Source organism: Festucalex cinctus, chromosome 15 (genome assembly GCF_051991245.1).
Source record: "Festucalex cinctus isolate MCC-2025b chromosome 15, RoL_Fcin_1.0, whole genome shotgun sequence".
NCBI classification, from domain to species: Eukaryota; Metazoa; Chordata; class Actinopteri; order Syngnathiformes; family Syngnathidae; genus Festucalex; species Festucalex cinctus.
Window position 1 is genome coordinate 7715932 of NC_135425.1, and position 144179 is coordinate 7860110.

Consider the following 144179-nt stretch of genomic DNA (forward strand, 5'->3'; position numbering starts at 1 on the left):
ACCAACAGAAACATTTGAGTCTCTTCTTTCATCAGGAATAAAAAGTACATTTGTATCTGTTTGCATTTTGCATCAGTTAGCATGAGAATATAGCTTTAAGTTTCATCAATATTCACATTCCTGGTGAAAACAATGGCGATAAGAGGTTGTTGCAACATGGCTCTGGTTGACCTGTTATACTCTGCTGCCACCTGCTGGCCGTTCTCTTCTTTCATGCGGCTCCTGCAAGACCTCTTTGAAAAGTGAACAAAGTTATAGAACCGTTTCTCTTTTTGGTTGGTGTTCCCATGTAGTCTAGTTTCCTGAATATGTCAATTCTATTTGTCTCCGTTTCCACCACCAGTACAGGTCTGTAAAGATGGAGGTGGATCTCAGTGGAGTGTCGAGGGCTCATGTTTCCATTCTACCTGCAGCTGAGATCAAAGCCACGTTGAAAGCGGAGGCAGAAAGACCTCGTTGCGCCAGCACACCGTGCTCCCCCATCAGAGGTACCGTAGCAGGATACCAGATCCTCCACATGGACTCAAACTATCTGGTGGGCTTCACAACTGGTGGGGAGCTGCTCAAACTGGCCCACAAATGGTCAGAAAACTCCCCAGAGAAGAGCTCGCCATCGGAGGCTGTGCCCAGCCCCATCCAGCCCGGCGGTGTGTCTAAATCTTTAGAGGTGGGCATCCACCGGTCCTCAAGAATCTTTAAAGCCAAAAATCGCTCCTACCAGCCTTATGACATTCCTACCGCTAACGGTCGGAGAAGGAGGCGCATGCCCAGCTCGAGTGACACCTTCCTCAGGTCCATGACTGCAGGGGAACATGGGAGGGGGGTGCACGCACCACTGCCCCTGTGTCGGCTTAAAGGCAAGACTAGGACCCAGTCCAAGTCTTTGGACTACCTTAACCTCGACAAAATCACTCTCAAAGAGTCATCAGACACGGAGGTGTTGCAGTACCAACTGCAGCACCTCACCCTGCGGGGAGAGCGCATGTTCACTCGCAACAAAACTTAAAAGCACACAAGATGACATCATGTTGGCGTCTTTCACAGTGGTAGGGGGATATCTGGGTGCCTATTTCCAGATTAGAAGCGGTTCTTTAACAAGACGGCCTGATAATCGTGCTCTCTTATTAATTGGGATGAAATCCTGCACTGAACACATAGCGTTGAAGAGAACCTTTTCAGTACTCGCACTGTATTGCGACGGTGGAGGTAAAAAATGTGAATGATATCTTAGCAATAACTGGTTTACCTACTGTATTTATTACAGCTGATACATGCACATATCACATTGTGTCAGCTTTAAAATTACAATCATGCCAGTTTTACTGCCTAATGTGATCTCTAAAACATGTGTGATGTGTGATTTTACTTTTAATATGACCCTGGGTACTACTGTCAAATTAACATAAGTTGTATTTGTTTTAGTTAATTGTGCCATTTAATATTGTGTTATGAAATCACGTCCACTGAATATGTACTTGTTTGAAGAGGTTGTGGTACTCTATGAAGAATCCGTGTACTAAGGCAAATTTCAAGATCTAATTCATTGAACTAATCACTGCTTGAATGTTGTGTATTAAAAGGCCTCTTCATCAAACAGACAATAATCAGAATTAATTCATAAGAGCTAATAATTTATTGTAAGGGTGTGTGACACCTGCGGCAGGAGTAAACCCCAATATGAATGTCAACTTCTGATGAATGTTGTTAGGCAAATCAATTCAACATTCATACATTGTCCGTCCTCAACATTCTGACCACTTAGACAATGTAATGAGATTTCAAGAGCTGCATACAAAAATCTGCCTTTAAAAAGATAATAAGGCTTTCATGTTTGTATTTATTTATTTTTTTTAATGACGCTGACTAGGGTTGATGGTTGATCCAGGTCCAGAAAGTAAAAACTCGGCCACAGATGGCCATGGGTGCTTTTACACAACTGCCAAGTAAACGAGCTCGTCTCCACCTGTTGAGTAGAAGCACCTGGGGCAAAAAGCCAAACTTTTTCCGGGTTCTTACTTTTTGGACCTGGATTCAATCCCAATCCTGTACAAATCCATTAAATATTTATTTGTCTACTTTTTAATCATGCTTATCCATTCTGACTTTGAAACTTAAATTCTTTACATTCCATGTACTTGTCATATTAACAAAAATGGTGGCAGTTTACTGGTCCTTGTTGGGGAATACAAGCATGTCAACGTGAACACGTCGTTAGGCCAGCAAATGTTGAACACAATTTAAGTAATGCGGAGACTAGCATGCCTATTCACTAGCCTGTGTGTTAACGTTGCTAACCTGGGGTCCATTTCCTAAATTAGGTTTAGTGAGAGAGAACCCGCAAATGCAGGAAACTCCGCTTGTTCTGTTTCAGAAAGCGAGTTAACTGAAACCAGAGAAAGAGAGGTAACTCTAGCTTGTTTCATAAAAAGAGCTCATTTAAGCTTTTGGTCAGTTACCATAGTAACAGATTCAATGAACCTAACCTGGTCGGTAGCTGGTGTATCACAATGATCCTCGAGTTTCTCTTTTTCTCCGCCTCCTTTCAGTCACACATGACATTTCGTTTCCTTATTCATTCAGTCAGCTGGCGAGTTTTGGCGTAACATAGTTCTTCCGTCTGTTAAAAAAAAAAAAAAAAAAAAAGTCAATAGGCCTATATTAAAAGTCCACTTTTTTTCCCCACAAACTTGGCACATGTTCTTTTGACAATGGTCCCGTTGATGAAGGTGCACTCTAAAAAGAGAATTGTTGAACCAAGTTAAGATTACAAATTGAATTGTTGACCAACTTAATAAAATTGCTTCAATTGGTAACACATGATTGAATTAAATTAATCCAGTGAATATATTAAGTTTAATTCATTATGAGTTCATTAAACTTTGTATTCATTTTGGATTAACTTAATTCAAGTGAATATAATAATAATAATAATAATAATAATTAATAAGTTTAATGAACATTAAACATTAGGGATGTAATGATATCCAAATATCACGATACGATATCACGATATGAAGCTCACGATACGATAATTATCACGATATTGTGGGGAGGTTGGTGATATTTAAAAAAGGTCACAATATTGTAAAAAAAAAAAAAGAGCTCATACAAAAATCATAATATTGTGCTTTTGTACATAACAAAAACATATATACATATAAACAACCTCCAATCTCTAATAACGTTTAATATTGAGGCATTTACTCACCTAATGCAAGCACTCATTGAGTTCGTCCACATATTGACTCACTTCACAGGCATATTACAATCCCCTTAACCTGACAATTAGTGATTTTAAACATAGAAAGGGCCAAAACATCCCTAATGAAACTGCACTAAAAAACTAGCCACCAGAGGATGCTAGAACTGCACAAATGGATATCAACCTGACTTTTTTTTTTTAACAGATGTGTAGCTTTTAAATATCGTGGCCATGACAACAACGATATTGTGGCAGCATAATATATTGCAATACGTTGCCATGGTGACTCGTCAAATTGAGGCTCCATTGATACGGTCTTTTTCGTGTGGTGGTAACGGCAGGTGAAACTACTCTGCGTTGATCAAACTAACGCAAATCAGCTGTCCTGGGACCAAAAACGCAGTTTCCTATCTCGGGTTGGTCAACTCACAGTTCAGGTTAAATGTCAGTGTTTGTTGAATCTGCTTTGTGAAATGGACCCCTGATAGACAAAGTACACATTTTTTTCACTTGCCATTAGCGTGGAGCGTTATAATAAAAGATTGGGGGAATTTTTTAGTTTTTTGAACACCATATATTATTCCTTGGAGGAATCGTGGAAGAGGTCTGCATGTATGTATGCTGTATAGCAGAGGTGTCCAAACTATGGCCCACCTACTTATTGACCTTTAGTTGTATACGGGCCCGCCAACCATTTTTCAGTAGCCCGCCGCATATGATAAAAAATAAAAATAAAAATAAAACTCTATTTGTACAGTTTGTGGAGACTACCATTACTAATTAATTCATTTTAGATTTTCTATGAAAAGATACAATTGAACTATTTACAAGAAAAATTGGAACATTTATCTTCCTAACACTAGGTGAATAGTTGGTAATTAATTTTTAGGTGCAAATATTGTTTCGCCGAATTGTGTAATTAATTAACTGCTTTAAAAATGTTTATAATATTAATCTCATCTCATTTTACAATGTATGTTTTCAAACTAACTGTAATATATAAACAATAGACAATTGCTTGACTGATTATGGCGCAATTTAATGAAGTAAAGTTGAAAACTTTTAAAGCGGCCCTTGCATCCTTCGATTTTTCTGGATGTGGCCCTCAGAGGAAAAAGTTTGGACATTCCTGCTGTATAGCCTTGAGTCGTTTATTCTGCAGGCCACAAACTAGTATGAAATGAAATACGTTGACATGCACCACTACCCATGACGTCGGAGCTCAGCATATTTCTGCCTCCACTTTGATCAAATCCTGCAATCAAGTTACACCAACTGCGCCACAACTTAGACCTGCATTTAGCTGGTCTAATTATAGTCTACATTTTGTCACCAAATTTTCAGGTACGCCGGGGACGTGTAATAGTCTTCCAAATTCCCAATCACGGTAAACTAGACTTACCCCAGCACGAAAATGAAGATGTGCCAGTTTTTATGTCCAACGCATGTGCAGCAGGAAATATTACCCGCACAAATGCTAAACTCAACATTATTATCTGTGCAAAAGCAGAATTTTTAGCATTGAATCTCATTAGATTGTGAAAGTCACAATGTTGTGGATGTTTTTGCTTCAGCTTGCAAGTGTTTTTTTTATTTTTTTTAATCTTAGTCAAGCAGGGAGTGATGAATAGTCAGCAGATCACCTCAGTCTTGTTTATTCTTTGCAATATAAAAAAAAAAAAATCAATTTAAACCAGATTGCTGAATCCTCACTTGAGTGGTTGCACTGAGCAAAAGTGACACCACTCCTTCATTCCGCACAGTGAAAATCCATCGTACGAATGGTACAGGACCAGACTGGACCAATTTCACATGCTGGAGATGATCAAAATCAGGCACATTTAAGTGGAAACTCACTTCAAACTCTGTATATCTGTTTAAGTACTTAGTGCTTTGCTTGCAAATATGGTGGGGAAATACATTGTTTTATGTGCATTATTTGTCACTGGCAAAGCGCAGTGTCAATTATGTATGTTTTTATGAGTGTGTTTGTTTGTTTGTTTAAAACATTCACATAACATGTTTTCTGTCCCTGATGGCACTACAGTCAAAAACAGTCGTGATTTTGTGTGTGTGTTTCAGCACCAGATCGCACACTTTGCTGCTTTATTTCATGTTAGCAAGCCATAGGGACACCTGCAGTCCTGGAGAAAAAAATAAATATTTGTACACCTTTTGAGGTTTTTGTGTACCGTATTTGTGTGCGCGCATATTTTGATTGTTTTGCTTTGAAATGAAGCAGTCAGTCAATTATTTTGTCCCATAACAGATCATCTCCAGTGTGGGATGTGATATGCAATATAAGTCATGAAATATTTATTTATTATGTTGATTAACAAGCTACAACACATTCAAAGGGTGTACAAAACCAAAGTGTGCTTGTGTACTGTATATAAACTCACCTCTTCTCTCACGTGACTGTTTCCGCTCACCAATCACACGTACTGTCCACTTGATGTTAACCAATGACTGTTACAGTACTGATTAAAGCTTATTGCAATCTAAGATGACAGGGAAACTGGTAGTCATGTGTTTTGCTTGATACTCCTGACTTATGAGATTATAAAGCAGTCAATAGTTATTGACAAAGGGGGTTGTAATAAAAGAAAAAGTGAAATAGAATAAGAATGAAGACATTTAGGGATCTATATTCCTAGACAATACAGATGCAATTTAGCGATTTTAAAGCCAATGAGCAGAGCCTCTTCTTTTTGCGGCAAATTAACTCAGGATTGTTCACACCCACAAGGGCGCAAAACACCCGTGTTAAACTACGCCAAGCTCCACGTGTCTGTGAAAATACCAAAACAAAGTATAGACGTGCTACTGGCTGGGAACTCCCTGAACTTTTTGTTTAAATTATAAAACAATGGTCTTAAAAAACAAAAAAACAAAACCTTCAACATTTTGCAAGAAAAAAAAACGTTTTTCAATAAACATACCACAAGGTCAGGCAAAATGATCTGACACATTTGTAGGTTTAATAAAAGACAAAGAAACAAAAAAGTAACAAAAAAGTGTTTTTATTTTTCGAAAAGCACATATGCCATGCTACGGAGCCCCTCTGGTGTCAGGGTCTGATTTTATTTTATTTTTTTTGCTAATCTGTACCCACAGTTTACTAATCTGTACCCACAGTTTAGTAAACCGTACCCACGGTTTAGCTCTTCTGTGGTGTTATGTAATACGCATGCGCACGCAACGTTCGAGTGGTTGCTTGACAGCAGCGAACGGCTGCTTCTTTTTATCTTAAACTAGATTTATGTATTCGGTTGATGTGTAATGTTGCGCTTGTGCCACTGTGAGGCGCTCGAACACTTTTCTTCTTTCTTTCTTTTACTTCCGTGTTAAGGCTGAAGGCTGTTGAAATGCAGACGTATTTTGTTGTGCTCCGCAATTAATACTTGGCTAAAGAAACTTCATCTTTCCGTCATCCATTCATCCGAATGCATCGTTAAGCTGCCAAAAGTCTACAGTTTAAGATAAAAAATGAAAAAAAGCAGCCGTTCGCTGCTAATACTGCTGTCAAGCAACCACTCGAACGTTGCATGCGCATGCGTATTACATAACGCCACAGAAGTGCTAAACCGTGTGTACGGTTTAGTAAACCGTGTGGGTACAGATTAGTAAACTGTGGGTACAGATTGTTAAACTGTGGCTCCAGTTACTAAACTGTGGGTACAGATTAGCAAAAAAAAAATAATAAAAAATTCAGACCCTGACACTAGAGATGCTCTGTACCATTCTGTTTCAGCGCGATGTACACCAGTCCAATTCATGGCATCAACTGAAAAAGAAACAAAAAATAATGACACTATACAGGAACAAAACAAAAAGGCATTATATGGGAAAAAAAATGGCATTATACGTGCTTTTCTAAAATAAAAACGCATTTTTGTTTCTTTATTTGTCTTTTATTTAACCTACAAATGTGTCAGATAATTTTGCCTGACCCTGTATATACTAACGGCATTTGAAGACAGTTAAGAGTTGGAGTTTGTATTTTATTATTATTATTTTTTTTGCTTTTACACAAATACCCTCTGTTACTTAAAAGAATATAAATATTGGTTGTCGACCCTCTTGACTTCTAATAATCAGTATCTGCCCTGAAAAAACATACTTGTCTATACTGCTAGTATTTAGCACTGATTTGGCAAATGTCCTTAAAACTCTTTAATTTCAGCAGCACCTTCAGTCGAAACACTTAAAGAAAAATGTTCATTAAGTATTTAGGAAAATAAACACAAAAAATAATAATAATAATAATATTTATAATTATTATTATTATTATTATTATTATATTAATTATAATTAAAATTATAATAATAAATAATCCTAATAATTTGGAACACAATGAAGAGAGACCCATGCTGCATGAACACTTCGATCTTATTGTACAATTTATTAAGAAATCATACTTCACATACAATAGTGTTTGTTAGTTGTTTTTTTTTAAGTAGAAAGTACAATACAGTACAATATCGGCACAGAAACTAAGCAATGTTAACACTAGAGATCGTAACTAGATAGCAACAGTTTTGACATTCACATGCATGTAAAAAACAAAACAGGAAAACAAACTAATGCAGAAATGAGGAGTCTCTTTCCCAACTTCTGAATGTAAAAAAAACAAAAAACATTACATCATACAGAAAATATAACTTTATTGTCAATATTACAGGAACAATGAAGATCAGTTTGGTATCTCCTCGCAATTAGCAGCGTTAAAGATAAAAATAAAAAATAAAAGCAATATATCATAATCACAATTACTCACCGGGAACAAAATCAGACACAAGTTTGGGAATACAGTATCCTGTGTCTGTATTATACAGTAATAATCGTCTGTTGATCTCATTGATTATACTGCACTTATGTAAAGGGGGTGGGAGGATAAATGCATTTCACAACTTGGTGGCAAAAGTTTTTATTTTATTTATTTTTTATTTTATTTTTTATCCTTTGCTTTATTGTCCTCTAAAATAAAAAAAATAAAAAAATAAAAAGAAGAATAAATTTAGACTGTTATAAAAGCTATGCACTGACTTGTGTATAGTGTTGTCTCACAAAAAGATAAATATCTGATAAATATATACAGTAAATACCTGAAGAAATATGAAGGATGGACACACTTTTGTGAGATACTGCATATGTATGAACAAACTACAAAAATGGCTTCGCAGGGTCTTTATTATTATTATTATTATTATTATTATTATTATTATTATTATTATTATTATTGTTGTTGTTGTAATTAACATGAGGTTTCTGATCAAAGTGAATTTGATTAACAAATGCTCTGCAATGCATTCTAACATTAAGATATTTAGTTTTGTTTTTTTTTAACAGCAGTTACCTGCTTGAATTTATTTGCTTTACATTCTAGTAGCTTCTGGTGGTTGACTCATGTCATTCTGAAGGGCTTGATGTAAAGGCAGCCACTTGTTAATTGATGTTTTAAAAGCAATAATCCATCTGTTAAAAACACACACACAAAAACAATCACTATTATTTTATTTTCACAAAAAAAAAAAAAATGCTAAATGTCTGCTGACTATAGGCATCGAAAATAATGTACTGTATTCTATTTATTCCAAACAATATTACAGGTAGGATCAAAAGGAGTCCAAAAATGCCATGCTAAAGATCTGTATTCAGTGAGAAAAGTAACATCACTGGCGGCACATTTAGTAAAATCAAATAAGAATGCAAAGTCTCCTACCGTTTGTTGTCATTGGGATTGTCTGCACAGAAGTAGAAAGTCTTAAACTCATCCGATGGTGGTTTCAGCTCAATGATGGATTTCTTGCTTCCAAAATGCTGTTCTCGCACCATATACCCTTGAAGGTAGATCCCTCCTAAGGACAAAAAGAGTGTGAAATGAGGAATTTTTAACTTACGTTCACCATTCCCCTTTACACATCTTTGAACAGGATACACCATAGTGCACCCTTTAATGGCTGACTTTGTATTACAAGTACAGGAAGTTCAGTGCACACTATTGGCGCTGTGTAGCCAGAAATCCAGGATAGCAATATCATGTATTTGCATTTATCATAATGTGGGCTGCTTATGTGGTCGAGTTATTCAACTTGATGGGGTATTTTCATAGTCGGATGTCGTGGGAGGGATCACAGCCAACTTGTTTGCTATCCACTGGAAGCTGTTCCCAATTCCATTTTATTTCAGCACGCAGAGAGGCAAACGGTATCCAAGGCATGTAGATGCAGGATACAGGCCATGCAAAGTACATTTATAAAGAACTGTAAGAAGACCGGCATGTGCGGAGGATATAGAATTGGCTGCGGCGGAGTGGGCACTTGGAGACCACCTTCTACTCCTGATCGTACGTCTGTGTGTGCCCAAGTTAGGAGGAGCATTATCCAGGATCTACTCGAAGTCGTTCACTCCCAGCTATTTTCACTGAAGCAATGCCCTTCGCTCCCGGTTTTACTGGATTTTGACTGATTTTGCAAGGCCCACAGAATATCATGTTATATTGCTATAAAAAAACATGGAGAAAAAAAGTGTATTTTTTTTTCTGTTTCTGTTTTGCAGCAATTAGCATTAGAATATAGCTAAGTTTCATCATTATTCACAAATCTGGTTGATCTCTTATACTCTGCTGCCACCTGCTGGCCGTTTTCGTAATTACATTTTTTTCACCCATTCTTAGCAGTTGAGAGGCTGCATCAAAGCCTTCTGTAGTCTAGCATTAAAAAAAAATTATAATAATCTCTTTCAAATAGAACGTATTTATACGTTTTTGGGAGCAAATGAGTTAACTGATTTTGCAAGGCCCACTGAATATTGTGTTCTATTGCTACAAAAAGACGGAACATACCAAAAGAAAGTTTAGAGTCTCTTCTCTCATCAGAAAAAAAAAGTATATTTCTATCTGTTTCCGTTTTGCAGCAATTAGTGTTATTATACAGTGGAACCTCTACTTACGAACGTCTCTTCATACGAAATTTTCGAGTTACGAAACGCCTCAACGGGAAAATATTGCCTCTTGTTACGAAAGAAATTTCTAGATACGAAAGGTAAAAATACATTACAGAACACAACATACTTTCGGCTATGGCTATTTCCTACCATAGGTATCTACGAGCGTAAATACTAGATCGGTGTTTGTGCATCATTCTGGCATCCCATTGGCTAAGAGGAACCTCTACCATAGGTATCTATGAGCGTATTCTAGATCGGTGACTATACAGCGTCCTTATCATTCATCCCGCGGCCCATGAGGTGTTCCGATAGTTTTTCGTAAATGTATGAACTAACGGCCAACGAATTTGTGCAAAAATTCAAACAATTGGTGATTGATGAAGGCACAGTAAGTTTTTAATTGAGACGAGACGGGCCTTTTTTTTTTTTGAAAAAGATGCCTCGCCATACCGGCAGTTTCCATGAATTTTCAGAATTAGTTTAAAAGAATCGCCCAGAAAAATTGTTCACCAGTCGGGCGTTTGCTCACTAAGATGATGTTTGCCTTGGACATTTCCGAAGGATTGTTTAAATAATAAAAAAAAAAAAAAAAAAAAAAAAAGCAAACATCCATGGATCAGTTCTTTACAAAACACCAGGCAAAAATAAGAGAGAGAGAGGAGAGAGAGGAAAACATGAACCAAAGAGGGCAAAAAACGATGAGGACATCAGTTAAAAAGGTAAATGACCATCATTTTTATTCTTTACTCTATTCTTGGTTTTTTCATTATGCACAACTCTCATTTATTGAGCAATAATCTAATTGTAACATGTATTTGTTACATGTTTTGATGCATTTTTATGCTTTATAAAACATTTATGTCCGAATTTTGGGAGGCTTGTAACGGATTAGGGCATTTACATGGAAAATGCGTCTCTACTTACAAAATTTTCTACTCAAGAACTTTCTTCCAGAACCAATTAATTTCGCAAGTAGAGGTACCACTGTATAGTTAAGATTCATCAGTATTCGCAAATGTATTTAGAATTGTGAGTAAATGAGCATTTTTCAACATGTCCTGGTTTATCTCTTTTGCTCTGCTGCCATCTGGTGGTCATTTGTGTAATAACTACCATTTCTTCAACCGTTCTTTGCAGTTGAGAGGCTGCATCAAAGCGTTATGTATGCTCTAGTACAGGGGCGTCCAAACTTTTTCATTTGAGGGCCACATACAGAAAATCAGAAGGACGCAAGGGCCACAGAATGTTATGAAGAGAAATTGTTTTTGGTCTTAAAAATTGTACAAATAATTTATTTGTGCTTTTGCATATTTTGAAAAATGGTACAGTACATTAACCAATTTATTTGTAATATGGTAGTATGGTTATTATAGTTTTGGAATTTTTTATTTTAGTTTTTATTTCGTTTTGAGCTTTGTTTTTAAATGTAGTTCATTTTAATTAGTTTTCAGGATGGTTCTGTTAGTTTTTATTACTTTTAGTTCTTTAATAAATGCTTAGTTTTAGTTCAGTTAGTTTCAGTCTTAGTTTTAATTTTTTTTTTTAAGTGTATTACTTGTGCGCAATATTTAAATAACAGCATGGGCGCAACGTAATCTGAAGGTGATTTTCTATTGGCTGCTGCAAGATGACGTCGCTTCTGTGTGACATACTTTCAAACGTCATTATTCTGGTTTATATCAAAATAAATCTACTAAAAATCACATTTAAAATCATTCCCAAAGGCTCATGCATTAAATTAATTACCAAAGACTAAACCGAAGGACATTTTTGCTATAATTATAGTTTTAATTTTAAGTTTTGTAAACATAAAATGTAGTTTCAGTTAATTTTCGTTTTTTTAAAAGCATTTTCGTTGCTATTTCATTTCATTAACTTTTTGTTTTTGGAATTTTAGTTTAACTAAAATAACCTTTTAATGGCACCTGTGTTTTTCCAACACCCTCCCTTCTTACTTTGACCATCTCCAAGCATTTTTGTTTTTGTTAATTTATTTTAACTGAGTCAAATGCAATTTTTAGCATATGCCGCGGGCCACTGAAAAATGGACGGGGGGCCGCAAATGTCCCCCGGGCCGTAGTTTGGACACCACTGCTCTAGTATATTAAAAAAAAAAAAAAAAAACGTATAAATACGTCTTTCGGACACTTACAGCATTTAAAATAGAACTTATTTATATGTTTTTGGGTGCAAATGAGTTAAAGATGCATTGCGGATTTTGTCACTTTCTTACTCATGACTGCCACCTTTGTCCTAAAACATTACTGCAGCCTCTGTCCGTCTTGTGTATGGTGCACGTGCACATGTGCACAATGTACATGATCAAACTCTTCATTTTTTCAGTTTTCTTGGAGGCTGTGCTCGAAACCGACCACTTTAGCGTTAACGTTAACATTTTAAACTCTACAGTACACCTTTACGGAAAAGTGACTTGAAATAACCTTTGTTGTGTATTGGCCCAGTCAAGGTTTCCATTGACATCACTGTAAATCTGCCAAATCACACATTCTGCTGATATTTCCATACCATGTGCGTGGGTTGCACGGATACCACTGTACAAGTAGAGGCAGCCATCCTTCAAAATGGAGTAGTGCTGCACCCATGTATCCTTGCTTTTGTCCATTTTATGAAGCAAGCCGAGGCACTCTGGGTTTTTCACAGCCAGTGGAGGGAGACCGGAGTTGTGTCTGGTGACATCCACCCACACGTGGTACTGAAACACCAGAGTAGAGGAGATTAGTGCCAAATATAACAGATTAGTGTCTGTGAGTGGAAGTCCTGTTGATGAGTTCCTTTTGCGATGTATAGAACTGTCAACAGGCAGTCTTACAAGCCCTAAATGACAAAATTGTGAAGATAGTTTTCTTTGGGTAACTTTAACTTCACACTAAATATTACCAGAATAGCATTGTCAATTGATTAGCATCTCCATTAACTCATTCACTCCCAGCCATTTTCACAGAAGCAATCCCGTTCGCTCCCGGCTGTTTTACTGGATTTTGACAGATTTTCCAAGGCCCACAGAATATTGTGTTCCATTGAAATAAAAACATGGAACCTATCAAAAGAAACATTAAAGTCTCTTCTTTCATCAGGAAAAAAAGTGCATTATTAAGTGTATTATCTATCTGTTTCCGTTTTGAAGCATTAGACTATAGCTAAGTTTCATCAATTTTCACAAATCTATTTAAACTTTTGAGTAATTGAGCTTTTTTTCAACATTGCCCTGGTTCATCTCCTTTGCTCTGCTGCCACCTGCTGGCCGTTTGTGTAATAACTAGCATTTCTGCAACCATTCTTTGCAGTTGAGAGCTGCATCAAAGCCTTCTGTATGCTCTAGCATTAAAAACAAACAAAAAAACGTATAAATATGTCTTTGGGACACTTAAAACATAAAAAAAACATATTTATATGTTATTGGGAGCAAATGAGTTAAAGAGGGAAGTCAATAAAATAAAAAATCTTGACGATAATGTTCTATGCAGCTCCACTAGTCTAAATACTGTATAGTATTCTGGTTATTATTGCGTTAGTGGTATATGAGTTAAGCACCAAAATCCAGCAGTTTTTGTCAATATCAATATTTGCCACTTGCTGTCGAGTGAAAATGACATCACAGTTGCTCATATCTCAGGCAACAACCAATCACAGCTCAGCTTCAGAAAACAGGTGAGCTGTGATTGGTTGTTACCTGAGACCTGAGCAACTGTGACGTCATCTTCAGTCGACAGCAAGTGGCAAAATGGCCGCCCCCTGAGATGCATAAAAAAAGGGCTGGATTTTGTTGCATAACAGATAACAGGTCAAACAGATAACAGGTATGTCAGATTGCCTGAACACATACAGTATCGTACTTGAAAAATAACATGTTTTGTATGTTGTTTTATGTTTTATATTTGTTGTTGCAAAATGATCTTTAACATCTTGTTTATTTCAGTCGAAAAAGAAGTACAATGAAGCCAGAATTTTAGTTATTCTTTGTATTTGTAGTTTCTGAACACTCTATGATAAAGTATTTGTTTAGATCTCCTTTCCTATGATCACTTATCGGTAGTGCACTTTGTTTAAGAGAAATAAAAAATATATATATATTTTATGTTTGTAATATTTCTGGAAAAAACATTGATAAATATCTATTTCTCAACAATGATTAAGCTATTTGATGATGCAGCTAATTATATATATATATATATATATATATATATATATATATATATATATATATATATATATATATATATATATATATATATATCGGCAATGTCTGATTGGTGTATCGAGGCCTCAAAATGATATAAATGCCAAATTTCTATTTAATTTTTCGACAAAAATCAAACCACAATTTGTATTTTGTCTAGCCATGCGAATTAAAAAAACAAACTACATCATGTAACGTAAAAGTCAGTTACTAAAACCCATCTGTAAACACAAACACTCGTCAAGGGTGTAATCCTTGTTCCTGCCTGTAATGATTAACGTGCATACGCCGAGACAGCCAATCAGTGATGGTACTATGATCAGTTACATGAAATGGTCCAATGATTGATGAATGCTATGATCAGATCATGCCGAAGACAGAAAATACAAGCTGACAGGCAAATTTAAAATTGGCAGAAACACAATCCCCCCCCCCCAAAAAATGGACGTTAAGAGAAAAGACACCAATTGATCACTGTAAGGTTAAAATACATTACACATAACATACAGTTTTGGAATTGTAATGTGCATAATATTACATTAATGTTCTCAGTAAGGCCTTAAATTATGGCATTGGAGCAAAAAGGACATTATTTAACATGTATGTATATTATATTTAAAAAATTAGGTTAATTAAAAAAAAAAAGAAAGAAAGAAGAAGTTGACTTATTCATTGACTGTTACCAGTTTTAATCAAAATTATTATCCAAACTGTTCCAGGGTTGCATTAACGTTAAGGCTTGACTCTTACCTGCATAATAGGATGAATCGCTCTTTCCATAGCTTCCAACCACCTAAATCCACAACAAAAAAGTTGATTATATACACACTCATAAATAGTAAACAGCTTCTTGTCTTAAAGAGTTTTATCTACCTTTTCATCTCCTGGTTGGAAGTTGCACAGAGGTAGTACACCCTATTTGCAGATAGAGGATGGCACTTTAACACAAAAGGTTTACCAAGGGAAAGATCCGGCCCCACCTCAGCCCCTTCCATCTTTAAAGCTGCTAAAGCTTGACTTTTGCCTTCATCCTGTAATAAACAAAAACATGGACTAATGTCAGATAACCCTGTGGAGTTGTTTAGTAAAAGGGAAGCTATAAACTCACCCGTTTGTGTCTGTAGTAATAAAGCAAGCAGTCATGTGTGAGTACAAACCACCTCTTCCTCCAGCCTCTAATCAGACCAGACTGGGTACGCTTGTGAAGATATCCACGACATGCTGGTCTGGGGGTATTAGGACCACGACCAATATCTGAGCCAATAGTCAAAGTTAGCTCCTCTGGACCTAAAACAATAATTTTGCAAGTGAGCTCATAGTTTTGTTGCTTCTCATTAGTATCTAGATTAGAGTATAATTAGATAAAGTCGCCAAGTGAGTTAATGGCCAAGTATACCTTGGCGAGCCAAGTTAGCCGCCTCAGAGTGAGAAATGCTGGTGACATCAGTTCCATTGACAGCCAGGACATAGTCACCGACCATCAAACCCGCTTCCTCTGCTGCACCATCTGAAACCACATACATTAGTTTCCTCTGGGTCCTTGCTTCCTCCCACATTCCAAACAAGTGTACACTAACAAAAACTTTTTAGAAATTTAGCTTTCGGATGAAATGTAAGGATAAACCTCAAATGTACTATAACCCTGTGAATAGGATGACCGCGCCTCTCCCCAGAAAATGTCAGAGATCGGCTCCAGTTACTCATCATCATGGTTAGGACGTGGTAGAGAAAATCAATGGATGGAACTACTAAGAAGGTAATTTTAGAAAGTGCTTAGAATCTCTATTTAAAGTGTAGGATACCAAGGTCAGTCTCTTTGAGTGTTTGTGATTGTCTTACTTGTGTCAACTTCAGTGACCACAATGGGATTAGAGAACTGTATTCGAAAGCCCCAAGGGTAGTCTCCTATTCCTTTGTCGATCTTGACAGTCCTCTCACGAACTGAAAAAATTAGATTTATTGCATGGAGGTAGTAGGTGCTACAAAAGGTGAAATCTAATGAGGTAATGAGTATAGTATTTTATTAATCCCTATTTTTTTTAGAAAATAGAGAAAAATAAATATTGGGCTGTTCCAAAAAAATAGCAGTAGGTGTCAACGGTTGTTTGTCTATAAGTGCCTTGCGATTAATTAGCGAGAAGTTCAATATACCTGCCCGCTCGGCCAAAGACAGCTGGGATAGAGTGCAGCTAACCCAGCTAACCTTATTAAGCACAAGCGGTGTAGAAAATGGATAGGTGGGTATTGTAATGTGTGACTATTTTGGGCCGAGTACAGCCATGGATGGGCGCTACTGGATAGCCAAGCAGGGAGCAAAGATGAGCCGAGTGTGCACATGTACTTGCTTTATTAAAAGGACAAACAAAAAAAAAGTTATTGCCGCTATCACACGTTATGATAAAGTGTACAGTTCGGTTCACGACCGGCAAAATAACTCTGAAAGGCAAAACAAAAAAAGTGACCCATCGGCATCACAAAACAAAGTGCCACCATGTGGCACGGTGCCATACTACAGATTGTTACTATATGTATAATACAACTATAGTTATATAGAGTATAAATTCAGCTTACTTGAAACGGTTCGAGTTCGAGCGCTGGAAGAAATGGAACCGGGGACATCTTTCTCTCCTTGATATAGCCATGCAGTGGAATGGAAAGTCTCTGCATAGAATCCTTTGTTTTCATTGTCTTGAATTGTGAGGTCCATCGAGTGAACTTCCTCTGATACTTAAAAAAACAAACAAACACATAAAAACCTGAACATGATAGTTCTACACGAATCGTAACGAGACATGGGAGCATAACTGCTCGCATTAATGACCTTAATTAGTAAATTTGTGCATTTTACCTTTTTTATTTTTATGCACTTTCGATTTTTGTTTCAATTTTTCAAGAATTAAGTCATGGAGGTTTTCCAGTCATGTTTTCAAGGCACGGTCTTCCATTTTCACTCAGGAAAATGCAGTATATAAATACAGGATGTATACAATTGAACTCCTTTTCAATCTACACCTGTGGGCTTCTGTTAATGTGTGGTGGTGATTTTTTCCTAAAATACCGCCCCCCTACCCCCACCCCCGCCTGTATTATGCCATTTTGTGTTTGTTTTGTCAACAGCGGGACGTTTTTGTGGACAGACAGTTGTTTACCCCTCCAGCCAATCGCAGAGCGGGAGGTGTGGCGGGGGGTGTTTCACTCACTGTAGGCAGACGGGGCCGGGCGAAGTTGTCGGCTGCATGACGTCACTCCCGCCACAACTTGACACCACACACGGATTTTTATTTTATTTTTTTCACTCACTCACTCACTCACTCACTCACTCACTCACTCACTCACTCACTCACTCACTCACTCACTCACTCACTCACACAAGCTTACATCATGTAAGCTAGATGGTCTCCCAGGCGGAGAAGTGAACCCACGCCAACCAGCATTGAAGGCAAGTTCCACTCCTCCACCTGGAGCCAGCACGCACGGACTTACACATGAATGGACTGTTGGTCAATGCGTTACCGATAAGCAGCATTGACAATCCGTGCAGGGTCGAAAACAAGAGGAAATCTTGGGATTGCATTTACTCGCTTCCGAGCCTTTAGAAGCGGCTTGGGCTGAAGAGCGACGCAGAGTTGGCCTGCTTGGACAGGTAAGTGACAAACAGAAAATAAAATGTTAGCTTGCTGATTTAGCAAAATGCTAGGCTTAGTCACTTTGACAAGGATAGCTCGGCAATATAGACCGAGGGTGGAACTTTTCTTATGTCCTTATATTTACACCTGGTATTGAAGTTGAAGCTAAGATAAAAGGCTAATGTTGTTTTGAGCTATTGACCCTGTCAGCGATCGCTAAGTGTGGTCAGAGGCAGGGGGCGTGAACGTTGAGCTCGAGTGGGTTGAGCCATGGGAAGGGTCCATTTTGAATTGTTTGTTTACAAACAGAAACGGTCAAAACTCCGGACCTCAACTTTAAGATGATGGCACAGAGTCAGCCCTATTATGAGTTTCTAATGACATTCTCCTGGCTAATGACACTGTGTCTTGTTTTGTTTGATCTAACTGCAGCGTTCCATACGGTGGACCACAGTAGCGTATTCGATTGCACTGGCTTTTTTGTGGTGAGTTGTAGTGCTCTTGAGTGGTTTAGATCGTATTTGGCTGTCAGAACTTGTTGTGTTAACACTGGTTGGAGTCCCACAGTGCTCCACTGTCGTATCAAATGGCATCCCACAGGGTTCAATTCTGGGGCCTCTGCTGTTGTTTTAACTGTCTTGTCGTGTCATTGTATGACTTTGTATGTAGCGTTGGTTTGTTTTAAAATGCACTATAAATAAAGCTGAGTTGAGGAATTCAAGTAAAAGATGTCCTAATTGGAAGCATATAACCTAATCTGCCCAGTTTTCCAAAGGCATATTTGCAGAATATAGAGAATGATTAGTTGACAAATATCCCTTGGAAAGAAAAAGTAATCTGGTATGACCACTGTTTGCATTACGCACCTTGGAAGGAGCGCTTAATGGAAGTTATATTTGGATAGTATGAAGTTTTGTTTACATGTGGTTTCTGATTGCACAGAAATTTTGCAGCTGTTTGATTTAGATGTGTGGGTGTTGTGTCAGTGTTGCTAACTTAGTGGCTTTGTAATGTAATGTAGTGGCTTTATAAACAGCAACTTTTCTGACACCTCTCAAGATTATTTTTTCTAATAACTTCATTTTTTTCTGAATAAAGATGAAAAGAGTTGCCATGAAGTAAAATTCACATCCATCCATCCATCCATCCATCCATCCATCCATCTTCTTCCGCTTATCCGAGGTCGGGTCGCGAGGGCAGCAGCTTTAGGAGGGAAACCCAGACCTCCCTCTCCCCAGCCACTTCAACCAACTCCACCGGCGGGATTCCAAGGCATTCCCAGGCCAGCCGAGAGACATAGTCTCTCCAGCGTGTCCTGGGTCTTCCCCGGGGCCTCCCGCACACCTCTCCAGCCAGCCACCTCAGCTGACTCCTCTCAATGCGGAGGAGCAGCGGCTCGACTCTGAGTCCCTCCCGGATGACCGAGCTTCTCACCCTATCTCTAAGGGAGAGCCCGGACACCCTGCGGAGGAGACTCGTTTCAGCCGCTTGTACCCGCGATCTCGTTCTTTCGGTCACGACCCACAGCTCGTGACCATAGGTGAGGATTGGAACGTAGATCGACCGGTAAATCGAGAGCTTTGCCTTTTGGCTCAGCTCTTTCTTCACCACGACAGACCGATACAGAGTCCGCATCACTGCAGACGCTGCACCGATCCGCCTGTTGATTTCCCGCTCCATCCTACCCTCACTCGTGAACAAGACCCCAAGATACTTAAACTCCTCCACTTGGGGCAGGATCTCATCCCCGACCCGAAGACGACACTCCACCCTTTTCCGACTGAGGACCATGGTCTCGGATTTGGAGGTGCTGATCCTCATCCCAACTGCTTCACACTCGGCTGCGAACCGCTCCAGTGAGAGTTGGAGATCACGGCTTGATGGAGCCAACAGCACTACATCATCTGCAAAAAGCAGAGATGCAATGCTGAGGCCACCAAACCGGACCCCCTCAACGCCTCGGCTGCGCCTAGAAATTCTGTCCATAAAAGTTATGAACAGAATCGGTGACAAAGGGCAACCCTCACTGGAAACGAATCCGACTTCCTGTCGGCAATGCGGACCAAACTCTGGCAACGGTCGTACAGGGGCCGAAAAGCCCGTGTAAAACCACGTAAACCATGTAAAATTCACATTCTAAGATGAAAAGATTCTGGTCTTGTGCAAGTACTTTTGCCTAGTGTTAGTTTTTTAGTAGGCTACTTTGATGCTGATTGCTTCAAACCTGCCTGATTCCTCTGTGATGTCACTGGTAAACGAGCTTCCTCCAGCAGAGCTCCACTGTTTGCTGTCCTTGAACAGTTTTCGCCTCCTGGCCCAGGAGTCGGGTGTACCGTTGTCTGCATCTCTGAGGCTAAGAAGTTTCAGATGCTCTTTGGCCTCCAGTGAAGCTGAAATTACATTAAAGCAATCACAAGACGGATTTATCCAAATACCCACCTTGAATTAGTCATTTCATGTATCTTACATCTGGTAATGGAATTTTTATCCGGTATCTCACTGGTATTCGGATGTTCTTGAATATTTGTTGCTGTGTTTAAAAATCCATTAGCAGGAAATGAAGCAAAAGATTGAGCACAGCAGCTTCCTTTGTTCAGTAGTGACTCTCTTGTCTTCTTATCTCTCAGGGACAGATTGGCATTTTCAGTAAATGCCTTAGGTTTGATGTCATCAAAGGTGCTTGGTGAAGGGCCATCAATGTGCTGCAAAGTGGACATATTGAGGCTTTGCTTACAACTGCCGAGTCCCAACTTTGAATCCTTGAGAAAACTTTGCTTGAATAAACCATTTGTTGCCTTGACGACTGAATTTTCATTTTCGCCTTCACCGTTCTGGCCTGATAGCTTTTGGTGGCTTTGCAAAACGTGTTCCTCTGAACCACTGCAGGATGGAGGAATTCCTTGTATGGCTAGTGCTCTTTGACGGTCTGGACTGTGGCGCTCCAGTTCTCCCATTTCTTGTTCGAATCCACTGTCTGCCACCTCACTTTGATCAGCTGTATGGACACAATCATCAGGATCATCGTATTTGCTTTGTTCTCCAAGTTGTTCGTTGACTGCAAATGTGTTCTCAGGATGATCATCAGAGCAGGGCATGCAGAAAGGCACGAAGGAATGCATGCTTGCGATCCCCAAAGTCTTCGTTTGGGGCATAGGGGAGATGGTTCCTGAGGAAAACGAATCGCTGTAGGATACAAAGTCTTGCGTCAAACTTCGATCCATGCTAGGAAACGTCTGACGTCTTCTCTGTGGGAACAAGCATTCGCTGTGTTCTGCAGCAGCAACACAGGATTTAGTTTTCTGGCATTTGATGAAATCTTTGGTCAAACTAGATCTGTTGGAAGACAACCAAGGTCTGATAGACATGGAGTTGTAATTGTCTGACTCTAAGAACTCATCATTTCCCTTGACTTGCTCATAAAATGTCCGTCCAAATTCTTTATTGGGTACTCGGTCAAATTGTCTTTGTTGCGTCTCACCTGTGCTGCAGGAACTGATCTTACAGGAATCCAGATCGGATACCAGGCCTTCCAAAGTGCAATATTTCCTGTCAGCAAACTCTTGAGGAGGCGGAATGTCCCAGAAGTGATCACTACTGAAGCTTTTGCAAAAGAGTCTCTTCTTTCTTTGAGGTTTAATGTTAATCAGCGCTGGTGGGTATTTTGATATTTGCTCATCATGATCCGTGCATTGAATGTTGCTTGTTACACATTTGAATGCATTTTCTGTTGTGTCCTCACTCACATAACGTGTATAATTTGATGTACTTTGACTTCTGCCAGTGGCCACGTGCTGTAATCGTTGCTCATTATTTGGACTCCACTTTTGTTCGTTTTTGATCTTTCCAAAGTTCTCAGTACAGTCTTGCTTTTCATTTATAACAACAACGGTGGTGTTGATGCCATAGCTATTGTGCTGAGTGAATTCTTTCATTTCAAGCTTCAGATGTGGCCCCATGCAATTAATATTTATGACGTTTGTAACTGGTGGAGCTGAATGAAGAGGATTTTCGCTTATAGGCTCATGCGACTGCTGGAATGTGATCTTGGACAGCATTTCTTTCATATTATCAACAGACACAGATGTTACAATCTTCACTGCCCTCTCTATGTGCTCTGTTGTCGTGGTGTAAGTACTTCGGTTGTGAGATGAACTAATATGACAATCTTGCTTTAGTCTTTTCTCCCTTGGTGGCGCATTGTCACATTTTTCATCATCTTCAGATCCTGACAGAACTTTTTCCTTCCCAAGATATTCTTTCTCCCTTTTTTCAAGGATGTTATGTGTATAGTCCACGCTGTTGTTTTTATCCTGCCTGCATGAAATGTATGGTATACTGGTGACAGTTTCTGGGGAAAAAAAAAAAAAAAAAAAAAAAAAAAGGAAACATTTTTTAAAACCATGAATAGATTTGCAGTAGATTTTCTCTACATAAAGATACTTCTTAATAAAGGATTCGATTGGTGATACCATAAATAAATTGGGTCAGTAATTATTGGCTCACATTTATTTTATTGACCATCACGTTGGGACACATTTATTGGAAAATGCCCTTTTTTTTTTTTGTTGAAATACTTTAATGTCTAATGTTATTTATCATGAGTTTGTATTTTTGTTTGTCACGGTAATACAAGATTATATAGTACATTTGGACTGATCTGGATAAAGATGTAACGATTCAAGGACGGTTTGATTTAAAAGCAGAACAATTCGATTCAGTTCGACTCAGTGGGATTAGGATTCGATATGGTACAGTTTGAGACAGTAAGATACAATGACTTTTTTGTTGCCATTTGAATGAAATTATTAATACTGTAAATGTGGCATTTCCTTCTAAGATAGATCTCTTCGATGAAAGACAATTCAATATGTATCTCAATATATTTTAAAGCGTAAGGATTTGATGCAGTTCGATTTCATGCACTTACATCTTTTACAAGTAAAATCAAACAAGCAAAAAACAAAACAAAAAAAAACAAACGATTTCCTTGTTCAAACCGTTTTTAGTTACACCCTAATACATATGGTTTGTGTCTAGCTGTAAAGCACTTTAATTGAGTGAAATGAATCATTTGTTTCAGAAGGGGTCTCACAAATGTGGTCATAACCTGCCTAATTTTAATATGATACTCCTATAAATCCTTAGGTTTTGTTTCCAAATATTGACACCGTGCTTGCAGGTGAGCAAAAATGTGACTTTGCTCAGCACAAGATTAATGACATCACTCACGTTTACTGCTGCTGGAGCTCCTCCTCCGCCGGCTGTTTCTCCTCCTCCCCCTCTTGCTCATTTTAAAATCCAAAACAGAAACGCCACCTGGCGGTCGGGAGGGACGAAATGGAACAGCCTCACATTAACTGGAATAAAAATTGTTTCGTATGAAAATATGTTTTTTTTTTTTTTGTTTGTTTGTTTTTTTCAAATGTTTTTTGTTGTTGTTATTTTTCTTAGTGGCCAATAGTACAAGTCTAAACTGTTTACTCATCTAACAAATATCAAACAGACCAGAATTTTTCTAGCTTGTCAAATCACACCAAGACAGAACAAACAAATCTGTAAAACTACAAGTTTGCATTTTTTTTTTACTTGGTACCCCAGGAACGTTGTGCTGGTTTCTTACTACAGTGTTACAAATGTGATTATGGTAAATGAAAACGTCCAGCTTACCTTCTAATCAAAAATATCGATGAAAATACTACGTTTAAAGTTAATTACAGCTCCTCCGTACTGGCCACGTCGACGGTGTGGTTGCAGACTGCTCCACTTCTTATTGTTGCTATTCTGAAACGTAAAGCAGCTTACTATGTCTAATCTTCAGAGATACTGCACCCAGCATTGCCAGTGTGAAACATGTTCATTCAATGCAATTCAATTCAACTTTATCACCATCTTGCCAATGTGATGGAAATGATGTAACATCAAGAAAATTATTAATGTTACCGTACAACTAAAACAAGATGCTTTAAGGCACTTATTGCTTTAGTCCGTTTATTTATTTTTTTACTAAATGGAAAACAAACAAACAAAAAACAAAAAACATTCATCATCATTAAGCCTTATAAAAATTGTATGCCATGCACACATAACACATAACCAAACAATGTTTTACATCTAATCTAGGAATATAAACTGATACATTGATACACATCATTCAGATCACCACTCTTACCCGAACCTGGAGTTTTTCTTGTTTTCTTTCTTTCTTTCTTTTTTTTTTTAAACACAGACAACAATCTTTTATCTTGATGATGCTACTTGTACTGTACTCACGCACGCACGTAGCCACAAAATCTGGGTGGCTAGCGTGACACGACACCTCACTGAGAGATGGCCATACATGGACATCATTCATATTTTTCAAACCCTCTCTGTAACCGGGGAGTCATAGCTTCCACAATCAGGGTTTCATATTTGCACCCAAGGCCGGCGCTAGCCATTTTGGTGCCCTAAGGATAAATGTTTTGTGGTGTGCCCCCCCCCCCCCCAACACTCCGTCCTCACACCCCATCACCCCTCCCCTGGTAGAAATGAACAATATCTGAGTATTTGTCAGTTTTGCTTTATTAAACAAAATAACTTGTAAGTTGGGCTGGGTTTGAAATATCGATATATCGCTATCATATCGATACACCTTTTCGTATCCCAATATCGATACATAAAACCATGTATCAATATATCGACCCCCCCATTTTTGTCAATTTATTTACACAGCCTGTGCTGTGGTTGTAATTTATTTAAATTATTATTTATTGTTTTTATAAGGCCATGTTAAATGAAACAGATTAATGTAACTGCAATGGATTCAATTCCTAATTTAAATATTCATATTCTTAATAATGCATTAAATTAGAGCAAGAAGTTTCTACTCTTTGCAGCATTGGTACTTTTGACTGTCTAAAATATGTGCTGCATGAATTTCTCAACTGAATCGAAAATCGTTGTGAATCATGAATTGAATCGGGCCCTTGTGAATCGAATTAAATCGATTCTGGAAATCTGAATCGATACCCAGCCCTACTTCTAAGTGTCAATATTGAAGTTTTAAAACTGTTCACAAAAATAAGTGATAAATAACAAGTCTTTATAAAACTAACAATGACACCAAATACTCAAATAAATAAAGCTAAATGAATTAAAATAAAACTCAATGCCACTACTATTAACAAATAAACATCTGGAAATAAACAAAGTGCAAGCAAGTTAGTAGAGGCCCTACAGAGGCACATGTCTACATTTCTGGGCTGCAAAATCGGCTATCAGGTCATCATATGACAGCTTTTGTGCAATTTCCGCATTTATGTTAGGGTATGAAATGCTCCTTGAACATATTGAAGCATTGATCCTGTATTCAGAAATACAAGACAATATTCAGGGGTTCTACAATGAAATATGGTTTTGAACCAACCATGGTACAAACATTTTCTAAATTGATTAGGATTATGGTATTGTGCAGGCCTATATTTAAAACACAGGTACATGAAAATTTTAATAATCTACCTTTTTAGAGAAGGAGTGATAGGGCACTATGTAAAAATTCTGGACATAATGTTAAAACTATGAATATGAAATGAAGAAATCTACTTAGCCTTAAGATGATTATTATTATTATTTTAAAATTACACTTTTACCAGTACATGCCGCTCTTGGCCGTTCCATATGAAACAATATTGTCTCGTCACATTCCATTTAACATACTGTATAATGAACGTGCTGGTCACAACCATTCCACTGCGGCGGTTTGGAGTGTTTTTTTTTTTTTTTGCTAACTGTGGTCATGTAAACGTAGCTGCTACAAAATAAACAAATTGTCATTGTCATACCTGCAAGTGACGCGCGAGCATCATCTCATTGTTTTTTCTTTCCTGTCTTTCTTTCCCCCAATTCTTGATGCCTTTTTGATGACATGTCCAGATATCCAAGAATAAACTTCTGCCAAATTTGCGATTGAAGCATAAAGTGCACCCCACCCCCCTCCCCCTTTCCCTAGTAGTTTGCTCCGTTGGAGCAAAAGTGCACCCCGCAGCCCTCCCCCTTTCCCTAATAGGAACAAACTACTGTACTAGGGGAGGGGGGGCACCAACGTAGACCAGCGATACCGCTCGTCGAGTAAATAATGCTATGTTATTTTTTGTATTTATTAACATGCTTTACAAGCTTTTATTTTAAATATTAGACACTGATATTATAATTACTAATATGATTATTTTTACGGGCTTGATTTGTTTTTTGGTGCCCCCTTAGGCAGTTGGTGCCCTACGCGCAGTGTGTGGTAAGCGTATGCGGAGCGCCGTGTCTGTTTGCACCCATGCTGTTTGCACAAAATCTAAGCAGAAACTAGTAAAAAGTAGAGGTGTCAAAAGCAGTGCGTTAATTTTGAGTTAATTTAAAGTTCCTTTAACGTCACTATTTTTTTTTTTTTAATGTGGAATTAATGACTGCCCCATAAAAATACAAAAAAAAAAAAAAAAGTCTGGACTGGGGGAATTCCAGTCGCAATGCAGAAGACACGTCCATGTCAAAATTTAGCAGTAATAAATTTAATAATAATGCAAAACGCGCTGCAGACAGCTGATCCGTGCGTCTTCCGTCTTCGAAAAGACAAACAACTTGAAGATTAGTGCGCGTCTATCAGCTCTATGCGGGGCGCCGAGCAGTGATACGAACGAACAGAAAAGTAGTGCCGGCAGTAATGGCGTCTGACTTTTTTTTTTAGAAAAGGAGTTTAATGATGCAAATGCATCACTCTTTTGAACACTAATTGTTTATCGAAGAAAAACGCTTTATTTCCGTGACCCCAGCCAACTTGCTGGAATATTTTCCTCTCGTCCAACACCGGACCAGAACTTGTGTCACAGATCACTGTCAGGGGTAAGTCAGTGCTGATCGCACACACTGGAGGTGAGGATGAAATAGAGATTCATGTCAAAAAATCCGAACTGTTCCTTTAAGTAGCTATTCTGTTCCAATCCAAGCCCACTTACGTGTTTGTGGTATGGCATGTTGGTGACACACACAAACTTATGTATTATGGAATATATACAGCTGTGGCACATACTGTACATGTATCTGGCTAACTTACTTTCACTGATTTATTTATTTTTTGGTCAGGGGGATTTATTTCTGTTTAGATACAACACCCACATAGGTAGAAATCCAAGGATGTTGTGTGACAAAAAGAAGAAAAAACAAAACTTCCAAATACACCTCCATGACACCAAGATGCTTTGCAAACACTTTATTACACAAATACCATTGTTACTAAAATAGTACCTTTGCAGCAAAACCGGTGTCACAATAAATATCAGTTCACGTGTGACTGCAACATCCTATTTCTATGGCATGCTTTTAATACATTAATCATTCAAATGACAAATGAAGCAGATAAACAGAGAGGTGATTGGTGGAAGGGAATGAACACTCAAGCAAGTGAAACACTCAGGGAAAACACTTTTTTTTTTTTGGTGGCGTGTGCATGTAATTAAGGTGTTGACAGTCTCACCTTGAATACCATGCCAATGCCGTTAAGTAATATCTGCCAACATTCTAATTAAATATCCGACTTTTGTAGCCATACATTTCCGCTACCATCCATCCTTCGACAAGTATGTTTAATTTCACATAAAACTCCAAACATACATCTGCTCCAATAAAAAATCAAGTTTAGGTTAATTCAGGCCCGAATTGTTATTCTGCCTTTGTGTTCACACATCCAAATCAAATCAAGTGTTCTATTGATTACTGAATAAATATGCCCTTCAATTTTGGCTGGGCAACAACATTCAGGGTGTACTCAGCCTCAAGCTCCAAAGTCAGCTGGTTTACACTCCAACTCATTCAGACTCAAGTGAGGATTAAGTGGTTGAGAAAGTAGACTGATGCTTATTGATTGAATAATTGAAAGGGGCGTGGCATATTCCTGGATACAGTGCTATAGACTAGGCTGTTCACCAGAGCCCATTACATTTCCACAAAACAAAACATTTATGAGTAAATACAGTAGCCACTGATGGTGAAGGATGAAAAATCAGCACAAGGGTACAAGCTATAATGGCAGCAGCAATTTCCCTCCTGTGTGTACATTTTGTAATGGCAGATGACGACAAAAGGCAAAATATGAAAAGGCACAAAATTGCAATAGAAATGTGACTGAGTCAAAACGTGGACCAAAGATGAATAGATCTATTATAATATGGAATTTTCATACACGGAAGATATTTATGTATGGAAGAATGCACTTTTGCTGTTAAAATAACTTTACATTGAATGAACATATCAATTTTTTAGAATGCCAACATTTCTGTAGTCCAAATTTCATTCAAGGTTTTCAGGTCTAACATCACAATTTGTAGATTGTGAAAAAGAAGCTTACTAAAAAGAGCATTTAAAAAACAAAACAAAAACATAAACAGTAGTTTTATTTTTACCCAACTGTGATCATATTTACCATCCATATTTTTATATGCTCATGCAGGCTGTAAACTGCAAATGTGTCAAATGGTTCAATGTGAATTTTTTTTTTGAGAAAATTAAAAAATACCTCACTAAAATCAACAAAAGACCACAAAAGTTCAAATTGAATATAATTGAAGGAAAAAAATTTGCTATATTTTGCTCAAGAGGGCATATTAAATTAAGATTAAATAAACCAATTTAATCATAGCAAAAAAAAACAAAAAACAAAAAACAACATATATACAGTCCATACTTAAATATATAAACAATAAGGCATCTAACAACAGTTACATGATGACGAATGTAAGCAGCAGGTTGCGGCGGGGTCGGAATCTCCTAAGAGGAGGATGGAGGCGGCGGGGGACGAGCGCTGTACTCTTCGTTCTCAGACTCGCTGCTCTCCTCCTCGTTCCTTTCCTGGTCGCTGCCTTCCGTGCTCAGCTGGTCGAAGCCCTGACGACTGTAACCCTGATGGGAGGCAAAGAAGTTTCCCAGGTTCAGGCTGCCGACTGCTTTACCTGAGCACAGGGGGAGACGTCACAAATATCAAAGATCAAATTACATGAACAATAAATACCACATTACATACTCTAGTTATGACAATTCGCTTCTTCCTTGACAAACGCGCCATATTTTTCTGGTACAAAAAACAAACAAACAAACAACTATACAGTATGTGAAGCTTCAAATCCCAGGACAAAGTCGCACGCACACAAACGCACAAAAAAAAAAAAAAAAAAAAGAGCCAATGATGATAAGATGTTGAATCGGTAAGACTGCCGAATGAACAATTCTGAGCTCTCTCTTTAACAAAAAAGAAGAAGAAGAAGAAGAAGAAGAAGAAAAAAGAACGTTTGAACAATTGCACTAGATAAGATTTTTTTTATTTTTTTTTATTTTAAAATCTCTTGCGATGGCAGCAATAAACAAAAATTGTACTCATAAATAATTATACAGTACTCATCACCATGCTCATCTAAAAACATATGCGTATATTTTGAAGTATTGTTATCATATTTCAGTTAATTGTTGTCCCTTTCAAAGTGATTCCTCTATTGACAAGCTGCTACGCATAAGAAATGACTTACCACTGATTTTTCCCAAAATCCCTCCAACCGCACTGGACTCAGTCTTCACTTCATACTGGTCTGTCGAGAGACAAACGTGAAGAGTGAGTGAAAGAAACAACCTAGCAAACCTAGCAGGTTGTGTCCACTAATCGGCAAGTGTAACTCAATGCTAGTGATGAAGTGGTGCCTACATAAGTGAAAAAATCCAATCTATAATTTTTGCTGTCTTGGCCATTAAGAGTTACTTTTCTTGAAAGAAAAAGACAGACCAAACATAATACGAAACTGTTCTTTCGCTAAGATATACACTGTAAAGTAACGTAACTTACTGTTTTTTCTCCAGCAGATGTAGACTCCTATGGCGATGACGAGCAGAAGAGGGATGAGCAAGAGCACAGTGATAACCACTGGTAGGAGACCTTGCCCTTTGTTTGGATTAGGAACTATCTTTTTCTTCTCATTCTCTTGCGGCTTCAGGTGTTGAGCCAAATACGGCTTCTGTTGAACGGCCGCAGTCTTTGACATGTTCTGCTCCGGTGTCACCTTGGTTTGGATAAATGCCTCAATTTCTACACAGATAGAAATCAAATAAGGAAAAAGTGTAATTCATAAACATGAAAAAATGGATTGACTTTATTTTTTTCTGGTTATTTTTCATGTCTGTGGTGCCATCCATCAAAATATCAGAAAGACAACTTCAGTGTATTTATTATTGAAAAAATTGCAACCCTATATGGCCCTATGAGAAAAAGTACCGGTAATTATCCCACTTGTTAAATCACGAGTTAAATGTACTGTAATTAACCAGTTTTTAGAAAGCCAAGTTCAATTTCACTAGCCACACCCATGCCTTATTACTGCCATATTTGTTGTATCGGTAATTCAGTTCTGGCTATTGTCAACAGTAGCCTGCCTTCTTAAACATGCTGTGGTGCAACCTCTCCTGAAGAAACCTGGCCTAGACCAATGTGTGCTGTCAGATTTTAGGCCCATTTCCAAACTGCCTTTTATCCCAAAAATTCTGGAGAAAGTGGTACACACGCAACTAAGCACTTTCTTGGAGGAAAATAACATCTTGGAGGTTTTCCAGTCAGGTTTTAAGAAGATGCATACCACAGAGTCAGCCTTGTTATGAGTTTTTAATGACATCCTCCTGGCAAATGACACTGGAGACTATGTATGTCTCATACTGTTAGACCTGACTGCAGCGTCTGATACAGTGGACCAGTATTCTGTTGGCTCGTTTACAGAACCAGGTGGGCATTGGTGGTAGTGCTCGAGTGGTTTCGACCCTACTTGGCCGACAGAACATTCTGTGCTTGCCTTGGGTGCTCAGAGTCCCGCATCGCCCCACTGTCATATGGTGTTCCGCAAGGATCTGTATTAGGGCCCATTCTGTTCTCATTATAGCTACTGCCCTTGGGCTCCATCCTTAGAAAACGTGGAATTTCTTTTCATTGCTATGCGGATGACAGTCAAATCTATGTCCCGCTTAGTAAAAAGGACACTTTCTCATTGAGGCTTCTTTTGTCCTGTCTGGAAGAAATCAAAGCCTGGATGGCTTTAAATTTTCCCTGAACTTCAATGAGAAGAAAACAGAAGTTATGGTCTTGGGTCCTCTGGCACAATATCTGAAGTCAACAGCCTCAAACCTGGGTGTCAAGATGGACAGTGACTTTAAACTGGACTGGCAAATTGCCGCCGTTGTCAAATCCACCTTTTTTTCACCTTAGACAGCTGGCTAGGGTCAAAAATCTCCTATCTCAGCAACACTTAGAAATGGTAATCCATGCCTTTGTTACACTAGGCTGGATTATTGTAATGCACTTTATTTTGGAATCAGCCAGTCCTCCCTCCAGCGTCTGCAGCTTGTCCGAAATGCTGCTACTCGTCTCCTTACTGGTGCCCGGAAGAGGGAACACATAACCCCTATCCTGGCCTCTCTTCACTGGCTGCCGGTGAAAGTTAGAATCCACTTTAAGATTCTTCTATTTGTTTTCAAACGTCTCAATGGTCTTGCCCCAACTTATCTGGCCGAGCTCTTGCACCCCTACACACCTGCCCGGTGCCTCAGGTCAGCAGACCAGACACAATTGGAGGTACCGAGGACTAAGCGGAGGCTTAGAGGAGGTCGAGCCTTTGCTGTTGCCGGTCCCTCCTTTGGAACGACCTTCCACTAAATATTTTGCAATCCTCCTCTTTATCCTCTTTTCAAACATCTGTATTCTTTGGCTTTTGGCGCACCATGAGACTTGTTTTTGGAGTTTTGTGGTGTGTATAAATTTGATGTTTAGTCTACTTATTTATGCATTTATTTCTTTAGTCACTCACCTACTTCTTAGTAATTTACGGATGTAAAAAACAACAACAAAAAAACGTATACACATTTCAAAATGTTTGTTTTGTTACCTTATTCTTTACTGCACAACCAATATTTATGTTTATGTACAGGACTTTGTATACAGCAATGCCTGTTCTTAAAGCGCTTTATAAATAAAGTTGAGTTGACTCAAGAAATTACTTAAAATCTAACATTTACCAAAAAAAAAATTACAAACAATAATATAAATATTCAATTACAAACATCTGCCCGTTACATAGCACAAATGATGTACCCAATATTGCTTTCATACACACAATGAATGCATATCAGGGTTTGAAGCTAGTGATCGTTTGATCGACCCAGCATACAGTGTTTTATCAAAAATATTGATGTCGATATATTATCTTTTACTGAAAACGAACATTGGCTACAAATATCGGTTATCGGCCTCCTTGATGACAAGCAATCTTTATCAGCCCTGGCAAACCCATCTATAAATCACAATTCTCTAACCAGCCTCTAAGGGCGTCTACTGACTAGGGATGTCCCAATACAACTTTTTCACTTCCGTCCGATGCTGATATCAATTCAATATATCAGAATGAATCATACATACAAATTTTTTATCATTTATTCGAGAAGGCTTCAATCAAGTTATAAGTGAGACTATAATAACCAGCAATAGCAGATAATGAGCCAATGGGTTACATAAATTTTAACTTAAAACCCATGAATATAATAAAATTAAAGAACATAAATCATAGACTGTACAAATTAACCAATAAATCCAATTTAAAAAAAGTGTTTTAAAGTGCTGCTCCTAATGCGTGATAAAGTTGGTTGTATTAGACTCTCTCTTTGTTAGCATTTTATCCGGGTGCTGCTGCATAAAAGTGCTTGAGCGGAGCGCACTGCTTACAATATATCAGAGATTTTAGATGCAGGTGCCATTTTTGTTGGTCTGTCACGCAAAATCACAATACACTTACACGTGTGGTTGTAATGTGAAACGATGTGGAAAACCTCAAGGTGTGTGAATACTTTTACAATTTACAATTGAATATTAAGTATTTTTAAACTTACCTTCAAGTTCTTGAACTTCAATGCCAGCCTTCTTGACTGAACGATGTGCCTCTGGAATATGACACAAAAGCAATAACGATAAACAAAAAAAAGTGAAATCTAAAGAAAGCTTGCAATTAAAAAATAAAAAAGGAGGAAAAAAAGTAAAAGAGTTGTGGTAAAATATAGTAAAACTTACTCTCGGCTGTAAACTTGAAAACAGTCTTGGTGGTTGCATCCCCAACAAAGATGCTCCCGTTTTTCGTTACAGCAATGTCGTGAGGCATTTTAAACTCCTGAAAATAATTTTCAAAATAAAGTCAGACAAAATACATCAAACTAAATGAACGAGAGCCAAAGTCAAATTTTAATTTGCAGAATTTGACTTTAAGTTGCTATATCAATGTGTTGACAAATTGTCATTGCTATTTTTTAACATTTTGAGGTTTTTATATTTGGTTTGGTGGGTTGAGCCCTGCCCTCTTCCTCATTATTCCTCAGTCAAGTGAATTTTAAGTTGCATACAATGGTACCATTGAAACTGAATGCCCCCCGACAAATTTGTACAATGGAGTTTCACCAAATTTTGGTGAAATACAGAGGCGCAACTACCTACTTTCTGGGGTATGCAGACACAACAGGTGCCCCCCACCCCAAAAAAAAAAAATCATGTTTATATTTTGCCTATAAATATTTTATTACCCCTTGGAATAGAACACTTCTATTACAAACTTTAATTTAACGTTTCATTTTACAGCAGGTGATCGGCTTAATCAAAAACACATAAATACGTACAATAACATGCACATCAGCAACACCTTGTGCCAAATACATTCTCTGTAGTGGAAATGCAAAATTGAGATCTGAATAACGGTTTGTACATGTAACAAAGTTAACACTATATTGTCACTTAGGGATGTAACTATAAGCGCAATAAAACTGCCACAATATCGTCGTCCTGTTCACGATATTTAAATGCAACACATCTGTTCAAAAAGTCAGGTTGATTTCCATTCGTGCAGTTCTAGCACCCTCTGGTGGCTAATTGTTTTAGTGCAATTTAATTTTCATGAGGGATGTTTTGGCCCTTCTATGTTTAAAATCTATGCTAATTGTCAGATAAAGGGGAACGTAATACGCCCGTGAAGTAAGCCATTATGTGGAAGAACTCAATGTGTGCGTGCATTAACAACATAACATAATAATAATAGCATAATAATAATAAAACATAACAATAATAATAACATAACATTGATGTAATGTACAAAAGCACAATGTTGCAAGCTCATTCTTTTTACAATATTGTGACTTTTTTTTAAATATTGCCAACCTCCCCACAATATCGTGATAAATATCGTATTGTGAGCTTCATATCGTGATAATATCGTATCGTGATGTTTGGATATCGTAACATCCCTAATTGTCACGTGTTGTGCCTTAGCACTCGCCCATTTGTCAAGAATGTCATCAAATGAAATTGACCGTGCCACACTGTTTTAAATGGAGATTATTGCCAACTGTGTCAAACAATCATTGTTCATACTTGAATGGTAATATGTTTTTATAAGCTTAAGCTTATTGAAGGATCTCTCCGCAGATGTAACTGTCAAAGGCGTGGTCAGCAATACTGTAAGGCAGGGGTGGCGAGATCCAGTCCGCGAGGGCCGCAGTCCTGCTGGTTTTGGATATTTCCCTTCTTCAACACAGCTGATTCATGATCAGCTCATCAGCAAGCTCTGCAGAAACCTGATAACGAGCCTGTTAATTGGAATCAGCTGCACTTCGAGTAGGGAAATCTGCAAAACCTGCAGGACACCAGCCCTCGAGGACCGCAGTTTGCCACCCCTGCTGTAAGGCCTACTGTCAAATTTGTATTTGTAAATATTTCTTGAATGATGTCTCTTGAAACATCACACGTAGTCAAGGCATATTGAGTTATTGATTCCTCCTTTCTAAGACACAGCCTGAAGATTGGAAAACCGGTCAGACAACTCTTGCAGGATTGCATATCGATAATGACAGCATTTTTTCCCCCTCAGTGGCACATTTCTTTCTGCAAGGAAGAGTATGCAATCAATCACTTGCGTCAACACATTTCTCCAGTGTGGTTTTTTAGGAGCTATAGCGCTCTGTAAATTCTCTGTCAATTGTTTTACCTTCATGTAAGCGAGTTTCCAATTCTTTCCACATCGGATAAGCATTTATGTGATAACCACTGGTTTCATGGTGCTTAAGTGTTTTTCAAAGATACTGCCAGTTGTTATAACACGCAACAAGGCGTGTGTCAGAACTGGCTTCACCAAAAAGCTCACAAGCAAAACAATAGACTGTGTTAGTACTTCTGGAGGACAGTAACCAATCCCGTTTCACTTTTTCTCCATTGGACAGTACACAAAAACAATGCTTTGGAAAACACCTAATACTCTTATCTGATCTTGATCTGTTAGACATACTGCCCTGTACACACTCCAGTTGCAAGACAACAGGAACTTCTCATTTTACTATAGCTTTTTAGCCAACTTGATTATTTACAAGCCACCTGTGGCTCTTGATGCGCTGACACCATTTTAACCATTTTCATGCCTGCATAATCTTTCTCTTATAAAGTGCAGCTCCCCCATCCAGCCTGCTGCTGCGATTGAACCTTGATTACTCATCATAAACGTGTAATTTTACTTAACTGGCACTCATCTTATGTGTATGGAGTTAAATTGGGGCCAAAAGTTTTGTACTTGAAAAAATAAAACTTGAAACTGAAAATTGTTGTGTTGATCTTGAATTTCACAAAATATAAAAAGGTATTCAAAATAAAAATAAGCATGTGAAAAGTTTTTTCGGGTCAAAATTCATTTTGATTCACTTCGGTCCTGCCTTTGAATAAATTATTTATTTTCATTTTTTGCTTCCATATATATTTTGACATTTGAGGTCTTATTTTTTTCAGTTGCATGTTTTTTTCTTTTCAGATTCAGATCTTATTTTTTTGGGTTTCAACACATTTTTTCAGTTTCAAAACTTTTTTTTTTTAGTTTCAAATCGTTTTTCACTTTCAGATCTTTTTTTTTCAGTTTCAAGTCTCTTTTTTTCAGTTTCAGACTTTTGGCCCGAATGTTACCTGGGGGCGTGGTGACAACTGAGCGGGGCGTGGAATCATGAGTGACAGCTGCACAAAAGCGCTTTGGAAACACCCCCCAGTGACAGTGCCTTCAGGGAACGTAGGAATTAAGAGAACTCTTAACTCAACATATATACCTCATATTCGTGTGATTGGCAGCATATGAATTAATGCCAGTGACAAAATTCCACTTCAAAGTCTGTTTTAGACAGTTCTGAGCACCAATTACGGTCTAGCAGCAAGAGGTTGTGCCAGGTTTGCCGTACAACAGCGACGTTTAAGCGTCTAATATGTCCGATGTCGATGTCGGCATTGTGAACGCATCGTATTCTCCCGCTGGCGTCCGGCCGGTTGCCGTCAGGACAACCGAATGCACGGGTGAGACATGCTAAATAGGTGTTGCAAAATCATAACAAACAGTAAGGGGCTGTTTTTGTGACAACATTTTTTGGCGTGACGCATTATAAATGGGGGACTTTGTCAAAGCTGAGCTAACGTTAGCATGAAGTATCGGCCACAAGCAAGCACTGCGTTGTAAACTACTGGAGGTAAAGCTAGCCACCTTTTGTTTTTACGCGGTCAACTCCGCCGCACTTCATTTTTTTCTGTTCGCCCTTTTGTAGGATTTACGTTAGTGTGCTCGAAGAGACGCTTTCACGGAGAACGACGTCCGCTTTTCAAAATGAAGGATCGGTTTTCAAAAATAAAATTCAATTCAAACGCAGTTTAAAAGATGTTTGTTTTTATTATTATTATTGTCAGTTTAAAATATGTTTCACTATAACACAGTACCAATTCACATTTCACTGGGAATGCACTCTTCTGGGGTGATATTGAGCAATAACATTGATATGTACAATATTAAGTTAATTTAAAATGAAGGAAAGGTTGAAATGGAGAAAAAAGAGGTGTGTGTCATTGAGCAGACATTTCACTATGAGCCAGTACTAATTTGGGGCCAATAGGTCACATGACCTAGAAGCTATTAAGCAAAAATGCTAATATTTATAGAAAGATGTGCATCATCTATCAGACATGCCACTATGATGCAGCATTGTTTTGGGGTGTCAATAGGTCACACGATCTGGTCCGCAAGGTGTCCGGTCTCTCCCTCAAGAGCTTGGCTATCAGGGAGGGACTCAGAGATGAGCCGCTGCTCCCCCGCATCGAGAGGAGATGTTTGAGGTGTCTCAGCCATCTGTCTCCGATGCCAACTGGACGCCTCCCTGGAGAGGTGTTCCGGGCATGTCCCAACGGCGGGAGGCCACGGGGATGACTCAGGACACACACTATATCTCTCAGCTGGCCTGGGAACACCTTGGGATCCCGCCTGAGAAGCTTGATAAAGTGGCTGAGGAGAGAGAAGTCTGGGCTTCACTGTTAAAGCTGGTGCGATAAGTGATGGATGGATAGGTTTTTGGGAAATGTTCACACTCACTATTAACTCGAGCAAACTGTTTTGAGTGCACTATTAAGAGATGTAGTAACGAATACTGCAAATAGCTTCCAGGTAGGGCTGGACGATTATGTAAAAATTTATACCTATGATTACTATGATAAAGATCGAAATCTCGATTATTAAAATGATTATTCAATCATTTTATTGCATTGATAAATAACACACCTCTTATTTTTTTCATTTTAGACCTCCACTTATTTATTTATTTATTTATTTTAATGTAAATATTAGCTTTTGAGCTCAATAGAGCTCCAGACCATGTGACCTATTAACACCCCAAAACAATGCTGCATCATAGTGGCATGTCTGATAGATGATGCACACCTTTCTATAAATATTAGGATTTTTGCTTAATAGCTTCTAGGTCATGTGACCTATTGGCCCCAAATTAGTACTGGCTCATAGTGAAATGTCTGCTCAATGACACACACACACCTCTTTTTTTTCTCCATTTCAACCTTTCCTTCATTTTAAATTAACTTAATATTGTACATATCAATGTTATTGCTCAATATCACCCCAGAAGAGTGCATTCCCAGTGAAATGTGAATTGGTACTGTGTTATAGTGAAACATATTTTAAACTGACAATAATAATAATAAAAACAAACATCTTTTAAACTGCGTTTGAATTGAATTTTATTTTTGAAAACCGATCATTTTGAAAAGCGGACATCGTTCTCCGTGAAAGCGTCTCTTCGAGCACACTAACGTAAATCCTACAAAAGGGCGAACAGAAAAAAATGAAGTGCGGCGGAGTTGACCACGTAAAAACAAAAGGTGGCTAGCTTTACCTCAGTAGTTTACAACACAGTGCTTGCTTGTGGCCGATACTTCATGCTAACGTTAGCTCAGCTTTGACAAAGTCCCCCATTTATAATGCGTCACGCCAAAAAATGTTGTCACAAAAACAGCCCCTTACTGTTTGTTATGATTTTGCAACACCTATTTAGCATGTCTCCCGCTGGCGTCCGGCCGGTTGTCCTGACGGCAACCGGCCGGACGCCAGCGGGAGAATACGATGCGTTCACAATGCCGACATCGACATCGGACATATTAGACGCTTAAACGTCGCTGTTGTACGGCAAACCTGGCACAACCTCTTGCTGCTAGACCGTAATTGGTGCTCAGAACTGTCTAAAACAGACTTTGAAGTGGAATTTTGTCACTGGCATTAATTCATATGCTGCCAATCACACGAATATGAGGTATATATGTTGAGTTAAGAGTTCTCTTAATTCCTACGTTCCCTGAAGGCACTGTCACTGGGGGGTGTTTCCAAAGCGCTTTTGTGCAGCTGTCACTCATGATTCCACGCCCCGCTCAGTTGTCACCACGCCCCCAGGTAACATTCGGGCCAAAAGTCTGAAACTGAAAAAAAGAGACTTGAAACTGAAAAAAAAAAGATCTGAAAGTGAAAAACGATTTGAAACTGAAAAAAAAAAGTTTTGAAACTGAAAAAATGTGTTGAAACCCAAAAAAATAAGATCTGAATCGGAAAAGAAAAAAACATGCAACTGAAAAAAATAAGACCTCAAATGTCAAAATATATATGGAAGCAAAAAATGAAAATAAATAATTTATTCAAAGGCAGGACCGAAGTGAATCAAAATGAATTTTGACCCGAAAAAACTTTTCACATGCTTATTTTTATTTTGAATACCTTTTTATATTTTGTGAAATTCAAGATCAACACAACAATTTTCAGTTTCAAGTTTAATTTTTTCAAGTACAAAACTTTTGGCCCCAATTTAACTCCATACAAGTGCCACCTAATAATCTTTTATGTATTGTTTTTAACTCTGTGCAGAATTGCACACACTGGTGACTAGCCGGTCAATTATGGATGTATGTTTGACTACACAGTATAACTTTTGCTTGAATGACCATCTTCAAGCACGAAGAACATCAAGTGGTATCATGGCTGGATGACATTGACTATTGATATTCATTATAGGGATAGACCGATATTAAGCATTTTGACGAATATCGGCATCAGCCATTTTGAAGAATCATATGGCCAATAATCGATCCATTAATATATATATATATATATATATATATATATATATATATATATAAAAAGTCTTAACTTCAGGGAACTAATTTAAATTAATTTTTTGGGAGGGGGGGATTTTCCAGAGATGCTGCTGAGCCTAGAAACTCTCTGCACCTTCTGTTTTTGTTTGAAATTAAAATGAAAACTAAGAGAAGTAAAAATAAATAAATAAATAATACGTCAGATATTCTGAAATTTTGGAATACTTTATTTCGTGTCAAAAACAATTGTTTATTTCACTTTTGAAAACATGCTACTACCCCTGGGAGAGCCTGGAACTTGTTAGATTTTAAAAACAAAGATGTCTATTGACTAAGATTTTAAATAAATAAATAAATAAATACAAATATTTTACAAACCCTAAAAGTTGCTCAATAAACACATGCTTTAAAATACCCCCTCCAAAAAATTAAGATTTGGAGTTTGTATTTTTCCGGATTTTGATGCCAATAGTTTCCCTTTTTAGTGAAAATGAATATCAGCTCCAAATATCGGTTATTGGCGTCCTTGACTACTAATAATCGGCATCAGTACCGGCGCTGGAAAAACCATATTGGTCTATCTCTAATTCATTATTACATTTATTAAAAAGGCACTGAATTTGGTATCTTAACTGTAATAACAAATCCAACAATACATAACATTTGTGTGAGTATAAAAGTTTGTTTACCCTTTTCTTTGGGCTGAACGTATCCACAATGTCCTTGGTTGCATAATTTATTGCAAAGCCAATTGGAGGAGGGGAGTTTCCATACATAGATTTTCCATTGACTGCAAAGATTATGCCATCTTCACCTGCAAACAAGCACATAATAATCTCTGAAAAACCCACAGTATAGTGAGCTCAAACAAGATTAAGTCCGTAATAAATGAAATTTGGACTAGTGAGCCGTGAAGTGTAATGCTCTCTTCTATTTGTTCATATAAGCAAAAGGAGTGGGAAAAAATGACTTTGCCCCATGTGTGTCCTACATTAACTAAGTAAACAAATCTAATGTGTCTACGCTCACGTTTGTACAGGGTGTTCCAAAATGTTTGACCCCATTTCGTAGGCCAATAATTTTGACAATTTTCTTTGGAATGACCTCAAATTTTCATAGCTTGTGTAGAAACGTTTCAAGTTTTTTTTGTGCAACATCGAGCTTATACAAAACACAGGAAAGGAAGTTCTGAACATCCTAAAAAGCAATTCGGCTGTGAGTGCAAAATATAACCTGGCACTTGGTGTTGAACATTTATGAAAATCTGTCATAGAACCAACAAATATTTGTACCTTTCTTTGTAAATTTAACCAATAAAACTTATGACCTTCAACATAAAGTGTATTTAGTTTCATTAAGATCCATCAAGTAGTTTCTGAGATATGGGCATTGAGAATGGGGTCAACCATTTTGGAACACCCTGTATTTGGAATTTGGCTATGAAGACTAGATTTAGATTAGAGTATCCGGCATGAAAACCAGTGAACCAACTATGGTTGAAAAACAAGAAATTGTGAAGCTGATAGAATGTAAAAATCTACAAAACAAAACAACCATTTGGAATAACCTGATCCTGAAGAGTCAATGCAGAAAGACAAGTATAAGAAAGCTCAGCTCTCTGGAAAGCCTCGTGAACTCACCTCCAACCGGACTGAAGGTGATGGCGTAGACGCTTTCGCCAAACTCTTCTTTTTTTATTTCCTTAACGAACTCTCCAGTTTGAGCTATAAAGCACTGGATGCGCCCATTCTCCCGGTCAGCTACACACACTTCCTTTCTCTCAGGCAGAAATGCAAGGCTATGTGGGATCCGGAATGGAACACGCCTTCTGCGGTCTGATGAGCCTAGATGACATGACAGGATTTTCCAATAATTATCATCACATCAGTTCACTTTATCCAGCTCCAATTCACAACCAAGGTATTGTACATTAGGAGCAGGTCTAGCACCACACCCCTTCATGGAATAAATAAATAAATAATATTGAACCCCAAATGAATTAGCAATATGGCAACATAGGCAAGGAAAAACTCCCATAAGGAGGAAAACAACGTGAGTCACTATCTTCTGTCACATACTGACATAATGCCCATTGGTTTTCTTTAATGTAATAAGGGGCGTGTTCCTTATGTAAAGTGCTTTGGTAAAATTTAAGTTAGATAAATGATACTGACATGATCAGGTCAAGTCACTATTGATTGAGCTTCTATAGCAGGGGTGTCCAAACTTTTTCATTTGAGGGCCACATACAGAAAATCAGAAGGACGCAAGGGCCACATAATGTTATGAAGAGAAATTGTGTTTAGTCCTAAAAATTGTGCAAATAATTTATTTGTGCTTTTGCATATTTAGAAAATGCTACAGTATATAAACCAACTTATTTGTAATATGGCAGTAGAGTTATTATAGTTTTGGAATTTTTCATTTTAGTTATTTTCAGGGTGGTTCTGTTAGTTTTTATTAGTGTAGCTCTTTAAAAAATGCTTAGTTTTAGTTTAGTTTGTTAGTTTCAGTATTAGTATTAGTTTTTTTTAATGTGTATTACTTGTGCGCAATACTATATTTAAAAAACAGCAAGGGAGCAACGTCCTCTGAAGGTGATTTTCTATTGGCTGCTGCTAGATGACGTCACTTCTGTGTGACATCCTTTCAAACGTCATTATTCCGGTTTATATCAAAATAAATCTACTAAAAATCACATTTAAAATCATCCCCAAAGGCTCATGCATTAAATTAATTACTAAAGACTAAAACGAAGGACATGTTTGCTATAATTATAGTTAGTTTTAGTTAGTTTTGTAAACATAAAATTAGTTAGTTTTCGTTTTTTATAAAGCATTTTCGTTTTTATTTTACTTCGGTAACAATATTGTTTTTTGAATTTTAGTTTTTTCATTAGTTTTAGTTAACTAAAATAACCTTTAATGGCACCCGTTTTGCGATACCCTCCCTTCTTACTTTGATAGGTGGTTAGTACAATGCTTTCTTCCAAATTAAATCCACACCGTTTTTGCTTTTATGGATCCTTGAAGTAACAATTTTTTTCTGTGATAGTGTAATGTTCATGTTCTTACCAGCTCCCCACTCAGAAATGTATTTGCCATCAGCAGAGAATTGCAGTATCCTTGCATTGCAGTAGCCGTCAGACACGAAAATGTTCCCAGTTTCAAAATCTACTGCAACGTCAGTGGGCTGACAAAAATGGTTATGGTCACTTCCTGGAGTAAAAGCTTCTCCCAGAGACAACAAGGTTCTGTCACCGCCATCACTGCTCACTTTTAAAACCTGAGTGTAAAGAACGTAAGTGAGAACATTTTATCAATTTTTTTTATTCAACTTCAAAAATAACATAAAACAGTAAAACAATGCTGAATCTCAAGCTAAGTCAAAAGCCACACAAAAATAAATAAATAAAATAAAAGGTATTTTAAGTTTTTTTTAAAATGCACAGGGAGGGTGCTTGTGTAACATTTAGCGGAGGTCATTCCAAAGTGGGGGAACGACAACGGAACTTTTTCTACACACACAAAAGGCCATTTTCTTCCAATATTTATTACAAATCTGTATCGTGACTTAAAAATAATAAAAATAAAAAAATTTAAAAAAGGAGGGGATTAATGTTTGTACTATGTTACCAGTTCAGTCACTTTTTTTTTTTAATTAAAAAAAGAAGATTATCAGTCTTCTTTCATGAAGGACTACAGAAATCAGTGAACAATTACTGTTGATATGCTGAAATCAGACGAGGGGCGTGTTGAAGACTGGGTCGGGCGAATTTGTTGGCTGCATGACGTCACTCCCACGGCAACTTGAGAGCACGCATGGATTTTTTTTTTCCCCCACTCACTCACACAAGCTTACATGTGTGAGTGAGTGAGTGAGTGAGTGAGTAAGCACAAACCATCTTACTAGCTAGAAATGCACAAAGCGCCTCTCGCTGTTCAACATTCAATTAGGAAACGGTGAATAAATCTGCAAGATCAGAATTAATTGCAGCGTCCGTTCGTCCATGTTAGGTTCGTTTGCTTGCCAGCTCGTCAGCACATGGCTTCCTGCTTTCGTCACAGATGCATGTCCCACCCCAAACACAATGTAGGTCTGTGATTGGTCCGAATAGTCAGTGGTTCGATTTGGTGGGAATCAACGGGCTCGGTACAAGATGTGTTCTCGGGAGTTTGTGAACTCACAAATACTGCGAGAATTTTTAGGTTAGCCTGCAAAAGGGTTGACAAATGTTTTCTTTTGGCCCCTTTACAGTAATGTGCTAGGGTAATTTTCTAATCTTTTTTTTTTTTTTTTGCCAGACTGAATTACTATAGATTCTTAGATTAGTAGTGTTTGCAAAGATAGTAATTTATATAAAACATACATTAGATCACATAATGAAAGCGCTTACAGGAAAACTAAGTTTAAGTGAAAAGCAGTTCATAAAGTACAAACATCTAAAATTATCACAAGCTGGTTAATAAAAAGGTTAAGTAACAGTAAATTGCTCTTACCTGATGAAGAGCCACATCAGTTACCCAGTAGTTATTGTCCTTGGCCATTGTTATTCCATGAGGTAAATAAAATCTGCAACATTGGGAAAAACATTTGACCTTTAAAAAGTGATGACACAATCCAATTAAGGAGGGGTTTTTTTTTTCCTTAATCACAATTTTGCTAAATATTGCTTTACGTCATGGTATGACTTACAAATTTCTTCCAGAAGCTTTGAGGATGTTGCCGTTGTCTGCTTTAACAACCAAAATAGTGGACTGTTGAATGGGGCCGAGGAACCTCTGCTGATACATAGCCTGGCTGTTAAAAGAACTGAAAAATGAAAGCATCAGTTTCAAAGATTCCTCTACAATACAGTATTTGATTCCAATATATCAAAAGCTCTGACAAAATTTGGGCACGAAACATCTATTGTTCAATCATCACCAAAACCCCCCAATATTGACTAGTAAAGCAGAATTGTATTTTGAGTTCCCTTCCTTGATGCTTATCTTTCCTTTGACACCCACATCAGTCATTTGAAGTTTCCTTCCTTCACCTCAAGTGGGAGTGGGAGGCTTCAGTTTTAATGGATTTTTTTCGTAGTCGTTATTCATTTCAACTGTTTGGGTTTTGTGTTGTTTCCTTCTTTTCCTTGTGCCTTCCTTTGTCTCGTTAAACGCGATCTTGTCCACCTGTGCTTGTCAACTCTTCCTATCGTGTCAGCTTGTCACCTAGTTTCTTACTAATGCTGCATTCGAGGATGGTCGGAAATCGGAAATATCCGAGTTCAAACTTCCCAGTTCCGACCTCAAAGCGTTCGAGGTGAAAGTAAACAACCAAAATGGTGGATAGTGATGAATTGGTTTTTATTTTGTTCCTCAAAACTCAATTTGACCTCCAGAAAACTTACCATTTTGCAATTTTGTTTCATTTATTGTTTTAATCTTAATTCCTAAGCATTCCATACAGTTAAGTAGTTTACCGTATAATTTCATGCAGGGATATAGCGGCAATACTGTGACGTACGTTGCGTTACGTGAAGTTAGGTAGAATATTATATATATCTAGTTTTATACTCGAGTAAATTGTGTTTTGCCATTCAGAGTGACGTCACATTGTAGTCCGCTGGTGAAGTCGAGTTGGGGTCCTTTTTTTCTTCTGACTTCGCAAGTGGAATTTCCGAGTTCCCGTACACACTTCCTGGTTTGAACTCTGAATAATCCGACTTCCGACCATCCTCGAATGCAGCATTAGCTCATCATTTTTGATTATGGACTAATTGTTTTGGTGTTTGGCTGCCAGGTCCATGTTCACGTCCCCATTTTTTTTTTTTTAAATTAAATAAATTTCATTGGATTTTATTCCCGCCTTGCTTCCCTACATTTTGGGTCCATGCACCTTCCCTCAACACACTCGGCAAACACTAGCCAAGTTTTGATGAGTCAGCCTAGCTGTTTCTCCTGTCTGTAAATAAAGCAGCAACTCTAAACGTAGGCATATTTGAAGTATTAATCGTGTCATGGTTGAAAATTAAGGAAAACATCAAATTGAGTCAATGTTGTTCCAATATTAATAATAAACTAGACTAAGTGCAATTTCTGAAGAAATTGCATGGGAATGCTGAAAGCTGAATGCTAATAGCTGAATGCTAAGCTGTGATTTGATCCTGCAACCTCCTGGTTACTGTACAATGCACTTTTCCCACTGGAAAGTGGGACTTAGAAAAAAATAAGTGTCAGTCCCATTGAAAATGAATGGGGAAAAGTTGATCTGTAACAAATTGTGCGAGTACTGTAAATAATGTGGAGTTAGACGATATATTCCCTGAAAGGCGTGAATTTTCTCAGCAAGTTGACATTTGAACGGTGTAAATCGGAAGTATTATGTGGGAGTAGTTTGACATAAAAAAAAGTGAAGAGAATAAAATGCGATAAGTAAGATGAAAGAATCTCAATAACATATGTGGGAATGCTCAATAATGTGTAGATTTTGTAAGGATTTCAAGGTTGGAACAATATTAATTAGGGTGCCAAAGTGATGTCAAATCAACATCGGGTGTCAACGTTGATTCAACATCTTTTCAATGTCGATCTACTCCTTGTAGGAGCCTGTAGAAAACCCCAGCACATTCAAAACTGCTGGATCCTGAGCAGGATTCAGAAATATGCACTTCTTTAAAAGCAGTACAGCCACGGAGGACACACCAAAGATTCGTTTCCAACCGAAAGCCAGATAAACAACACACACACACATGAAGATTTTCATCGTAAATATTCAACACATTCATGATTTAAGATTGTTGGCCCTGACTGGATTTGGACCCAATTATCAGAACAAATCCAGTTTTAACACAGCTCAAACATAAAGATGATCCTAAGACAATCTTATAATACATAAGCTTGTCGGGCGTTTGACGTCCTTGGTCGGGAAGTGGCAAAATCGTGTGTACCCGGCTTTAGTTACTTTTAAAAGCAAGTCATTTTAGTTCAGTGCATCCTTAACAATTATAATAGTTCTTTAAAAAAATATATTATCAACCTCATAATTCAGTTCTACCAGAAAATATATTATAATGCAGGAATTTTAAATTCAATTTTACTTACTCTGGTCCCCAATGGTGGTCACCTCTGTGGAAAATGACCAGATTGGAATCAGAGTCAATGGCAAGTCCTGACACCTGACCCAGCTGGAGAGAATTCTGTGGCCATATTGGGTCTTGCTCCAGATGGACATCTAAACAAACAATTAACCATTTATTGACATAAGACATCAGTTGGATGGCAAGAGTTGAAGAAAAATAAAAGTCACTGAAAAGTAATGTTACTAATAATGTCCAAAACCAAACCTCGTAATAAAAATACTAAATGCGGTTGTCACTATGCAGTTTTTTTTTTTTTCCTCAAGGTACCCCCATAGCATGCTTCTTAGGTCACTTTCAGACTCTAAATTGTCCATAGATGTAAACGCGAGTTAGGATGGTTGTTTGTCTCAGCATCATTACAAACAATACATTCTATTCTGATCCAGGCAGAGGAAAGACTAGATTAGAAGGAAAGCACAGTGGGAATAGGGATAGTAATGAACTGCGATGGACAACATCACTGATAGAAGAGAATTTTGATGTATAGCACAATATACTGTAGATGTTATGGTGAGAATGACGTAATTATGGCCCAAAGAATACATTTCACTTAAAGGGCAAGGAATTTGTTTTGAATAGCACAGAAGGTACAGTTGATGATACGACTTCCTACACCCAGACACCCACCTTGTCTTTGAGACAGCTGCTTGCTTTTTGTCAGCTTGGGCACAGCCTCAAGCTGATGGAATTTGTGAACTCGGTCCCTCATCAAAACAGGGTGCCTGCTGGTTTGGAAGGCTAGTGAAGCACCAGGGGAGCCCAAGTTTTTCTTTTGTATTAAGCTATGAATCTGAGCCACCAGCTCAGGCTGGACTCTCTGTATCTTAGGGTCGTACTTATGAATGTGTACTACATCCTTGTTTTGGCCTAGCAGCTTGGACATTAGAGAATAGAGGTCACCTGCATACACAGAGAGGAAAGGAAAGGAAGGAAATATAAAAGGATGAGAAAAGTGGAAGAGTTGACATACAGTAGAGCAGGGATGTCCAAACTTTTTCATTTGAGGGCCACATACAGAAAAATCAGAAGGATGCAAGGGCCACATAATGTTATGAAGAGAAATTATGTTTAGTCCTAAAAATTGTACAAATAATTTATTTGTGCTTTTGCATATTTAGAAAAATGTTACAGCATATAAATTTGTAATATAGCAGTACGGTTATTGTAGTTTTTCATTTTAGTTAGTTTTTATTAGTTTTCAAGGTGGTTCTGTTAGTTTTTATTAGTTTAGTTCTTTAAAAAAAATGCTTAGTTGTAGTTTAGTTTGTTAGTTTCAGTATTAGTATTTGTTTTTTGTTTGTTTTTTTAAATGTGTATTACTTGTGCGCAATATTTAAAAAAACACCATGGGAGCAACGTCATCTGAAGGTGATTTTCTATTGGCTGCCACTTCTGTGCGACATACATTCAAATGTCATTATTCCGGTTTATATCACAATAAACCTACTAAAAATCACATTTAAAATCATCCCCTAAGACTCGTGCATTAAATTAATTACCAAAGACTAAGACGAAGGACATGTTTGCTATAATTATAGCTAGTTTTTATAATTATAGCTAGTTTTAGTTAGCTTTGTAAACATAAAATGTAGTTTCAGTTAGTTTTCGTTTTTTAAAAAACATTTTCGTTTTTATTTTATTTTATATGTCGCGGGCCACTGAAAAATGGATGGCGGGCCGCAAATGGCCCCCGGGCCGTAGTTTGGACACCTCTGCTTGTTAATCTTTGACTGCCAGGCGTTATAAAAACAAAACAAAAAAATCCACAGTGCCAGCCGCTTTTGAGCATTTTAACTCATCTTTCAAGGCAAAAAGAATATTGTTTGCCTTTACTACATATATAATGTGGCTACGAAATGAAAGATCTCATTCCATTCATTGGAATTTTACAAATCATCATGAAACGTCTTTGGCAGTCAAAGAGTTAAGCTGGGCATAGATGTGGAGGTGTTAGTCAGCCGTTTTTAAGATAGACTGTTTATATTTTTAAATTGAAATCAGAAAAGATTGCATCTGTAAATTCACCAATTCGAATATTGCAATAAGTAGAGTTGATAATTAACCTATTTTATAAAAGTTGCAGTGTTGCAGCAATTAAAACTCCTCCCATCATTGACTATTCCTACTATAGAGATTTTACACATCCTATACTATTTACTTTGTGAGGAGACCAGAGTATGTTAAGAGGCCTACACAACAGTTTTTATATAAAAATAGAGCCACCTTGATACAAAGTTACCAAACTCCAATGAAGATGGGACATAAATAAAAAAAGAATACAATTATTAGCAAATTGTGTTCAACCTATATTTAATTGAATACACCACAAATACAATATATTTTAAAACAAGCAAGTAATAATTAACTTGGAATCGCATGGCTGCAACACATTCTAAAAAAGCTGGGACAGGTGGCAAAAATAAAATAAAAGTTGAGGAATGCTCATCAAACACCTGTTTGGAATTTCCCCACAATTGAACAGGCTCATTGAGAACAGGTGGTGTCATGACTCGAGTCATGCAGGAGTAATGTTTGCGTCTTGTCTCATGTCTGGGATCACGCCTGGGTTAAGTTTGAGTAGAGTTCATGACCGTGCGATAGTGTTCACGACCCGTTACGTGTCTGTTTTGGTATTGATGTAACAGCATCCAGTTTCAACTAGTTTAGGCTATATGATGTCTGGACTATGTGATGTCAGGAATCTTTCATGCTATATGATGTTTGTTGATGTTGGCAACTATCTGTAATTACTGGGTTAACAGCCAATCAGAGAATTCCATGTCAGTACTAGTACTCACATGTCTAGCGACAACCAATGAGATTGATTGACTGTCTATTTAAGGGTCTGAGAATTGTGTGTTTTGCAGGATTATTGTCCACCTGTTCCTGTGTACAGCGTCTCTGAGTAGTAATAGAGAAAGTCTTATTTGTGTCTGCGCCTTTGGGATCCAAACTTCTCAGTATACAACAGGTGGGTGCCATGAGTGGGTATAAAAGGAGCTTCCCTGAATTGCTCATTCATTCACAAGCAGAGATGGGGTGTGGTTCGCCTCTTTGTGAACAAGTACGTGAGGAAATAGGTGACCAGTTTAAGGACAATGTTCCTCAACATACAATTGCAAGAAATTTAAGGATTTAATCATCTACGGTCCATAATATCAACAAAAGGTTCAGAGAATTTGGAGAAATCACTGCATGTATGAAGCAATGCCGAAAGTCAACATTGAATGCCCGTGACCTTCGATCTCTCACTGCAACATCACTGTGTAATGAATATCACCACATGGGATCTGCAATGCTTCAGAAACCAATGTCAGAAACTACAGTTCGGCACACTACAGTGTTCCCTCGTTTTCCGCTGGGGTTAGGTTCCAAAAAATACCCGCAATAAATGAAATCCGCGAAGTAGTTAGCTTTATGTTTTACAATTCTTATAAATGTTTTAAGGCTCTAAAATCCCCTACCACACAATTTAGACACTTTTCTCATTGAGGCATTTACATGTTCTCACATTTCTCTCTTGTTCAAACATTGATAATGTTCAAACCTTCATAAATTTTATAAAATGGGTATATTACTGCAAAAAAATATGCAAAATTGCACTTAAAAAAAAATCTGCGATACAGCGAGACCGCGAAAAGTGAACCGCGTTATAGCGAGGGAAGACTGTGCAACTTGATACTATGCAAAGAAAAAGACATTCATCAACAACACAGATAAACACCACCAAATTCTCTGTGCCTGGGCTTATCTAAGACGGACTAATGCAAAGTGGAAAACATCCGGACAGTTGTGGAGGCAAGTGCAAAGGTCAGCATCTGTGATGGTATGGTCCTGTGTTAAAGGCCCAGTCTGCCGGTTGGACTCTGGAAAAGGCACTTTTTAAATACAAGGCAAGGCAAATACAGGATTTAAACAAACAAACTACTTCTCAATTTACAGATCAGGGCTTGTCTTCATTTCTGGTGGTGATTTTGTCCTAAACCCCCACCCCCTAGCCTCTATTTGGCCATTTTGTGTTTGTTTTGTAAACAGCGGGACGTTTCTGTGGAAAGACAGTGTTTACACCGCTCCAGCCAATCGCAGGGCGGGGGGTGGCGTGTCGCAAACGGGGTTGGGCGAACGTGTCGACTGCGTGACGTCACTCCCGTGGCAATTTGACAGCACGCACGGATTATTATTTTTTTCACTCACTCATTCACATATGTAAGCTTCTGTGAGTGAGTGACAACGGCAACAACAATGGAGATCCCGGACTGTTTAACAGCTGAAGCTGTACATCAAGCAAGAATGGGAAAGAATTCCACCCCAGAAATCTTCAGCCTGTCCCAGCATTTTGGAACCTGTTGCAGCCCTAAAATTCTTAGGTAACGGTTATTTGCTAAAAACAATAGTTTACCAGTTTGAACAGTATGTATCTTGTCTTTGGAAGCGTAGTCAATGTTAGGTTGAACATGATTTGCAGATCATTGTATTCTTTTTTTATGTTTAATACAATGTCCCAACTTCATTGGAAATGGGGGGAAAACTTGGGTCTCAAATTAGACTTTCCTCCCTCAAACAGTATATAAAACAATCAATTAAAACTTTATCGATAAAGCACTTTTCCTACAGAGATTGTAAATCTGCTTTACAGATTAAAATTATTGTCACCCAGGTCCCATCCACCTCCTAGTCCTCACAATACTCACTCTAAAGCAGGGGTCTCCAAGTTCGGTTCCCCTATCCAGCCTGTTTTCCATGTCTCCGTCCTTCAGCACAGCTCATTCTAATGCTAATCAGCAAGCTTTGCAGAAGCCTGATAACGATCCCGATCATGAATCAGGTGTGTTAGTGGAGAGAAACATGGAAAACAGGCTGAATCGGCTCTTTGCACAGCTTGACTACTTCCTGAACTGAATACCACGCCTTTGTTTCCTGTCTTTCATGAGTGGACAAACTGATTAATCCAGGTGTGTCCGGCCAATGTCGTTGTAGTTACTGAGATCAGGCACACCTGGATTAATCTTGCTAAGCTTGTCCACTCATGAAAGACAGGAAATGAAGGAGTGGTATTGAGTTCAGGAAGTAGTGGATTTGTGTAAAGAGCCCATAGGGGCTCTCAAGGACTAAACTTGGAGACCCCTGCTCTAAGGATTACACCTACACCCACACACATATTAAACTAAACTTATGAACATATAACATGGCTGGGTACAGATCAGGAAAGGAAACATCACTAGGAGGTTATTGCTCCCGCATAAACATCACAAGACAAAACCTTTCTAAAATGGAGGCCACATTTACGTGCAACAATATGTGCGCATGTCCCGCTAATGATATCCAACAAAGTAGACATTTATGTCCAGTGGGAACAAATTACTCCATTGAGAGGAATCTTCAACTGGCTTGGTGGAGAAATTGTTTTATGGTAGGTAGTCACAATGTACCTTTTTAGAGAGAAACTGTAACATTCTATAAGAATGAGTGACTCCTATGTCAGGTTTTAGAAAGATTTAATATCATGTGGGATTCTACGCATTTTATTACTTTCATTACATTTGACAAATATTTTGCCTCACAGATCATGGTGTACATTTGCATATTGCTTCAACCTTGTTTACTGTAGTTATTTTCTTACCCTGATCAAAAGGCTGCTCTTCACTGGTCATACCTGGCATTGATGCACTATCCTGGTGACCTTTGAGGAGAGTTAGTGAGAATGATAAGGTCACTAAGCGTATTTATTATTTCCAAGTACTGTATAGACAATATGGGTATGTGCAGTGCCTTGGGAAAGTATTCATCGTGTTTTGTTTTGTTTTTCCTCCACTGTTTGTTGTTTAAAGCTACTATATGGAGGATTTCCCCCAAAAATATCTTAACAATAGCTTTTTTATTTGACCATTTATGACTGAAACATATTCTAATTAGTAGATCAACATCTTAGCTGTTCACAATGGGTACTCCTACAAGCCTCTGGCCAATATTATTTAGGAAGCGTCCGGTCCGAATCTTTCGAATTTCCCGCCCTCTGTCTGCGGGATGTGACGTCATGCGCGTCATCGTCAGTTGTTTCCTGTAGTCGCGAAGACGGAACTAGTACAGATTTTCGCTGCCCCAGACACCCGCTTTTACTCCGCGGAAGGCTGCTTAAAAAAAAAAAAAGAAAACAATGTCAAGTGCCACGAAAAAAAAAATAAAATCTAAACTTGATAGTGACCGACGCCGGGCAAGAACGAGAGTGAACATTGGTTTGACATTTCAGCGGTGGAGAGAGTTGAGATCGGACTTGGATTAGAAAAGTGATTCACAGCTGGCTTTCTTTCTACTCCAAAAGGTAAGAAGCGAGTATCTTGACATTTAGAAGAAAATGTGTTGTTTTCAAATAGCAGTAACAACCTCAAGATTGATCACTTCTCGGTCGTAACCTTTGGGTGAGGTGGACGGCAACATTTAGCGTGAAAGGGGCGGCAAAGTTGAATGTAATAGAACAGAATGACTTTATGAAGAACAGACGTTCCATTCCGCGGCGTTTCAATCAGGCTAAATGTTGCCTTATTTTCCTCCGTGAAAACAGCCGATTGTAGCTACATTATGCTAACGGAATGTGAACGGTACTACTGAATGGCGATAACATTCACGGCCATATCACACTAAGTAGTGAATGGGTCTATATGTTTTTCACAATCGTCAATTTCCATAACTGACAGCCCACCTTTCGGCTAACGCACAATGACGCTAGCCTGGGGGCGACATACACTAATAATGACTAGAATCAGGTTGACGTCCGTCGAGCGGGGTGACTACAATACGTGACTGCATATTAACATCGGAATGAGATCCAATTAATTGACGTAATTTGCACATCGTTTTGGAGTACAGCACAGGACTGGACTTCAACCGACTAAAGCAATATGATCTGCACGTCCCGTGGACATCAATTGTTTAGTGGGGATCGAGAGTCTCATTCCGTGAAGTGGCCAGCTTTGTATAACATTATAAAACTTATTACCTCTGAAAACATAGTTTAATTGGATATGAAGAGCCCAGTCTTAAGTAATGAGGTCGTGCACGTACGAGTGCGCGCAGCGTGTACGAGCGTGCAGTTTGTTTTCGGCCACAGGTGGCAGTAGCGATTTGAAATTTTAAATCTTCCATATAGCTGCTTTAAGCCTTCTTTCAAAATGGAATGCATTTTTTCTTCTAAATTGTACATACAACTCATGATCACATGAAAATGTTTGTTTAGAAATTTTAGCAAATGCACTTAAAGTAAAACAAGAAGTCACATAAAAAGTACATAGAGTAATTATTAACATCCTTTGAGCATTACTTGATTAAATTTCCTTTTTTAGATGGCACACTTACCATTGGGTAGTTTCACCCAGAATTTAGAGCGGGGGGTGGGGGGGGGGGGGGTCTAATTTTGGAATAAGCTTTAACTTAGAATGTGGAAAAAGTGAAGCACTGAATACTTTCCAGATACACTAATCACATTTTAACCCATTTTTACATATTAGAGTAACTGTAAAAAAAGTACATGAATATACCTACCTGTTGAATGTCCCATATGCATCATGGAGTTCATGTTTTCAGGACTGACATCTATGGGAATACTAGCTTCAGGTGGAATGTGCTGAAACAATTTGGCAGAGCCGTGCTTCATGCAGTTCATATAAGGAATGGCATGTTTGCTGTCCATGTAGTACATAATATAGAAGTTGCACATTTCATCATCAGAGGTACCCCTGCAGTGGAAATTCAAGTAAGAACAAGCTGTAAATATACTTGTGCATGTTAGAGGTGTGCGATATGAACACAATTTATATATCCCAATACAGGTAAATTTACATTCTGATATGATAACGATATGTTCCAATATAGTATTATTTTTAAAATTTTAAATTAAAAGAAGTGACACTACCGGTAAATGAAGTGAATGAAAAAAGAAATCCTAATCAGAGCCAGCATGTTACTCAGTGGAGGCAAGAAAAAAATACAGCATTCACTCACTAGCAGCTAGGGATGTAACGATAGTCAAACATAGGGCTGTGCAATTAATCGAAATTCAATTACAATTTCAATTATTCCACTCCACAATTACAAAATCAGCATAATTGTAAAAAAAGATTATTAATACTAATTTTTGAGTTGTATAAATTTATACATTTACATTTTTTTTTAATTTAAAATAACTAATTTCATAATTTGTTTTCATCCAAAAAGGAACTTGCATAAAATAATGTCTTATTTTTATTTTTTTATTTATTTAATTTTTTAACTTTTAAAGATTTTCTTGTTTTGTACTAAAAAATAAATAAATATTATTATAAATTCTGTTTGGTCCAAAAGGAACTTACATAATTATTGTGGTTCTATTTTTTTTTTAATTGGTCTTAATATTTTAAATGTGAAAACACTTTATTTTGTACCCAAAAATAATCGTGATTATTATTTTTCCCCATAATTGAACAGCCCTAGTCAAACATCACGATACGATACCACGATATGAAGCTCACGATATGATAATTATCACGATATTGCGGGAGGTTGGCGATATTTAAAAAAGGTCACAATATTGTTAAAAAAAAAAAAAAAGCACAACGACGATATTGTGGCACTTTTAATATCACGATATTGCCCTTATCGTTACATCCCTACTAGCAGCTAGACAGATGGACATATTTCTGCGAAATCTCATGCAACAATCTCTTCATATCTTTTGATATTGATTAATGTGCACGGCGACACAAAAAAACAGGAACTTTAACAATCCAATAAAACCAAGAGTGATGGGTGATTGGTCGTTACTTGAGCAACTGTGGTGATGTTTTATATCTCATCCGATCATTGCGGATGGCAATTAATGGAACGGGATTTAGAGCAAAACTTACCCAATGTATGTTTCTTCACTTCTGCCTTCACCAGTGAACATACATCTGGCTGCGAGCGTATCGCCACGCTGCACATCCACATCTCGGTTTGCGGGATAGAAAGCCTGGAGAAGGAAATCTTAGTCATTGGTCCCGTCACATTGGCCCAGTCGCCATGGTGATGATGGATCGTATAGCCATGATAATGATTGTGTAATTAAGATCACAGTACAAATTTTTTTCTATAGTAAAACCAAACAAGGTACAGTATATGCATGCGCACAGACCAACTTTATTATAGTTGATAAAAACAAAACTTGATAAATAAATCAGAAGTGAAATTAAATAAAAACATCCTTAAAAAAAACATTTACAGTATAAAAAAGTAAAACTGTAATCATAGAGAAAATGTCCTTAGTTTTTGTCTTAGCCCAGGGGTGTCCAAACTTTTTCATTTGAGGGCCCCATACAGAAAATCAGAAGGACGCAAGGGCCTAACCCTAACCCTAATCCTAACCCTGTCATGGTTCGGTTCTCAGCCTGTTGTGCTTGTGTATGTGTGTCTCTTTCAGTGCCTGTAACGAGGGGGGCGTTCCCCAGCGCCGCACCTGCAACGCGTTGGTAATCAAGGCTTTAAAAGGACTCCGAACAGCACTGACAGCTGTCGGATTATTATTTGCTCATCTTCGTGTCCAAGTGTTCTCCGCGTTTCCTTGTTGGTAAAGTTTTTTGAATCTGCCGTCGTCTTTAGTTTACTTGTATTCACGTGTGTGTTTCCGCGTCGCCTTTTGTTGTTATTCTCGTGTGATTGATTCCGTGTACATTTCGTGTCGTCCTTGCCGGGTGCAAGTGATTTAAGTTTTTCTAGTCCTTGCTGTTAGCAAGTGTTTTTTGTTACGTTAGTTCTCCTTGCCGTTTGCAAGCGATTTTGGTTATGTCAGTTTTCCTTGCAGTTGCAAGCGCTTTTTGTTACATTCGTGTTCCCTGCCTTTTGCAGGAGTTTTGTGTTTTCCAATTCCTCCTTGCCTTTTGCAAGTGTCCTTTGTTACTGCCGTGTCCCTCGCCTGTGTGCAGGGGCACCGCTGAAAATTTCGTTGTCTTGCCTGCGCGCAAGCTTTGTGCTTTCGGTTTTTCCAAAAGAATAAATCGAGGTTGTTTTCCTCCTCCGAGCCTGCCTTTTTGGGATCTGTTCTTTATCGACTCTGTCGAGTCCTCACAAACCCATTAAAAAAAATTAAATAATAATAATAATAATAATAATAATTAAAAAGAAAAAAAGAAAAAAAAAAGAAGGACGCAAGGGCCGCATAATGTTATGAAGAGAAATTGTGTTTCGTCCTAAAAATTGTACAAATAATTTATTTGTGCTTTTGCATATTTAGAAAATATACATTTGTAATATAGCAGTAGGGTTATTATAGTTTTGGAATTTTTCATTTTAGTTAGTATTTATTAGTTTTCAGGGTGGTTCTGTTTTTAGTAGTTTGGTTAATTCAAAAAGGCTTAGTTTTAGTTTAGTTTGTTAGCTTCAATATTAGTACGTATTAGGTTGTTTTTTTTGTTTTTTTTTATTTGTATTACTTGTGCGCAATATTTAAAAAAACACCATGGGAGCGACGTCGTCTGAAGGTGCTTTTCTATTGGCTGCTGCTAGATGGCGTCACTTCTGTGTGACATATTTTCAAACGTCATTATTCCGGTTTATATCCAAATGAATCTACTAAAAATCACATTTAAAATCATCCCCAAAGGCTCATGCATTAAATTAATTACCAAAGACTAAAACGAAGGACGTTTGCTATAATTTTAATTAGTTTTATAAACATAAAATGTAGTTTCAGCTCGTTTTTGTTTTTTAAAAAGCATTTTCGTTTTTATTTTATTTCGGTAACCATACTGTTTATTGAATTTCAGGTTTAGTTTTTAAAAAATTTTTTTTATTAGTTTTAGTTAACTAAAATAACATTTAATGGCACATGTTTTTTGATACCCTCCCTTCTTACTTTGACCATCTCCAAACATTTTTATTTTATTTGAACTGAGCCAAATGCCATTTTTAGCATAAGTCGTGGGCCACAAATGGTCCCCGGGCCGTAGTTTGGACACCCCTGTCTTAGCCAGTTTTATCACGCATGAGCTTTTGGGATTCATTTGAAATATTTGTATTTCAATATTGCTGTACATTCATACAGAAGAAAGAAGGTCAGTTGTTTGTGAATTGTTTACCTTACTTTATTACACAGTACTTACTAATATTTTAAATTATCGTTCACTCAACAAATACTCCATATATTAAAAGATAAAGCTAATATGAAAACTTAACACTAAAGTGAGGCAAATAAATAAATAAAAACACAACCAACAACCTAACAAGAATGACAAATCCAGTACAGTACTATTAAAAACCTGGCACCGACATACAATATATGCTGCGTACCTGTGGTAGTTGAGGAGACTGTCTCCCAATCAGACTCCACTTTCCATTTCGGATCCTGTAGCCACTGACCACTTTTCCTGTTGAAGATAAGGGAAGGCAATTAAGTACATACTCAGTCAAGACTGGGCGATTCTGGGTAAGCACTTCAAAATTATTTTGACAGTGGTTAGTGACCGATGGTGAAAGGGGCCATTCCCCGGACTTGATGACGGCAGCGTGGCTTCATTTGCCAATCAGCGGGAAAACACTCAGTGGATATATGAATGTGAGTGTGAAAGGTGTGTGTGTCTATACAGTATGCACCCAGTGATTGACTGGCGACATGTTTAGTAGGCTCTTTGGTCTAGTCCAGTCCTCAATTACTTTCTGTGACAACAATCGATATTTATAAATCACCACTTTGACTCCAACATTCAACTTGTAACCCAGCTTTGTCACGCCGCCACCGGCGTGACGGCCCATGCTTTTATTTTTATAGTCATGTTTCCTGTTTTATTTTGAAAGTTCTAACCCCAGGTCACTTGCTCTTCCTGCAGCTTGCTAATTACCGGTCCCCGCCCATGATTACCACCACCTGCCACCAATCAAGCCACAATAAAAGCCACCTGCATTCTCCCCTCCGTTGCCGAAGTGTCACACATCTCAGTGCATGGAAGCATCCCACAGTCCTCGAGTCCTTGTTCCCGTTGCCTTGTTGTCTTGCCTTGTTTTTGTGCCTTGTCCTCCCCAGCGGAGCGCTTTTAGTTACCCCTTTTGCCTTGAGCCTTTTTCCTCCCTTGCGGAGCGCTTTTTGTTGTCCCCTGTACCTTTTGCCTGTTTTTTCCTCCCCAGTGGAGCGTTTTTAGTTCTCCACTTTTTGATTCCCCTTTCTCCTCTCAGTGTGAGAGGAGACAGTTGCTGACCGGCAATAAACCTGTTGCCTTTGTGGCCTACCTTTATCCTGCGTCTGAGTCCTACCTCTCCTCGTCGTGACAGTACACTTCGGCCAGCATGGACCCAGCAGGATAGGTCGAGGCTAGGCTACAGAGCCTGGAGGTCCGGCTTGCCAACCGGGAAAAGGTTCAGCAAGCCGTGATTTCGCAGCTGGAGGAGCTGTCAAGCCAGGTCCATGAACTGGTGAGCCACATGCAGCCTCTCGCCCCTGAACCTCGTCTGCTGCGGCCTCTCGCCCCTGAACCTCGTCTGCTGCGGCCTCTCGCCCCTGAACCTCGCCTGCTGCAGCCTCTCGCCCTTGAACCTCGCCTGCTGAAGCCTCAAGCCCCTGAACCTCGCCTGCTGCAGCCTTTCGCCCCTGAACCTCGCCTGCTGCAGCCTCTCGCCCCTGAACCTCGCCTGCTGCAGCCTCTCGCCCTTGAACCTCGCCTGCTGAAGCCTCTCGCCCCTGAACCTCGCCTGCTGAAGCCTCTCGCCCCTGAACCTCGCCTGCTGCAGCCTCTCGCCCCTGAACCTCGCCTGCTGCAGCCTTTCGCCCCTGAACCTCGCCTGCTGCAGCCTCTCGCCCCTGAACCTCGCCTGCTGCAGCCTCTCGCCCTTGAACCTCGCCTGCTGAAGCCTCTCGCCCCTGAACCTCGCCTGCTGCAGCCTCTCGCCCCTGAACCTCGCCTGCTGCAGCCTCTCGCCCCCGAGCCTCGCTGGGCACCGCCTCAAGTCCCCGAGCCTCGCCGGGCGCAGCTCCAAGACCCTGAACCTCGCCTGCTGCAGCCTCTCGCCCCTGAACCTCGCCTGCTGCAGCCTCTCGCCCCTGAACCTCGTCTGCTGCGGCCTCTCGTTCCCGAGCCTTGTCTGCTGCAGCCTCAAGCCCCTGAACCTCGCCTGCTGCAGCCTCAAGCCCCTGAACCTCGCCTGCTGCAGCCTCTCGCCCCTGGACCTCGCCTGCTGCAGCCTCTCGCCCCTGAACCTCGTCTGCTGCAGCCTCTCGCCCCTGAACCTCGCCTGCTGCAGCCTCTCGCCCCTGAACCTCGCCGGGCGCCACCCAAAGACCCTGAGCCTCGCCGGGCGCCGCCCAAAGACCCTGAGCCTCGCCGGGCGCCGCCCAAGGTCCCGGAACCTCGCCGGGCGCCGCCCAAAGTCCCGGAACCTCGCCGGGCGCCGCCTAAAGTCCCGGAACCTCGCCAGGCGCCGCCCAAAGTCCCGGAACCTCGCCAGGCGCCGCCCAAAGTCCCGGAACCTCGCCAGGCGCCGCTCAAAGTCCCGGAACCTCGCCAGGCGCCGCCCAAAGTCCCGGCGGCGCAAGCCCTGCGGCTGCCTTCACCTCTCGTCGGGCGTCGAGGACGCCCACCTGACTGGCCCCGCTGGGACTCTCTCGTCGGGCGTCGTGGACGCCCTCCTGAACTGCCTTTTTGTCTGGGACGGATGGGTGGGCCGTGTTCCCACCTCCGTGCCCCCTTCCGCCCGCCCTTGTTTTTGGACTCTTTGTGTCGGATGGCCGTCAGGAGCCGGCCATTGAGGGGGGGGTACTGTCACGCCGCCACCGGCGTGACGGCCCATGCTTTTATTTTTATAGTCATGTTTCCTGTTTTATTTTGAAAGTTCTAACTCTCCTCTCACCCCAGGTCACTTGCTCTTCCTGCAGCTTGCTAATTACCGGTCCCCGCCCATGATTACCACCACCTGCCACCAATCAAGCCACAATAAAAGCCACCTGCATTCTCCCCTCCGTTGCCGAAGTGTCACACATCTCAGTGCATGGAAGCATCCCACAGTCCTCGAGTCCTTGTTCCCGTTGCCTTGTTGTCTTGCCTTGTTTTTGTGCCTTGTCCTCCCCAGCGGAGCGCTTTTAGTTACCCCTTTTGCCTTGAGCCTTTTTCCTCCCTTGCGGAGCGCTTTTTGTTGTCCCCTGTACCTTTTGCCTGTTTTTTCCTCCCCAGTGGAGCGTTTTTAGTTCTCCACTTTTTGATTCCCCTTTCTCCTCTCAGTGTGAGAGGAGACAGTTGCTGACCGGCAATAAACCTGTTGCCTTTGTGGCCTACCTTTATCCTGCGTCTGGGTCCTACCTCTCCACGTCGTGACAAGCTTGAGATAAATCAAAACTAAAAATCCACAAGGTTTTTTTTAGAAGCACATTTGCTATTCAATGACATAATTTGGAACTTTGTAATAGTGAGGAGCAGTTTTTTTGCAGCTAATCCCGCTGCCTGAAACAAGCGTTTAATTAAACAATAAAAAATATGATAATACAGTACTGTATAACAGTAGAGTTGTAGTGATGGAGCTATTGACTATTGTAGTATTCTACTGAAAATTCTGTTCAAATATTTGGATAAAATGTATTTTTATTTGATTAAAGAACAATTATATATACAAAAAAGAAAATAAAACATTTTACATATTAACGATCACTTAGTACCCTTTTTACAAAACGAATCTAAAGTTCCTAGTTCTTTAAAAAAAAAAAAAAAAAAAAAAACTTTAACGGCCTTAATGCAACATATTCCAATAGGTTAAATTGTTGATACATCTTCTGAAAATACAACAACATTCTTTAGCAATATTTAACAAACAAGAAATTTAAATTATGTCCGGTCTATATAGGGTGTTTCCAATTATTTTTGTGAATATTTATGTCACATAAATGTCTCCATGTTGACCGATATCATCACATTTTGAGCTGCAGTAAATAATAGTCTCACATTGCCAACTACTACAGCAATCAGAATGGAAATCCAACCTGCCGAGCTTGAACATGCATCTCATTATGTCCTTTTCATCTAGAAGAGATGTGAATTCACTTGGATGGAATGTTAACGGATATATGCAAATCTGATTACTGCTCTCCATTGTAAGCACTTCGTCTGCCGCCGCGACCCCGCTGCCAGCATGGCTGCGTAAACAAATGCAGCAGGGATCGGTCACGTAAGTTTGCAATAAAGCCATGTGTTAATTAAATACTAAAATGTAATTGGCTTGTGTCCTCACTAGGGAGTGACTATATATTCCTAAAAATAAATAAATAAATAAATAAATAAATAAATAAATACATTAAAAAAATAAATAAATAAATTAATAAAATTAAATAATAAATAGAAACGCTCTGCTCTCACATTTATTTATTTGATGCTGCAGATGCTCTCTCAGGTCGAAATGTTATTCAAATGAGGGGGCGGTCCTAAGCATATCTTCGGTTGGGCTCCGCTATTGCAAACTGCCGAGAGCGAGCGGGTCGGCGAGACTTCCTTGTTCGCAGACCCGCTCACTCGACCACTGAAAGGCAGTTTGCAAAGAGCCCAACCCAAGGCAAGGCAACGCTTAGGACCGCCTCCTCATTTGAATAACATTTCAACCTGATAGAGCGTCTGCAGCATGAAATAAATAAATGTGAGAGCAAAGCGTTTTTATATTTTGATTAAATATTGAATTCTATTTATTTTTGTGTTTATCTTGACATTTACTTTTATATTTATTTTTTTAATCTATTATTTGTATTTATTTTTATTTACTTATTGAGGATATGTATTTAGTAGTGTTGTTCCGATACCGGTATCGGCAGAGGTGCCGATACTGCATTAAAACAGTGGTATCGGTATTGGTGAGTACTCACAAGTAACATGCCGATACCATTAATTCCATCACTAATATAGGATATGGATGTAGAATCTTGTGTCTTGCTGGTGCACAACATTCACTGACATGTGACACGTTCACTGCATGCCCATCTAAGACATCCTATTGGCCCTTGAATGCTCTGAACCAATAGCAGAACAGCTTTTTCATGTTGAGGAAAAAAAACATTAAGTATCGGAATGATATCGCTATCGGCCGATACGGCAAAGCGGGGTATCGGTATCGGGAGGCAAAAATCGGTATCGGAACAACACTAGTATTTAGTTGTTTTTATTTCCATTTATATTTATTTTTTGTATTAATTTTTGAATTATATTTTTATATTTTATATAAATAAATAAATATTATTATTAATTTTTTTAATTTTAACTTTTAGTCATTTATTTATTTGTGGCAGTTTTGGTCCTCCACAGAGAACTCTGCATCCCTTTTTGTTGCTTCGAATGTAAAATGTTGGTATGTGTACAGTATATGTGTATATTATTTAAACATGTTTGCATTACTCACCCAGATGATGTGTGTGGGTCCTGAAGGCAAATGGGTAAATTGGGTATGAGGTGTAGTCACAGGCGATGTCCGCATTTGTAACTATCAAGACAAACAGACAGTAAGTGACAACAGGCTCAACCTTCCATACAAACAAAAATATATAACCAGCTTGAAAGGCGTTTTCTGATATGTCCATTATGGGTTAAAATGAGTCAGTGATGACATGATTTTGTTTGATATCTATATGGTTTGTCGATTGTTTGCAATAGGCGCTAAAAGGCAAAAAGGCTTGCAAAACGAGTGGATCTGGTTTTGGCGTCATTGTGATGTAGATTTGACACTAATAGTCCCTGCCCGTTTCTTGACTGCTTACAGGTCCACACAACCATAAAGAAGTTGTGAAATAAACTGCTTCGGTTCATTTTTGGAGAAACTCCCAAACATTTCAGAACCAGAAATGTGCTCTGTCCTGGCACTTTTCTTGGAGAGTAGCTTCCTAATCGTAAACTTTTCATGCACATTAAAATGACAGTTGAGCGTTTTAAGCGAGACAGTCACACATACACAGTCATTGGTCAGTCCGCCATTGAGTTCTCTCTGGGTGGCCGTGGGTATCCCCCATGGAGGTGGATTTATTAAAAAAAATAAAAGTAAAAATAAAAAAAATAAAAAATTGGCAGCTACCAATCAGAGTAAAGCCGTTTTCCATATCAAATTAAGGAGACCAGCAACCCAATCGGTGCATAGCTTGTTTACGTAATTAATATTAATGAGAGAATGGCCAGTTCAAAATGACAGCCGTGTAGACCCAACTAAATAGCTTAAAAAATGGCATTGTGGTCATTTCCAACTCAAATTACTTTGCAAACTTGATAAAAAGATACATTATGAAATTAAAAAAAAGAAAAAAAAAGAAAAAATGGCATGGCATAGGACCTTGAACTACCATAATACTAAATTACCCTCAGAATATGCATAAATATCCTGATGTTGAGTTAACACAAACATACAGTGAAACAGTCAAACAAAAATGGGGACACTCCAACTGTTTTTTTTTTGTTTGTTTTTTTAAGAATTACTACCATCTATGTCAGGGGTGTCCAAAATACAGCCCGGGGGCCATTTGTGACCCGCCGTCCATTTTTCAGTGGCTCGCGATTTATGCTAAAAATGGCATTTGACTCAGTTCAAATAAAATAAACAAAATAAAAACGTTTGGAGATGGTCAAAGTAAAAAGGGAGGGTATCGAAAAACAGGTGCCATTAAAGGTTATTTTAGTTAACTAAAACTAATGAAAAAACTAAAATTCAAAAAACAATTTTGTTACCAAAATAAAATAACGTTTTTTAAAAAACGAAAACTAACTGAAACTATATTTTATGTTTACAAAGCCAACTATAATTATAGCAAACATGTCCTTTGTTTTATTCTTTGGAAATTAATTTAATGCATGGGCCTTTGGGGATGATTTTAAATGTAATTTTTAGTAGATTTATTTTGATATAACCGGAACAATGACGTTTGGAAGTATGTCACACAGAAGTGACGTCATCTAGCAGCACCCAATAGAAAAGCACCTTCAGAGGACGTTGCACCCATGGTATTTTTTAAATACTGCGGACAAGTAATACACTTAAAAAAACAAAACAAACTAATACTAATACTGAAACTAACAAACTAAACTAAAACTAAGCATTTTTTAAAGAACTAAACTAATAAAAACTAACAGAACCACCCTGAAAACTAAAAAACTAACTAAAATGAAAAATTCCAAAACTATAATAACCCTACTGCCATACTATAAATAAATTGGTTTATATACTGCATTTTTCTAAATATGCAAAAGCACAAATAAATTATTTGTACAATTTTTAGGACTAAACACAATTTCTCTTCATAACATTATGTGGCCCTGTATGTGGCCCTCAAATGAAAAAGTTTGGACACCCCTGATCTATGTCATAGCCACTGTATAATAAAATACTTCCAAAAATGTGAGTCATTGTAAGATCTGTCAACAGGCACAAAGATTAAAAAAAAAAAAAAAAAAAAAAAAAAAAAAGATTATTTCCCTAAAAAAAAATAATAATAAAAAAAATTAAAAAAAAACAACAACAACCCAATTCCAGATATTAATATAATTTCAATCAAAACTTAACTTTTTTTAGAGTCTCGGCAACCAAATTCTGGTAATTCTTGACTGAGAAAAGAAAAAAAAAAAAAGCTTACATTTCAAAAGGGGCGTACTCATTTATGTTGAATACTTTCACATATGTGAGCCGGAGGTTTTTGCACCATTACAGTAGTTTTTATTTTGGTAGGTTGCTACTTGCTGTTTTTCCCAGTTCCATGATTGGACTAGTTTTTGAAAACAAGAGGTCATCGATTTTTAGATTCCATCATTTGTTTGTTGCATTACAGTCCATTTGTTTGTGCTGTTTGAAAAACAAGTGCACTGAGTGAAAATTGAAACTGCTATGTTAGCATGTCAAGTTCTCGTGCTATCCATGGGCTATCTAGCCACCAAATTGCTAGCTGCCATGCTTGTCATTTAATGCTATATAATTTGTTCAAATGTTACATTTTATGTTTGACATCAAATGTCAATTATTCACTGGTTAATTCCCACTTATATTTGTCGTGTGTTGGTGAAAGACCCCATATAACCAGCGCCAAAGAATTAATTATGATCAAATTCTGACATATTATTGTTACAATAACTCATTACCAGAAGCACATTCATTGTAAAACACTACTCTTATCGGATGCTGTGTGCACAGCTTTACAAAGTTATTCTCAGGCCATTGATTTGCAACTGTTTGTCTTAGAAGTCATTTCTTCGCTGCTTAATCAGTTCATGTAGCAAGGCTAGTTAGGACAGCACTAGCTTGGGTTTGATGTCGCAACGCAACAAGTATGCACCAAGTTAGAGGAGGTGTGCGCCAAACCACAAATAGTATTATTCTTTTGGAATGCAAAATGACAGGCCACTATTCATCAACAAGAGTCATTAGGTGACACATGAACTGACGAAGCTTGCTCGGGTGAGAGGCGAAATATCTTGTAAACAACTAGTTGCGATCGATTCAATGCTTTGAGAATGAAATGACCTGGATGAATGAGAATATTCACAGGCATCTTGAACATGTTTACTTTGTACACTAAACTGTGTATCACAGAAGCACATATTTGAATACAGTAGCAGTCGATTGGTGAAAATCACATTGTGTGTTTTTGCACTGGAAAGTGGAATGAATGTATTTATTTTTCCTTATCATACATGAAGTGTACAGAAATATAGGTTACCTCTATTTCCTGGCTTGATAACAGTGTCCATAGACATGAGCAGATATATACCAGCAATAAATGGCTGCCTGCAAAAGAAAATAGCAATTGAATCAGTTAGAGGTAACCATAATTGATCTGATAAAATATTTATATAGCACCAGTTGATGGAAGAAAGTTGTCAAGAACAACTAAAACAAATGGTAGTGACATTAGCAACAACCAGAGTGAAGGTATTACAATCCACTGTTTGCATTAAGACTTGCAAGGCTAACAAAAATATCTAGTGCTTGTTACAAATGCTATCTTGTAAGTTGTTTATCAGTGAACACGAATGGAGGTCATGATAATCATCATTTCCTGGTTATAATTAGAGCATATTGTTTTTATATTAGTCACAGATGCACCATAATTTGCACAAGTATAATTAATGCCATGTGTTTCTAACCTAGAAATTAACATGTTACGCACTTCACGTCAATTACAGTATGAAATGCACGGATTATTATTATTTTTTCACTCATTCACACATGTAAGCTTTTGTGAGTGAGTGAGTGAGTGAAAAAATAAATAAATAAATAATCCGTGGGTGCTTTCAAATTGCCGCGGGAGTGACGTCACGCAGCCGGCAAATTCGCCCCAACCAGTTTTCGACACACCACCCCCCACCCCCCGCTCTGCGATTGGCTGGAGTGGTGTAAACACCGTCTTTTCACAGAAACATCCCGCTGTTTACAAAACAAACACAAAATGGCAAAATACAGGCTGGGGAGGTGGGGGTTTTGGAAAAAATCACCACCAGAAATGAAGACAAGCCCTGGGGCCTCATTTATAAAACTGTGCATGAAAACCTGCGCAGAAAAGTACGTACGAACAAAACTCAAAACTCACGTACGCAGAAAAAAATTGAGATTTATAAAACCGTGCGTATACACACATACGCAAATCTGCACGCAAATTCCTTTAATAAATGCCACACGATCCCAATCAGTGTGCGCAGCAGATTCCACGCCGTTCTATTCCCCAAGTTCGCCTATTCCAACCCATATTTGGCAATGGAAAGCAACTCATCTGCGTATTAATAAGCAGCACGTGTTGGCAAACACCAAATCAAAACAATTTGGACGGTCAATGAAAGGCAAGAAAGAAAGCTAAAGTCACCATAATGTACTAGAATTTTTGTGTGAACAGTAGGTCCAAAAAATAAAAAATAAAATTAAAACAACAACAACAAAAAAAGATTTTAAAAAAAGATGTACATTGAAACCCTCATTGAAGAGGTCGATTCACGGAAGACCAATAAAAGCAAGCAGGACGCGACTTACGATAATGCCACCGCATGGCGCACTGACGCAGATTTTATTTTTTTTAAATAAGGAAAGGAATAATAATAATGATAATCCATCCATCCATCCATTTTCTTAACCGCTTACACTTGTATTGTTTTTACTCATACTTACTAAATTGTCTCTAAATTAGGCGATCAATAGGCCGCCCTATTATTGTTGTTAATATTTCCTAATGTGTTGCTTATGGATCTTCATCCAGAATCACGGCTGCGTGGATCGCATTGTGAACGTTTATGGCAGACTTTATTGACGCGCGCATCTATTTATATGCTTGACGAAACCCTATCTCCATAGCAGAGATGCTTGTACCAGACTATTTTCTATTTTTTTTTTCAATCCTTATTGTCTTGTGCGTTTTATTTAGCCTTTAATGGCAATTGTGCGGCGCGGGCAGGTGAAGTTACTATTGGGGCATATTGTTGCGCGGCGCGATGATGTAATGCGTGCAGTATGTGTCTACATAGTTGTCATTAATGTGATTTGTTGCATGAGGCTTTTTCAAGATAGGTGATCCATGAGAGAAAACGAGCGTTTAAAATGTTCATGTGCATGCAGCTTTCCGCCCCACTGCGTGCTTGTGACATCCGAGCAACTCTGGAGCAAAACAAACATTAATATATGTGACCCAACATCCAGCATACATGTCGTTTGAGGAATAGAAATGCACCACAAAGCTGATTGTGTCGCTGTTTTCCCGTGTCTCCAAAATGTGCGGATTGCGTACGGTAGGTCCAGACTTGACGTGGCGGTGCGTAAAGTTTCACGTTCACTTTGTTTTCTATAAATACCACCTTTGGCGCAGAAATGTTCGTACATAGAGTTTTGGCCTCATTTTGATCGTATGCAAGCTTTTATAAATGAGGCCCCTGATCTGTAAATTGAGAAGTAGTTTGTTTGTTTAAATCCTGTATTTAAAAAGTGCCTTTTCCAGAGTGAAACCGGCAGGCTCGGCCTTTAATACATTTCCCGCTCAAAGTAACAAAAGAAGAGGGTGGGGGCTTCTGAATTTGCGCATCTCAATTGTAAGAGTCACTGTCCCCTTTGTCACTTCCTCTTCCTGCTCACGCAACAACTCTCTCCCCTACTGAGGTTCTGACCAGTCTTTTCTCGTTTCATTTCTTTTTATGTGTGCCAAGCACACCGATCTCGCAGTCCTGCCATCTCAACAAACGACAGGCCAACAGTGATGATAATGTCCTGATATTTGTCTGGCAGGCTGGATGCCCAACCAAATGCACGTTGAGAGCATTCCGCCTCCTATCACGGCTACAGACTGGAGAAGTTGTGACCCGGAACTCTGAGTGGGCCACAAGGCCACATTTTTGGTTTTCTTTTATTTTTCAAATGTTCTCTTGACATCCTTTCCTCCTAAACGCACCCCAGTGGTCCGATACACGTGAGACTTTGTTGCAAACGTATAAGTGCAGCTCTGCAAAAATTAAGCAGCGCATTCAAAGGTGGTGCATATGAGGCTCCAACTAGCAACTTCAATTTAGTGGCCATTATAATAATAATAATAATTATTATTATTATTGGATGCAACATTGTTTACAATACAATTTGCAAAACATACAAATAAAAAAATAGAATACGCACGGGGTGGATGTTATTCTTAAAGTGAGACCTGAGCAATCTTTGTGATGATCTGTAGAAGGAAAAAAAAATACTGAAAAATATTTAGTGAAAAAGCAAATAAATATAAATATGGCAATTAGTTATGTTTTTATATTTTACTTTGCACACATAAAATGAATAAACCAAGAACAGAATGTTGCAATACTTTAGTGTTACAACAGAAAAGGAAGGAAGAAAGGAAATTAGTCATGTACTTTACACATCTACAATAAAGTATAAGGTATTTTTAATCCGCAGTTTTTGACAGCCTGTTAAAATTTGAGTACTTACCTTGGAAAGCACTGATATCTCCATAATGTATCTGTAGCACAAAGTAAGACACTCCTGAATTCCGTCCAACTTGAAAACCAACATCTATTGAGGAACAGGGACAAAATTAAAATTTAGGAAAGCCTGAAGACAAGCCATTTACAATACTATCCAGTTCAGTATCAAAACGAACAGATCAAATTATTGAAATAGCTTACAGTATTTTGAACAACCACGTGATGCTATGTACAAATCTACATCCACATCTGCGCACATCAACGTCTGACAATAATAATAAAAAAAAAAATTGGCGCGCCAATAATTTGTATTTTCTAAATGATGACGTTGTCATATTCCTCTCCGCTCACTACAGCTTAATGGCGCTTAATGTTTACCCAGAAAGTGACAGTCCCGCTTTTGCACCACCTCGGTCCAAGCTCGCCTTCTGTTAACTTCAGCTTTCGCTCATCTGCTATTATTCTGCCTCAATGGTTTTCTTGGTGCAAATCCAGCATTGATATCAGGTGCAAACTGCACACTTCTGTCAAACATTGTGGGTGTGTTTGCGCCCGTATATGATTAGAGCAATATCTTTGGTGAATAAGACGTTAAGAGGGCGCAAGCTCTGCATGCAAAACGAAGAGCAATTCATGCTGTTATTAGCAAATGCAGTGCATTCTTAGTGGATTTGGCCCTGACAGTAGTAGATAGGCAAAATGATCTGTGAAAAAAAATTCCTCTCTGACCCCATCTTGTACCTCTAAATTGATTTTTTATTTTATTTTTTTTAAGAAAACTACAGTGTCTGAGGAAAAACAGCCAATCAGACACAGATGTGACAGATGAGGTGTCAACCATTTCATCATTCAATGGTCCATGACAAGCTGTTAAAATGCTTCCGTTTATATTAAATGTGGGCCATGTTCAAGAAAAGTTTGCATTTTGTTTTGATGAACAGTATCTGATTGAAATAAAATACATTTTCAGAGCAATTATTGGTTATTTCTGTGGTTAATGGTCAAAAACAGAGGGGCATATTCATTAAAGGTTTGTGTCGCCTTTGCACCGCGCTAATCGGCAAAAATGGAGCAATCCGGGAGCGCCTAATTCACTAAACACGCGCAGATGGGGAAATCAGTCACTAAGTGCACTGCCAATCAGAATGCGCCATGGTGCGTTATATGCAAATGAGACTCACTGGTATGCAGCGACTAATTCACCAGCGCAAATAGCCACACCAAGTTTGCGTGATGCAAATAACGTGTTTGGAAAGCATGTATTAAACTTCCGCAACCTCGATCCCGGGATCATGACAGCAGTGTAATCCATTTGCGGCAAAACATGCATGGCTGATCACACAGAGAGAAGAGAGGTGAGAGGGACAGAGAGACAGAGAGACAGAGAGACAGATAGAGGGAAAGAGAGAGAGAGAGAGAGAGAGAGAGAGAGAGAGAGAGAGAGAGAGAGAGAAGACGCACAGAGAGAGAGAAAGAGAGACAAAGACAGAAGACAGAGAGAGAGAGAGAGAGAGAGAGAGAGAAGACACACAGAGAGAGAGAAAGAGAGACAGAGACAGAAGACAGAGACGACAGAGAGAGAGAGAGAGAGAGAGAGAGAGAGAGAGAGAGAGAGAGAGAGACAGAGAGAGAGAGAGAGAGAGAGAGAGAGACGAGAGAGAGAGAGAGAGAGAGAGAGAGAGAGACAGAGAGAGAGAGAGAGAGAGAGAGAGACAGACAAGGGAGGAGACCTTGGCGGACCTTGGCGGACCGACCCCCGGCTACAGAAGCTGGCTCTTGGGACATGGAATGTCACCTCTCTGGCAGGGAAGGAGCCCGAGCTGGTGTGTGAGGCCGAGAAGTTCCGACTAGACATAGTTGGACTCGCCTCCACACACAGCTTGGGCTCTGGTACCAGTCCTCTTGAGAGGGGTTGGACTCTCTTCCACTCTGGAGTTGCCCACGGTGTGAGGCGCAGAGCAGGTGTGGGCATACTTATTGCCCCCCGGCTCGGCGCCTGTACCTGTTTACCCCGGTGGACGAGAGGGTAGCCTCCCTCCGCCTTCGGGTGGGGGGACGGGTCCTGACTGTTGTTTGTGCATATGCACCAAACAACAGCTCAGAGTATCCACCCTTTTTGGAGTCCTTGGAGGGTGTGCTGGAGAGCGCTCCCTCTGGAGACTCCCTCGTCCTGCTGGGGGACTTCAACGCTCACGTGGGGAATGACAGTGGGACCTGGAGGGGCGTGATTGGGAGGAACGGCCCCCCTGATCGGAACCCGAGCGGTGTTCTGTTATTGGACTTCTGTGCTCGTCACGGTTTGTCCATAACGAACACCCTGTTCAAGCATAAGGGTGTCCATATGTGCACTTGGCACCAGGACACCCTAGGCCGCAGTTCGATGATCGACTTTGTAGTCGTGTCATCGGATTTGCGGCCGCATGTTTTGGACACTCGGGTGAAGAGAGGGGCGGAGCTGTCAACTGATCACCACCTGGTGGTGTGTTGGCTCCGATGGTGGGGGAAGATGCCGGTCCGACCTGGCAGACCCAAACGTATTGTGAGGGTTTTCTGGGAACGTCTGGCGGAATCCCCTGTCAGAAAGAGTTTCAATGCCCACCTCCGGCAGAGCATCTCCCTTGTCTCGGGGGAGGCGGAGGACATTGAGTCCGAATGGGCCATGTTCCGCGCCTCCATTGTTGAGGCGGCCGATCGGAGCTGTGGGCGTAAGGTGGTCGGTGCCTGTCGCGGCGACAATCCTCGAACCTGCTGGTGGACACCAGCGGTAAGGGATGCCGTCAAGCTGAAGAAGGAGTCCTATCAGGCCTTTTTGGCCTGTCGGACTCCGGAGGCAGCTGACAGGTACCGGATGGCCAAGCGGAACGCGGCTTCGGCGGTTGCTGAGGCAAAAACTCGGACATGGGAGGAGTTCGGTGAGGCCATGGAAAACGACTTCCGGACGGCTTCGAGGAAATTCTGGTCCACCATCCGGCGTCTCAGGAGAGGAAAGCAGTGCACCATTAACACTGTGTATAGTGGCGATGGGGTGCTGCTGACCTCGACTCGGGACGTCGTGAAGCGGTGGGGGGAATACTTCGAAGACCTCCTCAATTCCACCAACACGTCTTCCTTTGAGGAAGCAGAGTCTGGGGACTCTGGGGTGGGCTCTCCTATCTCTGGGGTCGAAGTCGCTGAGGTGGTTGGAAAGGTCCTCGGTGGCAGGGCCCCGGGGGTGGATGAGATCCGCCCGGAGTTCCTAAAGACTCTGGATGTTGTGGGGCTGTCGTGGTTGACACGCCTCTACAACATCGCGTGGACATCGGGGACAGTGCCTCTGGATTGGCAGACCGGGGTGGTGGTCCCCCTTTTTAAGAAGGGGGACCGGAGGGTGTGTTCCAACTACAGAGGGATCACACTCCTCAGCCTCCCTGGTAAGGTCTATTCAGAGGTGCTGCAGAGGAGGGTCCGTCGGGAGGTCGAATCTCGGATTCAGGAGGAGCAGTGTGGTTTTCGTCCTGGCCATGGAACAGTGGACCAGCTCTACACCCTCCGCAGGATCCTCGAGGGTGCGTGGGAGTTCGCTCAACCAGTCCACATGTGTTTTGTGGATTTGGAGAAGGCGTTCGACCGTGTCCCTCGGGGAGTTTTGTGGGGGGTGCTTTGGGAGTACGGGGTGCCGGGCCCCTTGATACGGGCCGTTCGGTCCCTGTACGACCGTTGCCAGAGTTTGGTCCGCATTGCCGGCAGTAAGTCGGATTCGTTTCCGGTGAGGGTTGGACTCCGCCAAGGTTGCCCTTTGTCACCGATTCTGTTCATAACTTTTATGGACAGAATTTCTAGGCACAGCCGAGGCGTGGAGGGGTTCCGGTTTTGTGGCCTCAGCATTGCATTTTCGCTCTTTGCAGATGATGTGGTGCTGTTGGCTTCATCAAGCCGGGGCCTCCAGCTCTCACTGGAGCGGTTCGCAGCCGAGTGTGAAGCGGCTGGGATGAGGATCAGCACCTCCAAATCCGAGACCATGGTCCTCAGTCGGAAAAGGGTGGAGTGTCGTCTTCAGGTCGGGGACGAGATCCTGCCCCAAGTGGAGGAGTTCAAGTATCTTGGGGTCTTGTTCACGAGTGAGGGTAGGATGGAGCAGAAGATCGACAGGCGGATCGGTGCAGCGTCTGCAGTGATGCGGACTCTGTATCGGTCTGTCGTGGTGAAGAAAGAGCTGAGCCAAAAGGCAAAGCTCTCGATTTACCGGTCGATCTACGTTCCGACCCTCACCTATGGTCACGAGCTGTGGGTCGTGACCGAAAGAACGAGATCCCGGATACAAGCGGCCAAAATGAGTTTCCTCCGCAGGGTGTCCGGGCTCTCCCTTAGAGATAGGGTGAGAAGCTCGGTCATCCGGGAGGGACTCAAAGTCGAGCCGCTGCTCCTCCGCGTTGAGAGGAGCCAGCTGAGGTGGCTCGGGCATCTGGTTCGGATGCCTCCTGGACGCCTCCCTGGGGAGGTGTTCCGGGCATGTCCCACTGGCGGGAGGCCCCGGGGACGACCCAGGACACGCTGGAGAGACTATGTCTCTCGGCTGGCCTGGGAACGCCTTGGGATCCCGCCGGAGGAGCTGGTTGAAGTGGCTGGGGAGAGGGAAGTCTGGGTTTCCCTCCTGAAGCTGCTGCCCCCGCGACCCGACCCCGGATAAGCGGAAGAAGATGGATGGATGGATGGCTGTCAGTTTTGTGGGCGTGTTTGCACCGGTATATGATTAGAGCAATATCCTTAGTGAATAGGTGGGTAACTGGGCGCAGACTGCGTGTGTAGTTGGGGTGCAATATTTCACGCTGTTACCGGACGCAGCGCATTTTTAGTGAATATACCCCAGAGTGTGCAAAGACCTTACTTAACTCGAGGTTGTGCTGCTTCAAGCCTAAAAGGAGCAAGGTCGTCTCACCACAGACTGTCTTGCCATCTCAGCATTCAATGTGACATCTCACTTTGCATTAAAATTGTTATTCAAGTAGTAGGAATCAAGTGAGTTTTTTTTAAAAAGGAAGAAATAAGACATATTACATTTGGCTTCTCTGGATAATGGCTGTACATAAAACTTACTGTGAGACACTTTAAGAGTTGGCCTGAGCTTGGCCACTAATGTCACTTTTCCATTACAGGTTCCAGAACAACCTCACACAACACCACATCGGTCTCGCCGCCGTGGCTTTTTCATTTCAACAAGCCTACACTGCACAGAGCACACACAGCGTGTGGGGTTCTGCCGTAACATTTCACAAGTGGAGAGTCTGGGTCACTGTTTTTACGGCAAATCATAAGGATTGTGGCGACGGCACAAAGTACAGATCATCAAATGCACAAAATCTTGCACATATAGACGCAAAATTCAATTCGGAGTTTAAACCAGCGAGACAGCAACCCGCCGGCCAGCCACCCACCACCAAGAAGTATAGTAAATACAGTCAAACCTCGGTTTTCGAACATAATCAGTTCCAGAATGCTGTTCCAAAAGCGAATTGTTTGAAATGCGAAACAATTTTTCCCATTATAATTAATTTAAATAATTTTAATCCGTTCCAAGTCTAAAAAAAAACATAAACTGCACTGTATACTGTTTACCATAAATAGAAAAGGGTAGAAATAGGATATCTTCTATTAAAATAAAACTGTCTATCTAAAATGATGAAAAAAACAAAAATACAAAATGCACTTGCTTTCTTTGGACCCATGATTAGGGGCTAATACACGATGCAAAACTTAAAGAAAAAAAAAAAAAAAGAAAAAAATCACATAAAGCATTTGGAAAAGTGCCTCTTACTGATATCCACAATTGTAAAGAACGGTGAAAAGAGGTGCAAGGCAATTGGATAATAAACGAAAATGCATGTGAAGTCTCAAGCGAGCCTTTACCAAAGTCAAATTCAAATTGCTTCTCCAGTCAGCTAGTGACATACTTTGTTAGGGTGGGACTCTGGAAACGTGCCTATTAAATACAAACATACCTTTTGGTAGACTGGTTGGTGGTGCGTTTCGAGCCCAAGCATACAAAATGGATGTTCCATCCGCACAAGTTCCCCGTGAACTGCCACAGTCCCTTGAGTGAAAAATGTCACAGTCAGTAATTTTAGAGACTGTGCATTGCACAGCAGCACTAGAAATAAGACTCCGACAATAACAATTTGCTGCAGTTTTAGAAGTTTCTTATCCTAGCAGTGTCAGGCTAACACCGTTTACACCAGATTTCACCGAACACTGGAAATTTAACCATTACAGATTTACTGTGTGGCTTTTTCCATTCGCATCTCACCTCTCTAACTACGTAACGCACATTTTCAAATGTATACACAAACACATATGCTTACAGTGATTTATTAATTTTTTTAAAGTGTTCAATAAAGTTAAATAAAAAAGTACAGGAATATCTGGACCATGGCCAATCAGAGGGGGTTCTTGCCCTTCATTCTCTCTGATTGGTTGAGACCATGAGACGTGTGTCCATTGCCAAACCAAATAGGCTTTCACTCAAAGTTGAGGACCTTTTTTTTTTTTCCTATATCGGGTTTGGTTGTGCAGGTGCAATCTCAGATTGTTTTTTTTTCTGTTGCACCATTGTGAAATGAGGGAGCCTGGGCACCTAAAATGGGTGCACCCTAAAGCCCTGTACCCTTAAATCAGTAATATATTGCACAACCGATTCTTTATTGCGCCATATATTTTGTTATTTGACAAAATACGTATTGTGAGCTGCAAAGCTTCTGGGAGGAAGTCCTTTGGACAGATGAGAAAAACACAAGCTGTTTGCCAAGTCATCTCAACTGTTTTGAGTGCGAGAGTGAATATTACATAAAGTGTGAGAGCGAGATAGACCATTTTGCATGGTTTGGTACAAAAGATAGTTTAGTGCATAAGTATGAGTGTAAACCAGCCGAGATGGAGGTTCTAAAATAACAGACAGCTAGATAGACAAAAATAGTGTAGCCTTAACAATAATAATAATAATAATAATAATAATAATATGCAATGAACATGTGAAAAACGAGCATCAAATGAGGTATTACCAATAGTTGGTGGTGGAGACGGGAGAATTGCAGCCAAAGAGCAGCATGTGATGGACTGTGTTCATACTAGCCTGAGGTATGAAGTCCACTGAGAAGGAAAAGCATTTGATTAGCAAATGTAACAGGGTTCAAAATGTCTCCAATAAAGGATGCTGTGGCTTTTTCAATTTATTGACACAATAAGTCAAATTAACATTCCAAAATTTAGGGGTTTCAAACACACTTGCAATGAATGTGCTCAACTCCACTGAACATCCTGCCTCACACTCACTCAGACAGGATGGCCACCCTGGCTCCTCCCCTAATCCAATTAATTCTAATAATCGCGGATTTCTCCCTCATAATCACATGTTATTCATCAACAATAGTATTAAGAATTTTATAGAAAACTACAATCCTTCAACCTAGCATATGCCTGCATCCTCAGACTGCTCAGGAACACAAAGCAAATTATTTTATTGCATACCCTGTTATTTCGCTGTGATGTCACTATGACATCACACGCCGGCGTCCCGGACATGACGCGATAAAACCTGGAAATAACAACGCCACTCGGTTTGACAGTACTCCGTCACAATAGATTAAATATAGTATAGATTAAATACTAATATTTAATGAAATGCATTGCATACAACTGAAAAAATGTAATAAAGCTTTAATCTGATTTAGTATTAAAAGCATTACTCTCACTAATAAAGCGGATGATTTACTAAGGGAATGATAAGACTGACATTTAGACAACACAGTCTCATCAAACAAGAAAGCACAAAAGATTGTACATGGCTGAACAGAAATGATAAATCCACATTTTGTAATTATGGCCAAAAAGTTCAACCTTGCTTTCATCGGACCAAAAAAACACATTTTCAAACAAATATGGGAAAATGTGTTAAGGTCCGATGCATTGAAATATCATTGTCTTATAACAGTTGAGTCATTTTTTTCTGACAATTAAGCCACTCACTGACATGACTAGTGCGTGTGAAAATTACAGTTTCAAAGTTGGAAGCCCTGCTGTGATGATACAATAATCGTTGCCACGCTGCTCAGACAAACCTGAACTTGGCCTGGCAGTAAAAGTAGTTCTAAACATTGGATAATGATTTTCACATCAATGTTGGCACATATTAGATAACTTATTGCACTAATCATTTATAATACATTTGTTGTGGGAATTTATAAAAATGGAATCTTGAGAGAGAAATAAGGAGTCAACCAGTAGAACTTGCAACACATCTGCAAAAAGAGTTGTTGTTTTTTAATAGATGCTTGATAAAAATGATACTCACCGACATATGCAGCATGACTAGTTGGCACACGGAACGCCATGCATAGGTAAGTGTCCGACTAAAACAAACAAACAAACAAACAAACAAAAAAAGATTTTAGAAATACATATTTCTCTCAGGTTGATCTTATGTTTTGTTCCTCTAGTTTCACTGCATGTATGTTAGCAAGCTTAACATGCTGCTTCCATCTGTCCCTCGGTTTCAGGTTAGTGACAAAATAAGTGTGTTAAAGAAATTTACAATTTTCGCCTCTTTTTGTGTCCATCTGGATCTTTAATTTCTGTGGAGAAACTGTAACGAATGAACGGAATTTTACAAGCTTACTTTTCAGTCTAGTTGGAGCTTTGCAATGATATGTTTTTGCCTATAAACTCCAATAGGACAGTTAAATGTGCACCTGTTGTTCTCTGAAACATTTAAAGACCATGTGAAATTATTTTTGTGATTTGTTTCTAAATACATTATACGTGTTTGAAGACAAGTGCTGAAAACATGCAAAGACAAAACACAATTACCGTACCGGTAAGTACTGAATTTCTGAGATATACCACTAAACTCTTTTCAGATTTTATGGTACATGGCTATAATGGCCCCTGGCATGAGTCAGCCCTCCCCCCACTTCATAAATACTGATGAAGGTTTGTATAACTGGGTTTTTCAGCACAGCATCCCTACCTTAGCTGGAATGACACCGGGCATCCGAAGATCCATAGAGAAGTTGGGGGAGTTTGTGGAGACCTGTGGCCCATTTGCACTTGGCAAACAATTGCTGGAATCTGATCCAGCACTTTCCTGAATCCTGACGGACATACAAATAGATTAGATTTATTTACGGCTACAACAGTTGACGCCCATATATATATTTGAACAATGAACAAACACTCACACGAGTTTTGTTTTTTACCTGTTAAATAAAAATATTCCAATTACAGTTATGGAATGGACATTGACAAAGTACAGATTCTGGGCTTTTATTTGATGGTATCCGTATTCACAAAATTGCTATAAATTTAGGAATGGCAAAATCTGAATGGGAGTAAATACAGAGGTTTTACATCTGTTCATGCTTAACAATAAGAGACAAAAACATACAAGTAGTACACCAAACTATATCCTCACAAAGATGGGGGAAAAAACAGCTTTTTCCTCTACCTTTTGGACCTATAAAGTTGATTTAATGCTTCTTGGCCATAACTGTTACAGATGAATGCAAGTAGTATCACACATAAACCAGGGTGACCCATCATGGTGGTGGTCCTGCAAACATGAAACAACAGCTGTCAGCCATAACAGAGGAAACTGCAAAGAAAAGATTCTGTACCAACTACTCACCTTGCTCACTTTGCTTGAACAGCCAAGAGATGAGGGAAGCACAGCTATAGGAGGCACTCACTCTATTGGCATGTTGAGCTGTGGGTTGGGGCTCCACCAACTAGGCAAGAAAATGCAGTTAGTCTACACATTACTCATTGTCAAACAGTCAAGGCAATTTCACTCTCAGAAATGAGAGTGTATTGTACTTCCAAGATAATACAGTGATCGTATGGTAAGAAACATGGCCAATAGGACATGCAACGTTTAAGTCTGTACAAGTTTGTTCAAAAGATGGGAAACGTGTGTGCTTATGAATGCTGGTGTGATGGGGACTAATAACGATTACTTTTCTTGTTTTGTTTTAATTAGACTGGTCAACACATTTTGGTTCAAAGAAAGTGTCAAAGGTCTTAGGGTATTTTGATGTCGAAATCCAAAAATGGCATTGTTTTTTTTTCCCCCCAGAATAGGTCGCTTGCACATCGTAATGCATCATGGGAGTTTTTCCTTCGGGCGCCATATTGGGTGTCCGCCGGTTCACAAGGTACACTCGCGAGTTACACGGTAGAGCTTATCAACCTGATGTTATTTTCACGATTTACCGGAAGATCAAAAACAACGATACAGGCAGAAGGTGTCTCTGTGTGGCGGGATTGATCCTAATTACGTCCTGACCAAGGGTGATTTTTTTTTTTTGACGGAGAAAGCTTGCTGGCCAAATGTGACATCTCTGGACATCTTTCCCTACCTCGTGTTGACAACATGCTCCATAACACGCCAACAAATCCCTGGAGGCTTACAATTATTTTGTAAGCGGGTGGATACAGAGTGTAAACTTTAACATCGCATCAGAAGAAACGGTTGCTGTTGCACGTAAGTAAACCACATGGTGTTGGTAATTCTGCACACAAAAATGTTGATTTGTTCTCAGGCTTCCTGTTATCATTGTGTTTACATGCACAGCTGGGTTTACCTGATGTGGTTTTTCTAATAATTTTATAACAGGCAAATATGGCAGAGCGTATAAGAATAAAAAGTAACTATGCACAGCCTCCCCGTGGCTTAATTAAATTTAATGCTACCCTTTCACTAGTTACATGTTACTTAATCAACTTATTCTAAATGGTTAAGGTTAACCACTCTCAGAGGACGTATTTTTAGTTTCAGTTTCCAGTACAATAAAACGTGTTCATGGTAACTACTGAGCATACTGACAGCTTTTCTTATGATCTCACGGTTAAGGAGGCTGTCACAACACCCAATTTCTGTCTGGTGCCAGATGGCAACAATTCCCATCACTTGTCACGACAACACCAATAGTATTACCAGGTATGTATGGCTTTACTTTTTGTAGTTTCTTATTTAATTCTATGTTTCATATTTTCATTACAATGTTTGTAATATTTTCAGATTCAGGCACAGATGAGTTTAACTGGACGGACTTCTGCGACTTTGTGGTGTGGACAAAGTGTGATTGAGCGAGTCCACCCAGATCGCTCGTTTTGGCCAGTTGGAAAAGCCAGAGTTTTTTTCCCCCCAAAATCCCCTCCTTACCTGAACTGCTCGGGAGAGCATTTACTAGATCAGCAGTGGACTTCCAGTGTTCCTGCTCAGCCGCTGTCACCTACCACTTGCTCATGTACTTCAAAGATGCGGAATAAAGTAGTTTTTTGTGCTGCAGCAGATTGTAAAATCAAATGATATCACTTGAAGTGTGCCAATCTAGACTGCCAAAAGGACAGTGGTTTTGTGACAAGTGTGAAACAAGGATTATTGGGAAAACTAACACAGTACTGGTACTTGTCTTACATTAAACAAATTTAAAAGAGAGCAACTTTTTCCTCTGTACATAGCATAATGAAAGTCATTGCGTACCCCATCAACATTACATCATACCGTCATCTCAGGATGGTAGGCACCTGTGCTAAAATAAACTACATTAATTAACAGTTCAATTTTTAACCCTGAAATTACTACATCTAATCATTATTCACTTCATTTTTTGTGCTTTTAGAAATAATAGAGATTTATGCCATTACTTTAAGAGGGACCATATTGCACATTGAGTCAAATCCTGTCATTTGTATTATGTATAGCTTTGTAAACAAACCCAACAATAGAATTTGTATAAACGCTGCCTTTATTAGCGCCAAACAAACAGTCGCATGTTGTCCTCCTCCAATGCTTTGATGCTCGCCTTCGTTTCCATCATGTCATTGGCAATCAAGTCGGTGTGGCATGAGATCCCTAAAGAAAAAAAAAGAAGAAAAGAATCACAAAAAAATACGGTACCAGTAATAGGTTTAATATAGTAAAGTAGTATAGTTTTTTTGTCAGTGTAAAAGAAATGTACACATTTTGTTGCATTTTTTAATGTATGAACATTGCTACAGGCAAATACTTATTTCTATAAACACTTCCAAATGTCTCTAAAATATAAGGTGCGTGTACACACACAAACAAACACATACATTCACTCATGCATACAATATATCATGTAATGAATTCTGAGTGGCATACCAGAGTCAATGATGTCAGCAGTACTTGAGGGTACAGGTTACTGGAGCCATCTGGCTGCATAACTGCAACAATCTCTGCCACTTCGAGTCGTCTTTTCTTTGCTTGTCTCTCCTGTGCACGTTCATATCTTGGCACCGACTGGGCTGAGACATAGATGTTGTAACTTGGGACCCAACTTTAATGTTGGAGCCCAGTCGGGATGATTGGACAGAAAAACGGGCGCAGGGCGACCTGTTAAAAATAAACAAATATATAAACAAATAAAATATGGAAAGACTGGTTATTTTACCGCAGTAGGGTGGCCGTGAATAAGTTCTTTAGCATGATGTGTAGGCTACCGGGGGTCTGTTTTCTTGCATCACCCCCTTCTGTCTCTTTTTTTCTCCAAGTTTACATTTTGCCACCAAAAAACATGTTATCGGCATTAAAAGCCCAAGACTAATCAATCCAATTTCAGCAGTAAACACTTTGCACTGGCACTACTTGGGTGAAAATGTTCGATGTTAGCTTTCGGCTAACGTCCGCTAGCCAGCTTGTACTACCGAACTTGCTTGCTCATGAATCCAAAACATAAGCAACTTGCCCATATATGGGCGGTCGAAACGTTATTAATCCTCATGCATTAAATAAAGGTAAACAAGCTTACCGCTCACAAAGTGATCGCTGCACACACGAGCCCAAAGTAACGACTTCCCTCCGGAGTCCGCACTCCTCTGTCTCCAGGCCCTGGTTCCTAATTATTTTCGGAATTCGGAAAAAAGACCGACCATTTTCCCCCTTGGCTTTGTTCGAACAGCCAACGATACAGCAACAATGTACCATTTTAAACGCAGAAAACAAACGTGATAGATACGTGTTAGACCGAATCGCTACGTAAATGGAGGCCACCCAGCATGGCGACTACGAGAAATCCGAGGCGGAAGTGACGACATGTGCAAGCGACCTATTAGCTCTATTTTTTTTTTTTTAGATTTTTTTTTTTTTAAGTCTATATTTTTGTTTTAAAATTGTGCTAATAATACACAAGTTATAGCATTAGTATTCCCTTTATGCAACAACTTTGATGAGGCTGTCTGTCTTTTCAAGCATGTCCATATAGCATTTGTTCACTCTTCTGCAGTGTCATGATAGACGGCAATCGTTATTGCAGGGGACTTCTGTATGCAAATCATGTTTCATGTGAAAATCAAGCAAAAATTCAGATAATTAGGCAATAATAACAGTTTTGGTCAGTCCACACGTGTGGGTGCCATTTTTACAAATTATTAACCAATCTAAAGTGTTGAAAATGACTTGCTGTCTTTGAAGATACAATATTAATGGGAGGACAAACATGACATTTTGGGGGTCTCCTGAAAAGTGATCATTATGGAGGTATGAAGTTTTGGCCCAGTTAACTTAAAAACACTGCTTTTAATAACAATGAAAGTACATTTCATAGACTGTCAAAGTACATACAGATGCTATCAACTAATTGTCAAAAAAAATTGATATCTTAAAAACAACAGCCAATTCAAAGAAACGGATTTCTTTTTTTTTTTTTCTTTTTTTTGACTCAGCAGCCCAGGATTACTCAGAAACCATTAAAAAACACAAATCTGTTGGCTAGTGTCACAAAATGTTTTCTCCATATATAACTGACTAGGATATACAAAATGCACCTATGCCTACCCCAGTACTATGGGGGATCCTTCATTAAAATTGACTTGCTGTTTTGCCTTTCTTGTGTCCACTCGATCGGATTCTTTCTGCACTTGTGTCGCCTGGAGGCAACCGGCAGGGTGACCTTCACTTCCCGTTCAACCCCTGTTGAACTCACTGCCCGACTTCGCATACGGCCGGCGCGTGACGAAACTGTTTGGAGGCCGTCAGCAGGGTGACTTCCACCTCCCGCTCCAACCCCTGCTGGACTCATTGCCCGACTTCACGTCACAACTGACGCGTGACGAGACTGGGCTCCACCGACATTGGTTTGGATTTAGTGACTGAGTATGCGTGTGCGTGCATGTGTGTGTATTTTATGTGTGAGTGCAGAAGTTTAGTTTTGTTTGTTGCAACATTGAAATTATGTATGTGCGGCTACCTAATTTAATTTTACTCTCTCTTCCGCTCATCAGTATTGTTAGCCAGTGGTGGTGGTGCGGGTGATCTGCATGGTGTGGCTTTTCTTCTAGTTTGCTGTGTGCCTTTGAGTTTGTAGTTTGTTTTTTTCCGAATTTATTTTTTTCAAATGTATTTGGCCTCAGCCCTGACGGTTGGTTATTTGCTTTTTTGATTAACTAAATTGTTAATCAAATAAATGTCTCTGAAGCATTGAAACACGTCTCTGGGCCATTTCCAGCAACAAAAGCCTTTCATTATAAATTAATCAAATCTACTTCGTTTCATGTGTGTGGTGCCACAAACTTGGTGTTGTCGGCAGGATCTGTTGCTGTGAGAAAATAAGGGCGGAGAGGTGTTTCATTGGTTTGTTTTGTTTTGTTTTGGCAAAACAGCAGCGGTTCTCGACTTTAAATCGATTATTATGGAGAAGGAATTGCGAACATTAACTCATTCACTCCTAGCTATTTTTAGTCCAGGCCGTTTTACTGGATTTTGACTGATTTTGTAAGTGCCACAGAATATTGTGTTCTATTGCTATAAAAACATGGAACCTGCCAAAAGAAAGATTAGTCTCTTCTTTCATCAGGAAAAAAAACATTTCTATCTGTTTCCGTTTTGTAGCAATTAGCATTAGAATCTACCTAAGTTTCATCATTATTCACAGTTTATAACTGGAGAAAACAACTTATTGCAACATGACCCTGGTTGATCTCTTATACTCTGCTGCCACCTGCTGGCCGTTTTTGTAATAACCACCATTGCTTCAGTCATTCTCTTCAGTTCAAAACTGTATCAAAGCCTTCTGTATGCCCTAGCATAAAAAAAACCATCTAAATACGTCTTTGGGACACTGGTAGTATTTAAAATAAAAACATATTTATACGTTTTTGGGAGCAAATGAGTTAAGAGATGTGGTTGCAGAGTTGCAAGCTGACCAGGAGCGGTTGCGTCAAGAATGGGCGCCTGCTGGACCTGTTACTAGTGCAGTGCCTTTTTTTACTGCCAGCATTCCTGCAGCAGAGAGGTTAGTGTTTGTGCCCCGTGATCGGAAGTGGCCAATGTTTAGAGGGCGACACTGCACTGGGAGAGTGGCTTGAAGAAGTGTAGGCAGGCATGGGGGCACGTCATTTATCTATAGCTGGCATTTTCCCTCTTTTACATAGAATGCGAAGCTCAGGACGAGATTAAATATTGGACGAGTACAGAGCGAGGCAATCCTGCTAGAATAATTGCTATCTTTCAGGAACTCCATGGTTTCTCAGCGTCTTACGTAGCTCTACAGGAGGCCTTTTTTTCTCTGAAGCAACAAGAAGGTGAAACATTAGAATTTTCTTTTGCCTTAATGAGACTTATGGAGCGGGAAAGGCAGCGTGCACCGACCGAAATGACTAATACTGAGGCTTTGCTATGGGAATCAGTTTGTTGAGCAGGTATGGATGTCACCATAAGGCGAGAACTTAAGTAGTTTGTGAGCAACCAACCCACAGTTACATTGCTCGATGTTAGGGGGGAGGCAATTAGGTGGGAGCGTGAAGGCCTTCCTAGTGCTGTCAGGGGCCGCAGGAATTCAGTTCCGGCCATCAGTGGCATTCAGTGTGGTGTCCAGAGAACATACTCCCTCGCTAATGCTGCCCACTTGTCAGAAATGAGTGAAATGAAGGAAGCGGCAGCAAGAGCAGCTTAATTTATTAACTCAAACAATGGGATCTTTGCACAGCTCGACTACTTCCTGAACTGAACGCCAATCCTTCGTTTCCTGTCTTTCATGAGTGGACAAAGTGATTAATCCAGGTGTGTCCGACCAATCTCGTCCTGATTACTTAGGTCAGGCACACCTGGATTAATCAACTTGTCCACTCATGAAAGACAGGAAATGAAGGAGTGGTATTGAGTTCAGGAAGTGCTGGATTTGTGCAAAGAGCCCATTGCTCAGCTACAGCGCCTTCCTCAGCGTAGTCGTTCAGCCCAGCGTGGACCAATAATATGTAGACATCAGCAACCTGGTCATTATGCAAGGGAATGTGATGGTGTGCATGTGCCTCTGTATACTCAGTCCTCACAGTCTCTGGTTAGGCAGTCAGAATCCTCCCCAGTTGCGAAAAACTAGCACCCACCAAACTTCAGAGCCACAGTTTGGTTGGGAGCGCTGCCAGCTCAGATGCGATGAAAAGTAAAATAGACAAGGCCTCAAATCTTATATCAGTGTTCCCATTTGAAGGTTACCATGAGTGATGTTCTTGTCATGTTTGATAGACACTGGGTACATGGTTTCCACCATTACAGAAACTTTTTTCCGTTAGCACTTAGAAATCTGTGGTCCAGAACACCTTAAAGGGAGTAACTGGTTGGTTAAGGCAGCTAATGGGTTGGGTATTCCATATCTTGGATACCTGCAATTAAACATTGAGCTGTGCGGCAAACTAAATTCACAGTGTGGCGCCCTTGTAGAAAAAGACACTTTGGGTGGGGCCCCTCTTGGAGTCCCTGGTGTGTTCAGAATGAATGTGATTGGGAAATGCTACTGTGAGCTCTTTGTACAGCATGGGCTAGCATTCTTTGTACTGCCTTCCGTTATTTAGAGATAGACCGATAATCGGTCGGGCCGATAATCGGGGCCGATATTTGACATATTGGTACATATCGGTATCGGTCTGTTTTATTAATCTGACGGCCGATATGAGCGATCCATTTAAAACTCCGTCTTTTCGCTTCGAATGCAGCCCAGAGCGTCTCTGTCTGTTATGGAGTCCAACTCCAGCAATGTAACGCCCATAGCAGCATTTGATTGGTTAGCCGTGCAAGAGCCAGAACCAATCAGTAGTGTATGCCGTGTATCACAGTAGCCGGTCACACACGCACCCACAGACACAACGCGACAGACACATGCTTCGAAGGTAAGTTAAAACAGAAGAGACTCCGCCGATCGTTTCACCATGATAAGCTAAACACATTGAATTATGTTGTGTATTAAATGCACTATATGAATGGAGCTGCAGTGCCTTGCATTGAATCCCCGCTAGCTAACAGTGGTGTGTTCAGCTTAGCATGTAGGCTAACACCCAGTAGCTAATTCGCTACTTGAACTACTCGGGTTGGGAATCACACACATTTTCACTTAATTAAGTAAATAATGTTTGTTAGAAAGGTTCCAAATATTAACAGTTGTCATTATTATATTGTCTAGTTCCATGTTAAGAGTAGAGTAATATCATTATATTTACCTCTCGTCACGTCCACTACTTGTTGCATAGCGGTTATAATGCAGTTAGATGCCACAGTGACGCTAAATAGCGTTTAGTTACTTTATATTGTGTTTATTTGTCGCACTGGTTTGCCATTGTGTGCCTTAAGCTTCGACGTTGATTTGATTGACAGCTCGTTGTGCACCTCGTTAAAGTCCGCTCCGTAACAAATTAAGTGTCTCAAACACCGTTTAACTACACGAACGTGTTCTCTTCCGTATGTTTGGCATTAGTAGAGAAGTGCACTAAAGTATAGTGTGCTTATTTGCTCGTTTTGTCTCTCTTTTCACGTCATGTCTGCCGTCATTTGGGACATTATCCTCTCAATGGATGCCACTAATATGTAACATCTACGGCCGTACACGGCTGCAATTAATGTTCAGTGATGTAATTTCGTTACGTGCATCATACTTTGAATAATGAGCTCATGTTTGGTGTGTTGTATAACTTTCTCGTGTGTTAGTAACTATTCATGTGGACAGCTAAGACAGTGCTTGTTAATGTGAATTAGCAATGTTGCAGCCCAGTTATTATTTAGACAAGTACATCTGTGCCATTAAGTGATACAGTACAGTACAGTAGTGAGAGAATAGTGTGCTCATATACACACACGTGTCTATAAGTGTAAAACACATTAAACAGCAGAAAGTGGCAGCGGTCCACCGCAACAATGTCTGTTTAACCAAGTTATTCTTACTATTATTATAACCAAGTTATTTTACTCTACCTTTTTCTGCGTTGATTGGGGCATCCTAAGTGGCAGTAAACTACATGATGAAGTGTCTTTTGACAGTTCTCTTGTAGAGAGGAGTCGCATGATATTGCTGTTCTCGATTTAAGATCCTCAGCTTATCAAAACTGTCTATATGGTAACAATAACAATAATCATAATAAGGTCTACAAGAACTGTATGGTGTTCAGGGATGAATAGTTTTTCTCATGGAATTTTTTTATTTATTTTTGCTGTAGTAATAAGTAATGCCACAGCTGATGCACATTTTGAATGACAGGGTTCCTCCTATTACTTCAAAATATAAAAATTAATGGTGTCAGTTAAACGCGTTTTTAACGGCGTTAACGCAACCCCCTTTTAACGGCGTCATTTTTTTTATCGCGCAATTAAAGCTCATTTGGAGCTTTCACCTGGCAACTAGATCATTTGTCTTTCACTTATGGGAGTTCGCCACTGTGTATACAGATCAGCGGTAAATGCAAGGCTTTCATTACAATACTTAAAGCTGATTGGGCAATGACAACCTGTGCGTGGTCTACCAAACTTTTGTTTTGACCAATCACGGTAATGGATGAAAAGTTCGTCTGCGTTGACATTGCTGGTTAGGAAAAAAAAAAAAAAAAAAAAAAGCAACAACAACGGGGAAAGAGAAGCATCATGGCGAGCCATAAAAAGGATATAAATTCAATTCTGAACGGCAAGTTTACTTTTAAAAAATTACCTAATGGTGGCATTGACAAGAGCAAAGTAATTTGTATGTATTGCCATCGCGAACTGAACTACCATCGCAGCACGTCCAGCTTAAAATACCATTTGATAGCCAAGCACACCGTTGATGCCGATTCTCCGACCCCTCGTCAAACCCAGGCATCCGTGGATAATTTCCGACAGAAACCAATGGATGAATCAACTAAGAAGAGACTCACCGAAGCGATTACTGGACGTCTCTCAGTCACCACAACTACCTCGGGGTAACTTCCCATTATTTTGACACTGACTGGGTGCTTCGCTGCCATGCTTTGTTATGAAGACCGAGGACCGGCATTTTGCCAATACTGTCGCAGAGCACTTCAGGCAGGTAGCTAGTATATGGGACATCAAATCCAAAGTCTCACTGACCACATATGGCGTGCGCAATATGATCGCGATATGAAGGCGAGCTTCCCTGTTGTCTGAAAATGTTAACAGGCTTGTCTGTTTGAGCAACTGGCTCAAAGCAAACTAGGATGCTGTTAGCCATTTCAGTTATTTTTCTAATCAGAAAGAAATCAGAAACTGGGTTGAGCTGGTAAATAATGACCAATATATTGCTGCTAAGTTTAAAACAAACTTTAAAAATAGTTTGCTGCACTATAAGCAGAGTCTCTGAGTTTACATTTCATATGCACTTTGTTGGCATTTTACATTGCCCCAATTTTAATCCCTTGGAAAGGGCTGTTGAGGGGCTGTTTGTGTGACTTTGCGTGTGTTGAATTCAATACTTTTTTTCAATAAAAAAAAAGAAAAAGATTTGCATACGAAAATCAATACTCTTATTCACGTTAACGATGTTACAATTCGATAAAATAATGGGACAGAAAAAAAATCAAGGTTTTTTTTTTTTTTTTACAATAAATAAAATGTGCGATTAACTATTAGTTAACTATGAAAAAATGCGATTAATCGCGATTAAATATTTTAATCGCTTGACAGCACTAATAAAAATATAACATTTATAGAATAAAACTACAAGTATCCCAAATGCTATAAAAGGTAATGTCACATTGGCCCCCACATTTAACTCCCCCCGCCACCAACGTCTTATTGCAGATAGAAGGATGTAAAATGAAAAGTGCAGTGTGAGAATCCATTGTAAAGAACGGTTAGGGTTTGCATTATTCAAAAATTTGGTGCCAACATTTTAACTTTTACTGCAAATGAATATCGGCTTCAAATATCGGTTATCTGCCTCCTTGACTACCGATAATCGGAATCGGTATCGGCCCTGAAAAAAGCATATCGGTCTATCTCTAATTAATACTCCACAATCTATCACACAAGCATTTCCGAAATGTCACCAGGCAGCCACTCAAAAGTTTTCAGAATTGCGGAAAAGGCAAGGGTCAGAGGTAAGCGTGCTTACTGCATCCCAGGTGGTTGAATGAAGATCATTGTGAGCAATGTTCAGATACAGCAGTGTTATTTGAGCCCCTGGACACTGGCCTACCTGCAGGGCTTCTCCGTCATTGGTCCAGGTGATCAGGGGTACGGCATTATCGCTATAGTGAACGTTGGCTCCAGTTAGATGCTGTTGCACCCACGAACCATTGTGGACTCTGTAGAGTCAGCGATTTTTGTAAGCTTCGCTACTGGGGGAGCACTTCTGCGGTCCAGGTGTTTTTGGCCAGGTATGTCAAGAGAAGTTGAACAGAGGGGCAAAGTATGTGAGCGGTGCCAGTTTGCCAAGGACAATCAAGTCACCCTATGGAACCCTAAGGGACATCTGCTGGCATTTAGACCGAATGAAATCCTGGCCATTGATTACACCTTGCTGGATCCAGCTAAGAATGGCATGGGAAATGCCTTGGTGTTAACTAGGGATGTAACGATAAGGACAATATCGTGATATCGTGATATTATAACTGCCACAATATCGTCGTCGTCATGTTCACAATATTTAAAAGGAACACATCTGTGGGGGAAAAAAAAAAAAAAAGTCAGGTTGATTTCCATTTGTGCAGTTCTAGCACCCTCTAGTGGCTAGTTTATTAGTGCAATTACATTTTTATTAGGGATGTTTTGGCCTTCTATGTTCAAAAGTTATGCTAATTGTTTGATGATGGGGAACCTAATTTGCTTGTCAAGCGATCAAAGTGTGCTTGCATTAGCAAGTAAGTGCCTCAATATTGTTATTAGAGATTGTAGGTGGTTTTGTATGCATTGCTGTTATGTACAAAAGCACAATATTGTGCTTTTTTTTTTTAGTATGGACTATTTTTTGTTACAATATTGTGATCTTTTTTAAATATCGCCAACCCCTCCACAATATCGGGATAATTATCGTATCGTGACCTTCATATCGTGATAATATCGTATCGTGATTTTTGAATATCGTTACATCTCTAGTGTTAACTGATATTTTCAGCAACTACACCCTTGCTGTTCCCACCCGTGATCAACATACCACGACTGTTGCCCAAGTTTTGGTGGCAGAGTGGTTCTCCAAATTTGGGGACCCCGCCCGAATACAATGTGACCAAGGACGTAATTTTAGTGAGTGAATTTTAATGAGTGCCCTCATCCAACAGCTCTCTAGTCTCGGATATTGTATTGTATTGTATTGTTACAATACAGTTCGTCTGTGTGCCCTGCGATTGGCTGGCAACCAGTCCAGGGTGTCCCCTGCCTACTGCCCAGAGCCAGCTGAGATAGGCGCCAGCACCCCCCGCGACCCTTGTGAGGAATAAGCGGTCAAGAAAATGGATGGATGGATGGATGGATGTTACAATACAACTCCTCATCAGACAACCGGTGAGTCTCCCTTTTTCTTAATGTTTGGGCAAGAGCCAAGACTGTTTATTTTCTTTTGGGCAGAGTTCATACAAGAGGAGAGGCCCATGAATGGAATCAGGAACATCAGACTCAATTGCAGATGGCCTTTGAATGAATGAATGAATGAATGAATGAATGAATGAATGAATGAAATCATTTATTTTTGTTCGATTGTTTGTTTGCAATATTGAAATTTTGTATGTATAGCAACCTAATTTTATTTTATTCTCTTCCCCCCCTTGGTGTTATTGGCCAGTGGTGGAGGTGCTGGCGATCTGCATGGTGTGGATTTTCTTTTAGTTAGCTGTCTTTTTGATGAGTGACTTCATTTGGTGCCTTTGCGTTTGTATAGTTGTTGTTTTTTCCCCTCCCCATTAGCTCCAGGCCACTAAATGCACTAAGCCCTGACGGTTGGTTATTTGCTTTTTTTTTATTAACTAAATTGTTAAGCAAATGTTTCTGAAGCATTGAAACACATCTCATTGCCATTTCCAGCAAAGCCTTTCATTAAAAATCAAATCTACTCTGTTTCATGTCTGTGCTTTCACATACATACGCACATACATACATATACAAATAGTACGTTTTATTTGTACACTAGCCCAGTACAATTATGATAAAATCCATGGGCGATCCGATGTACAATTGTAAACGAGTTTGAATCAAATAGATTATGCCAAATGATAGCAATAATCAGCAATGTAAATATCAGTATGACTCACTCCATGACTCATCCCTAACAACAGTCAGGTGGAAGTAACGGGGAGGAGGCACAGTAATGTTCTGACATCACAGCCAAATGGGAGAAGACTGGAGGAAACTATGGAAACAAGGCTGAGTCCGGTCATGGAAGACGCAGCACGTAGTCCACGAGTAAACAGACATCCACATACCTCCCGATGACACAACAAGCAAACTATCACGCCTGCATCTCGGTGTGGTTTCATTTCCTGTCCATAACCAATCAAACCTGTAGCTAACCTGAAGCTGGAATCAGTTACAAAATAAACAATAGATTACATTAAATGCGATGCTAATGTATTAAATACAAAACACTTTGTTTTGCTTTGATTTCAGTTCGTTCATCAATGTCGACGTATTAATTGTGTCATTTTTGAGACGTCACACCTCAAATGGGAAACGACTGTATGCTACAAAATAGCCGCCTTAAACTATATGCTATAACATCCCTCGAGTGAGCGCACGAGCGATCAATGCCATCTCCTAATCGATTATGAATCATATCATAAACACCATTTAGGTGCCAGTATTGACGGCATCTGACAAAAATAGCTCTTGACAGGTTAAAAAAAAATGCCATAGCAGCCAATTAATTTGCATGGAAGATATGCATCAATTTTTGGCTACGTAAGAATGCTTCTATGCTTGGCCAGACGACTCACTGTTCTACTAAGGGTTTGTAAATACGAATGGTTGCTTACCTGTACGCCGTAGATCTCCTCCTCTCGACTATATTATGACGGCAACTTAAGTCACAACATCGGATTTATCTTGTCAGTAACACACAAATCCGCTCGGTTTCCTTGTTTCAAAATAAAAGCATTGTTCGCAACCGCCCTTTTCTCTATGTTTGATTTAATTCCAGGTTCTAAGTGTCATTATTAATGCATTAAGATTGCTGGAGGCCCTCGGGGCTACATAAAATATGCGGCCGCAGTGGTTCATGTCTAGTGCTAAACAGATGTTTTCTTGCTAACCTGGCGTTTTGATTTATTAATTAAAAATTATAACCAAAGGTAGATTATTTTGCCGTGACAATTCCTTAAAAAACAGCAAATCATACACATAATAATAATAATAATAATGATACATAAATCACTTACGAAAGACAAAGTTTGCTTTTCTTATGAATACTTTACAGGAAGTGGTAGTTTGCTTCCGGTTTATTGTCAGTGAAATGCACGATTTCGCTACACTTTAGTTCTGGTAATGTAACGAGCAGGTTGTTAAACGGATTTATGTGTATTGTGACTTGACTACCATGTGATCCAAGAGCAATTGTAGGTAACATTTGTGTGCGTTTACATCGGTTACCTATATAAAAAATAAAAAAAACTTTGATTGTGCGAATTTTTTGATGACTGCGGGTACTACTATGTCCTGTCTGCCTTTAGGTTGCTGTGCAACATGGGTCGTCGAAGCAGTACTTCATTCTACCAGAGTAGTCCAGTGGTGGCGATCTGCCTTGCAGCTTTACTCCTCATCAACATCTTGATCTACCTGTATTTGGATTCTGTGTATCAGTCAGTTGGACAACCAGTCACCGCCCATACCGGCTGTGTGGCTCAACACTTTAAAATGCCGACAATGAAGAACTGCACCCCCTGGCTTCAATGTCCTCTGATAGAAGCGGAAGTGCGCAAGCTGAAGCTCATCGGCCAGGGGGCAGTGAAGAAGGTACACTAGTCGGAACCTCTCAAAATCTACCACTAGAGTGTAAACTGCACCGACACTTAAAACGCATAATCAAACCCACCGTTCATGTGTCCATCTGTTAAACACAATCATAATTTTAAAATGCTACATATTTGGTGTAAATATATATATATATATATATATATATATATATATATATATATACACACACACACACAGCTAATCGATTATCAAATTCATTGTCAGCAATTTTAATAATTGAGTAATTGTTTAAAATTGACGAAATCCTCTGATTTCAGTCTCTCAAAAGTAATTATTTTTCTGATATCTGTAGTACTTTATGAAAGCAGACTGATTATACTTGATTTTTTTTGTAAGAAATTTGGAAACATCTGCTTTTGTGGAAAACAATGACTAAACCAGTAACTGGGTGTGTTTCAAAAAGGAAATCAGGGGAACAATAGACTTTAATACAAAAATAAAAATTGTATCTGATTATTCCATCCATCAACAGAATAATCGTTAGAATAATTGATTCTAAAACTATTTGATCTTGACAGCCCAATTAAGTATACTAGAACAAAACAATAACAATTAAATGTTAGCCTATATAAATCTCATTCACTCCCAGCCATTTTCACAGAAGCAATCCCGTTCGCTCCCGGCTGTTTTACTGAATTTTGACTGATTTTGCAAGGCCCACGAAATATTGTGTTCAATTGCTATAAAAGCATGGAACCTATCAAAAGAAAGATTAAAGTCTCTTCTTTCATCAGGAAAAAAAAAGTATGTTTCTGTTTCCGTTTTTCAGCAATTAGCATTAGAAGAGAGCTAAGTTTCATCAGTTTTCACAAATCTATTTAAAATTCTAAGTAATTTAGCTTTTTTTCTAGATAGCCCTGGTTGATCTCCTTTGCTCTGCTGCCACCTGCTGGCCGTTTGTGTAATAACTACCATTTCTGCAATCGTTCTTTGCTATGCTCTAGCATATATATATAAAAAAAAAAAAAAAACGTCTTTGGGACACTTAAAACTTAAAAAAAAACGTATTTACACGTTATTGGGAGCAAATTAGTTATTAAGGATAGGTTTACACTGCAAATGCAGCATATGAGAAGTATGTGCTAATATATGGGAAAGTAAAAATGTTAATAGTCATGTACATGTTGATCCTAAACTCTCTTTTTTTTTCTTTTTTTTTTCTTTTTTTTTTCTTTTTTTCTTTTCTTTCTTTTCTTCCTCCACCCCCTCCGTAGGTCTACTTGGCAGAATGGAAAGGACAAAAGGTGGCTGTGTCCAAACTGTCATCTCTGGATTACTCACAGGATTTTCTCCACGGATTAGCAATGCTAAAGGCACTGCAGGGTCCCCTGGTGGTACAGTTGGTGGGGTGTTGCCTCGAAGACCATACCTTGGTCACAGAGTACCATCCATTGGGCTCACTTCTTAATTTGAACGCAGTTCTAGCACAGGAGCAGCAAAAACATCGCAACACTTGGCAGACGCGGCTGTTGTTGGCGATAGACTACGTCTCCATTCTTCATTACCTCCACAACAGCCCAGCTGGTAAGAGGGTGATGTGTGATTCCAACACCCTGGAGAAAACTCTCTCGCAGTTTCTGCTCACAAATGACTTCCACCTGGTGGTGAATGATCTGGATGCGCTGCCTGAGGTGGACTCATCCAGGGGCTTGCTGGTGAAATGCGGCCACAGGGAGCTCAGTGGTGACTTTGTGGCGCCTGAGCAGCTGTGGCCATTCGATAACATAGGGAAGCCGTTTTCAGATGATCTCATGCATGGGTATGATGAAAGGACAGATATCTGGAAGATCCCAGATGTTGTACAGTTTGTGATAGGAAGAGTGGATGGAGGAGATTTGATCCACTTCCATCTTTTTCAAATTCATAAGGAGTGTAAGGCAGAAGACCCGAAACTCCGCCCATCAGCCCTGAACGTGTTAACTGTTTACAAGGCAGTTTATAGCAATATGGTCAGAGACGTTGGATTCAGAGAAATGCTTTAAGATCTCATTTTACAAGTTAGCCCATCATGCAATAAACAACGGTTACAATATTCAGTACATTTTACTTGTTTTTATTTGGTTGGCTACAACGGATTGCTTTAGTGGCGCAGAAGAAGAAAATTTAACAGTAGAAGAAGCGTGTCTTCCGAGTGAAGGCAAAACAAGCTCAAGGAAAACAAACTAAGGTCGTATTTTGTTTCCCGACTTGTGCAAAATAAACACACAATGGAAGATCCACAAATTAACATTCGACAACTCGCATGCATAAGTCATGGAAAACGTACACATAAAATTGAAAAGGACGTGGAAATCGCGGATATATTTGTGGATCTGAAAAACACGTGAAAACCAAGAAAATGTTTGTTGATCTGAAAAACATGAAAATCGTGAAAATGTTTGTGGATCTGAAAAAACCGTGAAAATCTCGGCTGTATTTGTGGATCTCAAAAACGTGTAAAAATCACAAATGTATTTGTGCTAACATTTTTGAGACACATCTCTCCCCATAGATCCAAGGTGCAGTGTTCAATTCCAATGATTGTTCAGCTGTGTGCTCTGCGATTGGCTGGCGATCAGTACAGGGTGTACCCCGCCTACCGCTCATTGACTGAGATAGGCTCCAGCATGCCTGCGATCCCAGTGAGGATAAGCGGTTTAGAAAATGGATGGATGGATTTTTGTTGGGAGATTGGGTCAATCAAAGTAGGTTATGGAATGTGAAAGATAAGGCCCCGTCCACACTGTATCCGCACAAGTTTTTTTTGTTTTTTTTCCATTTGCCATTTCCTACGGACGGATGCGCCGTTTCGGAGACTGAAAATGATCGAACGAGAGTGGATAAATCTCAAGACGCTACCCCTTGTGTTACAGTGTGGACAGTGCATAGCATACCTTCCTGGAATGATGAGTAGTTGTTGCAGTTGTTTGTTCAATAAAGTTGTTTTTTTTTTTTTAAATAATTGTAATCACCACCAAAATAATGAACATTAATGTGTAGGGTTTTGTGCATTAGTAATGGTGGCCAGTGAGCAAAAGCAAAGCAACATTCAAAAATCTGGACCGTTTAGATATTATACCGTCAAATAAGTTGTGTAGGAAGTGGCTTGCAAATATATGTATGTCTTCCAGCATCGTCAGTACCATGTGAGCAATATTTTCAACAGTGAGTGTGAAGAGGAGCTGCCTAAAACCTATTGTGGATGTTTTTTTTGTTTGTTTGTTTGTTTTCGTACTCCTTTATGCACACATCTACTGATATTTAGGGCAACTTTTTTTTTTTTTTGTAACTTCTTCTATTTGAATTAACGCAGTCTTCTTTAAATAATACATTGATCAGTATCATGTTGAGTCATGTTAAGTTATTTCACTATTTCACTATTATTGCTGAAAGAGTAGGCTAAATGTTTCACTCTTTAGTGACATAGGTTGCGTTCACTTCTTTCGTCCACCAGATGTCCCTCTTTCATTGAAGCACCAAAGCTCTAAATCTATTTCGGCCCAATATCAGCCTTCATACTTTATAGTTTACCAGCCCATAAAAACTCCGCAGTGACCCCCGAAGCAGAAGCGCTACCTCGTCATGCTTCTAAATAACATTTTATTCCATGAATTTGTGTTGAAATAATGGCCATCGTTGCACCACCCCACACTACGCCCTACACACTATGACTCGATGAATCAGGGCTCCATTGAAGGCGGTCTTTTCAGACTGGTAGTAAAGTCCAGGTGTAACTACTCAGCGTTAATATAACTCACTGGAATCAGCTGTGCTGCAACCGAAAACGCAGTTTCCTATATGAGGGTATGTGAACTCTTTGTTCAGGGTTAATCTCACAGTTTGTTGTAGAGGTGCACCACCGCCACAAACAATTTTCCGGCCGATCCCCGAACTTTTCAAATGTCTGGCCTGCTGATCTCAATTTTTGCCGATTTATTTATTTATTTATTTATTTATTCATTCATTCATAATGTGTTCCAATCTTGTTTTGTTGAAAAATATTGAACAATATAAAATAATGCAAACAGTTTAACTGCACATTAAAGGGATACTTTACTTATTTAGCCATTTTTGGCAGTCAAACATGAATATTTTGCCTATATGAAAATGATATCAGAAGGGCTCAGGTATTCAATCACAGCTCAGCTTGTGAATGTCACATGATCAAACCTAGAAAACAGGTGAGCTGTGATTGGTTACCTAAGCCGTTGTGATGTCATTTTCAGTCGACAGCAAGTTGCAATATGTGTTTTTGAAGGTACTAATTGTATGTGAAAAATAATTAAAGTATCAAATCAATTATAGACAAAATACTAACTTTTTATTGCTATAATGGGCTAAATAAGTGAAGTATCCCTTTAAGTATTTTTCCTCAACTAAAAATAAAAGCCTTATTAATCATCTCAGCAGAAGAGGATACTTTTTCACACCTCTGAGGAGAGAGATGAGATCGGTGGAAAAGATCGGTTTATTTTTAAGGGATCGGCCAATCACTGAAATTAAGGAAATTGGGACCAATAAATCGGCCGGGAGATGGATCAGTGCACCCCTAGTTTGTTGAACCAGCTTTGCGAAATACTCGTCTCTGCAGTTTATGCTGTATTCGAGGAAGGTGAGAGAAATCGGATTTTCCCCACTCGTATTATCCCGATTTCAGTGTTGTAACTGAACGAGATAAATTGTTTGTATTTTGGGTGAACGTTTTTAATAAAAACGAAATGAAGCATCATACAGGCTTTCATTTTTTGAAACTTGACGTGCACACGGAACCATTTGCTGGTCAGTTGTATAATGACAGGCAGCTGTATCTTAAACGCACGATATGTGATGCATACAGTAGATGATTTCCATGTCTGTTTTGACTGAAGTATGAAAGTTTTACCATAAATTTTGTCGACATAAAGTATATAGTATATAATAATTTAGTCTGCGTGTGTACTTTTTTTTTTTTTTTTTTATCCCCATTTCACATGGTCACAAAGTGAAAAGGGATGCGGTATTTTTTCCTTCCCAGTGAGGTTTTATAATTGTACTAAATTTCCTTTGATCGCAAACACGCTGTTAAATAAATAGCATAGTGAATTACTTTTTTTTTTTTTTTTTTAAATAAATCAACTTTAATGCGACAAAAACGATTTTGCCAAAAGAAAGGATTGAACCCACTTGTAAACTGCTCTCTGAATCATTGGGGGTTGCTGCAATTTAGGCTGATCACCCGTGAGTCCTGCTTGACGTTGCCCTCATTTTCAGCCTCGCGTGTTTTGTTGAGCTTCTGGACCTCTGCACCTCCTTCATGATGCGGAGGGTTTAATTCAATTAATTGGTTCGAATCATACCTTTCATCAAGACTGCAAAGTGTCTGGATACAAGATGTACAATCAGTACCCCGTAAGAACAGTCTTGGAGTTCCACAAGGGTCGATTCTGGGACCATTACTATTTAGTTTATTTATAAACGAAGCTGTTGTTCCTCTGATGTAACCTGTCAGATTGTAATGCGTGGAGGCTGATTTTGCCATGAACGGCGCAGCGGGACAGCAAAACAACAACAACAAAAAAGGGAGAGCAACTTAAGTTCACAACATTTATTCTAAGCAAACAACAACAACAACAACAACAACAACAAAAGAGCGGGCTCGACGCCACCGCGCATTACAAAGACCGTTCTGGGAATCAGGGCAATACAAAAAAACCAAAACATTCATCGCCAAAAAGGAAAAAGGAAACTACTAACACACAAAGAAAAGAAGCGCCACCTTGTGGTGCGGTGCCACACTGCCGATTGTTGCAAGATGTATGCTGACGATGCTGTTTTATATGTGCATGGAAAGGACAAAACACAGGTGGCGCAAGAGCTAACAAATGCTATGAGTTCTGTGTACAAATGGCTAGAGAGCTCTCAATTACATCTTAACTTATCAAAGACTGTGTGTATGTATCTTACAAAAAGAGTAATGCAATAATCCTGATTTGTTGTTGTTCGAAATAAGAAAATTGAGATAGTGCAAAATTTTAAATATTTAGGAGTCAACTTTGTTGCAGCTTAAATTTAAACTACACGTAAAAAAAAGACTGTGAACAGAATGAAGTTTAACTTGTCCAGTTTTAGATTTATTAGAAATAATTGAACATTTGAGACAGCTAAGCTATACTTTGATTCAATGATTGTATCACATATGCTATATTGTATATCAAGCTGGACAACATCTAGTGTAACAATATTAAAATCTGTAGAAACTGCCTATAAACAAGCCCTAAAAGTAGTTGGAAAAAAAACAAAACAAAACCATATCATCATTCAGTTATATCATTAAAAAGTATGGCCTTTTGAAATGGGAAAACATTGTAAAATATACTGATTGTGTCCTTGTTTACAAAATCGCTCATCACAAACGTGGAACTACATAGCCTACCGAGTACAATACGAGAATTGCCAAATATATATCATTATTTTCTAAACATCTTAGAGCATGGCTATTTGCAAAGCAGATTTGTCAACATAACATTGAATGAAAGTAGTTTTCCAGCTGCCTGAAATGTAATCCTTAGTAGTGGGTGATTGGCTCTGTTTTTTGTTATAGAAATGTAATACAGCAAAGTATTTTATGGTGATATCAATAGTATTTTATGTATTGTTATGTATTATTCTTTTACGTTTTCCTCCTCTTTTTTTTAAATTGCTTTTACTCTATCCTCTCCCTACTTTGGGCACCTTCCTGCCGATGGGACAAGGGATGCAAATTAGTCACGGCTATAATCCGACATATTTACATTTGTAAATGTTCATTAATATGTTCTGTCCCATTTTTTTTAAAATAAACAAATGAAATGAAATGAAACCGATTTAGTTTTGTACGTGCAGTTTGTCTAATCCGAATACTTTCTTTTTTTTTTTACATTTACCGTACAAACCCAAACAAAAGCGAGAATGTGAACTGGCTATGGTTGATGTTATTTTCCCCTTGGCTTTGAATCACATAGTTTGTTTGCCTTTCAAATAACTGACATTTGACATAGCCAATAACAACGAGGCTTTTCGAACGATCGCGAGACATGTAACCAATGGAATCATGAGGGGGCGGGATTCATGGGCTAGCTAACGTACGCTAGTTAGTAGGAAGAAGAAGCCGATTCTGGAAGCCATTACGTTGCGCATATCAATCGACTACTATTTTTGCGTATAGTACGCACAACTACTTCTCCAAAAGAGGACTTTATGCAATTATGGTGTCGGTCGCGAAAAAGAGAAAAATGAATTTCTCGGAGAGAGAGGTTGAAATTATTGTGGAAGAAATAGAGAAACAAAAGCACATACTGGTTAACCACTTCAATGCTGGAGTCACCCACATGGCAAAGAACAACGCATGGTCTGAGATCCTCAAAAAGGTGAACGCTGTTACGACCTGTCCGAGAGAGTTGGCTGAGGTCAAGAAAAAGTGGTCCGACATGAAGACGGAGGTCCGAAGGAAAGTGGCCCAGGCGCGGGCTGCGATAGAGGGGACGTCCACCGACTGCACTCCAGTTCCCGTCCTTCTAACTGCCATGCAGCAAAGGATCTGTAACCTCCTTGGGGAAGCTACCATCATCAGTTTACCTGCAGGAGACTCGGATGCTGAGATCACTTTGCCCGTCACACCGAACGCCGCCACCACCACCGAGGGTAAGTTGGAAAATGTTTGCATTCACAAGGGGTAACTTGCAGTCTTATTTCCTCTGTAGGCTACACGGCCCAGAGTGTGAAGATAATGTGCTGAAAGAATGTTCTCAGCTGGTGTGCTTGTTTTAATCACGACTTAAATTGAGCACGTCAAGAAATACTGTATAAATATTGTGCAAAAGTCCTTTTTTAAATACACAAACACACACAAAACATGATTTAATACATTTAGCAGCTTACTATTTGAGTTTTTATCCATAAATTGTATCATAGATAAGTTTTAATTTGTTCACGTATTAGGCTACTTGAACTTACATTTAAAATAGCTTTATGCTTATCGCGTGGGCTTATTTGTAAACTTTTTGTAATACTGAGTTGTTTCACGTCAGCTCTATTGTCATCATCTTACTTATTGAAGTGTGACGTTCATCACCTTTGAACAGATGTGAACATAACGCAGTTTTTGCTCTCGGACTGGCATGCAAATTTTAACTTGTAATATTTTGTAAATGTTCATAATATATTTTTTTGTGCCCGCTAGCCAAGGTTTTGGGTCATTTGACAAATCACTGCAAACTTGAAATATCACAACAGAAAACGATCATAAAGCGAAAATCAGTAAATAGCACATCAATAATTTCAAACATCAGTTTGTGTTCAATATTTAATTGTTGGATATGAAAAACCATCTCTGACTTCTTTGTCGTGGCCGCAGTAGACAATTTCATCCAGTAGAGGGCAGTCAAGAAGCATGTTCCATCAAACTCTTAATATTTTGTTTGCCTTTCGTGCTAAGGAGCATTGATTACAATACATTGCAGTTGGTGGACTTAATGTGCAAACTATAGTACTGTGTTACAACAAATTCTGCCGAGATCTATCCATAACTATTCAATAATACTGTACTAATAGAAAGCAGTGACAGCTGGTCAACAGAGGGCGCGCGAGCGCCATCTTACCATTCATAGTGGTCACCAAATTGCTGGCTTAAAGGAATAATACAATAAAAATCATTTCGAAATGTATATGCCGGTATATCTGCCTGTGAAAATTCTCATTCATCCAGGTGATTCCATTGTCAGAATATGCTCTCATATGAGCAGGCTTCATCAGTTCATGCGGCAAGTTTAAGTGAGGAACACAAAAGAGACTATGCATTTTTTATTTGTTGAATGCAACATCATTCAGTCGCTTTGGAAAGGATGACCTCCATATACAGTATATAAACAATAATATATGTGTGTGTGTCTTTGTGATATTCAAAGAGTGATACAAAGACTGTTCGTTGGTACTTAAGTCATATCTTTGTAGCCTAAACAATTTTAAGGCAGACTACCGGTAAGTTCCTCTTATTCATTGCTCTACATTTTTAATTATTTTATTTTTAAAAGAGTCATTGCACCATTGTTATCATTTGTTTACTCGGTCTCTCTCTTTTTTCTTTTTTTCTTTTTTTTTAAATTTTAGCTCTTCCAGCAGTTTCTGCAACAGTTTGTGATGAAGCAAAAACACTGAATGGTAAGTTGTTGTTTTTGCCACTGTAATCTGCATCCCTGATTCACTTAGATAACCCTGAAGGATTTGAAAGAGTTTATCAAACTGAAACGACCATTTTCTCAAAGATAGACTTTTTTTTTTTTTTTAAATAATAAACATTATCATTCTTTTTTTTTTCTAGTACGGTAGAACAATTTTGAAAACGATAGGTATTTAATTTTTTCCCCTCAATATTGTAATCGTGATTTATTGTTTTTCAAGGTCATCCACCCATGTATTTATTTTAACAAACATAAGCAATAGATTAATAATACATGTTTATTGGTTATGCTAAAATAAAGTGAAATGTATCATGAATTAATAACAATGACAATTTATTTGGCTACTTCAGCTTGTCAACTTACTAAATTCTTTGACTTGCAGTCTTTAGAGTATTCACTACATCAACTTAATGCAAACAAATCTGTCACTTTATCACATCAACTTTAATGTTTCATGAAATAATATATAAATATGTGGATTGCATATCTAGACACTAAATAATAAAGAAAATAAACACACGCATGAAGTAAATGAAGCCTATTGACTGAAATGAAGTAAGGTTTTTTTGTTTTGTTTTTCTCCAAAAATTGCAGCCTTTGCATTCTGAAAATTGCAATCTACTACATTGCAATGTCGATTTGAATTTGATGACTTGACACACATTCCCTGACAAAGGGTATTCAAAATCCAGATTCCTCTGGCAGTTCATTTTTGGTAGTTGTGGACCGTAAACAAGATGAGAGTTTTGACAGGGACAGAGGCAGGTGCACCGGATTTTTAAAATAAAACTCCTTTCAAACAGTCTCTGATGATCAGTAAAGCATTTTTTTTGTTCAGTTGCGCTATGCATAGTATTGCATACCTTGAATTAAGGAGCCAAGCCTGAAATTGTTGTTAGCAGTCATGACTAGTTCGAATTAATTAGGAGTGACAAATGGAAATACACATTTTATAGTGGTCGTGTTGTCACATTTTGCTGCTGGGGGGGTTACAACCCTAAAACAAGGTAGGTAAAGGCGAAAGCTTAGTAGAACACGACTATCATTTTCTGTTCTTTTTGCAGCTGAAGCAGCTTACCATGCATTAGAGGATGGAGGCGTAGTGGAATACTGCACCACAACCGTAACCGATTCAGCTCCTGCCGTGGTGGCAACCGTTGAGGCTCCAGTGGAAGTATTGGCCTCATCCTCAGCTTCCTCACCACCTCCACCTCAGGGTCAAGCTAAACCCCAAGAGTTGAAGAGCCGCATCGCCCTCAACTCGGCCCGACTCCTGCAGGAGCAGAGAGTCACCAATGTCCACATCCGACAGATTGCCCAGCACCTGGAGGGTCAGAACCAGTTGCTGCAGATGATGCGCCACTCCCAGGAGGCCCAGGCGTTTGCGCAGGAGCGACAAGCCCAAGCCTTGGAAGGTACTCAGGCGGCGCTGCTGGCGCTGGTGCAGATGCTCAGGCCGGCTCTCAAAGAATTGCGCAAATTCCTGCAGAGCGGGACTGAGGTCACAAACTTGCACAGCGCAGCAGCGGGAGTGACACCTGATGGGGCATTAATAGAGGAACAGAGCAGGCCTGCGACGCCGCCACCTGCTCCCCAGCACACAGAGGAGACACAATAGACGCTTTAATTTGCTTGGCACCACCACCTGCCTCCAGCGCACATTCTTCTAAGAAACTCCCTCAAAGAGACGTCAACAAGCCTTTAAAAACATTTGATAAGTTGCCTTAGGAAGTGCATGTATATGATTTTAGCTTTGCATTAACATCAGTTGACTGTGACTTTGGATATGACTGGTCATCCCTACCAAGTCTTTTTTTCTTTTCTTTTTTTTTTCTTTTTTTTTTTATACATATTCGCTCATCACGAACAAAGAAGTAGTGGCAAAACATTTGACCAAAGCTATTGTTTTAAATAAAGGAATACAGTTATCACTGCTAATCAATAACGTATATACTGTAATTGGCAGTCAGGCAGCTCTTGAATTGCCCCCCCAATTTTAAAGTACCGTAAATTAGATGAAAAGGTTAGCCTGGAAATGTCTTAAAATGTGCTGTTAAGTGGGTTACATCATGACATAAATCACTGAAATTGAGTAAAAAAAAACACTGTTTGAAAACAATGATTTTGGAATGAATCGATTCTTCAATTTGTTGTATTATTATCTGCTGTATCACAAATCTTCACTCGGGTGATGGTGTGCCGGAGCCCATGTCAGTTGTTTTTGAACAAGAGTATAGTGAATGAATTTAGAGACTTCAATGAACCAACCCTGTATTTTTGGGGCAGGGATGGGCAAATACTGATACCACGATACCAATACCAGCCACCAAAATCTTGTAAGTTAAAAAAATAATAATAATAGGCATTGAGTAAGCCTATTTGCTATGAGATGGTGTTACAAAGTGGCTGTTTTCATTGGTGAAGCTTCATGTACCTCAGAGAGACAGAAAGGTCTTTGTTCAGAATTGTCTGTCGTGTGCATCGAAATTGTATGTATCATAACGATTAATTGAGTACTTGTGTCAGTAATTGGTATCGATAAGTAGTTGAGTGAATATTCATACTGGTATCGGTCTGGAAAAAAAGTGCTATCGAACATCCCTAGTTTTTGAATGTGGGAGGAAGCTGGCGTACTTGGAGAAAACCCACACAAAAAATATGAGTCCAACCCTCTCAAAAGTGAGGCAGATATGCTAAAACCATTTGTCCACCACGTGTGAAACCAGGGAACATGTTTTCCCCCCTTTTTTCAGTAGTAGAATAAAGTGTATTTTCACATCCACTACAGTAGGTGGCAGTGGTGCTGTCATTTGTCAGACAGTGTGCAAGGAATATTTAACCTTGACAGCAAGCTGAATTCTCACTTTATTTGTTCACAAATAACTACAAGAATCCATCTTGTACTACTTATGTGGTTGGGGGCTGGGGTGTGTAACAAAAATAGAGTATCACCACTATAAGATGTGTAAATTTCTGAGCACAACTGCATACATATTCAGCCAAAATAATGTATACAGCAACACACATAAGTAAAAGGAAAACTTGCATACATTTGAAGTTAACCAAATTTAGTCAGACCTTTATCCATCCATCCATTTTCTTGACCGCTTATTCCTCACAAGGGTCGCGGAGGGTGCTGGAGCCTATCTCAGCTGGCATTGGGCAGAAGACGGGGGACACCCTGAACTGGTTGCCAGCCAATCGGAGGGCACACAGAGACGAACAACCATCCACACTCACAAGCACACCTAGGGACAATTTGGAGCGCCCAATTAACCTGTCATGCATGTTTTTGGAATATGGGAGGAGACCGGAGTACCCGAAGAAGACCCACGCAGGCACGGGGAGAACATGCAAACTCCACCCAGGAAGCCCGGAGCCTGGATTCGAACACAGGTCCTCAGAAGTGGGAGGCGGACTGGGAGCCCTAGTCAGACCTTTATTTATTCTGAAAGTTACCTTTGGCTTCTATAATTACCAGACGTAGTTTCCGGAGATTTATGTGTACGGACTGCTTGGGTAACGTTCATTGGGTGAAGTGTCTAATGGGATTGCACATGCATTTCTACATGTTCAATTCCACGATGGGTAGCCAAAAACGATGTTATGTCGCGTAGATAAATCAATATATTGATGGCCCTTACTCAAGAAATTGAAAATGCATGTGAATCCCATTGGCCAAAGTTAGCCAAGCAGTCGTTTGCGGTACACTGTACACATAATTGTCTGGATGCCAATGGCCACCACTTTGAACACCTAATTGTAGAGGCAAAGGGCAACTTGTATTACTATTGTGCAGTGCTTCTCAATTATTTTCTGTCATGACCCCCCCCCAGTAAGAAGAAAAGAAAGAAATATGGACCAACTTACAACAAAGAATAGCTTTATTAACTGTAACAAAAAAGATTTAAAGTGCATCTGAAGTTCAAAAATAAAATTAAATCCTTAATTAAACTATAAACTTTTTTTGACTGACCATGTCAAACCATATGATACGGAAAAATAAAATTACATAAAATCAATAAATAATAATGCATTAAAACTGATCACCATCATTAACTCAGGAGCACAATATTTAAAAAAACAAAACAAAAACTAACCTGCAAAACAAAAATATAAAATAATTCTAGGACAGTAAAAAAAAAAAAATCTAAAAAAAACCCAAAAAGCATGTTCCCCGAGGTCAAACGCGCCCCTTGATGGAGCCTCGCGACCCCCTGGGGGGGCCCTCGCGCCCCCCTGGGGGCCCTCCCCACTATTTGAGAAGCACTGCTATTGTGATATCTGAACAAAATCTGTTTTAATGTATTAATATTTATGCAGTTTTTCCCTTTATTGGTGTGCGTACATATTATTATTATTATTTTATTATTATTATTATTATTATTATTATTATTATTATTATTATTATTATTATTATTATTATTATTATTATTATTATTATTATTATTGATCATCATCATCAATCCGCTCCTGAGCCTTTCCTCGAGCAACTTTCGCACGCGTAACTCCACTTTGACTTTATGGACAGTCCCTAAACTCCTTGTGCTACGTTCATGAGCCTCCGTGGCGGGCGGAGTTGAACTCCACCGCGGGGGGAAAAGGTCGCTACGAAGCTGTGGGGCGGAGAAACTGCCAAGTACGCAACCAGCACTTCTCTTCAGCGGTGCCCACCTGTACCATTTCAACGAGTGAGGAGCAGCAGCCCACCGGAACGGTGAGTTTTAGTCGTCATTTTTACAAACTTGAGTCGAGTCGGTGTGTTTGCGTGGCAGCTGTTTTCAAGATAATCCATAACAACCGCAGTATGTATTTTTACCCCTCTTCTGCAAAACCAAACCTGTAAAACAGTTGACAGCTGTGAAGTCACGAGTAACGTCCCAAATAAAATGCTTTTAAAAGTTGTTTTGGATTAATCAAAACCACTAAGTAGGTGCGTTGTTGTTGCTATTCAAATCCAGATGCGAATCATTTTTTTGTATCACAATGTATTTTTATATTTCAGGTCAGATTGCCGAGATGAATAACCCGAAAGCAAAGGAGTTTCAACCAACGCTGTGAAGTCGAAACATTTAGTTTTTTTCATGTCAAGAGTGCACTCCAGTACCTGAGAACAATGTCTTTTTTGATGAAAAAGAAAAAGTTCAAGTTTCAAGTACATTTCACATTGGAGGAGCTTACGGCAGTGCCTTTTGTCAACGGAGTGCTTTTCTGTAAGATCCGGTTGATCGATGGCGGGGACTTTGCCATTCTGTCATCCAGGTATTAAACACACCTTACACAAACTTTGTTGCGACCCACAAACGCACCCCAGTCTTGGCTAGTGTGACTTTGCCCTCAGCAAGGAAGGTGTTCTAAGCAGCTCTCAAGTGATTGTGTTGTTCTTGTCTACTCTTTTTTTTTTTTTTTTTTTTTTTGAAACAAAAAAAGAGAGCTGCAGATGTCTGTTACACTGTGAGGTATTTCACCCTTTTGTCCCCTGGTGAAGTTGCTTTAACTCTAGCCTGGGCTTTGAGCCATTCTGTTGCAGCATGTTTGTATCATTTGGTGTCAGAAGGCCTACTGGGCAAAGCTACAACGGGAGTTTACAGCAATTGGCTCGCTAGATTTCCATAATGTATAAGTATAAACTAGTATTGTAAGTGTTGTTTATTATATGATTTCTGTCGGTGAATGAAGTAAAGTTTAACAAAGCAGTAAGCGTTACTGTCAATGGAATGGAGCAATGTAAATAACGTCACAAATTAACTATACTAAAATTACACATCTCTCCTTATATATTGAAAAAAGAAAAGAAAAAAGAAAAAGGCAAGGCACACTATTAACTTGCATGTTGTAACACAGAGGTGACATTCATGCTCATCACCTTTTGTTCTGTATTGTAATTACTTTAAAAAATATAGTGTCCATTGGTTACCGACTGCCGAGAGCAAACTCAGAGAGACTGTTCAGTGAAACCAAGGTGTTCCCCATGACAACAAGAACTGTTGCACAACAAATAAAAAGAGACCTGAAGAAGTTCAATAAAAACAAATGCTCTCGCTTCCAAACTTTCTACAAGTACACGTGACACTGATTAGACCAATGTTTAGTAATATTTACTCACATTGTACATTAGTTTATCACTACTGTATTTACCCGGTGACTCACATCAGACTTATTTCCCTCTGCAAAAGCCCCAAGTCACACTTAAACAGCAACGTATTGGAGGAGATACAGAATGAGGTGCTCTAAATCAGGAAAGGTTTGGATGGTGACATTAATTGGATTACTGAATATTTAATAGATGTTCTGCAATGTTGGGTTTGCATTGCTTTCAGTGTTAACAAGCCAAACATGCTTGTGGAAGTAACTATTCCATGAATATCATCATGTTATAGATGTTCCATCAATATCAAAGGAACATAATGACTGTTATTTAAAATTTGCAGCAGTGATGAACGGTCATGATCAGCAAGGCCGGTTTCTCAGGCTGCTGGCTGAGAAACCATCAGAAGCACTGACCTACATTTGCAATGTATATTCTAATATTTGTTTGATGAAATGGTATTAATTTATTCCTAACAGTATAAAGTGGTTTTGGGGGCCTAAAAACACCCAATTCAGTACAAAATGAATATAACAAAGGCTTGAAACTGTTTGAAATGTTGTAAAGTCTCTTACATGTTGGTGGTTGAGGGGATGATAATGATGTGCATCTGGTTGTGTTCATGAGCCAAAATAGGCGTTTTTCCACCACTGGAACTTTTGAAGAACTTTTCAGTTTACTTTGGTAAAATTCAGTTCTCAGTAGGGCTGGGTATTGATTCAGATTTCCAAAATCGATTTGATTTGGTCCAGAAGGGCCCGATTCGATTTGTTATTTGAAGGAAAAACACTCCCGAAATCGATGCTAACTTCCCATTAGCATTTCCTAACTTCCTGTTAGCGCTAGGCTTGCGATGTTTTAAAAACAAAGTGTGTTTTGTACTTAATTATACAGTGGATGTAATTCTTAACGTTGTGTATTTAGTATTACAGTTAATTCCAACTGCGGTATCATTAAACAGTTTAAACGACGCTTCAGGACAACAGAATAACCAGAATAACATACGTTACACACTTGCTGGTTGTTAATGCTGCGCAAGCAAAATGGTGCATTCAGGGTACTTTCACAGTGTCGGAAACTTCGGCTTTCTTCGATAACGTTTTAAGGCAGGGGTAGCAAACTGCGGTCCGAGAGGGCCGGAGCACTGCAAGTTTTATAGATTTCCCTACTCGTAGTGCAGCTGATTCCAATGAACAGGCTCGTTATCAGGCTTCTGCAGAGCTTGCTGATGAGCTGATCAGGAATCAGCTGTGTTGAAGAAGGGAAATATCCAAAACCTGTAGGACTGCGGCCCTCGAGGACCGGATCTCGCCACCCCTGTTTTAAGGGGACAATAATCCGCCATTTAGCTCAGTTGGCCGATTGTTTTGGCCGATGTTTGAAGGCCAACATTCGGCCAATTATAATCGGCAGCTGATTAATCGGTCGAGCCCTATTTGGCACATTAATTTACGGGGGCTTGTACTGTCTTGAAAGTATCGATTCATGGTTTTATGAATTGATATTGGGCTATGAAAAGGAATGTCGATTCGATATCGATATATCGATATTTTAGACCCAGCCCTAGTTCTCACATTTTTCCACCAACAACAATTACCAGGGCAATTAAATTGCCCAGGGCCAACCAAGTACTATCTCAGCAGCAGGGTCTTGCTGAGCCAGGCAGGAACTTTGAGGGGGCGGGCAGCAATGGACACGGCTGATTGGTCAAATTTGGGGGCGTTGTTTTCATCAGCTGGGCACAATAAAACTGTCACGATTCGTGTAGTGGAGGACCCAAATGCAGAGAGAGACAATAGGTGAATGGGGTGATGAGGATTTATTAAACAGAAGGCGCCGTTGAAGGTAGCAGTCCAAGGAACGAGTTGCTGATTGACGAGCAAGGCCAGAAGCGGAGGGAGTCTAGGCAGGCAAGCGGCAGGGTACACAACTGGGGGAAGCAGAGATCAGGTAAGTCAAATGCAATAGGCACGAAACAAATGACTAGATAGCTAGAAGCACGAACTCTTTACGGAGTGTGTTGATCTGGCGACGAGGTGGAGTTGGGGACCAGCTTAAATACACAGCACTTGATGGAGATGATTGCTTGCACCTGGTCCCAGCTCCACTCGCCGCTCCAGTCCTGCTGAGGGACACACCCACACTAACACGCTCAAGGGGCAGAGTCAGGAGACCTGACAAAAACTCATTTTAATTAATTTCAGAGAAGTCTAAGACGCTAGAAACACAATTCTAAATTCTCTGCGTTTTTACTTTTACAACCAAGAACTCCCTTTACCCAGAACTCAAAGTTCCTGGGCTTGTTGATGGAAAAACGCCTCATGTTAGCTAGCGCTTCCTTTTTTCCCCTCTGGTACAATTAGATGCCATAAATATGACCTTTACAAAAAAGCCCATATTCTACCAAATAGCATGTTCGAGAGACATGTATACATGTGTTTAAGGTAGATATGAGCTTTACGCTTACGGCGATGCTAAGCTAATGTTCATGTAATATTGCCACTGCCATCATGGCGGCCAGATTGATGCATGTTGTCGTCTGTGCTAGTCAGCTGTACGTATTTTTATCTATATTTGTCAGTGACGACAGCAGCGCAGCCTTCAAACCTGTGACCAGCTGTTGATGGCACTTTGGGAGGACAGGACACTAGTTTGCGTTCCTTGAATCTCGGGTCAATTGGTTCCAAGTTCGTTGAATCGAGGTTATCCTGTACTCTTTTCATTTTACGATGTTTCTGTTGGTGGCTGAGGATCTGTAATGTTTGATATAACTGTAAAATGTCTACAAAAATCAACACATACAAACTACACTACATCACAATGGAAGTAGAAAACACTGTTTTTTAATAGACCAATTTTATTGGCAATTTAATGAACAATACAAAATATAAGAGTGAACAGTTTACATACATACAATGGTGGCCATCTTGTGTTGGCATCTTGCTGCCATGTTATGTTGTGTTGATCTTCCCGGCATTTTCATGTACGGGTAGTTTTTCTGACTCCGCGTCTAAAATGTTACAGTGTGTGTCGTACAGTTGTGCTGATAAGTCTTGGGAGAAGGGCTACATTCACTTTTTAATCATTGCAATTAAATTATAAATTTCCTCTTAAAATATACGTATGTCTACGACCACAAAGATTTGTCTGCATCATGTTGTCAGAACCATGAACAATGGGGGGGAAAAGAAAAAAGAAAAAAGCAAAGGCCATCAGGAAAAAGTATGCTGTGAAATTTAAAGCTAACCTTTGCAATTCTCTGAATGATCAATGCAAACAGTGAAATTCATTCTTTGAGAGGGTCTCAGTTTTTCATATAGGGATCCACAACAAATGATCAGAATTTGTCAGTAGTCAGTGACAACAGTGACAGAAAATTTGGGTCATGCAAATGCTGTGTGGAGGGCCTGAAGTAATGTAATTTTGCTGCATGGAGCATTGCGGCGCTCACAGATGCATCAAGCATGAACCAGGCTTTAGCTGATCACTGCCTACTGTATGTTTTTGGTCCATAAAGCTTTGACTAATAACACCTAAGTCACTAATAGTGTAATGGTTCATTCACACTCATGTCACCTCCATGCAGGCAGCATGAGTTCAATTCCCACTCAGTGGCCGCGTGGAACGTTGTCTATCTTTATGTGGCGACCAGTCAAGGATGTCTGAAGTCAACTGGCAAAGGCTCCAACTTTCCACAATTCTGAACAGGATCGACTTGTGCACCACTCGGTACAGCATTATGCACCCAAGATTATATTTTTCAATCAAGAATCTGGCAGATAAAGATATTATTCTAAAGTGGGTTTTAAAGGTTTGATTGGTAGCTCTTTTTTTGTGCTTTTGTTTGACCAAATTTGCTTCTGCTTGATCCTTCATAATTGTACTGAACTAAAATGTATTGAATTACAAGAGCTATGCATAACCGCACAGCAATATAGAGTTGCTTGTAGCTACCTGTCGTACAATGGTGTGATTGTGAAATGATGGGTGGTAAAAAAAATGTTGCAGAACCTGTCTGACCATTTCTTGTTTCTATAACTTTGAGCCACCACTGACCATGGCAAAGAGGGAAAGTCCCTTTTGTCTCTTGCACTTATTGAAGGCATTTGCTGTCGTGCACAAAAGCAAGAATATACTGTATGTTTTTTTTTTTTTTTTTAAAGGTTAACTGAATATACTGAATGATTTTCTCTCTGCGATTGGCTGGCAACCAGTCCCGGGTGTACCCCGCCTACTGACCAAAGCCAGCTGAGATAGGCTCCAGCACCCCCCGCGACCCTTGTGAGGAATAAGCGGTCAAGAAAATGGATGCATGGTTGGATTTTCTCTCTCACTTGAGCCATTATTACTGCCTACCTTAACCAGTCCAGTGGTAGAGTGTCTTCCCTGAAACTGGAAGGTTGTGGGTTCAATCCCCTGGCTGGGTCATACCAAAGACTGTAAAAATGAGACTGAATTGCCTCCCTGCTTGACACTCAGCATTAAAGGTTGAAATTGGGGGTTAGATCACCAAATGATGGCTCCCGCTGTTCCCACAGGGGATGGGTCAAATGCGGAGAACAAATTTCACCGGTGGATGTGACAATCAGTGGTACTTTAACTTTAACTTTAACCTGAAAAGAAAGCAAATGTATTGCAGCTAGCACGCTTCAACATGCAGAAAATCTGGTATGATCTCTAACATTAATATTTGAGCAGGCACTTTTTCTTGGCTAAACTTCCAGGATTATAAATACTGTAAATCCTAAAAATAGGGATTTTTAGATATTATCACTCATATTGACAGACATTGTGACAGGTATTTCTTTTAGCAATGTACAACCATGGATGTTTTGGGGTAATGAGGATGTCTCTTGGTGTCTTAGTCCATCGGACAATGGAATTAAATAGAAACAGGTAGTTCATATTTAGAGCAGACGGCACGGTTTGAGTCACAGGCAAACAATATTTTTTAGTTTTTTCCGCTTTTGTTTCTGGCCGCTCAGTTGTAGTTGCAGATTTTCTTTGTTGCGTTCTCTGTTTCATAAAATATTTGCTAAATCAACACTCAGATAGCTAGATAGATATACATTATTTTTCCTTAAAGAGATTACACAACGGTATTTTAAGCCCTTCCACAGTTTTTTTTTTTTTTTTTCTTTTTTTTTTTTTTTAAAGAGCTCAGAATTGTTCATTCGGTAGTCTTACCGATTCAACGTCTTGTCATCATTGCTCTTTTTTTTTTTTTTTTTTTGTGTATGTGTGCGTGCGTTTGCGTGCGTGCGTTTGCGTGCGTTTGCGTGTGTGCGTTTGCGTGCGTGCGCGTGCGTGTGCGTGCGTGCAAATACGTATAAATTTATACTCATTCATTCACCTAAAACCTTATAAATATCCCATTACCCTTCGCCTTAACCAGATACTTCAGAATCTTGCCAGAGTCGTGAGGTTTAAATGGTCAGGAAACCAGAGAAAAGGTCAGAAAAAAAAAAGAAATAAAGAGAAAAGAAAGGTAAATCAAAGTGAAATCCAGCACCGACCAAACACTTCCTGCCTTCCCCATGATTACAAAATCAAAGTCTTACGCCAACCCCGGAAGCCTCTAAATTCCAGCAAATTTAGCGAGATCTCAAGAGCCCAGAGGAAAAACTAAAGAGAGGAAGGAGGGAAGGATCGATAAGGCAGAGTGAGATCCATAGAAGCCAGTACATCCAATCCATCAAGGTGAAGTCCAGCACCAACAAGACCCCTCCTGCGTGGTTACAAAACCAGAGTCTTATGCCAACCCCAGAAACCTCATACTTCTAATAAATTAAGATCTCAAGTGACCAGAGGAAAAACTAAAGAGAGGAAGGAGGGAAGGATAGATAAAGCAAAGTGAGAACCACAGACACCAGCACCAACTGATTCAAGGGGCTGTGGGAGGGAGAGGGTACTTCTGTTGAGTTTCAGTAGATGCTGGTGCGACGGATCTGGCATGCATAAGGACCACCACCAAAGAAAGAAGCCGTCAACCGCGGTCCAGCAAAGCGAGCACTCCCCCCCCCCCCCCGGAATCCCCAGGCCGCGGCAGCACCAAGGCCACCCCCAAGCCACCCGAGCGGACACCGGTCGGCGAGCCGACCCAGACACCCGGAACACCCCCGCCCCAGCCCCGGCCCACACCCCCGAGCCCAAGGCCGCAGAACGAGGCCCAGCGGGCCCCCACAGCGCCCCACCGGTCCCCAGCCCCCATCCCCCCACGACCCCCGCGCACCCCACCCAAACCCGCCATCCACCACGACCCAGGCCCCACCACCCCCGACCCCCAAACCCCCGAACACACCCCGACCCCCAGCACCCAACCCCCCACCCACCCATACCTCCACCCCCCCCCCAAACAAGCCGCCCCCCCCCCCCCGACGGCCGCCACCCCCCCCGCGAACCCGGCCCCCCGCGAGAACCCCCCCCCCCCCCGGAAACCGGCACCGGGCAGCAGCGCAGAGAGGGAAGATGTGCCCACCCCACCTCCAGCCGCGCGAGATTTGCACAGCGGCGGGAGGGGGGAAGCAGAGGAGGAAGCACCAGGGGAGAAGGCGGAACACCAGAACACCGAGCCCGGTGGGGAGAGGCCCCGGTCGTCACGCCAGAGTACTAGTGACACCTAACCCTGTTACTGAGTCCGCCAGCTCGCCGGCTGGCGAGCTCTACCCTTACACCGTGAATGTGGCCCCACCCAGTGTATATACAAGTGTGTGCGTGTGGTGCATTAAAATTGGGAGCAGGTGAGTCGGAGCAGAGGGAAAAAAATTTCCCCTACTCCGACACACCCGTATCTCCCCCCAAAAAAATGAATATGTATATGTGTGGTGCATTAAAAAAGGGAATGGAGGGACAAAGTGGTGGGGCAGGGACACCAATGGGGGGGACCACAGCGCTGCCAGGCACTGCAGTCCATCCCCTCTGATGGCTCCCCGCCCCAACTCACCCCTCCCCTTGGACGTGAGGTGCATTAAAATTGGAGGGGAGTTGAAGGGTGAAGACGGTGTTTCCACCCTTCCCCACCCCACCAAGAAATGTGTTGTGTGCCCTATGTGTATATTTACAAAGTGTATAGTGCAAGCTAGTGAAGTGAGTAAGAGGAGCGACCAGCGGGGCCTCACCCAACCCGGCGGGTGTAGGTGGCACGCCCGTCCCCCAGCACCCCCACCCCCACCCGCCCCCCACCTCATCCACCCGGCACCACAATGGGCGGACAGCCAGCGCAGCAGGGCTACCGGACAGCCCACCGGCCACCGGAGCCCGCCCGGGGCGCCAGGAGTTATACCGGAGTGGGGCAGGCCCCAAACCCTCGCCCGGCCCCCGGAGCCCGACGCCCGGAGCCCGACGCCCGGGCCGGGGAGGGAGCCCCAGGCCCAGGGAGAGGGAGGGGGAGGGGCCGCAGGGCAGACAGGGAAGGGGGAGCGGGGAGAAGACGACAAGAAGGCGAAAGGGCGGCTGCAGGGCAGGAGGCGGGGGGGGGGGGGGGGGGGAAGGAGGAGGGAGGGCGACAAGGGAAAAGGGACCGGGAGGCAGAGGAGGATGGGCGGGAGGAGGCGAGGAGGGAGAGGCGACGGGGGGGAGGAAGGGGGAGGGGAGAGGGAACCACGGGGCACACCGGAGGCCCACCCACCCCGAACCGCGCCGCCTGGCACGGAGCAGCGGACCGCGCCGGGACGGCACCGCCCCGGGCACCAGGGGAAGCACCCCAACACCGCACCCCACAGGGGGCCCAGGGAGCGGCCAAGACGCAACCGCCACCGAGCAGACAACGGGGGGCAGAACCACCCCCGCCCGACCACAGGGGACGGCGTCAAGAAAGTTGACTAATTAGCATGCAGTAACACCAAGTGTTGATGCTTAGTGCCCACTAGAAATAAATCTTAAGGAGTTATTGAGTATAGTGTCGTATAGTGTGGTATGCTCGAGCCCACTAGCAGCAACTAGGTTCCTGACTATATAAAAATAAAAACAATCAGATACAAAATACCAAATACAGAAGCAGCGAAAACAGAAGTTGTAACGATGTGGTGGCTCTCGTTAACAGGCAGAATCTTGGCAGGATTAAGTTGCCAAATTGAGATTAAAATATTCTATGTACATAGACCATATTTGTTTAAATCTTGATACTTGATTTTTATTTAAGGCAGAGATTTTTTCCATTGAGATATAATTTATTAGTAAGTTTAACCAGTGGTCGATATTTAGAGATTGTTTATTTTTCCAATTGACAAGGATTATTTTTTTAGCAATAGTAAGGGCTATAAATATAGATTGAGATTGTTTACATGGTAGCTCAGTTATTGTTAAGTCACCTAGTAAACACAATCTTGGAGATAAAGGAAGCCTACAGTTTAATATATCAGCGAGCTTTTCCAAGATTTTAGTCCAGAAATGCAGCACTGGAGTACATGACCATAAAGCATGAAGATGAGTATCGGCAGTGTTTTGTGAGCACTGGAGACAAATGTCGGAGTCAGAGAGTCCCATTTTTTTCATCATATATTGTGTAATATATGTTCTATGAAGTATCTTATATTGGATAAGTTGCAAATTTGTCTGTTTGGTCATTTTAAATACATTTTCACTGATTTGGGTCCAAAAGTCTGGTTCCGGAACTATAGACAAGTCTTTTTCCCATTTTAAAGTCGGTAAATACGTTTTATTTGTGTATAAAAATAACTTATATATTTTTGATATTTTCTTTATTGTTGTTGGAGAAAGCTTTATAATATCTTTAGCTAAGACAGGCAGTTGGAGCGTATCCTGAAGTGTTGGGATTTGTTTCTTAACCATATTTTACCAACCATATAAGCCCTTCCACAGTTAACTATAGGCATATAATACTTAAATCTTACCTTTGACACCATGGCGATGTAATTTTTTAAATGAAATATTTGGTGTTTTGCTGGTTATTTTTCTAATGCGGAAGTAAAACGCCCGATTCATTAAAGCCCCGCCTCTTCCTGTGTGCTTGCCGCGCCCCCAGCAAGTTGGCTGCCTGTTGTTGGGGCTCTGCATTTGAAAACTCCTCTGAATGGTCACGCAACGCAAGCCATCAATTCGTCAATAAACATTTGAAACAAAACGGCTCCTTGCCGCAAGAAATCGTGGAGGAAAGGGAAGAAGAGAGAGGACAGAAGGAGAAAAAAAAACCCTGAGCGGCTTGCGAACCAGCAACCTGCTGCTGACAGGACGCTAAGCACTATATAATTCATTCAGTTAGGTTCAGCAGCGCAAAAGTTTTACTTGTAGTTTACGCAAGTATCAGCCTGAACAGGATTTTAAGACGGCCAATTGTCATTGCACTTTGGCATTGCAAATGTGAAGGATAATTGATTGCTTTGAATTCATTTAGACAGAATGTTGACCGATAAAGGCTCCTTTTCTCACGATCCCATGGAGGTCTCAGTGAAAGTGGGTGTGCGTTTAGTCCGCAGAGGCGGTGCGGGGGTGGGTCCGCACCTAATGACGTCATAAAATGCCAATAGCTCGTTTTCTCAGGTTGGGAGGGGCTGACGCTTGGAGAGCAGAATGACCTAGAATTTCTCATAGAGGGGCGAATGGAGCAAAACAACACTTTAGTGATGTTTTTGGTGATGAATTAGCAGTTTAAAATGGCTAAAACCTCCAAAAAGTTTTTTCACATTGCTGTTCCTTTAAAAAAAAAAAAAAAAAACATACCGAGGGATCAATGCCATTTCCATTCATTTCAATGGGGAAAGATGTTTCAAGGCACCACTGTATAGTACAATTATTAAATGAATGTTTGGACTTTTATTTTAAAGATGCTTGAAGGAGCTGTGGGCAAAGTTCACATATGTGGTCCAGGCCTTCCTGGTGATGATAAACCGATTTTCCTCAGTGCTATACAGTGTTTGCTTTATGCGGCTTGTACACGTGTCTGCAACTTGTGTAATTGCTAACAAATTCAATCTGTACAGAGACAATGTCATCATTTTTGATGAACTGACAACTACTCAAAAATGCTGTCTGATTAATAATTTACCAACCATTTTATCATATTTCTTTCTGGGGGAGATCCACTTTTTACCTGAGTGGCTGTGCCCATCTATAACAAAATGCCAAAAAAAAAAAAAAAAAGAAAAGAAAGAGAGAAAATTCCACCCATGCACACAGTCAGACTGCGCTGGGCACAAATATAAAATGTCGGTTTTGTGTATGATCTCATTACAAACTACTACTGAGATAGTACAATTTTATATGCTGGACCTTGCTGGTGGGCTGGTTGTCCTGTTCTTTGCATTAAGCATACTTCCATGTTCTATCCAACATTTTGACATCACTCTCCAGAGAACTAAAACACTATATTGTTGAGCTGTCTTTTCACAAGTCTGAATCTGCACTTTATCTGTTGTGTAACGACTGTAAAGTACTGGAGGTTTCTCATGTTGACGTTTCTCATATGTCCTCCAACATGATCTTGACGGGGAAGAGATAACATCAGAGTCACCACCAAGCTGGGAAAAGCCAGCATGCTGGTGTGTGTGCGCATGTGCGTGTTGTGACATTTGAAAACCACTGACCTCTTTTGCATTAGTTTCCTAGTAACCAGTTTTGGGCATTGGGTGGGTTCTTCCTCTGCCTCTCGTTTATTAGTTTAGTTTTTAAAATCTATTCACAGACTGAGGAGGGAGGGCCACATTCCCATGAAAATGAGATTGAGTTCTCCTTGCTATTTTGCCATTCATTTTCATATGCACTGCTATACGGTGACACCTTTCTAATAAACTACAAACATAAATTCTGTAGCTTTCATCATCTCTTATAATATGTACATGAACGCTACAGTATATTCCACATCTACAGTGCCCATTCAAAAATCAATTTGAGATGTGTAATTTTGAATCATTTAGTTCACTTTATTTGCTTTGTCAAGGATATGATCTATTTGTGTATGTCTACAGGGAGGAGGTGCAACATAACTGTGTCCAATGGGGGAAGAAGTTCTCCTTTGTGTGTAAAATGAGCGCGAATCCCGTCACTGGCATATTGGAACCCTGCATCTGTAGGGTCTCTGTACGCAAGGTAAACTACAGTTCCCATCTCTTCAAAACTGACCTATAAATACAGATGCTGAAGTGAATTTTGCTGAAGTGATGAGGACTGCATAAGTTGTGGCCCCAGTCATTGACTGCTGTGTGAGATCTTTATTGCTGTTCTCTATTGACCACGTTATAGGAAGGAATTCACAGTTTTTAGGTGAAAATATTTGAAATAGTGATGGTATATACTAGGGATGTCACGATAAGGGCAATATCGTGATATCGTGATATTAAAACTGCCACAATATCGTCGTCATGTTCACAATATTTAAAAGGAACACATCTGTTAAAAATGTCAGATTGATTTCCATTTGTGCAGTTCTACCACCCTCTAGTGGCTAGTTTATTAGTGCAATTTAATTTTCATTAGGGATGTTTTGGCCTTCTATGCTTAAAATCTATGCTAATTGTCAGGTGAAGGGGAACCTAATTTGCTTGTGCCATCAATGTGTGCTTGCATTAGCAAGTAAGTGCCTCAATATTGTTATTAGCGATTGTAGGTAGTTTATATGCATTGCTGTTATGTACAAAAGCCCAATGTTGTGGGGGGTTTTTAGTATGAGCTTTCTTTTTTTTACAATATTGTGATCTTTTTTAAATATCGCCAGCACCCCCACAATATCGTGATAATTACCGTATCGTGACCTTCATGATGCGTGATGTTGGGATATCGTTACATCCCTACTCCACACCACAAACCCTGACTAATTAAGGTCATACATAGATATTAAAGAATCAATTGCTGTGCCCATTTAAACTCCATTGCCAACGCAAACAGCAACACTGACGAGGCACATAAACTGTTTTATCATATTTAATAAAAATGCTCATCAGATGTGATAAACGAGCACCCTGTGCACGATTGATCATCGAACATGCAAAAACAAAAGTGGAAAAAAAAAAAAGGTCAGAATTCATATGTCCAAAACGAGTAGGAAGAAGTAGTGCAGTATCTAAAGTTGCGCGGAGATTGCGTGTCTTTTCCAGCACATGATAATGTTTCAGTAGGCTGTCGTGCTTGATCCGCAATGTTGCGTGAGTCCATGTTTATGCTATATAGGGAGTTGCATGATTAATTACACAAAGTCTGCCTTGGTTCTTGCCATTCCTCTGCATCTCCATAGTGTTGTAAACACCAGCGACACTTCACTAATAATTAAATTTAACCAAACATTTACTGGTGAAACCTGTTGATCTATATGTGTAGAATTCTTATTAATGTTGGTGAGAAACAATGAAAGAAACTATTTTTGATTTATACGCCTTCAGTATTGTGGTCATTTCAATTTAAATCTAATTTTGTTTTATCGAATGGAAAATTATTGCATTTTATTGATTTATAATTGTCTTTGCAGGAACTTAAAGGAGGAAAGGCCTTTTCAAAGGTAACATATTTTCCTATACACAATAGTGCTTTGTATAATCCAGTAGTACACGTTTAGATAACATATTCAAGTGATTTTATTCTTCCTTAATAAAACATATATAAAACATTCCCGGTGGTAAAAGGCAGGTAAATACCAACCACGTGACACCTTTTGGGAGCTAAATCTTCAAATAAATACACTATTTCCAAAAGCCGTTGTAACTAATTTACTGACAACCAGAAGAGTTTAGAACTCTTATCTGAGAAATACTTGTGACAATTTGAGGCAGCACAGCTGGAATCAATTTGCACACAATATTTTAAAGAGGACATCATTGCTGACCTCTCATGTTGGAAAAAGTGCTGAATGGGTAGAAAATCCTGAAGGAAGAGGTTAAAAGGGGTTACTGACTTGAACGGAGTCATTCCTGCTGCCCTATGAACATGCACGTTATATACATAGACAGAATTACACTAAAAAAAAAAAAAGATCAAGTACAAAATAAGATATTAAAGGGAATCATACGTAGCCTAAATTTTGTTCTCAGTATGTATTCGTTCCCCCCACTTTAACTGTTCTGTTGTTTCCTCTTATCTGCTTGTGTTACTATGTCCAGCTGGGTTTTGCTGATCTGAACATTGCAGAATTTGCGGGCTCTGGTTCCACAGTTCGCTGCTGCATCCTGGAGGGCTATGACACAAAAAACAGACGCCAGGATAACTCAATTCTCAAAGTAATTCATGCACTCATTCTGGACAACTCAGCAGATTGACTGAATCTGTCTTTTTATTAGGTGACAATTGGGATGGCGCTTCTGTCCGGGGATCCGTGCTTTAAAATGTATGTCTTTATTTTTGTAGGAGTTAAATTCCCTCTGGTTACTTTAAGTAAAATAAATAAATAAAATTTAAAAAATGTGTGGTTTTATCAACAGGCCTCCCAGCACAGCAAAATCTGTCTCTGTCAGAGATGAGGATCCAACCCTGCAGCTGGACTGTAAGGGTGATAACACTGACGTCAAAATACAACCACTCAGCACAATTATGGAGGGGCCTTGTGCCTTTAAACCGAAACAGACTTCAGTTCGTAGCTCAGGTAACTTTTTTTTACTTAAATATTAAAATAGTTGTTGCATTATGTAGATTCTCGTAGCCTTCTCCATTTGCACCCAAAAGCGTATAAATATGTTCTATTTTAAATATTTTAAGTGTCCCAGATACAGATTTATACTTTTTTTTTTTTTTTTTTATGTTAGAGCATACAGAAGGCTTTGATGCAGCCTCTCGACTGCAGAGAATGGTTGAAGCAATGGTAGTTATTACAAAAACGGCCAACAGATGGCAGCAGAGTATAAGAGATCAACAAGCTGATTTCCCCACAGTTCTAAATAGATTTGTGAATAATGATGAAACTTAGGTATATTCTAATGCTAATTGCTGCAAAACGGAAACAGATAGAAATGTACTTTTTTTCCGTGATGAAAGAAGAGACTTTAATCTTTCTTTTGGTACGTTCCATGTTTTTATAGCAATAGAGCACACTATTCTGTGGGCCTTGCAAAATCCAGTAAAACAGCGAAAGGGAAAATGGCTGGGAGTGAATGAGTTGGGTTTATTTATGAGTATAATTGCTGCCTTAATTTCACAGCCCAATATTTAAAATTTTGCTCGAATTGGCTATAAATGGCCACTACTTTTCCTAAGTAATCAAGGTCATGCTCATTGCAAGTTCATCCTCGCTTCCCTTATGCGCTTTCCTAAGTTATTGAGTCTTCCACCAAAAAGGAATCATTTGTGCAAAATACCTCAGCTTTTCAGGGTTTTGTGTTTTTCTAAACCATTCCACGAACTGCAGACCTGAAATATGTAGCATTAATATGAGTGACTATTTTTGCAAGACTCTGTGTGACTATTTTTTTATTTATTTTTTTAATGTCTGGGCTTTAGGACAGCCTGATGATGGGGGTAATGTCGCCAACCATGATGAGGTCTTCCACACTGGTCATTTCCGCAACTCCAGCTTTGCAAGCCAGCATAGCAAGATATCAGGTCAGACGCATTCATTATTCTCAGATCATTGTCGGGAATTTTACTTACATTTTTAAAGGCTAGTGATGCTATAATGAAACCTATTCAAACATATTTTACTACTGTAATTTAAGAAAATATTTCTTGGGGCCACCTCCGCTCTGGTTACGAGGAGTTTGTAAGTAGCCTTGAACATGTGCAGTTGGAGGGAAGTTCTGTAGGGTTCTTTTTGAGTCTGCTATTTCGGCTATTTACTTTAGGTTACTATTAAAAGAGAAGTCAACCCAAAAAAAACTTTTTTTATTTTTATTTATTTATTTATTTTTGACAGTAATACATTCTATGCAGCCCCACTAGTCTACGGTATGGAATATGAGTTGAACGGCAAAATCCAGCAGTTTTCATCAATATCCCTTGCTGATGAGTGAATATGACATCACAGTTGCTCAGGTCTCAGGCAACAACCAATCACAGCTTAGTGTCATAAAACAGGTAAGCTGTGATTGGTCATTGCCTGAGCCCTGAGCAACTGTGATGTCATCTTCAGTCGACAGCAAGTGGCAAAATGGCTATTTACTTTAGGTAACTATTAAAAGGGAAGTCAACCCCAAAAACGTTTTTTTTTTTTTGACGATAATACATTCTATGCAGCCCCACTAGTCTAAATACGGTATGGAATATGAGTTGAGCGGCAAAATCCAGCAGTTTTCATCAATGTCACTTGCTGACTAATGAAAATGACATCACATTTGCCTGAGCCCTCAGCAACTGTGATGTCATCTTCAGTCGACAGCAAGTGGCAAAATGAGTATTTACTTTAGGCAACTATTAAAAGGGAAGTCAACCCCAAAAACTTTTTTTTTTTCTGGACGATAATACGTTCTATGCAGCCCCACTAGTCTAAATACGGTATGGAATATGAGTTGAGCGGCAAAATCCAGCAGTTTTCATCAATATCACTTGCTGACGAATGAAAATGACATCACAGTTGCGGCACTTGTGGCAGTTTTAATATCACAATATCACGATATTGCCCTTATCGTGACATCCCTAGATTGTTGTTGAACTCCGAGGTACTGTACACACATAACTGGTTTGTGGCTGATGTAAAAAAAAAACAACAAAAAAAAAACAGAAAAGTCTTATATGCGGCTGCATGGCTTAGTGGTAGAATGGTTGTCTCCCGTCCGTGAGGTTGTGGGTTCGATCCTAACCCCTGGTGACCATGTCGAAGTGTCCTTGAGCAAGACACTGAACCTCGCTTTGCTGTATAGTATACCCTTAACATCAGTTTACAGCACTTCTGTTATATTAATAGTTAGCATATCATCCAGTATCCTGTTTGTGTTCCATTAATCAAACACCACCAGTTAAGTGTTTGTTAAAGGTCAAACAAAGTTTGTTTCCTTGTATAGGTTACAGCACCGGTCATTCACGCTCCTCCAGCCTGACTGATCTCAGTCACCACCGAAACACCTCCTCCAGCAGCAACGCTTCATGTGGGTTTGCGCACCCGCATCCCTCCACCCCAACACAACTGCGTCAGCAAGGGACTCCCACCAAACCAGAGAGACCCCCGCTGCCCTCCGTAGCTGCCATCATGTCTAATAGATCATCCAGGTGAGCACACATATCTTGTAGCAAACTAACTATCAACCACATTACTCTCCCAGAGCGTCACTGATCGTAGAGCAGCACACTCATACCAGTCGAGGGTTCGACTCCCGGGAATGTGCATGCTTACATCCTTGAAATTCCTCAAGAATTCTTCGGGTCTGGGGAGAGTACAGTATACATATTCAGTGTGTTTGGAATTGAAGTTATTCGAAGCTTTTCTGGAGAGGGGGGGCTTGTTTTAAATTTGTCATTCCCATAATATAAACCGTATTTCAGCCAAATTCACATAGTGCCATCATTCCATTTCAGCATTGCAAGAAACATCTGTGAGGTCTATCAGAAAGTGTGTCACAGTCCTCATCCAAGGCTTTTCTGTCTGACTGAAAATTGTTGAATCAGAGCCAGACGCCATCAGTAAAAAACTAGGAGACTGGAAGTCTTCAAAAAAAAAAAGAAAAAAAAAAAGAAAAAAAAAGTTATCACCAGATAAGAAACTAAATGAAGCAACACACACACAAGCTCAATGCCATGTACTGTACAAATCTTATTTTGCCTGATTATGAAAATGTACTGTATACAATGTAGACAGGTATGTAGCTACACAATAGCATTTTAACTAACTTTACTTTTTTAACACATTATTTCACAAAAAAATCCACACAAATACAATTGAACAGCATAAAATCTACCACTGATGTAATGTAAAATGTTAATCGTCTTGATCGCAACTGAAGCATATAGCAGCTAACCAGTCGGTAGCTAGCTAGCTAGCTAGTTTACAGCGAACAAAAAAAAAAAGCAAATTGTAACAGAGGACCACATCTTCATTACATTTAATTTCCTGTCAAACATCACAAATAGATGAACACATGTGCAAGTCACAGAAGAAGCAAATAAAATTCACAAAAGCTGTTTGTCATCATCGTCTGTGTCAGGAAAAAAAAAAAAAAAACGGAACACAAACAGAATGTCTATTGAGGTGCCAGGTTACATGATATGATGACATCCTAAATCAGGGGTGTCAAACTCATATTAGCTCAGGGGCCACAGGGACGAAAATATATTACTAAGTGGGCCAAATCGGTAACATGGTAGATAACTTAAAAACTATTGCCATCAATTAGATGCAGATTTTTGCGATTTTTGGGCCAGCCCTATATTACGGAGCTCAACTGTAATCTATTGTTTAAAAAAAATGAACACGAATGCAAATGAAACGCGGCAACACTTTGCCTGTATGAGTTCCGGATGTGTTAAATCTATCTGTTTTGCGTATATATAGTTCCCAGAATGCATTGTGTGGCACAGGTAATGAAGTTAAGTTAAGTAAATCCCTGTCATATGTATATGGGTTACCAGTAATTGAATTTGTGTCGTATTTACCACGTTTATGTTGGTCTATGATTTATAAAAAACAACAACAACAAAAAACACAAAAAAACATATTTTTTAAACAAACCATAACTTTTAAGGGATACTTTACTTATTTTTGTACTTATTTTTTTTTTAGATATTCAACTTCTATTTGTTGTGTTGCACAGAAGGAAGAATGACATGATGGAGAGGCAACATAGCTGCGTGGACGATACCCGCATTGATGCTGATGACATCGTGGAAAAGATCGTTCAGAGTCAAAATTTTTCAGACCACAGCAACAATGAAGGTTTGGGCATCTGCTTATGTTTACTTGATTAAGACCTTGAATTAATATCTTTAAAGGCCCAGTATGCCGGTTTCACTCAGGAAAATGCACTTTTTAAATACAGGATGTACATTTTAAATTTCTCTCAGTCTACACATCTGGGTTTATGTTAATCTTTGGTGGTGATTTTGTCCTCACCTAGCCTGTAAATTGAGAAGTAGTTTGTTTGTTTGTTTGTTTGTTTAAATCCTGTATTTAAAAGGTGCATTTTCCTGAGTGAAACCGGCAGACTGCGCCTTTAAAGTTGATCTTTCAGAGGTAATCTGTAATATTTAGTTTTTGTAGCATTTTTATTTTTAATTTCTTGCATGTAACTTCACCACTTTCACATGTCTTGATAATGCTTTCCTGTTAACTGCTGTTCACAAATAGAGGCCAATCGTGGTTATAACAAAAAATCCCCCCCACACAGACAGCAACTTGCAATTGTTTGTCAGCAAAGATGGGACCACAACACTGAGTGGGGCCCAGCTCGCCAACAGGTACACTGTAGTGGATTTGTTTTTTTCTCCATATTTCTCCACCAAAATATCCCCCTGTGTAATCAAAGCATGCACTTGTTTCTGCTTGTTCACAGAGTAACACCTGGTGTCTTTGAAGCGGTGGTCATTGAGACGCATTGAACGTTTCGTTCAATCGTTTGATCTTGCCTGTCGCAGGATCAGCTGAATCAGGATTCTTCAGGATCTGATTGTATGTGACTGCGTGCACAAGTGTGTGCAAATCTGCCTTCAGGACACACCATTTTTATAAGACTACTTTAATATATAGACAGTGGTACAGGCTGGTGCAGGTTCGCCAGTCTCAAGCGTGGATTAAAAAAAAAAAGAAAAAAGAGTTTGATATAAGGAACGACAACATAGTGATGTCGTAGTTAGCACATTCCTAAAATAGACAAGTGGTATATATATATTTTATAATCATAGGTCTAGTAATGACTAATTATATTATATGGCTGTAGTCTCACCTTACTAGAGCTGCTATTTTCACCACCATCTTCCTGCTACAGATGCCCAAAGGACAACTTCGCGAATGTAGTTAGTAGGGATGTAACGATAGTCAAACATCACGATACGATATTATCACAATATTGTGGGGAGGTTGGCGATATTTAAAAAAGGTCATAATATTGTAAAACAATAAAACCTCCTACCAAAAAAAGCACAATATTGTGCTTTTGTACATAACAGCAATGCATATAAACAATCTACAATATCAATAACAATATTTGAGGCATTGCTGTCAACTGATGATGACATCACCTGTGCTGAGGAAGTAAGTAACGACCAATCATGGCTCAGTTTACTGACCAAACCCAGAAAACAGGTGAGCCATGATTGACTGTTACATACTTCCTCCGCACAGGTGATGTCATCATCAGTCGACAGCAAGTAGAAAAAATACTTTTTAAAAGGTATTAATTGTTCATGAAAAATAACTCTTTGACTGCCAAAGACGTTTCATGATGATTAGTAAAATTCCAATGAATGGAATGCGATCTTTCATTTCGTAGCCACATTGTATATGTAGTAAAGGCAAACAATATTCTTTTTGCCTTGAAAGATGAGGTAAAATGCTCAAAAGCGCCTGGCACTGTGGATTTTTTTGTTTTGTTTTTATAACGGCTGGCAGTCAAAGAGATAATGACGTTATCAAATTCATTCTGGACAAAATGTTAACTTTTCACTGCTGAAAATTGTTCAATGTGTCAAGTATCCCTTTAAACATTGAAGGGCAAAAACATCCCTAATGAAAATTAAATTTCACTATAAAATTAGCCACCAGAGGGTGCTAGAACTTCACAAATGGAAATCAACCTGACTTTTTTTTAACAGATGTGTTCCTTTTAAATATTGTGAACACGACAACGACTATATTGTGGCACTTTCAATATCACGATATCACGGTATTGCCCTGATCGTTACATCCCTAGTAGTTAGCCCGGGTGGCATTGCATCGAGTGTCGGACCCAGTGGGTCGAACGCAGCTTACCACCACAGCTTGGGCCTGCAGGTGATCGTCACTAATTCCGCTTGTCACGTTCTGCTTTGCTCTTGCAAGCTTTTACTAGCATTTTGTTTTGTTTTTTTAACTAGCTTCTCCCACTAGCCACTCTTGTTAGCCGCTCCGGCTAATTCCGGCTAGCTTGGTCTTTCGGCTTCGCTCGCCGGGTTTCAAAACGGCTGCCAAGTCGCCTTCACTTGTCGAGATGCTTGTTTGCTCACGCAAAATAATATTGATGGTAGACTTGCGAAATATGGTCTCTCTGAGCCACCGTATTGTGCGTGCTCAGCGTGCTTCTAATGCTATTCTTTTACCACTAGATGGCGCTAGATCACTGAACGTCCCTTTGAAAATTAATGAGCATAACAGCCTGATGAGCCTTGTTGAATGTCAGGAGTTACTGTATCCTTCATTGTAAAACATTTATAGCTAGAATTTAATCCTACTTTTGAAAATACAGTACTTCGTTTAACACTGTACAAATGAACTCAAATCAAATATAACCATTGTTTCAATTCCATAGTATATTTAAACATATCTTTATAATTTAGAGTAAATCAATAATAATTTTCTCACTGATTTAAAAAAAAAAAAAAAAAACATTTTTTTTTTTTTTTTTTTTATGACTTCTAAATCAACAAATTACTTGAATTCCTATGGAGGACCAAAACTGCCAAAATTCAAAATAAATAAATAAATGATTAAATAAATTAATGACTAAAAGTGAAAATAAAAATCAATCTAAAAAAATATAATTCGAAAATGATATCTAAAAATATAAATATAAATGGAAATAAATCTGTTTTTATTTTCCCATTTAGTCATTTATTTATTTATTTAGTCATTTATTTATTTATTTATTTAGTCATTGATTGATCTGTTTATTTACTTATTTATTTAGTCATTTATTTATTTTGAATTTTGGCAGTTTTGGGCCATACTGCCGAGTCGTAATGTTATTCAAATGAGGGGGCGGTCCTAAGCATGTTTTGGGTTGGACTCAGCCGTTGCAAACTGCCTGTCATTGGCCGAGTGAGCAGCTCGGCGAATGAAGAAGTCTCTCTGGCTTGCAATGGAGATCTCCAGCAATGGACGACTATCTTGTCCACTGTCTGCTCTCACTTGTTGTCGAACAACTCAAGTCGCAAGTGATTTGACAGGTGGACACGATCGTCCAACCCAAAACATGCTTAGGACCGCCCCCTCATTTCGACTTGGCAATACGGCCCCAAACTGCCAAAATTCAAAATAAATAAATGACTACATAAATAAATGACTGAATAAATTACTAAATAAATAGATAAATGAATTACTAAATAAATAGATTTAAAAAATGACTACATAAATAAATTACTAAATAAAAAAAATACATGACTAAATAAATAAATAAGTAGCTAAAAGTGAAAATAAAAACGGATTTATTTCCATTTATATTTATTTTTTTAGATATAATTTTCGAATTATATTTTTTGTAGCGATTTTTATTTTCACTTTTAGTCATTTATTTATTTCGAATTTTGGCAGTTTTGGTCCTCCAGAGAATACTTCACGTAGTAGAACACTGAAGAAATGATGATTTATGCTTTATTTTATTTTTTTATTTTATTATTTTTTCAGTCCACCAGGAGCTCATAAGATTCCTATGGACAGTTATTTGGACATCTTTCTCATTATGAATGTAAACAAATCATATCTTATTCACGCGATAAAAGGAACAGATAAATTGAATCCCATCACACTATCTAAAAGCAGGTGTCAAATCAAGCAAGATTAGGTGGCACAAAAGAAGAACACAAGTGGACCCAAAGCTTTTATTCTGTTCATGACTGAGCTATGTGATCCTTGTATTCACCTGCTTACACAATCTTGCACACAAGTAAGAGGATTAATATTAACCTCTTTAAAGCAATGCACATTGCATGCTAAATGGCAAACATGTTTTTTTGTTTTTATTCATTTTTTTTTCAGTTCATATGGCAGGCCATATGCAAGACTGTATCTTGTACAGTATGTACTGTATCTGAATGCTCTTTAACAAATGTCAGCTTTGTTTTATCTTTCCAGACCAGTCCATCTGATTTTCCCATTTGATCTACTTTAATGTCATAACAGCCACAGTCAAAACTCTGAATTTCATTGAGATTAAGAAAAAAAACAACTAAAAACAGCAAACCAGCTTTAAAAATCACAATTGTGTTTATTTTTTTTGCTATAGTGTTCCCTTTATAGTTCAATAGTGTGTAGTAGGGCCCGACCAATTATAGATTATAATCGGCGGCCGATTATTGGCCTTCAATCATCGGCCAAAACAATCGGCCAATTGGGCCAAATGGCCAATTATTTCCCCCTTAAAACATTAGCGAAGAAAAACAAAGTTTCTGACACTTTGAAAGTGCCCTGAATGCACCATTTTGCTTTCATAGCATTAGCAACTAGCAAGTGTAGTGTATGTTATTCTGGTTATTCCGTTGTCCCTAAGTGTCCTTTAAGCTGTTTAATGACACCGCAGTTGGAGTTAACTGTAAAACTAACCACACAACGTAAAGAATTTCATCTGCTGTATATTTAAATACAAAACATGCTTCGTTTCTAAAACATCGCTAGCCTAGCACGAACAGGAAGTTAGCAAATGCTAAAAGGAAGACAGGAAGTTAGCATTGACTTCAGGAGTGTTTTTCCTTCAAATAACGAATATCCACACACAAATCCTGTGGAAACACATACTCACAGATGAGATAAAACTACGCAAAGGCACAAATTCTTCCCAATGTGTGAAAAACGAGTTATTTTAATAGAATTCAATCGCAACCTTCTTCTGTACTCACTTTAAGTGTGTACGCCATGGATGCATGGCACCACACTGCCCCCAAGAGGCCAAAACGCACAGGAGCAGTCAAGTTATCTTGATTTATATAGCACTTTCACACAGCCTTAGCTGTCAGTATTTGTATTATATATATTTTTAATAACTAATCGGCAGATTAATCAGTAATCCGTATTTTTTTCTGCCAAAAATCGGTATCGGCCTCGGCCTCAAAAAGTGCATATCGGTTGGGCCCTAGTGTGAAGTTCAATCTATATTGAATTCACAGTGAAAAGAACATAAATGTATGAGGGAAATATAGTTGCAGCAGGAAAAAAAGTCAAGAAATAAAGTAGATGACTGACTTAATATGTGTTCAGAAGCCGAAGGAGTTTGGACACTCAATGTACATGCTCAACACGACAACACAACTTCACAACTTTGTTGTATTTCCACTATTTTTAGTGGGTGGCACAGTAAGGGAAAATGAGAGGTTTCAAGGCTGGCCACGGTTATTATAGACCACTCAAGTAAGGGTTCATCATAGCAGTAGCAATAACACCCTAATGTTGTGCCCTACTTCAGTACCATTTACCTAAAAACCACTCCTATTTTTTTTTTTGGTAACTTGTAAGTACAATATTTGTACATACATATTTTTCATCACTACAGTCATTTCAGAACGGCCTAACTTGAATTTACTTTGCACTTTCGTCTCCTGACAGTTGCTGTAAGTGATGCAATATATTATGGGGATGTTACTTGTTTATGTAACACAAAAATCCATATTACATGTTTGAACTGTTTGTGCAAACTCTTGCTCTTGTCACATTGCGCGTGGGGAGCTGCAGAGACGCCCGTCCCACGGTTGGGACACCACAAAGCATTCAATGTACCAAGATTGTCAGTGTAAACAATGGAACCTCCCTCCAACGGACAAATTTGTGCTTACTGACAGTGTCACTTTGTTAGTGTATGTCAATGTGGGTGTGTAGTACATACAGTGCAAGTATATCCCATGTTATAGTAAAAGTACTATCAATACCATAAGCAATAGACCTTCACTTAGCCACTGCTAAACATTTGTTGGAGAAATTAAAGACAGAAAAACAACACAAATTTGTTTGCACTTTAAACTACTGTAAATTCTACTATTGTGGAATTACGTATATGGACGGTGGCCCTTGTGAATATTTCTTGACCTCATAAATATGACCCAAAACATGATGACATTTTCCCGAAGTGGAAAGTTTGGAGGACCAAAACTGCCAAAATTCGAAATAAATAAACGACTAGATAAATAAATAAATAAATAAATGACTAAAAGTGAAAATAAAAAACAATATAAAAATATAATTCGAAAATTATATCTAAAAAAAATATAAAAATGGAAATAAATCCTTTTTTATTTTCAACTTTTAGTCATTTATTTATTTATTTAGTTTTTTATTTTATTTAGTCATTTATTTATTTAGATATTTATGTAGTCATTTATTTATTTATTTATTTATTTAGTCATTTATTTATTTTGAATTTTGGCAGTTTTGGGCCCTACTGCCAAGTCGAAATGTTATTCAAATGAGGGGGCGGTCCTAAGCATGTTTTGGGTTAGACTCGAGTGAGCAGCTCGGCGAACAAGGAAGTCTCACCGGCTTGCAAAGGAGACCTCCAGCAATGGACGACTATCTTGTCCACTGTCTGCTCTCACCTGTTGTCTAATAACTCAAGTCGCAAGTTGAGGTGACAGGTGGACACGCCCCCTCTTTCGAATAACATTTCTTTGGCAGTAGGCCCAAAACTGCCAAAATTCAAAATAAATAAATGACTAAATAAATATATTTAAAAAAATGACTAAATAAATAAATTACTAAATAAAAGATAAATGACTAAATAAATACATAAATTACTAAAAGTGAAAATAAAAACGGATTTATTTCCATTTATATTTAATTTTTTAGATATAATTTTCGAATTATATTTTTATATTGATTTTTCTTTTCACTTTTTATTATTATTTTATTATTATTACTATTTATTTCGAATTTTGGCAGTTTTGGTCCTCCATAGAAAGTCACGTACAAATAATAATAATAATAATAATAATAATAATAATATGTTAGATTTTTTCCCCACTAGTCTAAACATAATCATATTGTGTTTGTAAAATATGAATTAAGATGCAAAACCCACCATTATTATTATTAATATTATTAATTTTTTTTAAATCCATCTCGGGCGGCCATTTTGTCACTTGCTGTCGACTGTAAATGACATCCCACTGCCTAATGCTGCATTCGAGGAAGGTGGGAAGTTGCAGTAACGACACTCAAATTGTGAATGTAAACGACAAAGATGGCTGATTCCGATAAATTGTGTTGTGCTGGTTCATGACAACACATGTTGACCTCCTTTATGAAGGAAGATCAAAGCATTTCATATATTTCACCAAATAATTTCATGCAAGAAGATAACACGTTGTGTTGCCATGCTTTGACTAGTGGGGACACATAAAACATATTATTGTAAAGAATTGTCTTGACTTGTTCACTCTGTTATATTTTCAGACCAGCAGGCTGGTCTCTAGTTTTTGTATGTGACGTGAAAGATACTGTAAAATGAGATGTCAGTATTTACAGTAAGAGGGGAAACTGTTCTTTTTTTGTGTATATTCTTTAACTTGTTACTATGTTTGTTTTCTTTGTACTTGAATATGTATATCAGTGCTGTCAAAGTCCCGCATGTTTTAGAGTTTTCCTACGTTCAACACAGCTGATTCATATTAAAGCTCATCAGCAACCTCCGCAGGAGCCTGATAATTATCCTGATCATTGAATCAGGTGTGTTGGAGTAGAGAAACCTTGAAAACATGCAGGACCTCAACACATGTGATGTATATTAGACCCTGCAATAAGATTGACTTTTTCACCACTTTATTTTCTGCACCTAGTGATTAAATATTCTGGAGGATAATATGACAATGGGAATAAATATGAACATTGGTGATTGCAGTTGTTGGTTTTTCCCCTGAAATACTGTATTTGTGCCTAAATAAATTTAAATTAAACTCGTCTTTTTTTTTTAAACCAGACATGTAAACATGTTTACAAAATCAATTTTTGCCCTATATATTACAAGCGATAAAGCATTGATATACCATTAAAATCCATGGGTATGTGCAGCCTTTCTCCAACAAAGAAGTCAAAATAAATGAATCTGTAAAGGTTCTAGTGCGTTTTACTTTAATCCTGAATGTTTACCCTGAAGCCCAAACTTTTGGGAGTTAAGTATAGGTGAATCTGGAATGATTAAATAACTCAAAATAAAATCTAATAATCTGAAGGCAGGTACCGCAAATTAGTTGCAACATAAATTGTATGCATTTATAAATTTAAAGGTTTTTTTTTCTTGATTAACTAAATATTAATATTTTGAATGGGAGACAAATAATAGAATGATGTACAAGTTGAGTTTTTTTTTAATGTAGTATATTGAACAACTGTTGCAAACTAACAACAAACATTATCACAGCGATCAATACATTGTGACAATAAAACATACCCCAAAACACAAAATATACAAAATTGCAGGGGTGATACAACACTCATAAAGCAAAACAAAAATATATTCATGAAAATGAAATGTCACTCTTTATCCATAACTTAAATCATAGATCTTGCACATGCATTCAAAGTCCTACCAGCCTTTTTATTCTGGCAGACATTGAGTAATTGCTAATATAAATCAAAGGCTTTATAAAATCTGAATAAAAGTGGTTTGTGACTTCAAAATGTACATTTATCTATGTAAAACTTTGCTAATATAATTAGCAAATTCACCACAAAAACTATTTCTTTGTCATCTTTACCACTCTTTACAAAATAACCATAAATAACATGCTAATAGAATAAAACAAATTTTTCAATAAGGTTACCGCAAAGCAAATAAATCTTACTACAGTATATCCTTCCATAGTTTGTTAGTGAGCTCACAAAGCTTCAGGACATCAGCACAAAGTTTCAGGAAAAGGTAAACAAAGTGAACATGTAGTGTCAATATCATTTTTATTTTATTTTATTTTATTTTATTTTATTTTATTTTATTTTATTTTATTTTATTTTATTTTATTTTATTTTATTTTATTTATTTTTGTACAAGTTGAGTTTTACTGTACTGTACTTTCAAATAATTTCGACGTGTTGCTTATTGACCAGGAGGGAGCAGCATATATTTTTAACCGCGTCTCAGCAGTCGGATTTGTGAAGAAGAAGACAACCAGGAAGCGTCAGCAAATAATACCTGTCAGGAAATGGTAAGAGATTTTAAGACGATGAGGTTTAACATGGGGCTATAAAGCTGGTTTATGCGACATTTTGGGGTATAATATTAAACGAAGCCCCACACGATCATAGCATTGGCTTTATGCTGGTCAGTGGAGGACACATGCATTTCGGGTGTCTGAAACATTAGGGACTGTTCTCCACACGTACGTTTGGTTTTTGTATCTTATGCTCTCATGATATTCACTTTTTTTTTCTTCTCGTAAAAGAATTAGTTGATTTAGCAACTATCTTTTGAAATTAAGTGGATAAATGCTCGGTCAGGAATTTTTTGTTGAAAAACAAAACAAAACACCTCAATGGGCCACAGCTTTCTTGATAATATAGTTGTAGTAGTTTTGTGTCGTAGAACATAACACGTGTATTGGCAACGATTGATCATGATGCAGTGATGTTTGACAGTGTGTGTTAATGCATACTATAGTCAATCTGCCAATTATGTCCTTTTTTTTCTTTTTTTCTTTTCTTTTTTTTTGTCCTAAAATACTACAATATGATAATAATACTGCAAGGGCTCCAGCACATTCATATCGATGGCTGAAACTATCTAAAAATATCCTTATTCTCGTCATCCAAATTGCATTTCTGCCATTGATTCGATTCGTCTATGATCTTTTATATTCTTTGTCAAAGTGGGAGGGACCAGCAAAGTAAGAATTTTATTGTTCGGTGTTAGCATTGTGTTTTTACTGCGTTTACGGTACAAATGTGCTTCATCTACCACATGTGATACATGGGCTCCTTCTAGTGGTATGTGAATGAGTACGAATATTTAAATGAAATACATTTGCACTTACGGTAGTCTTCAAAAATGCATTTATTTAGGCAGAGTGTTTTGTGCACTCCATTTTAATTTAAGTTTTACTGAATTTTCTTGTTTTTGTGTGTTTAAGTGTGGCGTTGGTGTTGAAACGGTGCAAAATGTTACAGTGGCTTACAACAATGTCAAATATTACTTTAGGAATAAAACCTAGCTCATTTCTTATTAACACTTAAGACATGGTCATGATGGTGGCAGTTGGAAAGCTAATTATATATTTGTAAAACATTCAACACCTACTTCTCTCTACACCATCCATCCATTCCTTTTCATACCACAACCATACTAATTCTGTTCATGGCCACCTATCCCAGCTGATTTGTGGCAAAAGGCAAAGTACCCTCTGGGCTGCTCACCAGTCTGTCGCACAAACATTCATTCTTATTCACACGGTCACCAAGTGAGAATTGAACTTTACTTCACTGAAGTCAGGCCACTCATATGCTGTTTTTTTCCCCTTTTCATGGGAACTCATCCTGTTTATTGTGCGACTTTGTTTCCAGGCTACCGGAGTGGATCAAGCAGCAGGCATGAGTCTTATTGTCTTCAGCCTCATGCTGTTTACTTACTATTCTATCTGGGTCATTGTCCTGGTATGTTTGGATGCTTAAGTTCTACTTTAGTGTAATATGCGTAGGCTTAGTTTGTAGTCTGGTTAAATACAAGTGAACAAGCAAATCTTTTTCTGCTTCTTATTTGCTATCGGGCTGAATGTTAAATTGCATTCAAATTAGGGCTGCACAATATATCGAAAAAATATCGATATCGCGATATTGGCCCTTGCAATATGGATATCGCAAAGGCACGCAATAGGTTTTCTATGGAATTTCATGCTTTTTATATGAATTTGACCAGTCAGATGCTAACTAAAACGTGCACCGCCATTCAATAGTTGAAAATTATCAAGACATAATTACAATTAATTAACTAAGATGACATGAAGGTTGCTTATTTTGCCCCATGAAAAATGTTTTTCTTTCATTAGGTAATAAAAATATAATTTCTTTAGGTACATGTTAAATATCGCAATAATATCGATATCGCTATGTTCAGCAAGTATATCGCATATCGCATGTTTTTCCAATATCGTGCATCCCTAATTCAAATCAACATCGTAATGTAGTAGAATCAAATTTTAGGCTACAAAAGTCCTCATTGTGGAGATCCTATATTTAATCACAATATGAGGAAAAAACAATTGCAGTTAAACTCATTCATCCCTAATTTGTTGTCACAATTACTTAAATGTGTTGTAATTGTTTTTGTTGCGCAACTGTTAATAGTCACAGCTTTTTAACTGAAATGTTTGATATCTTGTCAATTCCTAGCCTTTCATGGACAGTGATCATGTATTACACAAGTATTTTCTCCCACGGGAATACTCAGTCATTCTGCCTGGCATTGCAGCTGTAGTTCTGCTCCTTTGTATAGGTAAGACGCATGTCAAATGTCCACACTAATGCATGGATATCGCCACACGCCTATTTCACTTTGATGAAATCAGTTTAGTGTGTTTGTCATTTAAATGCCATCTTTACTCTCCACAGGGGCCTTCACCGCGATAGTCCTTTGGAAGAATCACAAACCCAAAAAAGTAAACTAATCTCAAAATGTGACTGCTGTTGAAGACATAGTGTGGAACTGTAAATCTATAGAAACATTCCCTCCATTCTCTGCCAATGGCTCCTTAATAGTTCACCCACCAAGAGATATTTTTGTAAATAAATAAACAAATTATCAAACGGACAGTAATTTTGAAGAACAAGGACACCTCATTTGAATTGTTACTCTTCAATCAATGTTGCTTTGTCTTTTGTTTGTGTACGTTAGTTTTGTTTGCCTTTTTTGGCCGAATTAAATATACATTTATTGACAACTTCTGTCTGAATGGCTGCTTTTAACAGTAGATGACTGGCATTGAAACAGGTGCAAAAATACTGCCTATGTTGTCAAATTGTGTCTCTGTAACCATGTTTCCTTCAATTAATCTTCTTGTACAAGAAGGCTAGATCATGTGAAATCGCCACATGGAGATGTGAGCTCATATTGGAACCGAGAACCTCTTGACTGTAAAGTGGCCGTGCCAACCTCTACTTGACTTTTCTGGCGCTGCTTGGGGGTGCAGCAACAGGACCACCAGGGAGAGGATCCAAAGGCAACCCCCCTCCCCCAGCTCTGTTCACCACCCCAAGGGTTGCGAACGCAGCAAATGCCCAAGATGCAGAGTGAGCACGTGAGGTAGGGGACCGAAGAAGCCCCAGGGCACGGTCTCCATGCCACCATTCCCAACAAGGGCAGGCACTACGCTCAGTAGGGATGTAACGATAAGGGAGATATCGTGATATTAAAACTGCCACAATAGGGTCGTCGTCATGGTCACAATATTTAAAAGGAACACATCTGTTAAAAAATGTCAGGTTGATTTCCATTTGTGTAGTTCTAACACCCTCTAGTGGTTAGTTTAGTGCAATTTAATTTTCATTCGGGATGTTTTGGCCTTCTATGTTTACTATCTGTGCTAATTGTCAGATGAAGGGAAACCTAATTTGCTTGTGAAGCAATCAATGTGTGCTTGCATTAGCAAGTAAGTGCCTCAATATTATTAGAGATTGTAGGTGGTTTATATGCATTGCTATTATGTACAAAAGCACAATATTGTGCTTGTTTTAGTATGAGCCTTTTTTTTTTTTTTTTTTTTTTTTACAATATTGTGATCTTTTTTTTAAATATCGCCAACGCCCCCACAATATTGTGATGATTATCATATTGTGACCTTCATATCGTGATATCGTATCGTGATGTTTGGATATCGTTACATCCTTCATCCCTAAGACCTGACCTGACTCTAATTATGAAATGCTGTGGCATGACCTTTAAAGAGATACTTCACTTTTTTGGCCCATTATAGCAATAAAAAGTCAATATTTTGTCTATAATTAATTTAATACTTTCATTATTTTTCATGTACAATTAGTACCCTTAAAGACACATTTTACAGCTTGCTGTCAACTGAAAATGACATCACCAGTGCTCAGGTAACCAATCACAGCTCACCTGTTTTCTAGGTTTGGTCATGTGACATTCACAAGCTGAGCTGTGATTGGTTACCTGAGCCCTTGTGGTGTCATTTTTAGTCGACAGCAGTTGCAAAATGCGTTGTTAAATGTACTAATTGTACATGAAAACTAATGAAAATATCACATTTATTATAGGCAAAATATTAATGTTTGACTGCCAAAAATGTCTAAATAAGTATCCCTTGAAAAAGGCAGCTCATCATGCTTGAAAACCCCCCAATGTGGCTGAATTACAACAATTGAGCAAAGATAAATGGGTCAAAATTCCTGATTAGTGATGTAAGATACTCCTGAGTATGCCGTTTTTAAAGGGTTGTTACTTGTTTTATTTATTTTAACAAAAGCTATTCAAAGCTACCTGGTTCTGTCTGGAAAAAGTAATTGTTTTTAAATGTTTTTTTGTTTGTTTTTTATTTTATTTTATTTTTTAAGCTGAGTTTGACCACACCCAAACCTTAATTGCCTCCAGACCTTTTCAATCCAGAAATCACTTAAATATAACTTGTCTGACAAAATGATGTGCGCATATTAGACATATCATGTATGCATCTTCTTTCCCGCCCTCCAACAGCAACCACGCTACCAATATAAATCCCACCCACCCCTAAACCCAGACACGCATCTGCCTCACTTTTGGACAGCTCTGTGACTGTCGCCTCTGGAACAGACTCCGCTTCACGTCATGACGCTATGAGCTGACATGTGATAGTGACACAGACACGCACGCGCGTGCGCGCATTCTTTTCGTCGTCCACCACAGCAGTCAGGTAAGACTTGTTCATTCAAAAATTTTATCCGTCATAAAATGTGAGTTCGTCATATTTGGAGTAAATTCACACGTGTTTGTTTTGCTGTGAACTGTCAACACATCATTGGTTAGACTAGCATTACATTTTCCCTAATTAAACAGAGTGAGCTCCGTCGGCATTAAAGCTGACAGGTTGTGTCTCATATGAATTTTTGGAGGGGTGACCTGAGAGCTTGTGACATGAAATCTAATTGCCCTCCCGAGACCCGTGATAATGATGGCGCTTGTACAGTTAACATGGCAAAAACAAGGATTGTACTGTAGCTGCTCTCTGTGGTGCTGTCAACCTGTCAGAGTAAAGATGCGCTTGGCTTGGAGAAAAAACTGACAATCCTGATAGTCCAACATTCACATTTCAAGTCATGACATTACTATCTGTTCTGACCAGAAGCAAATGTAGTACAGTATTGGTGTTATAGATGTGCAGAGCTCCCAGGGAAGATAAATAAATTTCACTTGCACTTTTGTGAAAAAGAAGCATAACACTTTTGGGAACCATCAGTGACTAAACCATCAAATCTGATTTATTTATTTATTTAAAATGTGTTACTTTCAATATTCCAAAACAGTGTTTCTAATGATAGATGCACAGACCAATCTGACTTTTGGGTACTACCATCTTGGCTGGCCAATTTTGTTTGAAAGTTGACTGACATTACTAGCTTTTTGGATTTTAATTGCATATTTGTTGTTTTTCCCTCAAGCTTGGCAAAGTTTGATGAAGATGTGAAAAGTCCTTGAGTGTGGCAGAACATCTCACAATAGGCCGTCACCTATGGAGGACCAAAACTGCCAAAATTTAAAAAAATAAATGACTAAAAATAAAAATCAATATAAAAAAATATCATTCGAAAATATCTAAAAAAAAATTTAATATAAATGGAAATAAATCCGTTTTTATTTTCACTTTTAGTCATTTATTTAGTCATTTATTTTTTTATTTAGTAATTTATTTATTTAGCCATTTATTTATCTAGTCATTTACAGTGTTGCCGGTAACGCGTTACTCAAAAAAGTTGCTTTCTAAAGTAACTAATAGTCTAACGCGTTACTTTATTCTACAAAGTAGTCTGATTAAAGTTACTGTCCAGAGAATCAATGCGTTACTCCACATTTTCATGAAGAAGGCAAACTATCTCACTGTTGTAACAGTCACAAACAACTACTGCTAACTACGAAGATGAGGCAGAAGTCATTGATCACCACACTGAATTCAGCCATGGTCTGGTCATGAATGGTTTGCACATTCAAAACAAAAGTGATGATACTTTTACTACTAGTTTTATTAACCAACAGGCACACAACACAACAAAAAAAGTGTGCATTATGGACCATAAAAGTGGTAAAAAAAATAATTTATTTCCATCCTCAACTGGTCCGTGAAGCATTATGGGATGAGGTCGTCTCCGCCCTCTCGCCAGGGGGAGTGACGTCAGACAAGTTACGTTTTCAGTAGGGGTGGAACAAAAAAACGATTCGACCGAACCATCGTTCGTCAAGGGGAGCTAAACGACCGTATCGGTTGCGAGTGAGGCTTTATGGTTTTCATAACAATAGCAAGAGTGCCGTGCTCTACTTGTTTTGTTTACATTTCAGTAGCATCACTATTCAAGCTACTTCCGTGTTTCCGTGCTCGCGACACGGCGCGCGCGCGCGCAACGAGTGACAACATACAAATGGAGACAGTTAGCAGAAGCCGGTGCCGTACATCTCGGTATTTCCCATGGCTATCGAGTCCTCTCGGTGCACTTGTATGTCCCGGGCCGGCGTTGGTACTGCGCGCGAGCCAAAAAGAATAACTCCCGTGACGATCCAATGCATGGATTCAAACGACACAGGTATGTCCCACAGCCAACACACCAGCTATGCTAAAAGCACACTGCAAGTATCTCATTTCTCAGTTTGTGGCTCCCTGTCAATGTCTACAACTAGCATGAGCAGCAGATAGGAGAACTGAGACGTGCCCGCGATTACGACAGCCCAAAAAACAAAATATAAACAGTAGTGATTCTGTGGTCATCATCGTGTCTCAGATTAAAAAAACAAAAAAAGATGTCATACATTAACCAAAAATGAAAGTGATGACAAAAGAAAAAACAATTGTTAAATACAAAAATTGTTGATTAAAAAGGGAAATGAACTTTTGGAAATATTTTTGCATATATTAAGTGGTTAAAATGTGTTTGATAGATTTATTGTTCCATAAGGTGGCTTCATATTTCTTTTGGCTGGACGGTAGGTTTATTTCATGTCTTAAATTTATGTTTCTGAAATACTTCACAATGTGCAAATATTCTGTTTAATTGTGTTGGTGTCTGTCTAAAGGTTAAATATTTATATTTAACATTAAATTATCAACCTTTTGTTTTCCTGATCCTTATTTTGAAGAGAAAAAACAAACAAACAAACCAAAAAACAATTATAACTGTCAATAACTACTAATAAATATTCAAACTGATACATGTGTACACACTGGAATAGCGGAACAAACAAACAATAGAGGAATTTAGGGGATTTTCATTTTCAACCTGGATAGATTTTTATTTCTTGTTTTATAAAAAGTATTTACGTTACAAGAAGTCAAGAGAGACTGCCTATTTTGTTTTTCATAAAAAAAACAACTTTATTTTCATGTTAAAAATGCACTTTCAATAAAGTATTTGGAACTCCGTTTCTACTGCATTATTTTTATGTTGAGATGGTGTTATCGGCAGCTGCTGAAAGTAACTAAAAAAGTAACTTTTAATCTAACTTAGTTACTTTTAAAATCAAGTAATCAGTAACGCAATTTAGTTACTTTTAAAACCAAGTAATCAGTAAAGTAACTAAGTTACTTTTTCAAGGTAACTGTGGCAACACTGGTCATTTATTTATTTTGAATTTTGGCAGTTTTGGACTGTACTGCCAAGTTGAAATGTTATTCAAATGAGGGGGCGGTCCTAAGTATGTTTTGGGTTGGATGATCTTGTCCACCTGTCACCTCAACTTGCGACTTGAGTTATTAGACAACAAGTGAGAGCAGACAGTTGACAAGATAGCTGTCCATTGCTGGAGCGCTCCATTGCAAGCCGGCGAGACTTCCTTGTTCGCCGAGCTGCTCACTCGACCAATGACAGGCAGTTTAGACACTCAAGAGACCCTACTCATTTGTATACAAGAAATTTAAAAGTCAGCAGCCCAGGCTTGGCCAAGTCAGGTCAATGTATCTCTATCTGTACCTAATGCACCACCTTGTCGAATTCCAAATGAATGCACTTATAATCATGATATCAATTAATTTGGGCAAATTCCGTAGTAACCTTTGGCTGGCAGGTTGTGGCCCACGGGCCCTAGACAATTGCCCGTAAGATTTAGTGGCTTGGTCTGGATCCATTCTGATTGCTGTATGGCCTCGTGATCCCTTTTAAACTCCTGGACTTCCCGCCTAAATTTCATTTGGAGGTTCTTGCCACTGCGTAGCCCTTCACACACAATATTAGCTAGTTCACAGTTGTGAGATCAGCGCGGTTGAGCTTTTTCTGACAGGTAGGCTATTGACAATTGGATCTGATACCTAACTTGGAATAAGGCATTATTTGCAACACAATATCACATATT

General features: G+C 39.3%; 8 protein-coding genes across 20 annotated transcripts in view; 6 read left to right on the forward strand and 2 right to left on the reverse strand.

Moving 5' to 3' along the window:
- Positions 1 to 4507, forward strand: part of macir (macrophage immunometabolism regulator) — a 13907-nt gene extending 9400 nt beyond the window's left edge. For 2 of the 3 annotated variants that reach the window (XM_077497164.1, XM_077497165.1), the window contains one exon: positions 344 to 4507. In XM_077497164.1, coding sequence (XP_077353290.1) covers positions 359 to 1006 — 648 coding nt within the window. In that variant the 5' untranslated portion in view covers positions 344 to 358 and the 3' untranslated portion in view covers positions 1007 to 4507. The remainder of the gene's footprint in view (positions 1 to 343) is intronic. The other variant, XM_077497166.1, reaches the window with a different exon arrangement.
- A 4023-nt stretch (positions 4508 to 8530) lies between these two features.
- On the reverse strand, positions 8531 to 23764 carry pdzph1 (PDZ and pleckstrin homology domains 1). Of its 7 annotated transcripts, none has more exons than XM_077497943.1 (13): positions 23645 to 23764; positions 23207 to 23293; positions 20445 to 22325; positions 20206 to 20367; positions 16923 to 17078; positions 16191 to 16292; positions 15748 to 15858; positions 15460 to 15638; positions 15225 to 15382; positions 15102 to 15144; positions 12680 to 12866; positions 8928 to 9063; positions 8531 to 8680 (listed from the first exon to the last, which is right to left on the reverse strand). In XM_077497943.1, the coding sequence occupies exons 2-13, from the start codon at positions 23265 to 23267 to the stop codon at positions 8581 to 8583; spliced, it is 3276 nt and encodes a 1091-aa protein (XP_077354069.1). In that variant the 5' UTR covers positions 23268 to 23293; positions 23645 to 23764; the 3' UTR covers positions 8531 to 8580. The 7 variants fall into 7 exon arrangements, with proteins under 7 accessions (XP_077354069.1, XP_077354070.1, XP_077354068.1 ...); XM_077497944.1 differs by having other exon boundaries at positions 16923 to 17072; positions 23207 to 23334; positions 23645 to 23746; XM_077497942.1 differs by having other exon boundaries at positions 23207 to 23334; positions 23645 to 23746.
- Positions 23765 to 27197: 3433 nt separating this feature from the next.
- Positions 27198 to 92839, reverse strand: pam (peptidylglycine alpha-amidating monooxygenase). 2 transcript variants are annotated; one of them, XM_077496762.1, is made up of 27 exons: positions 92703 to 92839; positions 79150 to 79249; positions 78970 to 79074; positions 78493 to 78616; positions 77818 to 77875; positions 76529 to 76616; positions 75473 to 75564; positions 69502 to 69585; positions 69193 to 69241; positions 66269 to 66336; positions 62980 to 63060; positions 57913 to 57989; positions 55497 to 55600; positions 54157 to 54350; positions 52241 to 52300; positions 47248 to 47520; positions 46583 to 46712; positions 44193 to 44309; positions 43997 to 44069; positions 42572 to 42782; positions 41138 to 41341; positions 40187 to 40311; positions 33084 to 33180; positions 32906 to 32956; positions 29829 to 30068; positions 29518 to 29577; positions 27198 to 28947 (listed from the first exon to the last, which is right to left on the reverse strand). In XM_077496762.1, exons 3-27 carry the CDS (start codon positions 79062 to 79064, stop codon positions 28766 to 28768), a joined length of 2937 nt encoding a protein of 978 aa, XP_077352888.1. In that variant the 5' UTR covers positions 79065 to 79074; positions 79150 to 79249; positions 92703 to 92839; the 3' UTR covers positions 27198 to 28765. The 2 variants fall into 2 exon arrangements, with proteins under 2 accessions (XP_077352888.1, XP_077352889.1); XM_077496763.1 differs by lacking the exon at positions 47248 to 47520.
- A 302-nt stretch (positions 92840 to 93141) lies between these two features.
- Positions 93142 to 95735, forward strand: pomk (protein O-mannose kinase). The gene is made up of 3 exons (XM_077497578.1): positions 93142 to 93281; positions 93396 to 93678; positions 94914 to 95735. Exons 2-3 carry the CDS (start codon positions 93409 to 93411, stop codon positions 95679 to 95681), a joined length of 1038 nt encoding a protein of 345 aa, XP_077353704.1. The 5' UTR covers positions 93142 to 93281; positions 93396 to 93408; the 3' UTR covers positions 95682 to 95735.
- Positions 95736 to 100711: 4976 nt separating this feature from the next.
- naif1 (nuclear apoptosis inducing factor 1) lies at positions 100712 to 105018 on the forward strand. The gene is made up of 3 exons (XM_077497596.1): positions 100712 to 101337; positions 102802 to 102852; positions 103937 to 105018. Exons 1-3 carry the CDS (start codon positions 100902 to 100904, stop codon positions 104488 to 104490), a joined length of 1041 nt encoding a protein of 346 aa, XP_077353722.1. The 5' UTR covers positions 100712 to 100901; the 3' UTR covers positions 104491 to 105018.
- Positions 105019 to 107475: 2457 nt separating this feature from the next.
- On the forward strand, positions 107476 to 128026 carry LOC144002229 (early estrogen-induced gene 1 protein-like). The gene is made up of 12 exons (XM_077497255.1): positions 107476 to 107589; positions 107878 to 108134; positions 119883 to 120003; positions 121376 to 121405; positions 122004 to 122120; positions 122181 to 122227; positions 122322 to 122482; positions 123334 to 123435; positions 124830 to 125034; positions 126573 to 126694; positions 127146 to 127215; positions 127311 to 128026. The coding sequence occupies exons 2-12, from the start codon at positions 107989 to 107991 to the stop codon at positions 127354 to 127356; spliced, it is 1167 nt and encodes a 388-aa protein (XP_077353381.1). The 5' UTR covers positions 107476 to 107589; positions 107878 to 107988; the 3' UTR covers positions 127357 to 128026.
- A 7753-nt stretch (positions 128027 to 135779) lies between these two features.
- On the forward strand, positions 135780 to 138573 carry dpm2 (dolichyl-phosphate mannosyltransferase subunit 2, regulatory). 2 transcript variants are annotated; one of them, XM_077497329.1, is made up of 4 exons: positions 135780 to 135849; positions 137201 to 137290; positions 138026 to 138128; positions 138245 to 138573. In XM_077497329.1, exons 1-4 carry the CDS (start codon positions 135847 to 135849, stop codon positions 138298 to 138300), a joined length of 252 nt encoding a protein of 83 aa, XP_077353455.1. In that variant the 5' UTR covers positions 135780 to 135846; the 3' UTR covers positions 138301 to 138573. The 2 variants fall into 2 exon arrangements, with proteins under 2 accessions (XP_077353455.1, XP_077353456.1); XM_077497330.1 differs by lacking the exon at positions 135780 to 135849 and adding an exon at positions 135858 to 136023.
- A 142-nt stretch (positions 138574 to 138715) lies between these two features.
- Positions 138716 to 144179, forward strand: part of pip5kl1 (phosphatidylinositol-4-phosphate 5-kinase-like 1) — a 23156-nt gene continuing 17692 nt past the window's right edge. For 2 of the 3 annotated variants that reach the window (XM_077497324.1, XM_077497326.1), the window contains exons 1-2: positions 138716 to 138935; positions 140346 to 140541. The gene's annotated coding sequence lies outside the window, so the exon portion shown is untranslated. Of the gene's footprint in view, positions 138936 to 140345; positions 140542 to 142066; positions 142421 to 144179 lie in introns of those variants that run through there. The other variant, XM_077497325.1, reaches the window with a different exon arrangement.

Excerpts from the sequence above, each read along its gene's own strand:
- pdzph1 (XM_077497943.1), bottom strand. The coding sequence starts at position 23,267 with ATGAGCAAGAGGGGGAGGAGGAGAAACAGCCGGCGGAGGAGGAGCTCC. Across the intron at positions 22,326-23,206 it reads GAGCTCCAGCAGCAGTAAAC|AAACTGTCACCAGTATACCA; the intron begins GTGAGTGATGTC and ends TTTTTTCCCCAG. Across the intron at positions 17,079-20,205 it reads TGACATCACAGAGGAATCAG|TATCAGAGGAAGTTCACTCG; the intron begins GCAGGTTTGAAG and ends TGTTTTTTTAAG.
- pam (XM_077496762.1), bottom strand. The coding sequence starts at position 79,064 with ATGATGGGTCACCCTGGTTTATGTGTGATACTACTTGCATTCATCTGT. Across the intron at positions 78,617-78,969 it reads CAACTTTATAGGTCCAAAAG|GATTCAGGAAAGTGCTGGAT; the intron begins GTAGAGGAAAAA and ends TATGTCCGTCAG. Across the intron at positions 30,069-32,905 it reads TGAAGTTCAAGAACTTGAAG|AAATTGAGGCATTTATCCAA; the intron begins GTAAGTTTAAAA and ends CTATCTGTGTAG.
- pomk (XM_077497578.1), top strand. The coding sequence starts at position 93,409 with ATGGGTCGTCGAAGCAGTACTTCATTCTACCAGAGTAGTCCAGTGGTG. Across the intron at positions 93,679-94,913 it reads GCCAGGGGGCAGTGAAGAAG|GTCTACTTGGCAGAATGGAA; the intron begins GTACACTAGTCG and ends CCCCCTCCGTAG.
- naif1 (XM_077497596.1), top strand. The coding sequence starts at position 100,902 with ATGGTGTCGGTCGCGAAAAAGAGAAAAATGAATTTCTCGGAGAGAGAG. Across the intron at positions 101,338-102,801 it reads CGCCGCCACCACCACCGAGG|CTCTTCCAGCAGTTTCTGCA; the intron begins GTAAGTTGGAAA and ends TTTAAATTTTAG. Across the intron at positions 102,853-103,936 it reads TGAAGCAAAAACACTGAATG|CTGAAGCAGCTTACCATGCA; the intron begins GTAAGTTGTTGT and ends TTCTTTTTGCAG.
- LOC144002229 (XM_077497255.1), top strand. The coding sequence starts at position 107,989 with ATGTCTTTTTTGATGAAAAAGAAAAAGTTCAAGTTTCAAGTACATTTC. Across the intron at positions 108,135-119,882 it reads TTTGCCATTCTGTCATCCAG|GGAGGAGGTGCAACATAACT; the intron begins GTATTAAACACA and ends GTATGTCTACAG. Across the intron at positions 126,695-127,145 it reads AGACCACAGCAACAATGAAG|ACAGCAACTTGCAATTGTTT; the intron begins GTTTGGGCATCT and ends CCCCCCACACAG.
- dpm2 (XM_077497329.1), top strand. Across the intron at positions 137,291-138,025 it reads CTATCTGGGTCATTGTCCTG|CCTTTCATGGACAGTGATCA; the intron begins GTATGTTTGGAT and ends GTCAATTCCTAG. Across the intron at positions 138,129-138,244 it reads AGTTCTGCTCCTTTGTATAG|GGGCCTTCACCGCGATAGTC; the intron begins GTAAGACGCATG and ends TACTCTCCACAG.